The 144,179-nt window shown below is 38.7% G+C and overlaps 2 protein-coding genes, 1 long non-coding RNA gene and 1 other non-coding gene across 6 annotated transcripts; 1 reads left to right on the top strand and 3 right to left on the bottom strand.

Moving 5' to 3' along the window:
- Positions 1 to 651: 651 nt before the first annotated feature.
- On the bottom strand, positions 652 to 18,236 carry LOC122690095. The gene is made up of 5 exons (XR_006339972.1): positions 17,693 to 18,236; positions 16,328 to 16,431; positions 1,876 to 1,997; positions 1,279 to 1,399; positions 652 to 846 (listed from the first exon to the last, which is right to left on the bottom strand). It is a non-coding gene; the product is annotated as an uncharacterized LOC122690095 (long non-coding RNA).
- Positions 18,237 to 18,333: 97 nt separating this feature from the next.
- CSTF2 (cleavage stimulation factor subunit 2) lies at positions 18,334 to 54,615 on the top strand. 2 transcript variants are annotated; one of them, XM_043896403.1, is made up of 14 exons: positions 18,334 to 18,497; positions 19,627 to 19,705; positions 20,265 to 20,434; positions 21,125 to 21,261; positions 22,027 to 22,146; positions 22,240 to 22,377; positions 26,164 to 26,287; positions 32,396 to 32,458; positions 35,935 to 36,076; positions 36,860 to 37,035; positions 37,318 to 37,610; positions 48,495 to 48,605; positions 49,330 to 49,454; positions 51,704 to 54,615. In XM_043896403.1, exons 1-13 carry the CDS (start codon positions 18,440 to 18,442, stop codon positions 49,450 to 49,452), a joined length of 1,734 nt encoding a protein of 577 aa, XP_043752338.1. In that variant the 5' UTR covers positions 18,334 to 18,439; the 3' UTR covers positions 49,453 to 49,454; positions 51,704 to 54,615. The 2 variants fall into 2 exon arrangements, with proteins under 2 accessions (XP_043752338.1, XP_043752339.1); XM_043896404.1 differs by lacking the exons at positions 35,935 to 36,076; positions 36,860 to 37,035.
- Positions 54,616 to 54,905: 290 nt separating this feature from the next.
- NOX1 (NADPH oxidase 1) lies at positions 54,906 to 92,745 on the bottom strand. 2 transcript variants are annotated; one of them, XM_043896406.1, is made up of 14 exons: positions 92,615 to 92,745; positions 92,243 to 92,396; positions 88,728 to 88,823; positions 80,869 to 80,979; positions 80,318 to 80,402; positions 79,839 to 79,984; positions 79,554 to 79,735; positions 79,332 to 79,464; positions 61,333 to 61,425; positions 60,064 to 60,299; positions 59,685 to 59,847; positions 59,124 to 59,270; positions 58,811 to 58,935; positions 55,006 to 55,147 (listed from the first exon to the last, which is right to left on the bottom strand). In XM_043896406.1, exons 2-14 carry the CDS (start codon positions 92,285 to 92,287, stop codon positions 55,021 to 55,023), a joined length of 1,689 nt encoding a protein of 562 aa, XP_043752341.1. In that variant the 5' UTR covers positions 92,288 to 92,396; positions 92,615 to 92,745; the 3' UTR covers positions 55,006 to 55,020. The 2 variants fall into 2 exon arrangements, with proteins under 2 accessions (XP_043752340.1, XP_043752341.1); XM_043896405.1 differs by lacking the exon at positions 92,615 to 92,745 and having other exon boundaries at positions 54,906 to 55,147; positions 92,243 to 92,512.
- On the bottom strand, positions 88,981 to 89,053 carry TRNAE-UUC. Its single transcript has one exon. It is a non-coding gene; the product is annotated as a tRNA-Glu (tRNA).
- Positions 92,746 to 144,179: the final 51,434 nt, after the last annotated feature.

Genomic DNA, 144,179 nt, shown 5'->3' on the forward strand with positions numbered 1-144,179 from the left:
AAGAAGTTTATCCCACATTGACTCTGCGACTTTGGTGAGGCAGCTTTTTACCTAGCACTCCTGGCTGACAATTAACAACCATCTCATTGTTACCACACTAGGGCTAAGCTCTTATTTTTCTAAATCTTTAACTATATTAACAATGGTTTCCATAACACAACCTTAGCACATTAAGAGCAAAAACACAGCAAGCAAATGTTAACCCAATAACCACCTTTAGAATAATTTTTCTTATGTTTTCTAATAGGACTCCTTCACCCCGCAAAAAGGCTCTATGTCTATTAGGGCCTTTATATGATCAGGTTCTTTATGCTGTTTTATGATTAGGGTATTATGAGCAGTCATGCATATTAGTACCAACGGCATAAATGCATTTGGCTAACAAACTACCAGCAAAGGAGTTTAAATTAAAACACTCCTTTCACCCTGGATAATCTGGTAAAATACCACCACCTGGGAAACTTATTGATTAAAGTTCTAAATTGATTCTTATTTGGGAAGAGATCGGGGAAGGTCTTCTGCCTGTGTCACAGAAATTAGGGAGTAGTCTATTGAGGCAGGCATCAGAAAGACAGATATCATCTTTAAGGTGAGCGCCAGGGGCAGCTTTTCGAAATCCCTGAAAACCTGATCTGCCTTGCCTGTCAGGCTTTCTCCTCATGACCTTGTCATGGGTGGGATCTCGTGAGCTGGCCTTTTCGAAACCCCTGAAAACCTGATCCACCTTGCCTGTCAGGTTTTCTCCCTCATGACCTTGTCATGGGTGGGATCTTGTGTGCCAGCTCCCGGCACCTCTCGGTGAAGATCTCCAAGGAGAAGATGTACTGGATCCCATCAAAATCATTCCTAAGGAAAGAAATATAGTAAGTGGAAAGCTGAATAACAAAGGCATAAAATTTAAAAAGTGAGAGCTCACAGCTGTTCATGACATTATAGTTGCTGGTTCAGACAAGAATTGAAACTAAGAACAATAGCGAAGATGTAAATGCTTACTATGTGTGAGGCACTATGCAAATACAGTGTTCCAAATCTCTTAATCATCATCCCAACGATCTCATAGGTTATTACAACCACATTTACAGATGAGGAAACTGAGATTCACAGACACACAGCTAGAAAGTGATAGAGCTAGCATTCGAACCTAAGGTGTCTCTTAGTTTGCGCTCTTAAATAGCCTCCAAGTTTCCAGTAAACTATCACTCGAGAGAATTGGCTTATGACCCTTCCAGCTTTCCCTTTTTCTTTTGCTCTTGTTAACCACCTCCCATACATACATACCTCTCCAAATGGATTTCCACTGGTTCTACTACAGTCATCTAGAACTTTCATATTCTGGAAGACAATTTAATTTACTAAAAGGAACTGGCTCTCCTTGGTGAAATGGCTGGTTCTCCCATGGCTGTGGCAGGAAACATACAAAACGAGTAAACTATAGCGCCAGAAAGGCAGGAAGTGCTCACAAAAAAAAAAATGGGGACATGCCTAAGGGACATAGGGACCAATGTGAAAGAGTTTCTAATGATCAAAGCTGGAACAAGTTGAGAAATGAAATAAATAATTCTTCCTTATAGAAGAATGCAAAATAATTTATGTAGATTCTCACCCTCCAGGAAGTGAAGTTTAATCTTCCCCAACCTTTCTTGAAGTGAGTTGGATTTAGTGACTAACTTCCAAAGAATAAAGTATAGAAAGGGAGGGAAATAACTTTACAGAGGATAAACCTGGCAAAGGTTGGTCAACTGATAAAGGCTTTGATATGGTATGAGGAAAATGACATTTTACCTTTGTGGTCTTCCTCCCAAATACCCATAACTCCAGTCTAATCATGAGGAAAACATCAGACAAACCCCAATTGAGGTACAGTCTACAAAATACCTGAGTAGTACTCTTAAATACTGTCAAGGTCATCAAAACAAAGAAATTCTGAGAAACTGTCACAGTCAACAGGAACCAAAGGAGATATGGGAACAATGTAATGTGGTGTCCTGGATTGAATCCTAGAACAGAAAAAGGCAATAAGTAAAAACTGAAGAAAACACTAAAGTATGGATTTTAGCTCATCAATAGAGGTTCATTGACTATAGCAAGTGTACCATACTAATGCAACATGTTGATAAAACGGGTAACTGTGTGCATTGTAGGGAGTGGGTGGATATGGAAACTCTCTGTACTATTTTTGTAACTCTTTGATAAATATGAAATTATCCTAAAATATAAAGTTTATTTTTAAAAAACTCAAAACTGTAGAAAAGAAATAGAATCAAAGCCCACTTTTGTTCTCATTAATTGTGAATTTTGTATAAGCCACTGTCTAAACATTGGTATCCCTGTTTACAAAACAGAATATTTTTTTTAGTGACATCTACAAGTTGGCAAACTAGGAAGCTCCAGGCTCTCCTTCTCCCACCCTCATTAACATTTTTTTAAAAACCAACTAGAAATTGGATAAAATAACTTTGTTGGAAGTCTGGAAAACAGCCTATAGCAACCAAGCAAAAGATTAATCAAGATAAAGCCACATAGGGAATGCTAAGAAATTCCATAGTATTTTCACTTACTTGTACACCACCTCCCCTTCCCCTGTAGTGCACTGAAGCACAGTCTGGGGGACGCAGTGACCCAGTGTCAATTCCTTCCTTCTAACTGGAAAAAGGAAGGCAGACCTTTTTGGCAATGTTCTAATCTGTCTAGGGGCTGCTTGAGGTACTAGTCTTAAGAGTTTAGAAAGAGAAAAGCAGTATAGCTCAGATATTAGACTAGGAAAAGCCACAGGAAATCCCTCAAGAAAGCTGAAGAGGTACTACAGTCTGGGGTAAGAGACTAGAGGTAGAAGAACACAACAGAACATCAATGGTCCCCAGAAGAAGCAGTAATGAGAGTCTTTGGGAATTAAAACACTTAAAAACAGATGTGTATTTAAGGGAACTGGAAAAAGCACACACAAATAAAAACAAAAGAAAAAGAACACAAAGTTGCCAAAGCAAGATGTATACCTAGAAAAGGTCCAAGAAGACTTTAAGCCTTCACATGAGGCTGATTCCAAGGCTTAGTGCATTCATACATGCTCAGTAGCTAAGTCGTGCCCAACTCTTTGCAACCTTATGGACCACCAGACTCCTCTGCCCATGGGATTTTCTAGGCAAAAATACTGGAGTGGGTTGCCATCTCCTTCTCTACGGAATCTTCTTGAATCAGGGATCAAACCCATGACTCCTGCATTTCCTGCATTGATGGGCAGGTTCTTTATTGCTGAACCACCTGGGAAGCCCTCCAAGGCTCAGAGCCTTGTTAGTTAGCAAATGTCTTCCCCAGCACAAAGCCTATCTGCAAGGCTGCTTAAAAAAAAAAAACTAATTTTCCATTTAAAAAATCACAAAGCATACAAAGAAATAGGAAAAAATGCCACATTCAAAGGAAAAAAGTAAAGTGGCAGAAACTGTCCCTGAAAAAACACAGGCACAGAAGTACCAAAGACTAAAACAATTATCCTAAATATGCCCAAAGAATTAAGGGAAATACAAAGAACCAAAGGAATCAGGAAAGGGATATATTTTTAAATGAGAATATCAACAAAGAGATTAAAATTATAAAAAGGAACAAAAAAGAAATTCTAGAGTTGAAAATACAGGAGTTCAACAAAAATATCCACTAAAGGGGCTCAACAGTAGACTGAAACATGAAGAAAGAATCAGTGACACTGAAGATATCATGTGAAATTATTAAGTCTGAGGGGCAAAAATGAATGAAGAAAAGTCAACAGAGATTAAAAGACTTATGGGACATCATCAAGTAACATATGCATTATGACAGTCCCAGAGACTGAAAGAAAAAAGGAGTAGAGAGGTTATTTGAAGAAATAATGGCTGAAACCTTCCAAAATTTGAGGAAAAATATGGATTCACAAGTCCAAGAATCTCAGTGAACTCTGAGTAAGATTAACTGAAGAGGCTTACATCAGGATACATTATAATCAAACTGCCAACAGCTAAAGTGAGAATCCTGAAAGGAGCAAGAAAAAGTGATTCATGTGCAAGTGATTCTCAATAAGATGATCAGCAAATTTCTAAGTGAAAACCTCAGAGTCCAGAAGTGGCATAACATATTTATAGGGCTGAAAGAATAAATGTTAACTGAGACTTCTATATTATAGAAGGACTATATTATAGAAGGACTAAACTGTCCTTCAGAAATGAGGGAGGAATTAAAACATTCTCAGATAAACAATGTTCATTATCAAAAAGGAAGTTTTAGCCACAGAAATTAGGCAAGAAAATTAAATAAAAGGCATCCAAATTGGAAAGGAAGAAGTAAAATTATCTGTATGCAGATCACATGATCTTGTATGTAAAACATTCTAAATATTCCTCCCCAAAAAAAAGCTCATTAGAATACACAAATTCAGTAAATTTGCAGAGTACAAAATAACATACAAAAACCAGTTGCATTTCTATACACCAATAATGAACAATCTGTAAAAGGAATTAAGAAAATAGTTCCATTTATAATAGTATCAAAAAGACTAAGTATAGGCAACAAAACAAAAAATAAACAAGTGGGACTACATCTAACCAAAAAGCTTCTGTATAGCAAAGGAAAGCATCAACAAAAGAAAAAGGCAACCTACCACATGGGAAAAATGTCTGATAATATTTTAATATTTAATTTAATATTTGCAGATAATATGTCTGATAAGGGGTTAGTATCCAAAATATATAAAGAGCTCATAATACTCAAAGGGGAAAAAGCAAACAATCTGATTTAAAAACGGGCAGAGGATCTGAATAGACTTTTTTCTGAAGGCATACACATGGTCAACAGATACACGAAAAGGTGCTCAACACCACTAATCTTCCGGGAAATGCAAATTAAAACCACAATGAAATATCACCTCACATCTGTCAGAACGGCTATTTCCAAAAAGGCAAGAGATAACATGTATTGGTGAGGGAGTGAAGAAAAGGGAATTGTTGTGCACAGTTGGTGGAAATGTAAATTGGTATGGCCACTATGGAAAACAGTATACAGGGTCTTCAAAAAATTAAAAATAGAACTACCACATGATCTAGCAATTCCAATTCTGGGTATTTATCTGAAGGAAACAGAAACACCAAGTTGAAAATAATTATGTGACCCAATGTGGACTGCAGCATTATTTACAATAGCCAAGATATGGAAACAACCTAAGTGCCCATGTATGGATGACTAGAAAGAAAATGTAATATAATACACATATACAATGGAATATTTCTGTTGTTTAGTCACTAAGTTGTACCCAACTCTTTGTTACCCAATGGACTATAGCCTGCCAGGCTCCTCTGCCCATGGGATTTTCCAGGCAAGAATACTGGAGTGGGTTGCAATTTCCTTCTCCAGGGGATCTTCCAAACCCAGGGATCAAATCCACATCTCCTGCATTGACAGGTGAATTCTTTTACCTTTGAGCCACCATTCAGTCACAAAAAGAAGGAAATATTACCATTTGTGACTACATAGATTGACGTTGAGGGCACTATGTTAAGTGAATTAAGTCAGAGAAATACCATGTGAGGTCTCTTATATGTGAAGTCTTATTAAAAAAAAAAATCCTCACAGTTAGAATAGACTGGTCATTACCAGAGGCCAGGATTGGGGAGTGGGTGAAAAGGATGAAGGTGGTCAAAAGATACAAACTTTCAGGTATAAAATAAATAAGACCTGGGATGTAATGTACAGCATGGTGAATATAGTTAGCAATACTTCACTGTGTACTTGAAAGTTGCTAAGAGAGTAGATCTTAAAAGTTCCAGAAGACAAAATGAAAGGCCATGAGAAAATACTTGAGGGGATAATCATTGAAAATTTCCCTAAAAGGGGGAAGGAAATAGCCACTCAAGTCCAAGAAACCCAGAGTCCTAAACAGATTAAACCCAAGGCAAAACACCCCAAGACACATATTAATCAAATTAACAAAGATCAAACACAAAGAACAAATATTAAAAGCAGCAATGGAAAAACAACAAAAAACACACAAGGGGATTCCCATAAGGATAACAGCTGATCTTTCAGTAGAAACTCTTCAGGCCAAAAGGGAATGGCAGGACATACTTAAAATGATGAAAGAGGAAAACCTACAACCCATATTAGTGTACCCAGAAGGATTTCATTCAAATATGAAGGAGAAATCAAAAGCTTTACAGACAAGCAAAAGCTGAGAGAATTCAGCACCACTAAACCAGCTCTTCAACAAATGCTAAAGGATCTTCTCTAGACAGGAAACACAGAAAAGGTGTATAAACTCGAAACTAAAACAACAAAGTAAATGGCAACGGGATCATACCTATCAATAACTACCTTAAATGTAAATGGGTTGAATGCCCCAACCAAAAGACAAAGACTGGCTGAATGGATACAAAAACAAGACCCCTAAATATGCTGTCTACAAGAGACCCACCTCAAAACAAGGCACACATACAGACTGAAAGTGAAGGGCTGGAAAAAAATATTTCATGCAAACGGGGACCAAAAGAAAGCAGGAGTCACAATACTCATATCAGATAAAATAGACTTTGAAATAAAGGCTGTGAAAAGAGACAAAGAAGGACACTACATAATGATCAAAGGATCAATCCCAGAAGAAGATATAACAATTATAAATATATATATATATGCACCCAACATAGGAGTACCACAATATGTAAAGCAAATGCTAACAAGTATGAAAGGGGAAATTAACAGTAACACAATAATAGTGGGAGACTTTAATACCTCACTCACAACTATGGATAGATCAACTAAACAGAAAATTATCAAGGAAATACAAACTTTAAATGACACAATGGACCAGTTAGATCTAATTGATATCTATAGGACATTTCACCCCAAAACAAGGAATTTCACCTTTTTCTCAAGTGCACATGGAACATTCTGGAGAATGTTCACATTCTCCCAGGATAGATCACATCCTGGGCCATAAATCTAGCCTTGGTAAATTCAAAAAAATTTAAATCATTCCAGTCATCTTTTCTGACCACAATGCAGTAAGATTAGATGTCAGTTACAGGAAAAAAAAACTATTAAAAATTCCAACATATGGAGGCTAAACAATGCGCTTCTGAATACCAACAAATCACAGAAGAAATCAAAAAAGAAATCAAAATATGCATAGAAATGAATGAAAATGAAAACACAACAACCCAAAACCTATGGGACTCAGTAAGAGCAGTGCTAAGGGGAAGGTTCATAGCAAAACAAGCTTACCTCAAGAAACAAGAAAAAAATCAAATAACCTAACTCTACACCTAAAGCAACTAGAAAAGGAAGAAATGAAGAACCCCAGGGTTAGTAGAAGGAAAGAAATCACAAAAATTAGGGCAGAAATAAATGCAAAAGAAACAAAAGAGTCCATAGCAAAAATCAACAAAGCTAAAAGCTGGTTCTTTGAGAATATAAATGGACAAACCATTAGCCAGACTCATCAAGACTCAAAGGGAGAAGAATCAAATCAACAAAATTAGAAATGAAAATGGAGAAATCACAACAGGCAACACAGAAATACAAAGGATCATAAGAGACTACTATCAGCAACTGTATGCCAATAAAATGGACAACTTGGAAGAAATGGACAAATTCTTAGAAAAGTATAACTTTCCAAAACTGAACCAGGAAGAAATAGAAAATCTTAACAGACCCATCACAAGCATGGAAATTAAAACTGTAACCAGAAATCTTCCAGCAAACAAAAGCCCAGGACCAGATGGCTTCACAGCTGAATTCTACCAAAAATTTAGAGAAGAGCTAACACCTACCTTATTCCAACTCTTCCAGAAAATTGCAGACGAAGGTAAACTTCCAAATTCATTCTATGAGGCCACCATCACCCTAATACCAAAACCAGACAAAGATGCCACAAAAAAAGAAAACTACAGGCCAATATCACTGATGAACATAGGTGCAAAAATCCTTAACAAAATTCTAGCAAACAGAATCCAACAACATATTAAATAGACCATACATCATGACCAAGTGGGCTTTATCCCAGGAATGCAAGGATTCTTTAATATCCGCAAATCAATCAATGTAATACACCACATTAACAAATTGAAAGATAAAAATCATATGATTATCTCAATAGATGCAGAGAAAGCCTTTGACAAAATTCAACATCCATATATGATAAAACCCTCGAGAAAGCTGGAATAGAAGGAACATACCTCAACATAATAAAAGCTATGTATGTTAAACTCACAGCAAACATTATCCTCAATGGTGAAAAATTGAAAGCATTTCCCCCAGAGTCAGGAACAAGACAAGGGCACCCACTCTCACCACTACTATTCAACATAGTTTTGGAAGTGTTGGCCACAGCAATCAGAGCAGAAAAAGAAATAAAAGGAATCCAGATAGGAAAAGAAGAAGTGAAACTCTCACTGTTTGCAGATGACATGATCCTTTTCATAGAAAACCCTAAAGACTCTACCAGAAAATTACTAGAGCTAATCAATGAATATAGTAAAGTTGCAGGATAAATCCACGCACCTATGAACACCTTACCTTTGACAAAGGAGACAAGAATATACAATGGAGAAAAGACAATCTCTTTAACAAGTGGTGCTGGGAAAACTGGTCAACCACTTGTAAAAGAATAAAACTAGAACACTTTCTAACACCATACACAAAAATAAACTCAAAATGGATTAAAGATCCATTAAAGACCAGAAACCATAAAACTCCTAGAGGAGAACATAGGCAAAACACTCTCTGACAGAAACCACAGCAGGATCCTCTATGATCCAACTCCCAGAGTAATGGAAATAAAAGCAAAAATTAAACAAAAGGGACCTAATTAAACTTAAAAGCTTTTGCACAATGAAGGAAACTATAAGCAAGTTAAAAAGGCAGCCTTCAGAATAGGGGAAAATAATAGCAAACGAAGCAACAGACAAAGGATTAATCTCACAAGCAGCTCTTGCAGCTCAATTCCAGAAAAATAAATGACCCAATCAAAAAATGGGCCAAAGAACTGAACAGACATTTCTCCAAAGATGACATACAAACACATGGAAAGATGCTCAACATCACTCATTACCAGAGAACTGCAAATCAAAACCACAATGACGTACCATCTCATGCCAGTCAGAATGGCTGCTATCCAAAAGTCTGCAAACAATAAACGCTGCAGAGGGTGTGGAGAAAAGGGAACCCTCTTACACTGTTGGTGGGAATGCAAACTAGTACAGCCACTATGGAGAACAGTGTGGAGATTCCTTAAAAAACTAGAAAGAGAACTTCCATATGACCCAGCAATCCCATTCCTAGGCATACACACCGAGGAAACCAGAATTGAAAGAGACACATGTACCCCAATGTTCATCACAGCACTGTTTACAACAGCTAGGACATGGAAGCAACCTAGATGTCCATCAGCAGATGAATAGATAAGAAAGCTGTGGTATATATACACAATGGAATATTACTCAGCCATTAAAAATAAAACATTTGAATCAGTTCCAATGAGGTGGATGAAACTGGAGCCTATTATACAGAGTAAAGTAGGTCAGAAAGAAAAACACCAATACAGTATACTATCGCATGTATATGGAATTTAGAAAGATGGTAATGATGACCCTATATGCAAGATAGCAAAAGAGACACAGATGTATAGAACAGACTTTTGGACTCTGTGGGAGAAGGCTAGGGTGGGATGATTTGGGAGAATGGCATTGAAGCATGTATATTATCATATGTGAAATGAATCACCAGTCCAGGTTCGATGCATGAGACATGGTGCTCAGTACTGGTGCATTCGGATGACCCTGAGGGATGGGATGGGGAGGGAGGTGGGAGGGGGGTTCAGGATGGGGAACAGATGTACACCCATGGCTGATTCATGTCAATGTATGGCAAAAACCTCTACGATATTGTAAAGTAATTAGCTTCCAATTAAAATAAATAAATTTTGAAAAACAGTTCTCATCACAAGTGTAATTATGTGGGGTGATGTATGTTAATTAGACTTATTGTGGTGATCATTTTGCAATATATACAAATAGGGAATCATTGTGATGTACATGCAAAATTAATACAATGCTATATGTCAAATATATATATACATGCATATGTATCAAAAAATAAAATACTCAGGAATAAACTTGGAGAAGGCAACAGCACCCCACTCCAGTACTCTTACCTGGAAAATCCCATGGATGGAGGAACCTGGTGGGCTGCAGTCCATGGAGTCGCTAAGAGTCGGACACAACTGAGTGACTTCACTTTCACTTTTAATGAATTGGAGAAGGAAATGGCAACCCACTCCAGTGTTCTTGCCTGGAGAATCCCAGGGACCGGAGAGCCTGGTGGGCTGCCATCTATGGGGTCGCACAGAGTCAGACACAACTGAAGCAACTTAGCAGCAGCAGAAGGAATAAACTTACCGAAAAGGTGAAAGACTTTTATGCTGAAAATTATAAAATGTTACTGAAAGAAATTAAGGAATACACAAATAAATAGAAAGCCATCCATGTTTATGAATTGGAAAATTCAATATTGTTATGATGCCACCAAAAGCAATCCCTATTAAAATCCCAATGACATTTTGGCAGAAATTTTTTAAAATATCCATCCTAAAACTTCTATGGTATCTCGAGGGATTTTGAATAGTTACAAAAATCTTGAAAAAAAAAGTTGGTGAAAAAAAAAAAAAAAAAAAGTTGGTGGCCTCATACTTCCTGATTTTGAAACTTACTACAACGTTACAATAAACAAAACAGTGTGGTACTAGCAAAAACAGACATATAGATCAATGGAATAGAATTGGGAGTCCAGAAATAAACCTTCACATACATGGTCAATAGTCACATGATTTTCAACAAGGGTGTCAGGACCATTCAGTGGGGTAAGGGAAGTCTTGAACAAATGGCACTGGGAATACTGGATACCACATGCTAAAGGATGAAGTTGGATCCTTACCTTAAACCAGATACAAAAATTAATTTGAACTGGACCAAAGACTTGAATGTAAGAGATAAATCTATAAAATTCTTAGAAAAAGCATAGAAGAAAGGGTTCATGACACTTAATTTGGCAAAGTTTTCTTGGAAATGATACCAAATGTACAGGCAACAAATTAAAAAAAAAAGATAAGTTGACCTGCATCAAAATGTAAAACTTATGTGCATCAAAGGACACTATCAAACACAGTAAAAAGGCACCCCACAGCATGGGGAAAATATTTGCAAGCCATATACCTGATAAAGGATTAGGGTCCAAAATATATTTTTTAAAACCCCTACAACTCAACAACAACAAAAAACCAAACAACCAGATAAAAAAATGGGGAAAGGAATTAAACAGATATTTCTCCAAAGATATACAAACAGCCAAAAAGCTCGTTAATTCTTAGGTGTGAGATAACAGAAAACATATGTATTTGGTTACATCCTTGGTTTCTAGCACAGAGCTCCTAAACCCTTTCCTAAGAGCACTAGGAGCACCTCTTATGCTAATATTTGGTCTTTCACCCCAGTGGTGAGAGCACTAGGAGTATCTTTTGTTCTAATGAGGCAACTCCGGGTGAGCTCCTAGATGGGGCTGGTTATCAGAATGACCAAGCTAGCATCAGAAGCTTGGACTTTTTGGCTCCACTCCCTCCCTATCCTCCAGAGAGGGGAGAGAGACTAATAGGGCAATAATTGATCATACCTATGTGATGAAGCCTCCATAAAAATCCCCAAAGTAGGGGTTCAAAGAGCTTCCCAGTGGGTGAACACATCCAAGTACCAGGAGGGTGATGCACCCCAGCTCTTCAGAGACAGAAGCTCTTGCACTCAGGACCCTCACAGAACTCATCTTATGTATCTCTTCATATGGATGTTCAACTGTATCCTTTGTCATATCCTTTAATAAACCAGTAAATGTAAGTAACTGTTCTCTGGAGTTCTATGAGCCACTCTAGTTAATAAGTTGAACCCAAGGAGGGAGTCATTGGAACCTCTCATTTATATAGCCAGTTAGTCAGAAGCACAGGTGATAACCTGAACTTACAATTGGCATCTTAAGTGGACGTGGAAGGCAGTCTTGTGGGACTGAGCCTTCAACCTATGAATTTGAGGCTATCTCCAGGTAAATAGTGTCAGAATTGAGTTAAATTGTAGGACACCCACCTGGTATCGCAGAGAATTGCTTCATGTGGGGAAAAACATGGAAGTAATAAAAGTGTTCTATGTTAAAGTAAAAGAGACACACAGGAGAGGAGAATGGTAGGTTTTTCCAATATAATAGGGAAATGCAAATCAAAACCACAATGGAATATCACTTCATACTCATTAGGGTTGACTGTATTTAAAAAAAAATAGGAGGTCTGCGACCAGGGTTGTGGAATGGGAAGTCTTAAGTGTGATTCCAAACCTCCTTAGAATCTGATCCCTCACTTGGGCAGTTCCGATCTGCCCAGTCCCATCTGGTCCCAGGTCCTAAGTTGCTCCTGGGTGGTGTACCCTAGGTGCCAAGGTTAAATTCCCGCCGCCGCCTGGCATCCACAGAAGGCATGACGGAGACTGCTGGTGGGAGCTGAGAGGGAAAACAGTGTGAACACAGGCTGAGACTTGAGGGTGGGGAAGTGCGTTGAGTAGGCAGCACGTTTGCAGTTAACTCTAGAGGATTAATTGGGCTACCCTGGTGGCTCAGATGGTAAAGAATCTGCAGGCAATGAGAGAGACCTGGGTTCGATCCCTGAGTTGGGAAGATCCCGTGAAGAAGGAAACAGCAACCCACTCCACTCCAATATTCTTGCCTGGTGAATCCCATGGACAGAGGAGCCTGGAAGGTTACAGTCAATGGAGATAGCAAAGAGGCAGACACAACTGAGCAACTAACACACACATACAATGCTGGGGAGGTGGCTGTCCAGTTTTCCCAGCATCTTTTGTTGAAGAGGCTGTCTTTCCAACATTGTGTAATCTTACCTCCTTTATCATAGATTAATTGACCATAGGTGCTTGCGCTTATTTCTGGGTTTTCTATACTGTTCCATTGATGTATGTTTCTATTTTTGTGCCAGTACTATACTGTTTTGATGACCGTAGCTTTGTAATATAGTCTGAAGTCAGAGAGCCTGATTCCTCTAGCTCTGTTTTTCTTTTTAAAGATTGCTTTGGTTATTTGGAGTCTTGGGTCTCCATACATTTTAAATATTGATATTTTTAATTCCAATTCTGAAAAAATGCCATTGGTAATTTGATAGGTGTTGCACTGAATCTGTAGATTGTCTATCTTTCTGAAACTATTCCAAAAAGTTACAGAGGAAGGAAGCTTCTAAACTCATTTTATGAGGCCACCGTCACTCTAATACCAAAACCAGACAAAGATATCACACACACAAAAAAGAAAATTACAGGCTAATATCACTGATGAATATAGATGCAAATAGTCCTCAGCAAAATACTAGCAATCCATATCCAGCAATACATTAAAAAAAATCACACAAAATGTCAGCTTTTTGAGTCATAAGACAATGAAATGCCAAGAATAAATCTGTCATTAGTAAACCTCTCTGATGATCAAGAGGGATTCATCCCAGGGATGCAAGGACTTCAACATCTGCAAATCAATGTGATACACCACATCAACATATTGAAGAATATAAACCATATGATAATCTAAATAGATGCAGAAAAACCTTTTGACAAAGTTCAAAATTCAGCACCTATTTATGATTAAAAAAAAAAAAAAGAAACTCTCCAGAAAGTGGGCATAGAGGGTACATATCTCAGCATAATAAAGGCCATATATGACAAACCTACAGCTGGCATCATACGGTGAAAAGGTGAAAGCATTCCCTCTCAGATCAAGGATAAGACAAGGATGTCCATTCTCACCACTTTATTCAACATAGTTTTGAAAGTCCTAGCTACAGCAATCAGAGAAAAAGAAATAAAGGGAATCCAAATTGGAAAAGAAGAAATTAAACTGTCACTGTTTGCAGATGACATGATACTACACATAGAAGATCCTAAAGATACTACCAGAAAAATACTAGGACTCAGCAATGAATTTGGCAAAGTTACAGGTTAGAAAATTAATACATGGAAATCTGTTGCATTTCTATACACTTAACAATAAAAGATCAGAAAGAGAAATTCAAGAAGCAACTCCATTTACCATCACATAAAAAAAGAACCTAGGAATGAGCCTACGTAAGGAGACAAAAGACCTGTACTCTGAACACTACAAGCTGCTGAAGAAAGAAATCAAGACATAAACAGATGGAACAGTGTACCATGTTTGTGGATTGAAAGAATCAATATTTAAAAAATGACTATACTATCCCAAAACAAGTAGTTTTTTGAAACTTAGTATTTTATTTTATTTTATTTTTTTTATTAGTTGGAGGCTAATTACTTCACAACATTTCAGTGGGTTTTGTCATAGATTGATATGAATCAGCCATAGAGTTACACGCATTCCCCATCCTGATCCCCCCTCCCACCTCCCTTCTCCACCCGATTCCTCTGGGTCTTCCCAGTGCACCAGGCCCGAGCACTTGTCTCATGCATCCCACCTGGGCTGGTGATCTGTGAAACGTAGTATTTTAATAGGAAAAGTAGGATGTAATCCATTCCAACCTTAGACCCCAAATAATTTCACAAATAGAAAAATATATCAATTGAGCAATGAGAATGGTTATGTAAGCAATAAAATATAATTTGAAAATAAAGTTTGTATGCACAATGTAATAAAAAATTGATCTTTCAAAAAAAAAATAACAATGTTGCTGAGGATGAAACAGTAACCCTTGTCTACTGCTGGCAGGAATGTAAAATGATGCAGCCACTGTGGGAAATAGTAGGATGGTTCCTCAAAGAGTTAAACATAGGGGCTTCCCTGGTGGCTCAGTGGTAAAGAATTTGCCCTCCAATGCAGGAGATATGGGTTCGATCCCTGACACAGGAAGATCCCACATGCATTGGAGCAGCTAAGCCTGTGTGCCAAAACTGTTGAGCCTCTGCCCTAGAGCCTGTGAGTGTTTTTCAGTCATATCCAACTCTTTGCGATCCCATCGACTGTAGCCCTCCAAGCTCCTCTGTCCATGGAATTTTCCAGGCAAGGATACTGGAGTGGTTTGCCATTCCCTTCTCCAGGGGATCTTCCTGACCCAGGGATCAAACCAGTCTCCTGCATTGCAGGCAGATTCTTTACTGTCCAGTCCACATGGACTGTAGCCCACCAAGCTCTTCTATCCATGGGATTCTCCAGGCAAGGATACTGGAGTGGGCTGCCATGCCCTTCTCCAGGGGATCTTCCTGATCCAGGGATCAAACCCATGACTCTTATGCCTGTGCATTGGCAGGCAGGTTCTTTACCACTAGTGCCACATGGAAGGCCCCACCCTAGAGCCCATACTCCACAAGAGAAGCCACTGCAATGAGAAGCCTACACACCACAACTAGAGAGTAGCCCCTGCTCCCCACAACTAGAGAAAAGGCCACACTGCAACAAAGACCCAGCACAGCCAAAAATAAATAAATAAAATTATTTTTAAAAATTAAACATAGAACTACCACACAATCCAGCAATTCAACTTCTGCGTATATATCCAAAGAACTGAAAGCAGGGACTCAGACAGATATTTGCACACCCATGTTGACAGCAGCATTATTCACAATAGTCAAAAGGTTAGAAGCAACTCGGGTGTTCAACAACGCAAGAAGGAATAAACAAAATGTGGTATATACACACAATGGACTATTATTTAGCCTTAAAAAGGAAGGAAATTCTGATACATGCTACAACATAAATGAACCTTGAAGACATTATGCTAAGTTAAATAAACCATAACCAAAAAAATAAACAACAATGTTATGATTTCACTTATGTGAGGTATGTATTCAAATTCATAGAGACAGAATGGTGGTTAACAGAGGCTGGGGAGAGGGGGAATTAGTGTTTGCTGAGTACAGAGTTTCAGTTTGTGAAAATATGAAAGTTCTGGAGATGGCAGTGATGATGGTTGCACAAAGTGACTATTCATAATGCCACTGAATTAAATACACCTTAAAATGGTTAAAATTATAAATTTTGTTATGCATGTTTTATCACAATAAGAAAAAAGACAGGACACTAAAACTTTCTCCCAGGTTTTGTGAGAATCAAGTGAGATCTATGTAAAGAAGCTCTGTAATCTATTGGATTGGCCCAAAAGTTTGTTTCGGTTTTTCTATAACAGCTTGCGGAAAAACTCAAACTTTCGGGCCAACCCAACATACGGCCCTTCACAAATAGTAACTTTTTAATCATCACCCTGTTTATCCCAACCTGATACCATTATCCACATGCTCAATCAAGCCCTGCTCACCTAGCAGCATACTGTTGGAGTTTAAGTGCTATCCAGTGATATCCACCTTCATTTCGCTAGGCCCTGGATTCCACGTGCCAAGGCAAGTCTCCCAGATCCTGGTTCTGAAACAGAACAAGACCCCAAATTGACAAAAGTTTTAGACAAGCCTGGTGGTTTCTATAGAAGAAAACTCAAAAGACTTCCTCCTTTTAATCAGTCTTCCCCAATGCTTAGTTTGGAAGCAGTCCTCAATCAGCAACAAGAGGTCAGCATGCCACCACCAAGAACAAATGAAATCTTCCAATTCAGCTGACCACCCAACTCCCTGGGCTGCTACCAAGCAAAAAATCTCATAAGGTAGCCTTTGGACAGGTGAAGAATCCCAAACCTCCTTTGAAGGAACAGGATTCTGGGAAAGGAATACAGAAAATATATTCATTGAGCATGAATTGAGAAAAGTAGTTAGATAAGAAATAAAAAATGAAAATGTTAAAACCGAAAGACTGAATAGCCAGCTTTGAAGGATCAGACAATTATCTATAGAGTAGCCTCAGAGCTGAACCCTCAAACATTCTCATAAAGTATAAACACTGGTGCAGAACCAGTGTGATAATGCAGTAGCACAAAACCTAGGAATGATGTTTCTTTCTGGAAAGCAAGTCAATTGGTACCCATGGCCAGATACTGACCAGGATCTGTGTTAACATTCAGGTGCTCTCTGAGGGTCCCGAGTTACCTTATGTCTGCAGCCTCCTAGAGGATTTTTCTTAACTTAGGTAATGCTACAAGGGCTATTTTGAATCTTTTCCATGAAAAGACGTCTATCCAGAAGTTGCTGCCTTTCACAGGGGGATGTTATTCCATGACTCTCTGAGGTGTTATACTTATAACAGCATCAGACAACACCTTCTGTCTTCATTTTGCTACAAACTGGAGGCAAAACAAATGTGCCTCTCTGGGAGTGAAGCAATGAAGGGAAAAGACGATCATGGACAATAGCAATGAGACGCAGGGTCATAGGTATCTAGCCTGTATCTGAAACCCAAATATATATTTTTTAAAAAGGCTTAGGAAATATCCCTTGTACACATCTCTTCCTTTTTAACCAGTAGGAGTGGTTGATGAAGTGACAGAACCAACAGTCCATTCTCCACAAATGGCTGAAGGCAGAACAAGCCATGGTGCCTCAACCTGTTCTTCATTGGTTCATTATTATAAGCCATTGATCCACCATCACCGGGCCCTATGCTCTAAGTTCTTTCCCAAAAATGATTTTTTTTTAAGTTACGCCATTAAAAATTCTGAGTTATACTTGAAAGCAGTAGATAACAGCACATAAACATTCATCCTCTGGAGCCAAAGCAACCCGAGTTAAAATCATACCTTAGCTGCTTGCTGCATACCAGGGATCAAAGATACTTCCAGTTCCGATGTTTTCTGATACCCTGCCTGCCAACATCCTCCGTCGCCCCGCCCCCTCACCACCAAGCACAGGGAGCCCACAGGCTACATGAAAGCAGGCGGATTTGTTCTGCTTTTACTTCCCCATATCCTCAGCTATGTTGACGCCTTGACACTGAGCAACCCTCCTTCTCTAGGATGCCTCGACTCTCTTTTCTTCTCTCAGTCCGAACATTCACAGCTTTTGCAAAAGAATAAAACTCACGCCGCTGGGGCGGGGCCACGCGTTTCCCTTCCCTAACAGGGCACAACTAAAGTTAAAGTGCCAGGGTTGTGTATCAAATGACTTCCCTGTTACTATGGTAAAGCCGCCGCCGCCGTCATTTTTGTGGTCGACAATTACTTGCGTTAGCCTAAGGAAAAAATGAATAATAAGAAATTCTATATACTAAAAGCCTTCAAATTAGCCAAGCTCTAGCTCAGAACGGAGTTATTCTCAGGCGGGGTACGGGGAGAGAGGGGCGGGGGCAGGGGCAATGGCAAGTGCTCTAGTGGAAGTAATACGTGCCGACTGTGACGGAATAACGCCGAGGGAGGGACCCTGCGTCCATCCGGCCCAAGCGCCTCCGGCTCAGGCGCTTCCGGCTTCACGGGCCGTAGGTTCCTCGCTGGGCTCATGCGCCGTACCGAAGTGTTCTTTGGCGCACCGGAAGCCACAGGAAAAGAGCGATGGCGGGTTTGACTGTGAGAGACCCTGCGGTGGATCGTTCTCTACGTTCCGTGTTCGGTGAGAGGAATTCGGTGGAACCAAGCATCGGGGAGGGACAGAAAAAGACAGGGAGCGGCGGGGAATCCCCTCCCTGCACCTCGGGAATCGCCATGGGAGCCATAGGTCGGGCTTACAGCTGGACCTGCCTATCCTCTGGGGCCCCCAGCCTGATAGACTCGTGAGCAAAGTGATGCACCCCTTCCCCCAAGGTCTTTCAGTAAAATCTACCGTGTTGCAAAAAACTACTGTTCGGCTTCTAAGCGTTTCTCTTTTCATGAGCTTCAATTATTAGCCAGAAGCGAGGGATCATGGCAACTGTCCTGTGCTACTTCTCACCCTCTAGCCTAGAATACAGGTTGTGTGCTGAGGGTATAGAGCCTTGTGTTCACTTCCCGCCCTCCCATAAGGGCTTTCATCATCTGCTTTTTACCGGCTACATTTTAGTTCATGATTAGTAGTGGTGGCTACCTGGCGTCTTAAGGTGGATTTTAAATGAATGAATGAATGAACAAACGATTAAAACCTCATTGAAGAAATTTTAAAGAAGGTCGAGTCTATTCTGAGTAATCTGTTCAGCCAAAATAAGTTTGTTTTTTTTTAAGTACGCGTGGTGATTTTAAAGCATCTTTTGGAAGAAACGTGAGCAAACAGTTCCCAATATTTTTTGTTATAGTTGTTTTACAACAGATTAATTTTTAAACATCCTCTAGTACACTCATGGTCATTCTCCTTTGAGTGCATGTATATGTGAAAATAAAGACATATGCGCCAGCTTTAAAAATTATAATATTGACATTTTTAGTAGTTAATGGTAAAACTTAAACAACTTCAGATAAATACCAATGCCTAAGTATTTATTTTCACCATAGTTAACGGAAATCTACTACTTGTCAGTCTAGTCTGAGAACTGATACTTAAAGAGTGCCTACTCCTTTTGTATCCAGTCTCAGTGGTTTATTTCTCTTGTAATTAAAATTAGCAGCCAGAGTTAAAATCTTGTCTAAGAGACTACCAGGGAACTGGGATTGAAGAAACATTGTATTTGAACCAGTTGTTACATTGCCAGTGATACATACAGATACTTTATCACTAAAGATCTAGGTTACAAAAATCAGAATTTTGATATGTTATCTATTTTCTTCTTTAGTGGGGAACATTCCTTATGAGGCTACTGAAGAGCAGTTAAAGGACATCTTTTCTGAGGTTGGACCTGTTGTTAGTTTCAGGTGAGATCCCCTTTTACTACTTGCTGGAAGTTTCTTAAAAATCACCACAGGTTTGGCCCTTGGTAATAATGGCAAGGTTTTTACTGATGAGTTTTCACATGCAGTTCTTCTTTGTTAGTTTGTAACAGCTTCATTGAGATTCACATACCATAGGATTCACATTCATGTTTACTAAGATACATTTTTTTTCACTTAAAAAGATGTGTAAAAAATATTTCAGTAGGACAGAGCAATGGGGTTATTTGTCTTACCTAGATCAAATTACAAGGCAGTGGTAGTGGGAGGGGCTTCCCAGGTGGCTCAGTGCTAAAGAATCCTCCTGCCAATGCAGGAGACTTGAGTTCAATCCCTGGGTTGGGAAGATCCCCTGAAGAAGGGAATAGCAACTCACTCCAGTATTCTTGTCTGGAAAATCCCATGGACAGAGGAGCCTGGTGAGTTACAGTCCATGGGGTCACAAAAGAGTTGGACACAATTTAGCGACTAAAACAACAGTAATGGTAGTAGGAACCCTGTGTGTATGTAACATTTGCACCTGACGCTTGCTTCTGCTTTCCAGGTTGGTTTATGATAGGGAGACAGGAAAGCCAAAAGGTTATGGCTTCTGTGAATACCAAGACCAGGAGACAGCACTTAGTGCCATGCGAAACCTAAATGGGCGTGAATTTAGTGGGAGAGCACTTCGAGTGGACAATGCTGCCAGCGAAAAGAACAAAGAAGAGCTGAAGAGTGAGTATAAATCCAAGCTGTATATAACATGAGTTAGTAAAGATGCAACAATGAAGATTTCTCACTTAATGATATGTTTTAGTGTCTGTTGAAATAGTTATCAGCCTTTTTACTTGACCCACCTAAAGTGCCTGCATTAGGGAAGTATGTGTGTATCTTTGAGAAATAAGGTAAAACTGGCTTAAGCCCTTCCATCTCCAAGGAGTTGATTTCCAGTTGAAGATGAATTTCAGGCTTACCAAGCCATAAGTCATGTTAACTGTCATTAGTGTTTGCCATTCCTGTAATTATGTTGCCAGATCTGTAACTGGTGGGGATACCAAGGCATTCTCATTGCTTTTTTCACAAGGTAATAGATCCAGAAATTTCATTTTGAAATTAGAATTTTTTTCTGTTTGAACCTTTTGCTTCTGAAACAACTTGTGAAAGGAAATGGATATACCTAGTCCCTAATTTAGGTTAACACTGTTCACCTGTATGATCTTGGTCTCAACTTTCATCTGAGAACAGAAAATATACTCTGTGACTTTACTTCACAGAAATAAAATATTTGCAAATCACTTATTTCTAGGCTCCAGAAAATTTAAAGTTACCAACAGGTTCTTACAGCAGCCTTGGAAAGTAGATACATGAAATGATTTAGCTCTTTATTTTACCTCCTTAATGTTTTTGTACCTTCTTCCCAATCAGGCCTTGGAACTGGTGCCCCTGTCATTGAGTCACCTTATGGAGAGACCATCAGTCCTGAGGATGCCCCTGAGTCCATTAGCAAAGCAGTTGCCAGCCTTCCACCAGAGCAGATGTTTGAGCTGATGAAACAGATGAAGGTGGGAGGAGGGATTAGGTTATGATTAAATCATATTTTATCATATCAACTCTTCAAGGAGTCATTGATAAATTAATAGAAATTATATCCTGAGCTCAAATAGTAGATGTGCCTGTTGACCAACATTTCTTACACCTTCAGTATTCCACATGTACACAGTGTATTATATATTTCATACAAAGAGTTTTCTATTTTTTGTGCACAGACACAACTACACAATCTGGCTGGGTTTTTGTGGCCCATAGGTATCATTTGTAGATGTTAAAATGTGGCTTTTTTCCCTAAATGGTGGTATTATGGTATTTGAAATACCTCCTCCTATTCTGGCCTGCCATGCCCAAGATTTTCTGTGCTATGTAAAAACTGATAATTGCTTCTTTCTTAAAAAGTAATTAATTATTTTTGGCTGTGCTGGGTCTTCGTTGCTGCGTGGGTTTTTTCTAGTTGCGACAAGCGGGGGCTATTCTAGTTGCACTGTGCCAGCTTCTGGTGTTGCAGAGCTGGGCTTTAGAGCATGCAGGCTCAGGAGTTGTGGCACATAGGCTTAGTTGCCCTGCAGCATGTAGAATCTTCCCAGACCAGGGGTGGAACCAATGTTTCCTGCATTGGCAGGTGGATTCTTACCCAGGAGACCCCCAGGAAAGTCCCAGTAATAGCTTTAAAAGCCTCTTGCATATTACATTTCTCAGATGGGAATAGTTCTAAATCACTGTCAATTTCTGAGTAATAGTATTGAACCTAATGATGAATCTGTTTATCTTCACAGCTCTGTGTCCAGAATAGTCCTCAAGAAGCACGGAACATGCTGCTTCAGAACCCTCAACTGGCTTACGCTTTGCTACAAGCACAGGTAGTCATGAGAATTGTGGATCCAGAAATTGCCTTGGTAAGTGCTTCTGGTTCTTTTATGGAAATGCTAAGGTAAACCATGAGTAGGAAAGAAACAGACAGCACATAGATTTGTCTTCTCACTTTTTAGAAAATTCTGCATCGCCAGACAAATATCCCTACGCTGATTGCAGGCAACCCTCAGACAGTCCACAGTGCCGGACCTGGCTCAGGATCCAGTGTGTCGATGAACCAGCAGAATCCTCAGGCACCTCAGGCCCAGACTTTGGTAAGACTTTATCCCTTAACATTTTTTTAAATCTGCCTTGAGAATGTAATTTTCATTTTAGAAGGGTATATTGAAAGAAGAATGTTCAGCAGCCAGAGATGATAATTTCAATTTCCAGACATAAAAACAGTTAACAAGGTTGCATAGTACATGACATCTGAATGAAGACATATTTGGTGCCAAGTTTGTAAAACAAAGATCCTTGCTTTATGCCCTTTTTTATAAGCTGATTTTGTATGTATGCATGCATGGCACTGTGGTTGGCACTTTGTTCTTCCATAGATATTATTTCATTTAATACTTAGAGCATTGTATGATGTTGGCACTCTTATCTCCATTCTTACCGATGAAAAAAGTGGAGCTAATTTTCCAAGTGTGACACAAAACCTTGAAGCCATGAAAATCAATATATTTGAAAACTGAAAAATTCTGTATGGAGAAAAAGAAGTAAATACCAGAGACAAACAACAAATTGGAAAAAAGTATTTGCCACACACATGATTCACTTCAGGCTGACTACTTAAGTTAGTCATGTTCTAGAACGTTTATCACTGCTTTATAATAGTGAAAAATTGAAAACATTCTAAATGTATAACAATGGAAGAACAGAGAAAAGTGTATTTATTTAATGAAATACTTTATGACAGTTCAATAAAATACATGTGTCACCATGAATAACTTTCAGAATGTAGTTTCATGTAACAGTTAAGGTGAACTAGGATACATGCTATCAACACAGATAACTCAAAAATGTAATGCCATACAGAAGTGAAAATAAGTAAATGTGGAAATATTTCCAAAATATGGGATGTATGTGTCTGTACATATCCCAAAAGCATGTTGAGTGAGTTGCAAAGAATATGTTCAGTATGTAATGGTTTACATAAAATTTCAAAACATCCATCAGAATTGTTTAGTGGTTGTCTTAAGAGAGAGATACAGGATGCAACTGGGGGAGACCTATGGGCGATTTCAATTCTATATGTGTATATATGTATCTATATATATGTGTGTATACACATATATGTATATGTGTATCTGTATATATATGTGTGTATATATATAATATGTTTCCTTGGGCTGGATGAAGCAGAAGCTGAAATTAAGATTTCAGGGAGAAATGTCAATAATCTCAGATATGCAGATGACACCACCCTTAAGGCAGAAAGCAAAGAGGAACTAAAGAACCTCTTGATGAAAGTGAAAGAGGAGAGAGGAAAAAGCTGGCTTAAAATTCATTGTTCAAAAAACTAAGATCATGGTATCCAGTCCCATCACTTCACGGCAAATAGATGGGGGAAAAAATGGAAACAGTGATGGATTTTATTTTCTTGGGCTGTAGAATCACTGCAGATGGTGACTGCAGCCATGAAATTAAAAGATGCTTGCACCTTGGAAGGAAAGCTGTGACAAACTTAGACAGCATTTTGAAAAGCAGAGATGTTAGTTTCCTGACAAAGGTCCTTCTAGTCAAAGCTATGGTTTTCCCAGTAGTCATGTATGGATGTGACAGTGGGACCCTAAAGAAAGCTGAGGGCCAAAGAAATGATGCTTTTGAACTGTGATGTTGGAGAAGACTCTTGAGAGTCCCTTGGACAGCAAGGATATCAAACCAGTCAATCCTAAAGGAAATCATTCCTGAATGTCTATTGGAAGGACTGATGCTGAAGCTAAGGCTCCAATATTTTGGCCATCTGATGTGAAGAACTGACTCGTTGGAAAAGACCCTGATGCTGGGAAAGATTGAAGGTGGGAGGAAAAGGGGATGACAGAGGATGAGATGGTGGGATGGCATCACTGATTCAATGGTCATGAGTTTGAGCAAGCTCCCGGAGCTGGTGATGGGCAGGGAATCCTGGCTTGCTGCAGTCCATCGGGTCGCAAAGAGTCAGACATGACTGAGCAACTAAACTGAACTGACTGAATATGTTTCCTAAGATGTATGGTTATTTTACTCTCTCTATAACATATATCTGGAATTTTTTACAATAAACAACAACAACAACAAAGACCTCGAATAAATTAGTAAGAAACTTGCCTGTAACCCAGTAGAAAACTATGTAGTAGACATGAACTGTTCATAAGGATAGAAATGCAGATATATATTAAATGTGTGAAAACTGTTCAACTTCAAAACAAGACAAATGTGAATGAAGCACAATAAGCTACCATTTTTCACCTGTTAGATTGGCAGAGGTAAACAACTTGGATGACTCATACAAAGGTTTATGGTAAGGGTCAGCAAACATCTTCTAAATGGCCAGATAGTAAATTGGGGGCAGCTTTACAGGCCATGGGATCTGTCTTGATTACCCAACTCTGCCATTGAAGCATAAAATGAGCCACAGGCAATATGTAAACAAATGTGCATGATTGTGTTCTGGTAAAACTTTATTTATGAAACCAAGCAGTGAGCCAAATTTGGCCCCATGGGTCATAATTTACCAATCCATGCTCTGATTCAGTAAATGCGGAAGTAAATTAAGATCCAGAGAGGTTAATTGCTCCAAAAATAACAATCTGAGTGGCAAATTCAGGATCTGAATCTGGTTCTATCTGTCCTCCTAGCCTGTTTTCTCTTAACCACCTTACTGTACAGTTTTCTTTTTTCTGTTCTGGAGTTTCATGTGTGTTCTCTGAGACCATGTGATTTTTAAAATACTTATATATCTTAGTTTTATTCTGTTATTTATTGAGCTCTTTCTATTCCAAGGGATTCCTCAGTTCTCTTGGAAATACACAGATGAAAACATAACATTCCCTTTCCCTACAGGAGCTTTAATGTAGCATTAATTCTTTTTGTTTTTTACATTCCCCTTGAACAAGAATTGTATCTAAGGAAAGTGATGAGAAAAGAATGGTCAAAAAAAACTTTTTCACCTTAAAAATATAGACTGCCAACAGTTCCATTTTTAAAAGGAAAAAGTCCTAAATTCTTTCCTTTTGGCTTCAAGGCACTTTAAAAAAAAAACTCTTACTGCCAGGCCCTGGTCTTGAAGTTGACAATAGGTGCTGTATATGGCCTCGGAAGAAAAGTTATGACAAACCTAGGCAGCATATTAAAAAGCAGAGATATTACTTTGCCAACAAAGTCTAGTCAAAGTTATGGTTTTTCCAGTAGTCACATATGGATGCGAGAGTTGGACCCTAAAGAAAACTGAGCACCGAAGAATTGAAGCTTTGGAACTGTGGTGTTGGAAAAGACTTCTTGAGAGTCCCTTGGACTCCAGAAATCAAACTAGTCAATCATAAAGGAAATCAATCCTGATTATTCATTGAAAGGACTGATCCTAAAGCTCCAATACTTTGGCCATCTGATGCAAAGAGCTGACTCATTAGAAAAGACCCTGATGCTGGGAAAGATTGAAGGCGGGAGAAGGGGATGACAGAGAATGAGATGGTTGGATGGCATCACCAACTCAATGGACATGAGTTTGAGCACACTCTGGGAAATGATGAAGGACAGGGAAGCCTGGTGTGCTATAATCCATGGGGTCACAAAGAGTTGAACACAACTGAGCCACTGAACAACAAAATGACCTCACTGCACAGACAAGACTTGTGTATCTTTACTTTTAGAATATGGTCTCTCTTAGTCGTATTCTATGTAACCAGGCTCATTGTATGTATTGCAACTTCTGTTCAAAGTGTTATAAATCTAATGTTGCATTAGACATGCTGTAAGAAAAGGGTATTTGGTAGAATACTTGGTGGTGTCCATTTGAAGACTTTGCATGTTGAGTCTCCACAGAGGCATATACATACTCTGTTTTTTCTCTTGGTCAGAGTGGAATGCATGTCAATGGCGCACCTCCTCTGATGCAAGCTTCCCTGCAGGCTGGAGTTGCAGCACCAGGGCAGATACCAGCCACTGTAACAGGACCTGGCCCTGGTTCCTTAGCTCCTGGAGGTATGTTTTCATTTAGAGTCTTTGCCAATTTGGTGTTTTGCTAGAGTTTTGTTATAGCAAATGGCATAGTATATAGCAAAATTAATGATGTGGCACGGAGATCTTGATACTAATGTATAGCTAGGCAGTATATATCCTAGATGGAAGAAATAGTTGATTTATTGTATACAAATTTACATGTCTGATTATGAGAGCAAGGCAAAGAATGATAAAATTCCAAGTTAATGAGGGGAAAAATAAAACGAATGGAAACTAGACCAGATCAACAAATACAGAGAAAAGGAAACGACATTGTGAAGTTAGTAATAATAAACATAGAGATAAGGTGGAAGGAATAAAGTCTCATGTAGTCATTCTGCTAAACATGAATGGACTGAATTCTCCCACTAAAAGCCAGAGACTGTTAGGTTAGGTTAAAAAGTACATGGGGTGGGTGGGGGGTGGGAAAACTAATATGTTCACTAAAATTGTGTATAAATAAGAATTAATATTACACTTACAGCTTTTCATCATTCAGCAACCATAACTAAAAATGTTATGGGTGGAATAGTGATTCCTCATATGAAACACCTCTATGAACATATGACATGTATTTAAAGTTTTTTATGCAACAAACTCACTTGTTATTTTATCTAATCTGGGTTAGATTGACTGCAACACAAATAATAGGTGATAATTTGAATTTAAATTTTTCTGCCTTATAGAGAAACCAGTCTAAAGAGCAAAGTTGACAGGGAATGGGAGAAGGGATTTTTTTTTTAATTTATTTATTTTAATTGGAGACTAATTACTTTACAATATTGTAGTGGTTTTTGCCATACACTGACATGAATCAGCCACAGGTACACATGTATTTCTCATCCAGAAGCCCCTCCCACCTCCCACCCCATCCCATCCCCCAGGGTCATCCCAGTGCACCAGTCCTGAGCACCCTGTCACATGCATTGAACCTGGACGGGCAATCCACTTCACATATGATAATATGTACGTTTCAACACTACCCTCTCAAATCATCCCACCCTCGCCTTCTCCCACAAAGTCCAAAAGACTGTTCTTTACATCTGTATCTGTTTCGCTGTCTCACATACAGAGTCATCGTTACCATCTTTCTAAATTCCATATATATGCGTCAATATACTGTATTGGTGTTTTTCTTTCTGACCTACTTCACTCTGTATAATAGACTCCAGATTCATCCACCTCATTGGGACTGATTCAAACGCATTCTTTTTAATGGCCGAGTAATATTCCATTGTGTATATGTACCACAGCTTTCTTATTCACTCATCTGCCGATGGACATCTAGGTTGCTTCCATGTCCTGGCTATTGTAAACAGTGCTGTGATGAACATTGGGGTACACTGGGTTCCCTTTTCTCCACACCCTCTCCGGCGTTTATTGTTTGTAGACTTTTGGATAGCATCTATTCTGACCGGTGTGAGATGGTACCTCTTTGTGGTTTTGATTTGCAGTTCTCTGGTAATGAGTGGTGGTGAGCATCTTTTCATGTGTTTGTTAGCCATCTGTATGTCTTCTTTGGAGAAATGTCTGTTTAGTTCTTTAGCCCATTTTTTGATTGGGTCATTTATTTTTCTGAAATTGAGCTGCAGGAGCTGCTTATATAATTTTGAGATTCTTTGTCATTGCTTCATTTGCTATTATTTTCTCCTATTCTGGAGGCTGCCTTTTCACCTTGCTTATAGTTTCCTTCGTTGTGAAAAAGCCTTTAAGTTTAATTAGGTCCCATTTGTTTATTTTTGCTTTTATTTCCATTACTCTGGGAGGTGGGTCATAGAGGATCCTGCTGTGATTTCTGTCAGAGAGTGTTTTGCCTATGTTTTCCTCTAGGAGTTTTATAGTTTCTGGTCTTACATTTAGATCTTTAATCCATTTTGAGTTTATTTTTGTGTATGCTGTTAGAAAGTGTTCTAGTTTTATTCTTTTACAAGTGCTTGACCAGTTTACCCAGCATCACTGGTTAAAGAGATTATCTTTTCTCCATTGTATATTCTTTCCTCCTTTGTCAAAGATAAGGTATCCATAGGTGCGTGGATTGATCTCTGGGCTCTCTATTTTGTTCCATTGATCTATATTTCTGTCTTTGTGCCAGTACCCTACTGTCTTGATGACTGTAGCTTTGTAGTATAGTCTGAAGTCAGGCCGGTTGAGTCCTCCAGTTTCATTCTCCTTTATTCAAGATTGCTTTGGCTATTCAAAGTTTTTCATATTTCCATACAAATTGAGAAATTATTTGTTCTAGTTCTGTGAAAAATACCGTTGGTAGCTTGATAGCGATTGCATTGAATCTATAGATTGCTTTGGGTAGTATACTCATTTTTGCTATATTGATTCTTCCAAGCCATGAACATGGCGTATTTCTCCATTTATTTGTGTCCTCTTTGATTTCTTTCATCAGTGTTTTATATTTTTCTAAAAATAGGTCTTTTGTTTCTTTAGGTAGATATATTCCTAAGTACTTTATTCTTTTAGTTGCAATGGTGAATGGTATTGTTTCCTTAATTTCTCTTTCTGTTTTCTCATTGTTAGTGTATAGGAATGCAAGGGATTTCTGTGTGTTAATTTTATATCCTGCAGCTTTACTGTATTCATTGATTAGCCTAGTAATTTTCTGGTGGAGTCCTTAGGGTTTTCTATGTAGAGGATCATGTCAGACAGTGAGAGTTTTACTTCTTCTTTTCCAATCTGGATTCTTTTTATTTCTTTTTCTTCTCTGATTACTGTGGCTAAAACTTCCTAAATTATGTTAAATAGTAGTGGTGAGAGTGGGTGCCCTTGTCTTGTTCCTGACTTTAGGGGAAATGCTTTCAATTTCTCATCATTTTTCATCAACAGGATAATGTTTGCTTGGGTTTATCATATATGGCTTTTATTATGTTGAGGTATGTTCCTGGGAGAAGGGATTTTTAAATAAGTTTCTGCAAACTCAACAGTTTTCCCTTATCCTATAGAGTTACCATTGAACTTAAATTACTTTTCACTGAAAGAGATTCCGTGTTTTATATATTTTCTTGTGTTATTTATATATTTTCTTGTGTTATAGGTGCCTAGTTTACCTTATGGAGAAGGAAATGGCAACCCACTCCAGTATTCTTGCCTGGAGAATCCCATGGACAGAGGAGCCTGGTGGGCTACAGTCCATGGGGTCGCAAAGAGTCGGACACGACTGAGCGACTTCACTTTCACTTAGCTTACCTTAAAATATCACAAGTTGTATGTAATGTGGTCCTACTACACATGGCAAGTGTGCAACTTGTGACATGCAACTTATTACATGAATTGAGAAACACCTAATCTGGTCTATGCCCTGTTCAAGGAGCCTAGTGCACATCATGCATTTGTATGTCACAGCAGTGTCAAGTTGCTATTAAAATGTCTCTCCATTTCTGTACTTAACATTGTCACGAACTGTTAACATACAGTGTATAAATCATTGTCATCTGTAGACAAAACATAAGTAAGGATGTTTAGAAATAAAATAATGGAACCAGTAAGCTTGATTTAATATAGAGCGGGAGCCTTACATATTTTGACTAGAAAATATAGTCACCCCATTAAAAAGTGACTACTTAGCCATAAAAAGTATAAAGATTTAATATGTAGAGATTTTACATGCTGCATTCTTTGCTTATAAGCCAATAAAGATGGAATAAATAATTAAAAGGCAACTGAAAAAAACCTTTTAAAGTTAAGGAGCATATTCTTGGTAATCCTTGAATTAAAGAGGAAATAAAAAAAGAAATTTATAAATTATCAAAAATAGAACAAAAAGTAATACACTCCATTAAAAAGCATGTGGGGAAATAGTGAAAGCAGTATTTAAAGGAAAGTGAATATCCTTAGCACCTTATTAAAGAATAAAGGAACTTTGCTAGTTCTAGTATTAGAAACATAAAGTAAGTGTAAAAGGAATTTAAGTAATTGAATTTTCAAGTTTTTTTAATGAGTTTGTAGCATTTATAGTTCTAAAGTTATTAAAACTTCACTACAAGTTTTGGGATACCCTGTACGAAGCTCTTCGGCAGTTGCTGAGAAGGGGAAACAAACTAGTAGAAAAGTAAGCAAAGAAAATGAGTAGGCACTTCATAGAAGAGCAAATCCAGATGGCAATAAAACATTCATTTCTTTTCAGGGGATTGCAAATTAAATAACCAGATTTCACTACACTTGAGCCTAGCAGACAAGGAAAAGTTTTCAGAGATGGCACTTGGTGGAGGGAGTGATGCTATACATTGCTAGTGGAAATGTGAAGTTTTTCATCCTTTTAATAGTCTCACATTAAAAATTCATGCATACTTTGACCCACCAATTCCACTTCTGGGAAGCTAGCCCATACAAATAAAGGTGCCATTATGTGATAGTGTAATATGAGAAATTAGGCCCATGATGCCTTCTGCCACTGCTTACCTCAGATCCTGAATCTTTGTATTGTTTTGGTGAGTAGTCTGAATAAATCATAGCATGTTATGGCTAAAAGAGAACTTTGAAATCATTTAGACCTCAGATGTTAATGTGCATTAGCTTCACCTGAAAGGCTTATTAAAACACAGATTACTGGTCTCCACACCCAGACTTTCTAAATCAGCAGGTCTGAGGTAGGGCTGTGAGCTTTGCAGTTCTGACACATTCCTGGTGATGCTGATGCTTCTCATCTGGGGACCACATTCTCAGAAGATACTCGTTCCCTGTACAGATGAGCAAGCCTGGAGGCTATATTAATTTTATCAAATCAGTTGTCTAAAATGACAATTACTTAGTAACATTTTTAGGGCTAGCACAGATTCAGGTTCTCAATTCATGGCTCTTTGGTGCCTGACATGTTAAGTTGGATAAGAGAATGTGACATGTACTTGGGTATTTTAGATAAGTATTAAAGAACTGAAAATAGTTCAGCCTGTCTTTTCTCCCCTTTCGTGGCAAATATTATTGTTTTGGGGAAAAGAAAATTGCTGCTGTGTGGGAAGGACCAGACAAGTGCTTGTGGTACATGTTTAGTCTTTGTATAGCAATCATACCCCTGCTGGTTAGAGTAGAACTGTCATTCTCAACACTATTAGACCCAGTGACTCCTTTTTGTAACAGATATCTTACAGTGATGCTTTACTATCGTAAAATGAAATGTACAGATGACATAGCATACTTAACATGGTTTCCAAGAAAATGCGGTATAGTTACCCTAACTATAATATAAGGGGGAAGTGAAAGGAAATTAACTTATAATAAAAAGTATTATAAATATGCAAGTATTTGAGCACAAGTACACTAGAAAACAAAAAATAACAGATGTTTGCACCTATACTGTAAAAGATAGATCCAGGTATGTTTTGGCAATTCAGATACCACAAGGACCATTGACATTGATGATGTGATTTTCTGAATGGTGAAAATGAAAACTCTTGGTAAAGTTATTAACAAGAGACAGTACCCATAATGCTCAGTAATTGCGTTTTTGGAAAATTCAGTGTGTGTATGTGTTGGTGTAAAAACAGGGCAAAGAAGCTCTTTGCTTACAAATAAACAGACAAGTTCCAAGTTCAGACGATTGCAAAAAGATTTTCATTTATGTGAATATTCAGCAAGACATTTGAAAGTTTTGCAGGATAGAGTAATTCTCAATTTGATAGAACTGTCTCACACTTTGCAGGACATCTATTAATAGTATACCTGTTGGCTTCTCATAAAATGCCAGCAGTGCCCCCACAAATCTTTGTCACCACTGAAACAGTATACTCACACATTTATAATACAAAGTATCCTGGGAACAGTACTAACTCTTGTGGGGGGAAGTATGTGCCATTATGCTGTATTACAGAACCCCCTGCCAAGGTTTTGGTAATGAGTGAGATTAAGAATCTTAATCTTAACTCGCTTAATCTTACTTAATCTCACATAACTCACTTTTCTGTCACTGAAGCTTAAGTAACAAACAAACTCTCATCTTCTGTATAAATCCATTGTTTAGTTGTAGTTCATGATCCTCCTTTGTAGGTTTCTGCTTATGGGGCAGAAAAGGGAAATTTGTTAACAGCCATTGTCCAAATTTTTCCACTACTGTCTTTATGTTTTTCTTTCCTGCCCTTTATCTTCTAGGAGGAATGCAGGCCCAGGTTGGAATGCCAGGAAGTGGACCAGTGTCCATGGAGCGGGGACAAGGTAAATAAATACTAATATCCAATTAATGTGGACTAGACTTGGAAATGTTCTATATCTGCACTGGTATGGCAGCCAGAAACCACACTTGGCTATTCAAATATGAAATTAATTAAATTGGATTAAAGGGAAATTAGGTAAAATCTAAAACTCAGTTCCTCATGTATACTAGCTGCATTCTAAGTGCTCAGTAGCTGCATATGGCTAGGATACCATACTGGATATTGCAGATATAGAACATTCCTATCATTGCAGAAAATTCTGTTGGACAGCGCTGTCAAGTGATTTAGAGCCCAACTCTACAAGAGTTAATGATGAAGCAAATGAATTCTTTGTTTCTGTTTAACTTATATCACATTTTCCTGGTAGTTTAATGCTTCTACTCACATGTTCCCTCTCCCTCTATGGAGATCTGAGTAAGGAATTTTAGTAATGAGCATGTAACATGTGGCTAGATATGTGGAAGACTAAATTTAAACCCCAGAGAAAACTAGGGGGTGGGGAATCAAAGGTCTGTGATGCCTGCTTGGTAAGTGTATGTTATACTGTGGTAGTAACACTGGATACCACCACAGCGACAGCTACTCCAAAATCACCACATTATTTCTCTCTGTTACTGAAGTTTGAAGAAAAAGACTACAGTGATTTGCTTGAAACCAACATCGGGAAGAGAGAGAGGAAAAAAAAAAAAAAGAACTAACAATAAAACTGAGTGCATCCTATAGGCCACACACTTTAGTTTTCATAAACAACCTTGCAAGATAGGTGGGGATGGCAGCACTTCAGTTTTCAGGTGAAGAGCCGGAAGCTCAGAGTTCTGAGTTACTTTCTGAAGGGGACAAGGTAAGTAAATACTGGTATCTGAATAATGTAAACTGGGCTTGGTGCACTCGTCTTCTCTTCCAGCTAATAAGTTGCAGAACTAAGATTCCAAAATCTCTGACTCTAAAATCTCTCCTCTTTCTGTCAGTCCACATTGCTTCTATTAACTTCCAAAAATGCTTTTTAATGTCTTCTATTCTAATTCATGGGCTTCCCTGGTGGCTCAGATGGTAAAGAATCTGCCTACAATGCGAGAGAGAGAGAGAGAGAGAGAGAAAGAGAGAGCGAGCAAGCTGGGTTCAATTCCTGGATCAGAAAGATCCCCTGGAGGAGGAAATGACAACCCACTCCAGTATTCTTGCCTGGGAAACCCCATGGACTGAGGAGGCTGGTGGGCTGCAGTCCATGGGGTCTGCAAAGAGTTGAACACAATTGAGTGACTAAGCACATATTCTTGTTCATTGTGTCCTTGTGATTAGAAAGAACTGCTTTGGATAAGTATAAGAAAGCTTAAATTACTTATTAGCATGTGGTCTATAAGTAAAACCCATTTTTGAATTATTTTTTAATTTTTTTTAGCTATGCCCAATGGCTCGGGGGATCTTAATTCTCCAACCAGGGATTGAACCCAGGCCACCTCAGTAAAAGCACTGAGTCCTAACCACTGGACTGCCAGGGAATTCCCCCAAACACCCCCTTTTTTTTTAAGCAAAATACTAAGATAAAGGTCTATGCACTGTACTCCTTGTCTGTGGTTTATATACTGATATTGGTGGCTGAAGTGACAACGCATAATCTTGTCAGGCTGTTGACAGTGGAACAAGCTTTCGTCCAAACACCTCATCTGAGCAGCCCATGCTCTTGTGCTGTTGTGCCCTACCCAGCTCTGCCACTATCAGTAGTATGTGTCACAAAGTATTTCTGCTTTGAATACTTAGAAAGAAGGAATTAGAGTTCCAGTCATACCTTTGCCTCTCCCCCAGCCATGAATAAACCAAACTTTGTTTAATACACACTTCCATAAGACATCTTCCCTCTTGATGTAGTTATCTTCACCCTTCTGGTCAAAAGTTAACAAAGGGAAATGAGTTGAGTTTTGAAGGTATATGAAAGATGTCTTCATGAAGAGATAAAATGCGACTTTCCTTCCTAGTTTTCCTTTAGTACCCAGCAGAAGAAGCAAGAATCTTTCATTTGTACCCAGTTTGTCATTCTTTTCCTGCAGTCCATACTTCTTTTGAACATTTGTAAAGGTGAAAAGAGACAGTGAGATGTTTAAGAAGAGACTTCTTGCCTTCTGCTGCCTTAGTTTAGCATTGGTGCCCTTGTCATCTTATTAGTCTTTACCGGTGTCATGGTGTTTATCAAAAACTTACAGTGGCTGAGTACTTCTTGAGGAGTGATATTCTCTTTCTTTATCTAAAGTTCATTCACTGTATTTCCCTGTTTGATAGCAGGAATTTTTGTGCCTTAAAGTATGACAGAAGTAATACTGTTCCACTTTTGTTATGGGCTTTTCCAGAATAAATCTTGCCCTCCAGATTTACTGCAATTTCTTCCATTTTTTGCTTATGAAAATATGTTTGCCTCCTTTGCCTAACTAGAGATTCAGAAGCATCTGTTTTATATTTTGTTTCTTTTTTTTTTTCATAGTATCATAAGATTTAAGGGGAATCCTAGTAGCAGAGGTGAAAATTACAAGTGGCTGGTTATTCCTGCCCAGATAAAATCAGTGGCCCACAGGTTTTACCTTAGGAAGCAGTCTCATCAAAGCAGGACAGTTTCAGATCATATAGTTTAGGAAGATTTTGTGGCCCAAGGCAAGCTAATGACCTCTTAGCTTTTTAACTGGTATTATGTATAAATCTCCAGTGTCTGTATGCTTCTGCATGTGTGTGTGCAAGCTATTTTAAGTGTCTGCTCTTTCTCCTTTTGAACTTACTGCTCACTTAGGAACTGTACAGCACTCGCCCGTGGGACCCACCGGGCCTGCATCAATTGAGCGAGTTCAAGGTACCCATTGTATCTGCGGGCTTCCTTTTGCTTGTGATGTTCAGGGTGGGACATTGAGAGGATAAGGACTGCTCAGCAGTCATCTTCATGTTTGGAACCCAAAAGGGTAGTGTTTGGGGTTGGTTTTTTTTTTTTTCTCCCCTCTTGGGGCCATAGGCCTAAGATTGATGTCTTCACACAGGGCAGAGAACATGGAGGATATGGGCATCTGTCTGAGGCTGTACTCCCTCCCTTCTGGTGTCAGGAGGCTTGGATGGAATAGCAGTCTGTAAGGAGACAGCCGGTTCTCACAGAGCCATGGCAGTGTTCACATATGCCAAGACCCTAACTCTTTTGTGGCTCTGATCCTTGAACTAAGATTGATTCTAAGCAAAACCAAGGGCCCAAGTTTCTTCTTCAGATTGCAGTGGTAGGCCTTGGCAGGTTGCTCCCCAGTTTGCTCTTTATATAATTCCATCCATACCTCTGACCTGGCACAGATTCTGCCTATACCCTACTTCTGTTCTTGAGCTGCAAGAGGACTCTGCTGTGGTGAGATTTCATCCACTCTACGGTGTCTGAACTACGTTGTCAGTGGTAGAGTCATTCCTTGTTGCCATATGTGTCCTTCACAGCAGTTAACTCCCCGTTTGTTTCCCTGTCAGTGCCAATGCAAGACCCCAGAGCAGCTATGCAGCGTGGGCCCTTGCCTGCCAACGTCCCAACGCCTCGAGGTCTGTTGGGAGATGCTCCAAATGACCCACGCGGAGGCACTTTACTTTCTGTAACTGGAGAGGTAGAACCTAGGTAAGCCCTGACACAGAAGAAAAAGATTGGAAGAATTAGAATATTCCCTTGCTTTGAGAACAAAGTCTTCTTATACCATTTGTGCCTGTTTGCCTATTTCAAAAGATAAATAAATATTCATGACCACTGTCCAAAACAAAGCACTTGCTGGGCAGAATTTGTAGTTGAAGTATGTCATTTTGAACTAACCATTGCTACTTCATCCTCAGGAATTAGAAATTCTAGCAGACATATTGGACTGGGGAAAAACTACTAGTAATAGCAATAATAATAATAATGGCTATTAATGGGGTTTATGCCTCTGAATCTGCTTTGAATACTTCATTGAGATTATTCCATTAAATCTACACAACAACCCTGTTGTTGATACTAACCCTGAGGTTGATACTAATATCAGTCCCATGTTACAGATGAAGAGACCAAGGCATCAAGAAGTTAAGCAAATGTGCTGAAGATCACACAACTAATACGTGATAAAGCCCAGATTTGAACCCATACAATAACCCATGTTCTTAAGCACCATACTGTATATTCATTATATATAATGGATATCCATTAATTCCTCCTTAATTTGAGTTCCCTGACCAAATATGAAATTCTGAAATACATGGGTTTACATCTCTATAGTTTGTCTTTGACCTGTTTTGTGTTATTCTCTTAGAATTTGTAGACTGATGTTTGTATCAGTTCTTTATCTAATTTTTACTTACTGATCTTCTGGTTGACACTTTTCATGTTGTTTTGTTCTCTTTTAAAATATAACATTTTTTTTTCCATCTCTAGAGGTTACCTGGGACCACCTCATCAGGGTCCGCCCATGCACCATGTCCCTGGCCATGACAGCCGTGGCCCACCCCCACATGAGATGAGGGGAGGGCCATTAACTGAGCCCAGACCTCTAATGGCAGAGCCAAGAGGACCCATGATAGATCAGAGGGGTCCACCCTTGGATGGCAGAGGTGAGGGGAAACCATGTCACAAAGCTGACTGGTAGTTGTGGACTCATGATGAATGCTCTGTCTTAGGCTCCAATCTGGGATTCAGAATGCTGGGGCAGTAGAGTTGGCAAACATTTTTCAAGTTTATCTGAAAATTTGAGAAATTGAAAAGGAGAAAGCAGTCTCATGTAGCTGGGGGAGATGTGACTGGAGAAAATAGATTTCTGTCTTTCTTTGATTATTGGTTCTTCTTACAGTAAATGTGGGTAGCTACCGAATAGTTTTTCAACTTTTTTTTTATAGGTGGAAGAGATCCCCGAGGCATAGATGCACGAGGGATGGAGGCACGAGCCATGGAGGCTAGAGGATTAGATGCTAGAGGATTAGAAGCCCGTGCAATGGAGGCCCGTGCAATGGAGGCCCGTGCAATGGAGGCCCGCGCTATGGAGGCTCGTGCAATGGAAGTCAGAGGAATGGAGGCCAGAAGCATGGATACAAGGGGCCCAGTGCCAGGCCCAAGAGGCCCTATACCTAGTGGAATCCAAGGTCCCAGTCCAATTAACATGGGGGCCGTTGGACCCCAGGGATCCAGACAGGTATGTGTAGTACTCTCACTTCCATGTGAGGTCTTGATCTATTTAGGAATTGGTTATTGAGGCTGATTATTACTGCTTTCTGGTTTCTGAGCTTGTTGGGGAAGATTAGGATCTCCCTTCCTTTTGTTTCTCTGTTCCTTAGGTTGTGGTGGTTTTCTGACTGCCAGGAGTATAGTCCATAAGTATAACCTTGTCCCACCATTTCAAATTCCATTCAGAACAGAGCCCCTGATTTTAATTTTTTTTTCATTTATTTTTATTAGTTGGAGGCTAATTACTTTACAATATTGAAATGGGTTTTGTCATACATTGACATGAATCAGCCATAGAGTTACATGTATTCCCCATCCCGATCCCCCCTCCCACCTCCCTCTCCACCCGATTCCTCTGGGTCTTCCCAGTGCACCAGGCCCAAGCACTTGTCTCATGCATCCAACCTGGGCTGGTGATCTGTTTCACTATAGATAATATACATGTTTCGATGCTGTTCTCTCAAAACATCCCACCCTCGCCTTCTCCCACAGAGTCCAGAAGTCTGTTCTGTACATCTGTGTCTCTTTTTCTGTTTTGCATATAGGGTTATCATTACCATCTTTCTAAATTCCATATATATGTGTTAGTATGCTGTAATGTTCTTTATCTTTCTGGCTTACTTCACTCTGTATAATGGGCTCCAGTTTCATCCATCTCATTAGAACTGATTCAAATGAATTCTTTTTAACGGCTGAGTAATATTCCATGGTATATATGTACCACAGCTTCCTTATCCATTCATCTGCTGATGAGAGCCCCTGATTTTAATGGAAAGCATGTACATCAGTAGAATCTAGGCATGGATAATTTGAAAAGCCTCCCCCAAATGATTCTAATGTATAGCCCTAAGAACTACTGCATTCAAACATATGAAGAGCTATTTGTGGCCATTCAGGTAATCTTAGGTTTGCAGAAATCTGTTTTAATTTACTTTCATCACATAGCCTAAAGTGAACAGTGGAGTGTGAATGGCAATTTACTAATGCTCACCTTAAAAGCTGTGCAACTGAATTTTCTCTTCTTTCTCTTTATTTGGCTTTCTCCAGCTATGTGTTATGGTGGGCTATGATTATCTATATGTTGTCATCTCTATCCTTTATACCCTTCAGGTAGTACATGTGTATCTTCTCCTTGAGTTTGTTTGCTTATTTTGTTTTGTTTTTTTTTTCTGCTAATACTTTTGTTTGCCTCTAGCTCTTCCACCTTCGTATTTCTTCAGTGTGACTTCCTCCTTCCTCTATGTACTTGTGTTTCTCTTTTCTCTCCTATATGCTTCTGTGCCTTACTCCCTCTCAGGCATGCATGTGTAGGTGTGTATGAGAGAGAATTGTATGGTCAGAGTGAAATGGAACATGTCAAACATTCAATTCTCTCATTTTATAGGTTTGGAAACTGAGACCCAAGAATTCAGGTGACTTATCCAAATTCATAAAACTAAAAAGTGGTAGAGCAAGGAATAGAACCTATGTTGTGTCCTACTATACTACTATGTCTCTGTTATCTGCACATTGTATATTGTGTATATGTGTATCTGTCCCTTCTCTTTAATATGAAATGTGCATATGTTGTTTTCTGGTATGTGTAGGAAAAAACTTGGTTACTGTTTTTCAAGTTGTACTTTTTTTAAAAAAAAAGTGTTTTGGGGCTTGATTTTTATTGTTCCCTCTATGGTCAGTAAGCCTCATAATTAAAATGGGTTTTTAATGCTTTCATTCAGTTGTTCAACAAATATTTGTTGAGCACTTACTGTATATCAGACAGAGCTATAGGTAGTGGAGATAGAGCAGGGTGAACAAAATAAAGTCCTGCCCCTGTAGAGCTTGCATTCTAGTGGAGAGATAAATAACAAATAACTGCATGATGTCCTTATATAATTATATTGAGAAGTCTTTCGAGAAGGATGTCAAAAATAATGACTGGAAGACTGTTTGTCAATAATTTCTTGGTCTTTTATCTTCTAGTCCTCGGACTTGTTACTCTGCAATGTTAAATTTATCATAGTTTTCATTAGTAGAAAACTATTTCTAATTGGAAAGCCAATTAGATTTGAGGTAGAGAAAAATTTTATCTTAAAACTTTTATTTTTTTATTTTTATTTTATTTTATTTTCATTTATTTTTATTAGTTGGAGGCTAATTACTTTACAATATTGTAGTGGTTTTTGCCATACACTGACATGAATCAGCCATGGATTTACATGTGTTCCCCATCCCTATCCCCCCTCCCACCTCCCTCCCCATCCCATCCCTCTGGGTCTTCCCAGTGTACCAGCCCTGAGCACTTGTCCCATGCATCCAACCTGGGCTGGAGATCTGTTTCACCCTTGATAGTATACTTGTTTCAGTGCTGTTCTCTCAGAACATCCCACCCTCGCCTTCTCCCACAGAGTCCCAAAGTCTGTTCTGTACATCTGTGTCTCTTTTTCTGTTTTGCATATAGGGTTATCGTTACCATCTTTTTAAATTCCATATATATGCGTTAGTATACTGTATTAGTCTTTATCTTTCTGGCTTACTTCACTCTGTATAATGGGCTCCAGTTTCATCCATCTCACTAGAACTGATTCCATTGAATTCTTTTTAATGGCTGAATAATATTCCACTGTGTATATGTACCATAGCTTCCTTATCCATTTGTCTGCTGATGGGCATCTAGGTTGCTTCCATGTCCTGGCAATTGTAAACAGTGCTGCAATGAACATTGGGGTACACGTGTCTCTTTCAGATCTAGTTTCCTCGGTGTGTATGCCCAGAAGTGGGATTGCTGGGTCATATGGCAGTTCCATTTCCAGCTTTTTAAGGAATCTCCACACTATTCTCCATAGAAATGAAGAACCCCAGAGTTAGTAGAAGGAAAGAAATCTTAAAAATTAGGGCAGAAATAAATGCAAAAGAAACAAAAGAGACCATAGCAAAAATCAACAAAGCCAAAAGGTGGTTTTTTGAAAAGGTAAATAAAATTGACAAACCATTAGCCAGACTCATCAAGAAACAAAGGGAGAAGAACCAAATCAACAAAATTAGAAATGAAAATGGAGAGATCACAACAGACAACTCTGAAATACAAAGGATCATAAGAGACTACTACCAGCAGCTCTATGCCAATAAAATGGACGACTTGGAAGAAATGGACAAATTCTTAGAAAAGTATAACTTTCCAAAACTGAACCAGGGAGAAATAGAAGATCTTAACAGACCTATCTTAAAACTTTAAAAATTGTTCAATGTGTTTTCTTATAAACAAATAATATAAAGTACATTCACTCATGTATAAAAGATAGACAGTAAGAACCTCCCTTCCTCCCCATACCTGTCTTCCTGTGACCCCCATATTCTGTAGATAATCACATTTTGTTACAATGTATCATTCTAGCAAATCAGAATACATACTATTTTTGCAAATACGAATATACATGTATTATTTTTTCCTCCTTGCACTGTTCTGCACCTTGTTTTTTAACCTAATAGTATATCCTTAATTCATAATTTTAAATCAAATTTTGAAATTAACTTCCATCCACCTAGTTGGAAACTTGTTGATAAAGGCTTCTTTTTACTAGGGTAATTATATAACTTATTGTCTATACAGAGACACATTTGAGGGTGCTGTCAGTAATTACTGTGAGGCAAAAGCATTAAACTGAGACTGTCTTAGTAAACCTAGATTCACACTTACCTGTATTATTACTTGTCTGCCTAGAACAGGTTCTTCTAGAAACTTTAAATGGCCATTATTAAATGGTTAGATAACATTACAGTACCTTAAATTAATATTAACTGAAGCCTCAAAAATGTTATTCTCATAGATATTTCAGGTCCATAACAGGTCATTAGGTTCAGACTGGTCTCTGGATTCAGTATTGATAAAGAACTGAAAGTGATAGTATGTTAACAATCTGTACAAAGCTGTTCTTTTTTTTTTTTTTTTACAAAGCTGTTCTAATGCTTCATGTCTCTAGTGTCTTTGGGAACTGAGTTAATGCATGCAAATGAATGTTCCAGATAATAGAATTATTCAACCAAGGTTTTAAACTATTTTAATGAAAAATCATTTATAAAATATACTATGCTTTCTTCTTTTCTTAAACAGGATGCAAAAAATGATTTTGATCATTTTTGATTACTCAAGGTCATCATTAAATGTACCCATTCATTATTATATATGCTATAATAGAAATCATAGTTATTTCCTGCTTTGCTTTCTGGTGTCCTTCACTGTCAGACTGTCACCTGGTTCTTCACAATGCTATTATGATATGTGCTCCTAATGGTTTATTCACATTTCTTTTATGCTTTGCTGCTTTTCATCTGCTGGGGAAGCAGGTGTCATGTTTATTAACAGTTTCTGTTTAATAAGAGCAGAGATCAAATTGCCAACATCCATTGGATTATAGAAAAAGCAAGGGAATTAACAAAAAATGTACTTTTGCTACAGTGACTATGCTAAAGCCTTTGACTTTGTGGATCACAACAAACTGGAAAATTCTTAGAGGTGGGAATACCAGGCCACCTTACATGTCCCCTGAGAAACCTGTATGCAGGACAAGAAACAATAGTTGGAACCAGACATGGAACAACAGACTCGTTCCAAATTGGAAAAGGAATACGTCAAGGCTCTTTATTGTCACCCTGCTTATTTAACAGGGTACATCATGTGAAATGCCAGGCTTGATGAAGCACAAGCTGGAATCAAGATTGCCAGGAGAAATATCAGCTACCTCAGATATGCAGCTGATACTACTCTGATGGCAGAAAGTGAAAAGGAACTAAAGAGCCTCTTGATGAGGTTGAAAGAGGAGAGTGAAAAAGCTGGCATAAAACTCAACATTAAAAAAACTAAGGTCATGGCATCCACTGCCATCACTTCATGGCAAATAGATGGGGAAACAGTGGAAACAATGGCAGACTTTATTTTCTTGGGCTCCAAAATCACTGCAGATGGTGACTACAGCCATGGAATTAAAAGACGCTCCTTGGAAGAAAAGATATGACAAACCTAGACAGCATATCAAAAAGCAGAAACATCACTTTGCCAGCAAAGGTCCATGTAGTCAAATCTATGGTTTTTCTGGTAGTCATGTATGGACGTGAGAGTTGGGCCATAAAAAAGGCTGGGCACTGAAGAATTGATGCTTTCAAGTTGTGCTCAAGAAGACTGTTGAGAGTCGCTTGGAGAACAGAGATCAAACCAGTTAGTCCTCAAGGAAATCAACCCTGAATATTCATTAGAGAGACTTATGCTGAAGCTGAAGTTCCAATTCTTTGGCCACCTGATTGCAAATAGCCAATTCATTGGAAAAAAACCCTGATGACAGGAAAGATTGAGGACAAGAGGAGAAGGGGTGGCAGAGGATGAGATGGTTAGGTGGAATCACTGACTCAATAGACATGAGTTTGACCAAACTCCAGGAGATAGTGAAGGACAGGGAAGCCTGGCATGCTGCAGGTCATGGGTTCACAGCGTCACAAAGAGACGACTTAGCAACTGATCAACAACCACCACCTAAGCTCTGGGTGAATGCTTTGAGTGTGGACATAATTCCAGCATAGGGACCTTTTAACAAGTATTCTAGGTGCTCTGAGGCCTTTTCCTTGGGTTCTGGTTGTTTTCCAAAAGATTGAACCCATTGAAGATCTTAAGTACCAGTAAGAATGATATAACTGAACCTGGTTAACTCAGGTCAGTCATGTTTCTTGATCTGTATTTAGCAGAAGCATCTGCTGTGTATTCTCTGAGGGAAGTTATAAAAAACAAATGTTGGGCTGATAGTAGTCTTTTCCCCAGAGACCTTCCTGTCTCCTTTCTGCCTCTCCCATTATGATGGTTTCTGTCTTACTTATGGGATAGGGCCCTTTGGGATGAACTGCGTTTGATTAAATTAGAAGTAGACAGTATCCCTGTGAATGTAGCTCCCCAGTGAGCCAGCATACATTATTCTACAATACGTCAGCTTTCATTTCTGTTCCCACTGAGTGATAGTTTCTCAGATGCTGTCAGTTTTCCCTGTGCTTATGTGGATGAATTTTGCTTGATTTAATAGTATCCAGTTGTGCTTTGTGGAGAAGGAAATGGCAACCGACTCCAGTATTCTTGCCTAGAGAATCCTTTGGACCGAGAAACCTGGTGGGCTGCCGTCTGTGGGATCACACAGAGTCGGACACGACTGAAGCGACTTAGCATGCATGCATGCGTTGGAGAAGGAAATGGCAGCCCACTCCAGTATTCTTGCCTGGAGAATCCCAGGGACAGAGGAGCCTGGTGGGCTGCTGTCTATGGGGTCGCACAGAGTCGGATACGACTGAAGTGACTTAGCAGCAGCAGTTATGCTTTGTGGTATTTGCTGATGATGCTGGTGCTGTCATAAGCAAATGTGTCAACTTACTAGTTGATCTCTGGCTAAACCCTACCTTCTGCGGTTGCTAACAGTAGGAACTGATCTTCAGAGTCATTTATTTGGCTTTTTTACTCATCTCCACAATCTGATCCTTTTTTTAAAATTTTTTTTCATTTATTTATATTAGTTGGAGGCTAATTACTTTACAATATTGTAGTGTTTTTGCCATACATTGATATGAATATACAATGGATTTACATATGTTCCCCATCCTGAACCCCCTCCTCCCACCTCCCTCCCCACCCCATCCCTCTGGGTCATCCTAGTGCACCAGCCCTGACCACTTGTCTCATGCATCAAACCTGGACTGGTGATCTGTTTCACAATTGATAATATACATGTTTCAATGCTATTCTCTCAGGTCATCCCACCCTGGCCTTCTCCCTCAGAGTCCAAAAGTCTGTTCTGTACATCTGTGTCTCTTTTTCTGTCTTGCATATAGGGTTATCATTACCATCTTTCTAAATTCTATATATATGCATTAGTATACTGTATTGATGTTTATCTTTCTGGCTTACTTCACTCTGTATAATGGGCTCCAGTTTCATCCATCACATTAGAACTGATTCAAATGTATTATTTTTAATAGCTGAGTAATATTCCATTGTGTATATGTACCACAGCTTTCTTAGATGCTGATGGGCATCTAGGTTGCTTTCATGTCCTGGCAATTGTAAACAGTGCTGCAATGAACATTGGGGTATGCATGCCTCTTTCAGTTCTGGTTTCCTTTGTGTGTATGCCCAGGAGTGGGATTGCTGGGTCATATGGCAGTTCTGTTTCCAGCTTTTAAAGGAATCTGCACAATGTTCTCCATAGTGGCTGTACTAGTTTGCATTCCCACCAACAGTGTAAGAGGGTTCCCTTTTCTCCACACCCTCTCCAGCATTTATTGCTTGTAGACTTTTGGATAGCAGCCATTCTGACTGGCATGAAATGGTACCTCACTGTGGTTTTGATTTGCATTTCTCTGATAATGAGTGATGTTGGGCATCTTTTCATGTGTTTGTTAGCCATCTGTATGTCTTCTTTGGAGAAATGTCTGTTTATTTCTTTGGCTCATTTTTTGACTGGATCGTTTATTTTTCTGGAATTGAGCTGCAGGAGTTGCTTGTATATTTTTGAGATTAATTCTTTGTCAGTTGCTTTGTTTGCTATTATTTTCTCCCATTCTGAAGGCTGTCTTTTCACCCTGCTTATAGTTTCCTTTGTTGTGCAAAAGCTTTTAAGTTTAATTAGGTCCCATTTGTTTATTTTTGCTTTTATTTCCAATATTCTGGGAGGTGGGTCATAGAGGATATTGCTGTGATTTATGTCAGAGAGTGTTTTGCCTATGTTTTCCTCTAGGAGTTTTATAGTTTCTGGTCTTACATTTAGATCTTTAATCCACTTTGAGTTTATTTTTGTGTATGGTGTTAGAAAGTATTCTACTTTCATTCTTTTACAAGTGGTTGGCCAGTTTTCCCAGCACCACTTGTTAAAGAGGTTGTCTATTCTCTATTTTATATTCTTGCCTCCTTTGTCAAAGATAAGGTGTCCAGAGGTATGTGGATTAATCTCTGGGCTCTATTTTGTTCCATTGATCTATATCTGTCTTTGTGCCAGTACCATACTGTCTTGATGCCTGTGGCTTTGTAGTAGAGCCTGAAGTCAGGCAGGTGGATTCCTCCAGTTCCATTCTTCTTTCTCAAGATTGCTTTGGCTATTTGAGGTTTTTTGTATTTCCATACAAATGGTGAAATTATTTGTTCTAGTTCTGTGAAAAATACCATTGGTAGCTTGATAGGGATTGCATTGAATCTATAGGTTGCTTTGGGTAGTATACTCATTTTCACTATATTGATTCTTCCAGTTCATGAACACTGTATATTTCTCCAAATAGGTCTTTTGTTTCTTTAGGTAGATATATTCATAAGTATTTTATTCTTTTCGTTGCAGTGGTGAATGGTATTGTTTCCTTAATTTCCCTTTCTGTTTTCTCATTGTTAGTGTATAAGAATGCAAGGGATTTCTGTGTGTTAATTTTATATCCTGCAACTTTACTGTATTCATTGATTAGCTCTAGTAATTTTCTGGTAGAGTATTTGGGGTTTTCTATGAAAAGGATCATGTCATCTGCAAACAGTGAGAGTTTCACTCCTTCTTTTCCTATCTGGATTCCTTTTATTTCTTTTTCTGCTCTGATTGCTGTGGCCAACACTTCCAAAACTATGTTGAATAGTAGTGGTGAGAGTGGGTGCCCTTGTCTTGTTCCTGACTTTAGGGGAAATGCTTTCAATTTTTCACCATTGAGGATAATGTTTGCTGTGGGTTTGTCATATATAGTTTCTATTATGTTGAGGTATGTTCCTTCTATTCCTGCTTTCTGGGGAATTTTTATCATAAATGGGTGTTGAATTTTGTCAAAGGCTTTTTCTGCATTTATTGAGATAATCATATGGTTTTTATCTTTCATTTTGTTAATGTGGTGTATTACATTGATTGATTTGCGGATATTAAAGAATCCTTGCATTCCTGGGATAAAGCCCACTTGGTCATGATGTATGACCTTTTTAATATGTTGTTGGATTCTGTTTGCTAGAATTTTGTTAAGGATTTTTGCACCTATGTTCATCAGTGATATTGGCCTGTAGTTTTCTTTTTGTGTGGCATCTTTGTCTGGTTTTGGTATTAGGGTGATGGTGGCCTCATAGAATGAATTTGGAAGTTTACCTTCGTCTGCAATTTCCTGGAAGAGTTGGAATAAGGTAGGTGTTAGCTCTTCTCTAAATTTTTGGTAGAATTCAGCTGTGAAGCCATCAGAGAATTCAAAAGCTTTACAGACAAGCAAAAGCTGAGAGAATTCAGCACCACCAAACCAGCTCTTCAACAAATGCTAAAGGATCTTCTCTAGACAGGAAACAGAGAAAGGTTGTATAAATGTGAACGCAAAACAACAAAGTAAATGGCAACGAGACCATACTTATCAATAATTACCTTAAATGTAAATTGGCTAAATGCCCCAACCAAAAGACAAAGACTGGCTGAATGGATACAAAAGCAAAACCCCTATATATGATGTCTACAAGAGACCCACCTCAAAATGAGGGACACATACAGACTGAAAGTGAAGGGCTGGAAAAAAATATTTCACACAAACGGAGACCAAAAGAAAGAAGGAGTCGCAATACTCATATCAGATAAAATAGACTTTAAAATAAAGGCTGTGAAAAGAGACAAAGGACACTACATAATGATCAAAGGATCAATCCAAGAAGAAGATATAGCAATTATAAATATATATGCACCCAACATAGGAGCACCACAATATGTAAGGCAAATACTAACAAGTATGAAAGGGGAAATTAACAATAACACAGTAATAGTGGGAGACTTTAATACCTCACTCACACCTATGGATAGATCAACTTAACAGAAAATTAACAAGGAAACACAGACTTTAAATGACATAATGGACCAGCTAGACCTAATTGATATCTATAGGACATTTCACCCCAAAACAATCAATTTCACCTTTTTCTCAAGTGCACACAGAACCTTCTCCAGAATAGATCACATCCTGGGCCATAAATCTAGCCTTGGGTAAATTAAAAACAATTGAAATCATTCCAGTCATCTTTTCTGACCACAGTGCAGTAAGGTTAGATCTCAATTACAGGAAAAAAAACTATTAAAATTTCCAACATATGGAGGCTAAATAACACACTTCTGGATAACCAACAAATCATAGAAGAAATCAAAAAAGAAACCAAAATATGCATAGAAGTGAATGAAAATGAAAACACAACAACCCAAAACCTATGGGACACTGTAAAAGCAGTGCTAAGTTCATAGCAATACAGGCTTACCTCAAGAAACAAGAAAAAAGTCAAATAAATAACCTAACACTACACCTAAAGCAACTAGAGAAGGAAGAAATGAAGAACCCCAGGGTTAGTAGAAGGAGAGAAGTCTTAAAAATTAGGACAGAAATAAATGCAAAAGAAACAAAAGAGACCATAGCAAAAATCAGTAAAACCATAAGCTGGTTCTTTGAGAAGATAAATAAAATTGACAAACCGTTCGCCAGACTCATCAAGAACCAAAGGGAGAAAAATCAAATCAACAAAATTAGAAATGAAAATGAAGAGATCACAACAGACAACACAGAAATACAAAGGATCATAAGAGACTACTACCAGTAGCTCTATGCCAATAAAATGGACAACTTGGAAGAAATGGACAAATTCTTAGAAAAGTATAACTTTCTAAAACTGAACCAGGAAGAAATAGAAGATCTTAACAGACCCATCACAAGCATGGAAATTGAAGCTATAATCAGAAATCTTCCAGCAAACAAAAGCCCAGGACCAGATGGCTTCACAGCTGATCCTATTTTTTCACGTTGCTAATATTACTAGATTCTGGTAACCTAAATGAGAAGTACCGAAAATCTCTCCTTGTCTCTGTGCACATAGGTCCCAGTCATGCAGGGAGCAGGCATGCAAGGAGGAAGCATTCAGGGTGGAGGCCAGCCTGGTGGCTTTAGTCCTGGCCAGAACCAAGTCACTCCACAGGACCATGAGAAGGTAAGTAATGTTGTCCAGCTGCCTCCATTTGCACAAATCTTTTGGAGTCCTCTTTTCATAGTCACCATGTGGAGGCCCTGGGTCTTCAGAGTCCCTTTGGAAGTGATGCTTATATTCTTAGAATGCTTTATGATCTTGTTACCTGAAAATCTGTGGGCCAGGTGATAAAATTCTTAAATGGCTATACATCAGTGGTAGCTTGTCTTAATTTTTCAGACTCATGTGCCAATAGATATTTTGTTTGCAGGCTTGATTGACCTGGAAATCCAAATCCCTTTTTTCCTCCCTTTTATACTTTATCCCTAAAGGTGATAACAGATTCCCCACAAGCGTATCTTTCTGTTTCTATATTTGACCATTGTAGCGAGCTCAAAGCTTGTGAAAAGGAGCAACTTTCAAAGCTCCTTTCAAAGGATTTAATCCTTTCAAAGGATTAAAAACTGTAGACTTCCCAGGGGTTACCAATACCATCTTCATCTGTAAGAATTTGGGGTTCATGAAGGTGTCTGCTTTGGATCTTCTAATCTTAGGCATTGTACCTGTGCTTTTCATTTTGCCTCTTCTCACCAGCTGGTTTTGGTTTTTTCTTTGATTTGACTTTTTAATTTTTTTGGCTTTCTGTTTTCCGTATGTGAACTGTCCTTCCATCTTGGACAGAAGCTGGTGGTATTTTTTTAGCCACCATCGTTAAAACTCATTATGTTTTTTTTTTTCCTCTGCACAGGCTGCTTTGATCATGCAGGTTCTTCAACTAACTGCAGACCAGATCGCCATGCTGCCTCCTGAGCAGAGGCAGAGTATCCTGATCTTAAAGGAACAAATACAGAAATCTACTGGAGCTCCTTAAAGGTGAGCAGATTTACTGTGCCTGAGTCAGACAAGCTCCTTGTGCATTTGGGGTATGTACTTTTCAAGCTTAACCAACAAGAGTCTCTTGATCTAAAGACTACCCGAGTCCTGTACCCCTCTTGACTAGACCCTTCACTCTTCAGTAACTCAGTCCCTGTCATGGTAGGGGAAGGTGATAGGCATTTGTTCAATTGTTGATTGTAACCTCATGTAACCTTTTTTTCCCTAAAATTGGCAACAGTGACATATGATCAATTTAACCAAATTAATCAAATACAGAAATGTAGAAAGTTCAGGGTAAAAGCTCTGGTTTCTCAGTCTCGTTCCAAAGACATAACTGCTAAATATAGTTTGGTATGTATTCTTCCAGAATCAATTATTATTTTATTCCCAACTATCCCATCAAAATGAAAATACAAACAATTTCAATAAAATATATAAACATTTTAGTTTCAAGTATTTATTTTGCATTGAATATTTTGAGGTTAAACTGTTATAGCACATAATTTAAGGTAGTGAATGTCCACCATCACCGTCAGTCCCCGTACTTTTTAGAGGTTGCTGTACGCTACTGCCCTTGGTTTTCTTGCTCATCAGTCAGATAGAAAGGAACATAATCATGTGACCTAACCTGATGACATGTATAGGGTTTTTAAAAAAAAATTTTCCCCAACATCTTGTATTTCATAAACAATTTTGCTTTTTAAAAACAGTTTAAAATTTACATTGTCCCAATATCAGTTGGAATTTCACATTTTGAATTTCTTTTTATTCCCTCTTTGTAATAATTTCTGTCCATATATTATCATTTAATAGTGGTCTCTTTACACTAACTAGCAGTTATTACTAAAATATATTGTATTTTAATCCATATTTGTAATATTGTTAAAACTTTCAAACTGTAAATATGCATTATATCTGTATCTAGACATTAAATTGACTGAACTTTAATGGGAAGCTGTCATAGATGGATGGCACTAGACTTACAGTGCAACTAGAACTTTTAGTCCAGATACCCAAGGCATTCTATTTTCTTTAGTGAAAGTATAGACTGCCTATTATAGTTAGAGGAATAGATTTTTAAAAACTATTCCTCTCTTTTACTTTTTCTAATCTATTTATGCCAGAAAAGGTATCCCCTAGAATGTGAGAAAATTATGTTTTGGGATAGTAGATGTAAACAATGTTTCTGAAATTTCTCTCCTTGTGTATTCTTGCTTATAAGGTACCTCATTTCAAAGCCTTGCACATAAACCACAGAGCAGGGTTTTTTGTTTGTTTTATCTTTTATTTTGAAATAATTAGAAATTCACAGGAAGTTGGGAAAATAGTACAGAGAGACTCATGCACCTTTCCCTTAGCTTCCCACAATGATAAAATTTTGGGAATCTATTGTACACAATACCTTTTTGGTTTATAGCGCAAAAGGAAGAAATGTACATTGGTACATTACTCTTAACTAGACTACAGACCTTATTCACCTTTTATTTCTTTTAAACCTCCACTATTATGTACTTGTGGTACATGTAGTTCTTTGCAATTTTCCACTGGGAAGGTTTTAATGTGTATTTGCTGGTATTGGTGCATACTGTAGCCAAGGTTGGCTCTCCCTCCATCCTATACCTTACTGGTTGTGATCCAGCTCTGCTATCACTGACAGGCTTATGTACCATTACCATTAGGTCAGTGGTTCTCAGCCAGAGGTGGTTTTGCCACCTACACATTACTTAGAAATGTCTGGAGACGTTTTTGGTTATCACAGCTTTAGCGGGTATGGTGTGCTACTGGCTTTCAGTGGGTAGGGACCAGAGATACTGCTAAACCTCCTGTAATGCTCAGGACACCCTCTGATAACAAACAGTTATCTGGCCCCAGATGTCAGTAGTGCTGAGGTTGAGAAACTCCACTGTAAGAGATGATTATTTTGGGGAAGCAAGAGGCAGACGCCTTAGGAATCTGTCCCTGGTGATTTGTTCTTATGCATAGCCTCCTTCCCCTACCTTTATTTTTTTTTTTTTCATTTTTTTTTCAATTTCTCCTTTATTTTTTTTTTCAGTGGGTTTTGTCATACGTTGATATGAATCAGCCATAGATTTACACATATTCCCCATCCTGATCCCCCCTCCCACCTCCCTCTCCACCCGATTCCTCTGGGTCTTCCCCTACCTTTAAATTATTTTCTTCCTGATGTTTGGGGAAGAGAACTTTGTCTCCACTTGTAATGGCTTTCTCCCAACTTTTCCTTACAGGTTTTCAAAAATACCTGGCAACAGATACGGAAATTAATTCCATAACTTTGTTGAAATGTTGCAAAAAGATGATTTCTGCATCCTAACCCTTGAATGACTCAAATTGGTGCCAGGTGGAGGACTTCTATCACCTTCTCTCAGAACAAAATCAGATCATTCTGTTGTCTTAGTTTGTATATTTTCTGTGACTTGAAATAAACTTTGAACACAATTTTAGTATACTGCAAATTGATATGCATAACCTTTTTGCTTTTAAAAGGCTGAACTCCAAGGGTGAAACCTCACATGTGTTTTCTACCCTTACTGCAGTATTGTACTTTAATGTTGCATAGCTGTTTTTCCTTTTAAGTTAACCATTTATTCTTCTTAATGATATTTGAGAATTTCTCAGAAGCAGGGTTTTCTGGAACTTAGTTTTTGCTTAGTTTGCTTCCAACAAGAATAATAATATTTGACCTTTGAGAACTTGCTAGAGCTTCTGAGTCTACTCAGAAAATAGCATGTGCTTAGAGCTGTAAAATGGTCAGAAGGCCAGCAAAGCAAAGAGCCTACATAGAAGAGCAGCATATTTAGTTTAGAAATATCCAAATATCAAAATGCATTTTTTGGTCAGTACCAGGAAGGGGACAACAGAGGATGAGATGGTTGGATGGCATCACCAACTCAGTGGGCATGAATTTGAGTAAACTCCGGGAGTTGGTGATGGACAGGGAGGCCTGGCATGCTGCAGTCCATGGGGTCACAAAGTTGGACAAGACTGAGTGACTGAACTAAAATGAACTAAAGTCTATTCACATACATAGTTCAGAGTTAAGACAAGGACGATGTATGATCACTGGTTTTAATGTGTCAGCAACACAAGAGACTGTTGACATTTTCTTGTTCTAAAACTCTTCAGTCTAGGTAGTTAACTTTAAAAGTTTAGAAAGCCACTAATTTTTCCCATGTTCAAGATGAAATAAACACTGAACAGAAATCAAACAATTCATTTCATCTTGCCTTCTAAATAATTACTAATCTGCAGCCCTACCCAGTAACCAAATTTATTCTGGGAAATTAAAACATAGAAATTCTAAAATTTTTACATTTACATTTTTCTCATTTATTTCAAAAGGACCAAATGTATAAGCAGTCAGATTGCCCATTAGGTCTGACCCTGCCTGCTTCCTTTCAGATGGGTGTGAACACAATCAGTGCCACTGGCTATAAGCTACAGCTCTTTCGGCCTAGTATTCTCTCTCCTAGTGGCATTAAGGAGAAACATGATTTATCTCCATCAGGCCAACCTCAAGAGGTTAAGAGGTGCCTTAATAATTAGTAAAGTTCCACTGGAACTACTCCTAAGTCTATTTATATTCTCAAAGTCCTAGCCTCTGCGTTAGGATTATGGTCAAGTGAATTAAAAGCCTGCCATAGGTGTGGAGAATGTAATAGCATATTGCTTACATGTCAAGCAAAAGAATGCAAAGATAATCAAAATTATGAGGGACATTAAAATTGAGAAATTTTCTACTCATATATAAGCATTTACTACAACAAAAGTTTGCTGAGAAAGATACTTGATAATTGCAACCTGGGAAGAAAAACTTGCTCAAAACAGCTGAGAAGCTTTCTAGGTAGCCTGTTCATCCCTAATTTGGGCTTAGCTGTTGATGTATGTAGGATTTATTATTATCATTACCTTTTCTGCCAGCTTCCATGAACATTCTAGGCCTTGATATGTTTATTTTAGCAGCAGTCATGTCTTGTGTCAACATATTGAGACATCAAGACCGAGAGTACAGCCTTTCTCCTTAGGAACTCATTATAATAAGTTTTAAGGAACACTAAGATTCCAAATCAGACTCATTGGAGATCAAATTATAATTTGGTCAGCAGTTGTCTAATAGGAACCAAATCATCAAGGCAGCAGTGTGCATGTTCCTGAACCCTTATTAAATTTAAATTAGCTAAAATCCGGGAAATTGGTAACAGCAGGGGTATCCCAATCTATTCTCTAGGAAACGTCCATTAGTATTTTTTCTTGATGTCCAGTTAATACATGAAACACAGCTACCATGAGTTCATGACCTTCCTTTATTTTGTTCAGACTAGTGACTGAAAAAAATCGGTTTTTCTAATCCTTCAAGTCTTGTAGGTTTCTGGACAGTTAGAAGCAATCATTCATTTTTGGTCACAGTGGTAGAGAGATAGGTGTGCTAATGTTAATTCAGTAGAAACATTCTTGTAAATCTTATGATTTGAATTGTCTTTGAGCACAACAAAATGTGTGTTAGTTTTCCTCTTTTAAGAGCCCCAGTCTTTCCTTCTACTGGTTCACTGTGACTACTGACACCCTAGAGCCAGGTGCATGGACGAAATAAAAGAGCATTTTGATAGGAGAAAGAAAAGGCATTTTGCTTATATTACTGAACGATTCCTTAATAGGTACATAGGAGCCAAAGAAATGTTGTCAAAATTTTAAATTATCTTTTTAAGACATTAATAACTCCCGTTGATTAAAATGGTAATAAAGAGTCCTTGTTGACTAAATAATCATCCTAAGATGGAGTTCAGGTTTTCACAATTATTTCCAACAGAACAAGGCAAGTTAATGACAACATAGCTGGCTTTCAATTATGATACAATTTCAGTTACAATTAGCATACTTTAAAGATTATCTTTCCTAAATGGAGAGCCTAGATAAAGTAACAAAAGATTTATTCATTAAACAGAGGAAAATCTTTCATTTTTTGATAAGCAAAAATAAGGAAAGCATAAGTTGCCATTCACACTGGATAAGACCATGTTTAACAGAATGTACATACTGTTATATAGGGATTGAGTTCTTGATAATTTTATATTTGTTTTACTATTTATGTTTATTATATTTTGTCATTAATTCTTTAATAAAATTTTATTTGAAAAAAAAATCACCTTACTTAGAAATTTTCTTGGTGGGTAGGAGGACTAGAATGACCCAGAGTCCAGGATATGGTTAACACTTGGAATCAACAAAATCACCCGAGGTTAAATTATGTAACTGTCAACTGCATCTGCTATCAGGCCTTGCTGCAATTAGGGCATTCCAGAAGGATTTACAGTGATTTTCAAAGAAAGAATACATGGGCTTTACAATTATGATAACTTCTGAAGTTCTTAGGTCCATGAAGCTCAGTGATGACTAAGTTGAATCCAATCAAAAAAGAGTGCCAGGGACTCGAGGCTTGAAAGAAACATGTTACTGTCTTTAAGTGGTTGCCTCAACCTGACCAAATCAAGTAAATTGTTGAAGATGAAGAGATTTAAATGCAGATTACTATCCTTATTCCTATAACTCAGAAATTTTCTTTGTTGAAGTAGAATTGAACCTTCCTAGGATCCAGGCTGGAGTACTGGTGACAGCATTTGCTCAGGCTCTTTGCCAAAGTCTGAGGACCACATAGGAAGACTCCTACCGCCGACCTGCAAGAATAGAATGGTAGCCAGAACTAGAAGTCAGCAAAGGCTGCTGGTGGTTTGTGGGAATTTTTTCTACCTCTGCTATGCCTCTCCTCCCAACAACCTTACTTAGAAATTAAGTTATTGACGGTCTCACGTTCTTCATGTTCATCTCACCTTTTCTGTTTGCAATCCCCAATATGCTCACAGCCCTTAACCCTCTCAGTACTCAACCTTGCCTATTCTACTGAGCACAATCATAGGATGTGAAGAGCAGTGCACTATGAACTACTAGACTCTAAAGCCAGGCTGTCTAGGTTCTAATCCCTGTTCTGACATTTGTCCCAGCTGTATGACTTTAGGCAAGTTTTTTAATCTCTCTTTCACCATTCCCCCCCAACCCTGTAAAATGGGGATAAAAATAGTATCTAGCTCATAGTCTTGTTTGAAGGTTTAAACAAAAACAACATGTGTAAAGCAATTAGAAAAATGCCTGGCACATAGCAACTGCCATTAAAGCCATCCAGTGTTTTTTCACATTGAAGAGGTGGTGATTCTTCTTGCCAAAGATACTCTTTCTAACTAGGCTCTGGGCCTCACTCTCCTTCCTTCCCTCATATCTTCCTCTCCCCTCTTTTATTTGAAATGTAATTCCCATGATATAACATTCACCCTTTTAGAGTGTGCAGGTGGTGCTTTTTAGTATAACCACCAAGTTGTACAAAATCTGAGAATATTTTCATCTCAAAAAACCCATACACATTAGCAGTCATTTGCCATTTTCTGCCAACCGCCCCCACCCCTGCCCTAGATAATCAAATCTACTTCCTGTCTCTAGATTTGCCTAATCTGGAATCATATGGTATGTGGCCTTCTGTGTTGGATTTCTTGCACTTACCATATTATTTTCAAGGTTCATCCATGTTGTAGCATATAACAGTACTTCATTTCTTTTTACAACTAAATAACATTCCCTTGTGTGAATATATTACATTTTGTTTATCAATTCATCTGTTGATGGACACTTTTGTTTCCACACTTTTAGGCTACTTTACATACATTCATACACAAGTTTGTGTGTGGACATATGTTTTCATTTCTTTTGGGTATATACTTAGGAGTCAAAATGCTGGGTCATGTGGTGATGGAATTTAACATTTTGAGGAAATGCCAGAGTTTTCCCAAAGTGGTGCACTGTTTCACATTCCCATAAACAATGTGGGAGAAACCCGTTTTGCATGTTTATTTTATTCCTATCTACTGGCTCCTGATCTGTCTATAAATATGGTTAGATCATCCTTAAACTAAATAAGCATTTGCTGGACCCTGCCTTCCTCCAACACTGTTGACAATACTCCTCTAATACATCCTCTCTTGGCTTCTGTGACACTGCTTCTCCACACTCCTACTTCTTCCCTGGCTCATCTTTCTTCTTTCCCACATAATATAAGCATTCCTTAATGCAGCCTCAACTATGGTCAACCTGACACAATAATTAACAGAATCTCTTTCATTTATATGCTGCTTTCCAGTTTACAGGGCATTTTATATATAATGTCTTACTTATTATTCATGACAATCCTGCAAGTGAGTAGAGCAGGCACTTACTAATATAAACCCCATTTACAGATGAGGAATCTGAAAATTAGAGGGTTTTCTTTCTAGCTCAAGGTTCCAAAACTGAAAGGTGTCAGGAATTTATCTAATACAGTCAGCTTAATCTCCTTCCCATCTGAATGACTGATTTTATGACTGATTTTCATGTTCCAGCATGTCTCAAAACCCCTCAGAAAACTGAGTCAGGTCATCAGCTATTTAGTTTTGTGCCCAGTCATGTCTGACTCTTTGTAACCCCATGGACTGTAGCCTGCCAGACTCCTCTGTCCATGGGATTCTCCAGGTAAGAATACTGGAGTGGGTTGCCATGCCCCACTCTAGGAGATCTTACTGACCAGGGATTGAACCCACGTCTCCTGCGGCTCCTGCCTTGCAGGTGATTTCTTTGCTACTGAGCCACTGGAGAAGCCCATATATAGTGGTGTGTACCTGTTAATCCCATACTCCCAATTTATTCCTCCCCCTCCTCTTTCCCCTTTGATAACCATAAGTTTGTTTGTCTTTGAGTCCTTTTCTGTTTTATAAATAAGTTCATTTGTACCATATTTTTTAGATTCCACATATAAGTGATATATCTTTGTCTGACTTACTTTGCTTAGTATGGTAATCTCTAGGTCCCTCCATGTTGCTGCAAATGGCATTATCTGAGTAGTATTCCATTGTGTGTGAGTATGTGTATCACACCCTCTTTATCCATTCATCTGTCAATAGATATTTAGGTTGCTTTCATGTCTTGACTATTGTGAATAGTGCTGTTAGATGAACATTGGGATGGCATGTATATTTGCAAATTAGACTTTTCTTTGGATATATGCCACAGAGTGGGATTGCTGAATCATATGGCAACTCTAGTTTTTTAAAGAGACCTCCATACTGCTTTCCATAGTGGCTTAACTAATTTATATTCCCACTACTACTGTCAGAGGATTTACTTTTCTTCATACCCTCTTCAGCATTTGCTACTTGTAGACATTTTGATGATGGCCATTCTGACTGGTGTGGAGTGATACTTCATTTTTAGTTTTGATTTGCATTCCTCTAATAATTAGCAATGCTGAGAATCTTTTCATGTGCTTGTTGGTCACCTGTATGCCTTCTCTGCAGAAATGGCTATTGAGATCTTCTGCCCGTTTTTTAATAGAGTTTTTTTTTATATTGAGTTGTATAAGTTGTCTATATATTTTGAAAAGTAAGCCCTTGACAGTTGCACTGCTTGGAAATATTTTCTCCCAGTCTGTAGGTTGTCTTTTCATTTTGTTTATAGTTTCCTTTGCTGTGCAAAAGCTTTGAAGTTTGATATGATCCTATTTTTTAATTTTTGCTTTTATTTCTTTTGCCTTGGGAGCCTGATCTAAGAAAATATTACTATGATTTATGTCCAAGAATGTTTTACCTAGGTTCTCTTCTAGGAGTTTTATGGTATCATGTTTTACATTTAAGTCTTTAAGCCATTTTGAATTTATTTTTGTGTATAGTATGAGGGAGCATTCTAACTTCATTGATTTACCTGAGGCTGTCCAGCTTTCCCAACACCATTTGCTGAAAAGACTGTCTTTTTTTTCCATTGTATATTCTTGCTTCCTTTGTCAAAAATTAACTGGCCCTAAGTGTGTGGGTTTATTTCTGGGCTCTCTGTTCTGTTCCATTGATTTATATGTTTGTGCCAATACCAAGATGTTTTGATTACTGTAGCTTTGTAGTATTATCTAAAGTCTGGGAGAGTTATGCCTCCAGCTTTGTTGTTTTTCTTCAGAACTGCTTTGGCCCAAAACAGTGCATTTGAGTGGTTCTAGTTCTCTCTTTTATTTGGTAATACAGCCAGAATTGAGTTTCTTTGCCTCACTGTTCGAATGCAGGTGGGGACAACAAATGTCTTCTCATCAATTATGAGATCAAGACCCCTATTTGGCTGAAATCTCAGATGAAATTTCCTCACTTTTAAGCAAGAATCTAAGATTGGTGCAAATAGTTTTGGCCCCAGAGATCTTTTACCAAGAGTGTCCAACATGCTGTAATAATTTTCCTAAGCCTAATTCTGCAAAATCAACCAATTAGAGGAGAAACACTTACTTGGGGTGAGCAGTAGCTATTGTAGAGAACTCATTGTCCCACATAGGTCTCCCAAAGAAGGTTTTCTGTTTCAGACCTGTCAGGATGTCATTGGCCTTATCAAAGTTTAGTGCTGCATGACAAGCCTGGAGTTGGAGAAATAGGAAGTTAGAAAAAGCAGGTCCTGATAGCTGCCCTTCCTTCAGCCACTTTTAAACTTGAGTGTGAAGGTGAGACCAGGTAGGAAGTCATAAGATACGATTATTTCTGCTCAGCATGCATTATGTTTTATCTGACCTTCATCTTAGGGAATTAGTGTGTTGTTTGAACTCACAAAGCTGCTGTCCCATCCGGTGAGGAAGAGACGGTAGTTTAGAAAACCCACTTTGCCTAATTCCTCCATCTCCTGTTCCAGGGAAGCCAATAGGTCATTGAACCAAGCAAAAGCACCCATCTCCCTGCAGATCCAGTAGAAATAGATCTGGAATCAACAAAAGAGAATATAGCCTTATTAAGTGCCTCTTACAATGTGCACTCTGATGACATGATTATGCATATATATACTATATTTGTTGATCAAGTCTAAGAGTGACCTGGAAAAAATCACTTCTACAGAGCTGCTGACCTCAAGTGGCATTAATGTCCAGAGTCCTGACAACTTCCCTTATGGAAAGAGCTCAAACATCAGCTTCAGTTCAGGTGCTCCAGTTGACAATGAAGACCCAGTTCTTATGGCAAGTCTGCAGAAGCGGATGCCTTGTCTAGGAGAAGTGATCACTCACTCTCGTAACTCCAGGGAGAGGTTACTCTCTTACTAATTGTAAAGAGCTTAGCCCATGAAAACCGTGAACCTGTCAGGCTCAGACCAGATGAAAAATGGTACTCGGGAGTGTACCTTTTGTGTTTTGAGGTTGTGATCTGTGTGCTGAAATTTGTACCAGATGGATTTCAAGATAGAAGCAAAGGGTGTAACCCCAATTCCTGCTCCAACCAACACAGCCACTTCATACTGGAAAACATCCTCACTGACAGTGCCAAAAGGTCCATCCACCTGGATCCTGGCAGAAGGCGAAAGAAAATGGGCAAAAGTGAAGTCTCACCTCTACCTGCAACCTCAAACATCCTCCCAGAGGCATAACTGTTCCACGGCTCACTGTTGCTTGTTTATTTTAATCATATTCCATTTTACCAGACTTAAGGTTCAGTGAGGAATTACTTCTCTTTTCTGCCTGTCTGTGTTCTGGTCTGGATCTCTACTGCTCTTAACGACCTACCTGGGAACTGACGAATACTGTTGTTCAAAAGTCCTTATGAGATTTTCTGTCCAGTCCCCCACTGCTCGGATATGAATGGAGAAGAAATCTTCCTCTGGAGCGGAGGTCAGGGTAAAGGGATGCCACTCCAGGTAAGAGATTGAGGGGCAATTAACAAAAATATACTGTCCCACTTCCATGCTGAAGCCATGCTTGTGCATCTGTAATTCCAAAACTTTGGATGGGTGCATGACAACCTATGAACGAAGCACAGAGGTCAAAAGAGGCAAATTCAAATGGTGACAGGGGCAAGCAAATAAATGAGTAAAGCTGGAGGGCTGCTGATGACAGTAAATTGCAAACAGAAATCCTTTCTGAAGGGGGCAGCAATTACCAAGTCCATACAATGGTTGCACTATGGAGCAGAGATTCAGCATTATCAGGTTGCTTGATTCTTCAAGAGAGTCTAGAAATACTAGTTTTAAATTGAAGCATAGTTGATTTACAATATTGTGTTAGTTTCAGGTGTACAGCAAAGTGATTCAGTTACTATTTTCAGATTAAATTCCATTCTATCTTGTTACAAAATATTGAATACAATTCCCTGTGCTATAACTGGGTAAGCTGGAAAACCAACAAGAAATGACATTTTTTTATGTGAAAGCCTCCATCCAGGTTTCTAAATGTTAGCGACCAATTTGACTTTCTAAACAATCAGTGTATGGGCCAAACAAAATACGTCTGTGGGCTAGATTGTTGTTGTTATTATAGTTCATTTGCTCAGTCATGTCTGACATTTTGCGACCCCATGGACATGCCAGGATTCTCTGTCCTTCACCATCTCCTAGAGTTTGCCTAAACTAATGTCCACTGAGTCGGTGATGCTATCCAACCATCTCATCCTAAGTCATCCCCTTTTCCTCCTGCCCTCAATCTTTTCCCAGCATCAGGGTCTTTTCCAGTGAGTCAGCTCTCCGTATCAGGTGGCCAAAGTGTTAGAGAAGGGAATGGCTACCCACTCCAGTATTCTTGCCTGGTGAATCCCATGGACAGAGGAGCCTGACAGGCTACAGAGATATGGTGTATACTGCCTGTTAGCAACTTCTGACATAGACCCATGCTGATGATTTCTGCCAAGCCTCTCCAGTTCTGTCCAGCACCAGAGGAACTCAAATATATTGCCCTCAAGTAGTTTTTTATTTCTGTGAAGGTGACAGCATGGCAATTTATTTCTATAATCAGGAAGAACAGAACTCTTAGCACAGCAAGAAGAAAGTGCATGTTCTTTACCTTGGTAATCACAACCTTCTGCTGAGAGCGGTAAAATCGGAGGATCCTTTCAAAGATGTAAAGAATGCCTGGTGCAAGGATCCATTTCCAAGACTGCACACAGAGACAATAAAAAGTGAGGTTACACACTAATCTCTTCTCTAGGATTTATTTGTGTAGCAGTTCATTCCTTCATTCAATAAATAAATATTTTTGAGTGATGTGTATCATTATTAAGCCACTAATTTCACCAAAACTTGAAGACGGAAACGGAAAGGAGTAGTCCACAACAGTTTTATTAACCTGTTACTCATAAAGCAGATCATTTTCTGAAATTTTACAGGTCTCACCAGGAAACAAGAGAAAAGCACAAAAATAAACTACATGGTAATAATATATATTTTTAAATTATATTTAAAATTTAATTTTAAGAATCTAAGTCTGGGACTTCCCTGGCAGTCCAGTGGTTGGGACTTCACCTTCCAATGCAGGAGGCATGGTTTCGATCCCTGGTCAAGGAGCAAAGATCCTGCATGCCTCTCAGTCAAAAAACCAAAACATGAAACAGAAGAAATGTTGTAAAGATTGAAAAAAAAGTTAAGACTCTCTTCCAGGACAACTTGTCCAACCTGAAAAGCCAACAAAGAAGGTTGATGTGAAGTAGAAGCAGATGATTAAAAACAAGGCAAACAAAAAAGTGTGTGGCTCACACTATTGATAACAGCAATATATAAAACTTGGTATTTATTCATCACCTCTTTTCTCAGGTGCTCAAAACATCTAACATACTAATACACTTTTTATCTTGTCTACTTAAAAAAAAGCCTTTCTATCCCTCAGATCTTCTCAAAGGCAGCAGGTTGCTTCCATACCCACAGGGGCTCCTAAAAATATATTTCCTAGCAATGCTAAGTCATGTTCTTTTTTGCACAATTGCTCAATCACAATACATTGGAACTCTGTGGAAAGAGATTTCTTATGCTGTTTCAGGCAAGATACTTCCTTGGGTATCTCTGGGGGAAAAAAGGGGGCAGAGACAGGGCCAGTAAACCTGAGAAGGGGCATATTACAATTTGATACTACCTCTTATTTGGGGAAAAAAATCCCCAGGTGATTCAGAAGACATGAAAAAATATCTTTAAGAAGTGGCTAGTCACCAATGGTAGGGGGGAATGTTAGCTTTGAAAGTAATCAGAGAAAATTAATATGAAAACAAAATAGCATATTAGCCTCTCAAATTGGAAAACAGCTTTAAACAATGATGCCCACCATTAACTGAGATGCAGAGAAATAGATGTGCATCATTCACATGTGTACCTGGGAAGTACAAATAAGTAACATCTTCCCAAAGAGAAATTTGGCAACACATCTAACAGCCTTGAAAGCATTCCTTCTCTTTGACACAGGAATTTTACTCCTAGGAAATGGAGCATAAAGGAATAATTAAGGCATGCACAAAGTACATGAGTATAGTCATGACTATTTATTAAGGGAAAAATGATAAAGATGGCATATTATACAGATTTTTTTGGAGACCAAACTGTCTTGTCTTTATTTTATTTATTTTTGTATTGAGATATAATTGGCATATAACATATTAGCTTTATATGTACAACATAATGATTCAATATTTGTAAATATTGCAAAATGATCACCACAGTACATCTAGTTAACCTTCTGCACCATGCATGGTTACAAAAAAATTTTTTCCTCTGATGAGAAAAGTCTAAGATTCACTTTCTTGGTATCTTTCAAATATCCTGTATAGTATTATTAATTATAGTCACCATGTACACCAAGCCCTCAGAACTTATTTCATAACTGGAAGTTTGTACCTTTTCACTACTTTCACCCATTTAGCCTACTCCCCAACCCCTGCCTCTGATAACCACCAGTCTGTTCTCTGTATTCTATGAGCTTCTTTTTTCCTTTTTTTTAAAAACTAGAGTCCCGAGAAAAACTATTAAAAATTCCAATATATGGAGAATGAACAACACGCTGCTGAATAACCAACAAATCACAGAAGAAATCAAAAAAGAAATAAAAATATGCATAGAAACGAATGAAAATGAAAACACAACAACCCAAAACCTATGGGACTCAGTAAAAGCAGTGCTAAGGGGAAGGTTCATAGCAATACAGGCTTACCTCAAGAAACAAGAAAAAAGACAAATAAATAACCTAACACTACACCTAAAGCAACTAGAGAAGGAAGAAATGAAGAACCCCAGGGTTAGTAGAAGGAAAGAAATCATAAAAATTAGGGCAGAAATAAATGCAAAAGAAACAAAAGAGACCATAGCAAAAATCAGTAAAACCAAAAGCTGGTTCTTTGAGAAGATAAATAAAATTGACAAACCGTTCGCCAGACTCATCAAGAACCAAAGGGAGAAAAATCAAATCAACAAAATTAGAAATGAAAATGGAGAGATCACAACAGACAACACAGAAATACAAAGGATCATAAGAGACTACTACCAGTAGCTCTATGCCAATAAAATGGACAACTTGGAAGAAATGGACAAATTCTTAGAAAAGTATAACTTTCCAAAACTGAACCAGGAAGAAATAGAAAATCTTAACAGACCCATCACAAGCATGGAAATTGAAGCTATAATCAGAAATCTTCCAGCAAACAAAAGCCCAGGACCCGACAGCCTCACAGTTGAATTCTACCAAAAATTTAGACAACAGCTAACACCTATCCTACTCAAACTCTTCCAGAAAATTGCAGAGGAAGGTAAATTTCCAAACTCATTCTATGAGGCCACCATCACCCTAATGCCAAAACCAGACAAAGATGCCACACAAAAAGAAAACTACAGGCCAATATCACTGATGAACATAGGTGCAAAAATCCTTAACAAAATCCTAGCAAACAGAATCCAACAACATATTAAAAAGATCATACCAAGTGGGCTTTATCTCACTGATGCAAGGATTCTTCAATATCTGCAAATCAATTAACATAATACACCACATTAACAAATTGAAAAATAAAAACTATATGATTATCTCAATAAATGCAGAGAAAGCCTGTGACAAAATTCAACATCCATTTATGATAAAAAAAAAAACCTCAAGAAAGCAGGAATAGAAGGAACATACCTCAACATAATAGAAACTATATATGACAAACCCACAGCAAACATTATCTTCAATGTTGAAAAATTGAAAGCATTTCCCCTAAAGTCAGGAACAAAACAAGGGAGCCCACTCTCACCACTACTATTCAACATAGTTTCTGAAGTTTTGACCACAGCAATCAGAGCAGAAAAAGAAATAAAAGGAATCCAGATAGGAAAAGAAGAAGTAAAACTCTCACTGTTTGCAGATGACATGATCCTCTACATAGAAAACCCTAAAGACTCCACCAGAAAATTACTAAAGTGAATCAATGAATATACTAACTAAAGTTGCAGGCTATAAAATCAACACACAGAAATCTCTTGCACTCCTATACACTAACAATGAGAAAACAGAAAGAGAAATTAAGGAAACAATTCCATTCACCATTGCAACAGAAAGAATAAAATACCTAGGAATATATCTACCTAAAGAAACAAAAGACCTATTTTTAGAAAACTATAAAACACTGGTGAAAGAAATCAAAGAGGATACAGATAGATGGAGAAATATACCGTGTTCGTGGATTGGAAGAATCAATATAGTGAAAATGACTATACTACCCAAAGCAATCTATAGATTCAATGCAATCCCTATCAGGCTACCAACGGTATTTTTCACAGAACTAGAACAAATAATTTCACAGTTTGTATGGAAATACAAAAAACCTCGAATAGCCAAAGCAATCTTGAGAAAGAAGAATGGAACTGGAGGAATCAACCTGCCTGACTTCAGGCTCTACTACAAAGCCACAGTCATCAAAAGAGTATGGTACTGGCACAAAGACAGAAACATAGATCAATGAAACAAAACAGAAAGCCCAGAGATAAATCCACACACCTATGGGCACCTTACCTTTGACAAAGGAGGGAAGAATATACAATAGAGAAAAGACAACCTCTTTAACAAGTGGTGCTGGGAAAACTGGCCAACCACTTGTAAAAGAATGAAACTAGAACACTTTCTAACACCATACACAAAAAATAAACTCAAAATGGATTAAAGATATAAATGTAAGACCAGAAACTATAAAACTCCTTGAGGAAAACATAGGCAAAACACTCTCTGACATAAATCACAGCATGATCCTCTATGACCCACCTCCAAGAATATTGGAAATAAAAGCAAAAATAAACAAATGGGACCTAATGAAACTTAAAAGCTTTTGCACAACAAAGGAAACTATAAGCAAGGTGGGGAGAAAAGCCTTTAGAATAGGAGAAAATAATAGCAAGCAAAGCAACTGACAAAGAATTAACCTCAAAAATATACAAGCAACTCCTGCAGCTCAATTCCAGAAAAATAAACGACCCAATCAAAAAGTGGGCCAAAGAACTAAACAGACATTTCTCCAAAGAAGACATACAGATGGCTAACAAACACATGAAAAGATGCCCAACATCACTCATTATCAGAGAAATGCAAATAAAAACCACAATGAGGTACCATTACACGCCAGTCAGAATGGCTGCTATCCAAAAGTCTACAAGCAATAAATGCTGGAGAGGGTGTGGAGAAAAGGGAACCCTCTTACACTGTTGGTGGGAATGCAAACTAGTACAGCCACTATGGAGAACAGTGTGGAGATTCCTTAAAAAACTGGAAACAGAACTGCCATATGGCCCAGCAATCCCACTGCTGGACATACACACCAAAGAAACCAGAATTGAAAGAGACACATGTACCCCAGTGTTCATCGCAGCACTGTTTATAATAGCCAGGACATGGAAGCAACCTAGATGTCCATCAGCAGACGAATGGATAAGAAAGCTGTGGTACATATACACAATGGAATATTACTCTGTCATTAAAAAGAGTACATTTGAATCAGTTCTAATGAGGTGGATGAAACTGGAGCCTATTATACAGTGTGAACTAAGTCAGAAAAAAAAAACACCAATACAGTATACTAACGCATATATATGGAATTTAGAAAGATGGTAACCATAACCCTGTATGCGAGACAACAAAAGAGACACAGATGTATAGAACAATCTGTTGGACTCTGGGAGAGGGCGAGGGTGGGATGATTTGGGAGAATGGCATTGAAACATGTATATTATCATATGTGAAATGAATCACCAGTCCAGGTTCAATGCATGAGACAGGGTGCTCGGGGTTGGTGCACTGGGATGACCCAGAGGGATGGGATGGGGAGGGAGGTGGGAGGGGGGTTCAGGATGGGGAACACATGTACACGCGTGGTGGATTCATGTCAATGTGTGGCAAAATCAATACAATATTGTAAAGTAATTAGTCTCCAATTAAAAGAAAGAAATTTATATTTTTTTAAAAATGATATTACAGCTAATATATAAAAAAGAAGATGATTACTGGGGTTTCCCTGGTGGCTCAATGGTAAAGCATTTGCCTGCCAACACAGAAGATGGGGGTTCAACCTGATCCGAGAGGATCCCACGAGGTGAAGAGCAACGAAGTCCGTGTCTCAGAACCACTGAGCCTGTGCTCTAGAACCCGTGGTCCAAACCAAGAGAGGCCACCAAAATAAAGCCCATGCACCGCGACTAGAGATAGGAGCCCCCACTTGCCACAACTTGAGACAAGCCCAAGCAGCGACAAAGACCCAGCACGGCCAAAAATAAATAAAATTCCAAAAAAAAAAAAAAAAAAAGTTGGAGGAGGGAAGATCTCCCTTTCTCTTTAAAATAAAGGCAGGGAGGGTATCAACCACATCAAGAAAGAGCTCTTGGGACTTCCCTGTGAGCCAGTGGCTACTACTGAGCCTGCGCTCTAGAGCCTGGGGACCACAGCTACTGAAACTCGTGTGCCCTAGAGCCTGTGTTCCACAAGACAAAGAACCACAATGGGAAGTGTGCACACCACAACTAGAGGGTAGCCCCCGCTCGCTGTGACTAGAGAAAAACCTGAGCCACAGTGAAGATCCAGCATGGTCAAAAATAAATAAATATTTTTTTAAAAAAAAGAAAGAAAATGATAACTATAAAAGTCAGGCTACGTGTTCATTTCAGGGGAAAGAGAGGGCTTAGATTGGAGATGAAAATCTGGAGAGAGTTTGGGGGAGAGGAGTGCATGCAAAGTTCTCTTTATTAACTTAGGATGTAGTTACAAAGTTATTTGCCATAGGATGACTCATTAAGCCATACGTTTATTTTGTGTGGTTTTCTGTACCTGTGTTCACTTCACAATAAAGTTTTTAAAAAAACAATAGAGTCCACATATGAGATCATACAGCATTTGTCTTTTTCAGTCTGACTTATTTTTACTTAGCACAATTACAAATAAGTAATACCCTCAAAGTCATTAAAAATGACTAGGTGGGGGGAAAAAATGACAAAATGGTATACCATATGGCATTTTAAAAACAAATGCTATGGGGAATTCCCTGTTGGTCCCTGTGGTAAGGACTCCATGCTTCTGCTGAAACCCGCATAGGTTCAACTCCTGGTTGAAGAACTAAGATTCTACATGCAGTGCAGTGCAACAACAAAAAAAGTTTCAGAAGAATATTTGACAGTATAGGAAAGGATCCATGATATAGATTAAAGAAAAAAAAGTTATTACTTCTAGGTGGTAAAATTCTGTGAAATATTTATTTTCTCCTAAATATTTTTTCTGTATTTTCCAGATTTTATACAATAAGCATGTGTTAATATTATTGTTATAATTTTTAAATGGGGAGACTATGAGAGAGTATTTTTGTGTGCGTTCATGAAAGAAGCAAACCAATACATTCAAACAGATGGTAAAACTGATATTCTCTCCCTTGCAGTGTTACATGCCTAATCAAAGCAACCCCCAAGTTCTAAGTATACAACCAAATAGGCCAAATATACCTTTGTCTCAGGTAATGGGAAAAGGATAGAAGTTGATGCTCAACATAAGACAGGGGATTAACTACCTTAGCTAGTAAGGGACTAGTCAAGCTTTATAGCTTTCTGTGTTTAAGGACCTCTTGTCTATTGGTCAAATAATATAAAAGGTGTCTGGTCATAGCCTACAAGTTCCACTGACTTTAGAAATGAAATGTGCTATTAAGATATGCGAGGTATGTCCTTTTAAAATTATTTCTAAAGTAGGTAATACACGGACATGTCATACAACTCAAAAGTACAAAAGAGTATACAATAGAAAGTAAATCTTCCTTCCAGCCCTGTCCTCAGCTCCCCAAGGCAATCAATATTATTATTTTGTGAATCCTTTTGGAGAATATCCATTTAAGTGAAAGTATTTCATTAAGTACAAGTGGTAGCAGACCATACACACTGCACTGCCTTTTTTTCATTTAACATCTTCCAGTAGTCATGTATGGATGTGAGAGTTGGACCATAAAGAAGGCTAAGCACTGAAGAATTGATGCTTTTGAACTGAGGTGTTGGCGAAGACTCTTGAGAGTCCCTTGGACTGCAAGGAGATCAAACCAGTCAATCCTAAAGGAAATCAATCCTGAATATTTATTGGAAGGACTGATGCTGAAGCTGAAACTCCAACACTTTGGCCACCTGATGTGAAGAGCTGACTCATTGGAAAAGACCGTGATGCTGGGAAAGATTAAAGGCAGGAGGGGAAGGGGATGGCAGAGGACAAGATGGTTGGATGGCATCACTGACTCAATGGATATGAGTTTGAGCAAACTCTGGGAGATGGTGATGGACAGTGAAGCCTGGCGTGCTGCAGTCCATGGGGTCACAAAGAGTTGGACATGACTGAACGACTGAACAATAACAATATCTTAGAGACTGCTCCATATTCATATCTATAAAGCTACCTTTTTCTTTTCAATGGCTACAGAGTATGCCATTGTAGGAAAGTCCTATAATTTAAATAGTCTACTGATGGGCACTTATCTCCAATCTTTTACTCTATCAAGCAATGCTACAATGAATAATCTAATGCATGTAATTTAACACATATGCAAGCATATTTTAGAACAAACTCCTGGAAGTAGATTTTTAAAGCTTGGTAAATACTGTCAAATTACACTTAAAAGCAGCTTTATAGATTTACATGCTCACCAGCAATGCTTGAGAGCATTACTAACACAGCATGTGAGCAAAATCTTTGATCTTTGCTAATCTGTTAGGTTTATTTCTGTGATCACTTTGTTTATATCTTCTACATCTTTTTTTTTTTAATCAGGTTGGGCTTTCTCTTATTGATTTCTATATTTGTATATTAGGAAATTAATTCATGGTCTGTGAATTGTAAATACATTTCCTACTTGGTAATTTGTTACCTGTCTTTATTTATGATGGGGGTTTTGCCAAAAATTATACATACATATATATATATATATATATATATATATATATATATATATATATATATAAAGAGAGAGGGAAATAATACATAAATTTTAAGAAAATATATAATATCTTTCCTTTTCTGACTTTGACCTTTTAAAAAATATTATTTAGAGTATTTTTACTAACACTCTAGTATTAGAAAAAATTTCCATGAAGACTTAGGGTACTTCTATGATGTCTTTCTTTTTTTCAGCATTTAAATCCTTGATCAATGTATCTTGGACCATATTTTACTGTAAAGTGAAATACAGAGACAGCTTTTTTTTAGATGTCCATCCTATCCTAAAGAAAATTATTGAATAATGCATCTTTTCTTCCAACTGATTTGAAATGTCAACTTTAGGGGATTCTTAAAAAAAACATTTTTCCCTTTCTATATGAGGACTGAGCTATTGCTCTTAATTCTGTATGTGATTTAAAGATTTTAATTATCCTCAGAGCACTTTAAGACACCACAAATCAAACTTTCCTTTCTGTTTCATCCTCAATCTAACATTTTATGAACAAGCAAAGGTAGGACATAATATCTATGGTAATTAACTTGAGGCACACCTTAAGATTCCTGGAACCCAATTTATTGATCATCTGCTATTTAATAATAATTTCCAAGCATGTTCTTACAACAGCAAAGAAAGCCAACTTCAAGAATGTTTTAAAAATTAAATTGAGGAGGCTTCCACTGCGTCCTCTGCCAGTGACCTATGGCAAAATAGGACACTAAGCTCCCTGAGCTTCAGGTTCCCCATCCAAGGACTGAGGAGAAGATCTTCCTTCAGAGGGTCCTTTTCGGCATTTTATGAAATCATGAGGCAGCAGACTGTGACCAAGATGGTGGACTAGGAAGACCCTTAGCTCACCTCTCCCACAGATACACCAACATTATAAATATTTACAGAGCAACTCTCTATGAGAATGACCTAAAGACCAGCAGAAAAGATTTTCCACAACTAAAAATATAAAGAAATAACCAAAATGAGATGAGTAGGAGGGGTGGAGTCATGTTATAGTCACTTACCCAGGTGAGTAACCCACAAACAGGAGAATGATTATAACTGCAGAGGATCTCCTCAAAGAGAAAGAAGTCTGAGCCCCACATTGGGCTCTCCGGCCTAGGGTCTTGTACCGGGAAGATGAACCGCTGGAATTTTTTTTAGCTTTAAAGGCCAATGGGGCTTACTTTTGGAAGGCTACTGTTCTTGTAGAGTCTCTCAGAGAGGCAAGAGATCACTGGAGCCCAACGTCTGGGAAATAGACACTGGTGGCAGCTATTTGAGGAAGCTCGTTCTTCCACAAGGACACTGATGCTGGCAAGGGCCATTTTGGAGTCCTGCCACTAGGCTGTTAGTTCTGGGAGCTTACCCACCCACCAGTGGGCTGGCATTGATGTCCCCCCAGCAGCACAGGTAGTCACACTTGGACATGGACTCACCCAACAGCAGGCTGGCACCAACCCTAGAATCCCCAGACTGTGAAGGCAGCCACATGGGGGACCCAGTCCCCCAGTAGGTTGGCAGCCACCCCAAGAGGCAGGGCCTGGCAGTCAACTGGGCCAGAGGCCAATCATGCTTACCAGTATGCCCACAGGCCCACAGTAGTCAGCCTCATCACAATAGAAGAGACCATGCAACTCACAAAGGAGGCGCCCATACAACATACAGCGTATAGTTCTGATGATCAGAGAGGAGTGTGCTACTGGGCCTCAAAGGATGTCTCCAACGTAAGGCTACTTCTTCAAGATCAGGAAATGTAATTGACCTACCTAATACACAGAAATAAGTAAAGAGAATTAGCCAAAATGAGGAGACAGAGGAATATGTCCCAGACAAATGAACAAGACAAAACCTAAAAAAAATAGAGATAAGTAATCTACCTGATAAAGAGTTAAAGGTAATGATCATAAAGATGCTCAACAAACTCAGGAAAATAAAAAATAGTATAAAAAGGTAAAAAAAGAAAAACTAAAAAATAATAATAAAAATAAAATAAATATAAATAATAATAAAATAAAAATAAAATAAATATATAATATATAATATAATTATAATTAAATTATATTAAATATAATTATATTATATATACTATAATATATAATTTATAATATAATATTATAATAATTATAATATATATGATTATAATATATTATATAATTATATAATATATTATATAATTATATAATATATATTACATAATATATAAATGAATATATAAATAAATAATAAAAATAAAATAAAATTAAAAAAATTTTTTTAAAGTAACTAAAATAAAAAATACACCAGAACGAATTAACAGTATATTAGATGATGCAGAAAAACAGATCAGCACACTGGAAGACAGATTAGGAGAAATCACTGGAGCTAAACAGAAAAAAACAATTTTTAAAAATGAGGAAAGCTTGAGAGACTTCTGGGACCTTGTCAAGCAGGCTAGCATTTTTATTATAGGGATCTCAGAGAAGAAGAGAGAGAAAAGGGGGCAGATAGCTTATTTGAAGAAATAATAGCTGAAAACTTTCTTAACCTGGGGAAGGAAGCAGACATCCAGGTCCAGGAGGCACAGAGAGTCCCAAACAAGATGAACTCAAAGATGTCCACACCAGGGCACATTATAATTAACATGGCAAAATTAAAGATAAGGAGAGAATCTGAAAAGGAGCAAGAGAAAAGGAACTAGTTATGCACAAGGGAACTTCCATAAGACTAGCAGCTAACTTTTCAGCAGAAACTTTACAGGCCAGAAGAAGGAAGCACCATATATTCAAAGGGATGAAAGGAAAAAACCTACAACCAAGAATAACTGATAAAGCTATCATTCAGATTTGAAAAAGAGAGTTTTACAGTCATGCAAAAGCTTAAAGAGCTCAGCATCAGTAAAGACCATAGTGAAAACAAATGTAATAGAGACTAAAGGAAAAAATCAATGAAACTAAAGCCTGGTTCTTTAAACAGATAAACAAAATAGATAAATTTTTAACCATACTCATCAGGAAAAAGAATGGTCCCAAGTAAATGAAATCAGAAATGGAAGAAGAAAAATTACAACTGACACCATACAAATATAAAGGATCATAAGAGATTACTACAAAAAAATTATTATAGGTTAATAAAATGGACAAAGTAGAAGAAATGGATAAATTCCTAGAAATATACAATCTCTCAGGAATGAATCAGGAAGAAATAGAAATTATGAGCAGATTGATTATCAGCAATGAAAGTAAATCAGTAGTAAAAAAAAGAAAAATACTCCAAGCAAACAGAAGTCTAGGACCAGATGGCTTCATAGGTGAATTCTACTAAACACCTGAAGAGGTAACACCTACCCTTCTCAAATTATTCCAGAAAATCACGGAAGAAGGAACAATTCTGAATGCATTCTGTAAGGCCTGCACCACCTTAGTACCAAAACCCGACACTACAAAAGAAAATTACAGGTCAATATCACTGATGAACACATGTGAAAATTCTCAATAAAATACTAGCAAACAGAATTCAATAATACATTAAAAGGATTTTACATCATAATCAAGTGAGACTCATCCCAGGGATGCAAGAATGGTTTAATATCTGCAAATCAATCAATGTGATACATCACATTAACAAATTGAAAAATAAAAATTTTAAGATCATATCAATAGATGCCTAAAAACTTTTGGTAAAATTCAACATCCATTTATGATTTAAAAAAAAACTCTTAAAAAAGTGGGCATACAAGAAACATACCTCAACAAAATAAATGCCATAGATGACAAAGCCACAGCCAACATTATATACACTAGTGAAAACCTGAAAGTATTTTCTCCAAGATCAGGAACAATATGAGGATGCCCACTCTTGCCACTGTTATTCAACATAGTATTGTAAGTATTAACCACAGCAGACAAGAAAAATACATAAAAGGAATCCAAATTAGAAAGAAAGAAGTAAAACTGTCACTGTTTGTAGGTAACAAAGTAATAGATATAGAAAACTCTAAGGCCACCACCAGGAAACTATTGGAACTAATAAATGAATTGAGTAAAGTTTCAGGATACAAAATTAATATATCAATAATACATATTAACAAGTTAAGAGCTACCTCCTATGGGCCCAGCCTGTGGCTGGCATGTCTGGGACACATGTCCTTGTGCTGCAGTCAGGCTGGCATTTTCAGTTTTGTTCTTACTTTTGAAGTTCTTTTTTCCTTTCCTAGTGACACTCCTTAGGATGCACTGTAATAGCCAAAGAAAGCACTGTGGCTCTTACAAAGGTCACAGGCAATGTAGCTGGGGACCTGGGAAACTTTGAGTCTGGACCACTCAGCAGAATGAGTTAGGGAAAATACACCACAATCTTACTTTCCTGTCTTATTAGGTCAGAGTGGATGAAACTGCTGATGTTGAGCAATTGTCCCACAAAAATGGCAGTTTCATCCAGTTCAACCTAAATAGATCTTATTCTAGAAGTACTAACAAATGTAGGCTTCCCTGGTGACTCAGTGGTAAAGAATCTGCCTGCCAATGCAAGATACATGAGTTTGATCCCTGGGTTGGGAAAATCCCTTGGAGAAGGAAATGGCAACCCACTCCAGAATTCTTGCCTGGGAAATCCCATGGACAGAGGAGCCTGGTGGGCTACAGTCCATGAGGTTGCAAAGCGTCAGATACAATTTAGTGACTAAACAACAACATGTTAATTAATATGTTAATTATGTATTCTGTTAACACAACAGAAATGCTCTGTTTCCATACACTAAAAATGAACTATCAGAGAGAGAAATGAAGAAAGCAATCCCACATACAATGGCATCAAAAAGAACAAAACACCTAGGAATAAACCTAACCAAAAAGGTAAAAAAAATCTATACTTGGAAAACTATAAGACATTGATGAAAGAAATTGAAGAGGATATAATACATGGGAAGATATACTGTGCTCATGGATTGGAAGAATTATTATTGCTAAAATGACCATACTGCCCAAGGCAATCTACAGATTCAGTGCAATCTCTACCAAAGTACTAATGGCATTTTTTGCAGAACTAGAACAAATAATTCTAAAATATGTGTGGAAACACAAAAGATCCTAGATAACCAAAACAGTCTTGAGAAAGAAGAGCAAAGCAAGAGCTCCTGTGTTTCAAGCTATACTACAAAGCTACAGTAATCAAAACAGTATGATACTGGCACAAAAACACATATAGGTCAATGGAGCAGAATAGAGAGCCCAGAAATAAATCTACAGTTAAATGATCAATTAATCTATGACAGAGGAAGCAAGATTATGGGGAAATATTATGGTAAAAAGATACCCTCTCCAATAAATGGTGTTGGGAAAACTGAACAGCTACATGCAAAAGAATCAACTTGGACTACTCTCTTACACTATAAACAAAAATAAACTCAAATGATGATGAATTAAAGATTTTAATGTAAACCTTTAAACCATAAAATTCCTAGAAGAAAATAGGCAGCATGCTCTTTGACATCAGTCTTAGTCATGCAATATTTTTTTAATATGTCTCCTCAGTCAAGAGAAGCAAAGGCAAAAATAAGCAAATAGGACTATATCAAATAAAAAACTCACACAGTGAAAGAAACTATCAACAAAATGAAAAGATAGCCTACAGAATAGAATGTCTGCAAATGATATATCCAACAAAGGGTTACTAGCCAAACTATGCACAGAATTCATATAACTCAACATCAAACAAACAACCCAATTTAAAAATGGGCAGAAGACCTGAATAGACATTTTTTTATTTTTATTTTTTCATTTATTTTTATTAGTTGGAGGCTAATTACTTTACAATATTGTAGTGGTTTTTGCTATACATTGACATGAATCAGCCATGGATTTACATGTGTTCCCCATCCCTATCCCCCCTCCCACCTCCCTCCCCATCCCATCCCTCTGGATTTTCCCAGTGCACCAGCCCTGAGCACTTGTCTCATACATCCAACCTGGGCTGGTGATCTGTTTCACCCTAGATAGTATACTTGTCTCAATGCTATTCTCTCAGAACATCCCACCCTCGCCTTCTCCCACAGAGTCTAAAAGTCTGTTCTGTACATCTGTGTCTCTTTTTCTGTTTTGCATATAGGGTTATCATTACCTTCTTTTTAAATTCCATATATATGTGTTAGTATACTGTATTGGTGTTTATCTTTCTGGCTTACTTCACTCTGTATAATGGGCTCCAGTTTCATCCATCTCATTAGAACTGATTCCAATAAATTCTTTTTAATGGCTGAGTAATAGTCCATTGTGTATATGTACCATAGCTTCCTTATCCATTCATCTGCTGATGGGCATCTAGGTTGCTTCCATGTCCTGGCTATTATAAACAGTGCTGCAATGAACATGGGGGTACACATGTCTCTTTCAGATCTGGTTTCCTCAGTGTGTATGCCCAGGAGTGGGATTGCTGGGTCATATGGCAGTTCTATTTCCAGTTTTTAAAGGAATCTCCACACTGTTCTCCATAGTGGCTGCACTAGTTTGCATTCCCACCAACAGTGTAAGAGGGTTCCCTTTTCTCCACACCCTCTCCAGCATTTATTGCTTGTAGACTTTTGGATAGCAGCCATCCTGACTAGCATGTAATGGTACCTCATTGTGGTTTTTATTTGCATTTCTCTGATAATGAGTGATGAGAAACGAAAGACATATATATAGAAAACTATAAAACACTGATGAAAGAAATCAAAGAGGACACAAATAGATGGAGAAATATACCGTGTTCGTGGATTGGAAGAATCAATATTTTGAAAATGACTATACTACCCAAAGCAATCTATAGATTCAATGCAATCCCTATCAAGCTACCAACGGTATTTTTCACAGAACTAGAACAAATAATTTCACAATTTGTATGGAAATACAAAAAACCTCGAATAGCCAAAGCAATCTTGAGAAAGAAGAATGGAACTGGAGGAATCAACCTACCTGACTTCAGGCTCTACTACAAAGCCACAGGCATCAAGACAGTATGGTACTGGCCCAAAGACAAAAATATAGATCAATGGAACAGAATTGAAAGCCCAGAGATAAACCCACGAACCTATGGACACCTTATCTTCAACAAAGGAGGCAAGGATATACAATAGAAAAAAGACAACCTCTTTAACAAGTGGTGCTGGGAAAACTGGTCAACCACTTGTAAAAGAATGAAACTAGAACACTTTCTAACACCATACACAAAAATAAACTCAAAATGGATTAAAGATCTAAGTGTAAGACCAGAAACTATAAAACTCCTAGAGGAAAACATAGGCAAAACACTCTCTGACATAAATCACAGCAGGATCCTCTATGACCCACCTCCCAGAATATTGGAAATAAAAGCAAAAATACACAAATGGGACCTAATTAAACTTAAAAGCTTTTGCACAACAAAGGAAACTATAAGCAAGGTGAAAAGACAGCGTTCAGAATGGGAGAAAATAATAGCAAACGAAGCAACAGACAAAGGATTAATCTCAAAAATATACAAGCAGCTCCTGCAGCTCAATTCCAGAAAAATAAATGACCCAATAAAAAAAATGGGCCAAAGAACTAAACAGACATTTCTCCAAAGAAGACATACAGATGGCTAACAAACACATGAAAAGATGGTCAACATCACTCATTATCAGTGAATAGACATTTTTTAAAAAAGACATACAGATGGCTAACAGACACATGAAAGGATACAAAATGTCACTAAATTATCAGGGAAATTCAAATCAAAACCACAATGAGATATTACCTCACACTTGTCACAATGTCCATTATTTAAAAGACAACAAATAACAAGTGTTTGTAAGAATGTGGAAGAAAGAGAATCCTTTCGCACTGTTGAAAGGAGTATAAATTGGTGCAGCCATTAAGTAAAACAGTATGGCAGTTCCTCAAAAAATTAAAAACAGAACTATCATAGGAGCTAGCAACTCCACTTCTGGGTACAGTTGACCCTTGAACAACATGAGTTTGAACTGCACATGTCCATTTATATGCAGATTTTTCAATAAATACATAAACACTGGAAACTGTGTCAGACTTTATTTTTGGGGCTCCAAAATCACTACAGATGGTGATTGCAGCCATGAAATTAAAAGACACTTACTCCTTGGAAGGAAAGTTATGATCAACCTAGATAGCATATTAAATAGCAGAGACATTACTTTGTCAACAAAGGTCCATCTAGTCAAGGCTATGGTTTTCCCAGTGGTCATGTATGGATGTGAGAGTTGGGCTGTGAAGAAAGCTGAGCACCAAAAAATTGATGCTTTTGAACTATTGTGTTGGAAAAGACTCTTGAGAGTCCCTTGGACTGCAAGGAGATCCAGCCAGTCCATCCTAAAGGAGATCAGTCCTGAGTGTTCATTGGAAGGACTGATGCTGATGCTCCAATACTTTGCCCACCTCATGAGAAGAGTTGACTCATTGGAAAAGACCCTGATGCTGGGAGGGATTGGGGGCAGGAGGAGAAGGGGATGACAGAGGATGAGATGGTTGGATGGCATCACCGACTCTATGGACATGTTTGAATAAACTCTGGGAGTTGGTGATGGACAGGGAGGCCTGGTGTGCTGCGATTCATGGGGTCGCAAAGAGTCGGACACGACTGAATGACTGAACTGAAGTGAACTGACCGTACTACAAGATCTGTGGTTGGTTGAGTCTACTAAAGTCAAACTGTGGATACAAAGGTCCAAATGTAAAGTTATACACAGATTTTTTACTTCCCGAGGATTGTCACTCCTAACTCCTCTGTTGTTCAAGGGTCAATTGTATCTTTCCAAAGTAACCAAAAAACACTAACTGGAAAAGATCTACTGCATCATTATTTAGAATAACCAAGATATGGAAGCAACCTAAGTGTCCATTGATAGACAAATAGATAAAAAAGATGTGATTTTATATATACATATATAATAGATATTTTATATATATATATATATATATATATATATATAACACATATTATTACTCAACCACAAAAAAGTGAAATCTTGCCATTTGCAACAACATGGATGGACCCTGAGGGTATTATGCAAAGTTAAATAAGTCAGAGAAAGACAAATACCACATGATTTCACATATGTGGGATCTAAAAAGCAAAACAAATGAACAAACAAAACAGAAACAGATTCACTGATACAGAGAAGAGATTGGTAATGCCAGAAGGGGTATGGGGGCGAATGCATAACATAGGTGAGGAGATTAAAAGGTATAGATTTTCACTTATAAAATAAATCACAGAGATGTACAGCATGCAGAATATAGTCAATAATATTTTAATAATTCTCTATGGTGACAGATGGCAACTTATTACACTGATCATTTTGTAATATATAAAAATACAAAATCACTCAGTTGTACACTTGAAATTAATATATACTGTAAGTCAATTATACTTCAATTTGAAAAAAAAAAAGTTGAACTCAAAAACAAAGTAGTAAGGGAAAGCTGGAAGGTGAGGGAAATTGGGAGATGCTGGTCAGAAATTACAAGCATTCAGCCATAAGATGAATAACCTACTCCATAGGAATCAGCACCAGGCTGAACTAATAATGATTATAAGAAGAGTGATAATAACAACAATGACAATAACATCTCCTAGCAAAAGTCTACTATCCTTGTTCTGGTCTTACCTCAGCAGGGAGCCCTTCAAATTGGGGAGGCTTGCAGTGGGAGGCAGGATCATCCCACTTCTCAAAAAACTCTGCACACATGTGAGGATGATTCTCACCCATGCTCTCTTCTGTTTGACCCCGGACAATTCCACTGAGGCAGAAAAAAAAGGACAATATGTGGCAAAGAATTACACAAGATCAGGAACGGGGGCATGAAAAATGGGAGTTTGAAGACCTTACCCAAGACCATGAATTCCTAAGCCAATGAAGTAGATGATAAAAATGTGGTGTGTATACCAGAAGACCTCAAAATAACTCCTCCGGATAAATTCCATAGCCGAAGTCACCATTAGAACTAGAGCCATTGTGATGATCACTCCAGTGAGACCAGCAATGCTGGTGAATGTCACGTACACCACTGTCTATGAAAGGAGAAATTTCAACCAGACACAATGTCCATCAAGGACACCATGACCTTCCTGCTCATGTCCAGGTCCCAGATGCTTTTCCCTTGAATCAACTCACTGTGTTTGAGGATTGGATGGGATTTAGCCATGAATCATTCTCCTGATGAGGTAGGTTGGAGAGAATGGAAGCAAGGGATCCATCTGTGGCCTGTCTGCTTCTGCTATATCGTTCAAAGTTAAACAGGTGTGCAATGATGTGAATAGCTAAATGGAAAGATGGAAAAGAATGTGAAAGTTGTCTCAGAAACATCATGGCAGGTATGCCTCACTAGAAAGGGAAAATCCTACATGTGGTACCAAGCAGAATGGTGAGTCCATATAAAGTGCCCAATAATGATTACAGAGAGAATTAAGATCTTTTTTATATTTACTCCCAAAGGAATAGAATGTAAATTCCATGAAAGCAGGTCTAAAATAGTGCCTGGCAAATAGTGCCAGGTGTTCGATAAATATATTTTGAATGTTTATACACATGGATGAATGAATCTATATTCTGAATGTCTGGAAGCCTGCAGGTTCATCCGTTGCCCCAGTTACCTGTGTGTAGGCAGATCATATATCCCACCAGTTTGTGGAAGGAGAGGTTGTGATCCAGTTGCTTTCTCAGGGTACTCCTATAAAGCTACAAATGTGAAATGATCATGGTCAGGTGTCTCCAGGGAGCTTTATGAAGTTCACTATATGGGCTTCCCTGGTTGCTCAGATGATAAAGAATCTGCCTGCAATGCAGGAGACACAGGTTCAATCCCTGGGTTGGGAAGATACCCTGGAGAAAGAAATGGCTACCCACTCCAGCATTCTTGCCTGGAGAATTCCACGGACAGCAAAGTCTGGCAGCCTACAGTCCATGGGATCACAAAGAGTTGGACACAACTGAACAACTAACACTTTCAGTTTCAATATATAACCAACATGTCTTACATAAAGCATGCCAATACCCACCCACTCTTGCTCACCCCCTTGCCTCATCCCCCAAAGGAGATCTCTGGCTTCCATTTCTAGGGGCTTGGTGTTGAGCTGGCCTACTGAGATGTACAGAGTCTTTTGTCTTTAATGTGAAAAATGACCTACAAGTGGTTAGGACTCACTGAGCAGGTGCCTCTCAGGAAAGACAGCAAATTTCGGCACACGGGAAGAAGGATCAGCATGCTGTTAAAATTCAAGCAGTGAGCAGAGGCTCGGGCCCACGCCAGCGCTGACTAGAACAGAGGAGAGAAGAAACCATCAGCTGCTTCATCTCTTCATCTATCAGGTGAGCAGGGGCCTGGTCCACTTGTCTGAGACCTGGACAAAGAGTCCAAACGCTCTGTTTACAAATGACAGAAAATTTGCTGAAAATATCGAATTGAGAAATCCTCATGACAGTGGTTTGGAAATGTTTGACTACCCATTAATCAATATGAAAGAGAACAGGATTTAATGATTTGAGTTAACAAATAAATTCTGAGTGTAACACTTTGCAACGAGGATTTTTGCTTAATACGGTCAATTATGATTTTAGTTCATCATTTGTAAAACAATCTTGAAAATATATATATATATATAGTATTTTAAATATAGCTTAGATATTTTGAGTTATAATTATATTGACTATTTTTCTTTTCTCTATACTTTCTAATGTTGCAGTTATAAGTATGTAATAATCATGCAATAAAAACAATAAAAAATTAACTGTTTATATTTAAGATCCCTTTAATAATTGAATAAAACAAAACAAAAAACCCCTCAGAGTAAAACTTTAAACCTAGGTAGAGATTTGAGCAGGGAGAATTTCTAAGAACAGAATTTCAAAATTATTTCCTTGGGTGGTCAGGCAGCATACACCAGTTCAGTTCAGTTCAGTCACTCAGTCATGTCCAACTCTTTGTGACCCCATGGACTGCAACACACCAGGCCTCACTGTCTATCACCAACTCCTGGAGTTTGCACAAACTCATGTCCATTGAGTCAGTGATGCCATCCAACCATCTCATCCTCTGTCGTCCCCTTCTCCTCCTGCCCTCAATCTTTCCCAGCATCAAGGTATTTTCAAATGAGTCAACTCTTCACATGAGGTGGCCAGAGTATTGGAGTTTCCGCTTCAGCATCAGTCCTTCCAATGAACACCCAGGACTGATCTCCTTTAGGATGGACTGGTTGGATCCTCTTGCAGTCCAAGGGACTCTCAAGAGTCTTCTCCAACACCACAATTCAAAAGCATCAATTCTTCGGTGCTCAGCTTTCTTTACAGTGCAACTCTCACATCCATACATGACTACTGGAAAAACCATAGCCTTGACTAGATGGACCTTTGTTGACAAAGTAATGTCTCTGCTTTTTAATATGCTGTCTAGGTTGGTCATAACTTTCCTTCCAAGGAGTAAGTGTCTTTTAATTTCATGGCTGCAGTCACCATCTGCAGTGATTTTGGAGCCCAAAAAAATAAAGTCAGCCACTGTTTCCACTGTTTCCCCATCTATTTGCCATGAAGTGATGAGACCGGATGCCATGATCTTAGTTTTCTGAATGTTGAGCCAACATTTTCACTCTCCTCTTTCATTTTCATCAAGAGGCTCTTTAGTTCTTCTTCACATTTTGCCATAAGGGTGGTGGCATCTGCATATCTGAGGTTATTGATATTTCTCCTGGCAATCTTGATTCCAGCTTGTGCTTCCTCTAGCCCAGCGTTTATCATGATGTACTCTGCATATAAGTTAAATAAGCAGGGTGACAATATACAGCCTTGATGTACTCCTTTTCCTATTTGGAACCAGTCTGTTGTTCCATGTCCAGTTCTAGCTGTTGCTTCCTGACCTGCATACAGGTTTCTCAAGAGACAGGTCAGGTGGTCTGGTATTCCCATCTCTTTCAGAATTTTCCACAGTTTATTGTGATCTACATAGTCAAAGGCTTTGGCATACTCAATAAAGCAGAAATAGATATTTTTCTGGAACTCTCTTGCTTTTTTAATGATCCCAAGTTGCTGATGTTGGCAACTTGATCTCTGGTTCATCTGCCTTTCCTAAAACCAGCTTGGACATTTGGAAGTTCATGGTTCACATATTGCTGAAGCCTGGCTTGGAGAATTTTGAACATTACTTTGCTAACATGTGAGATGAGTGTAATTGTGCAGTACTTTGAGCATTCTTTGGCATTGGCTTTCTTTGGGATTGGACTGAAAACTGACCTTTTCCAGTCCTGTGGCCACTGCTGACTTTTCCAAATTTGCTGGCATATTGAGTGCAGCACTTTCACATCATCTTTTAGGATTTGAAGTAGCTCAACTGGAATTCCATCACCTCCACTAGCTTTATTCGTAGTGATGCTTCCTAAGGCCCACTTGACTTCACATTCCAGGATGTCTGGCTCTAGGTGAGTGATCACACCATCGTGATTATCTGGGTCATGAAGATTTTTTTTGTACAGTTTTTCTGTGTATTCTTGCCACCTCTTCTCAATATCTTCTGCTTCTGTTAGGTTCATACCATTTCTGTCCTTTATTGAGCCCATCTTTGTATGAAATGTTCCCTTGGTATCTCTAATTTTCTTGAAGAGATCTCTAGTCTTCCCCATTCTATTGTTTTCCTCTATTTCTTTGCAACTGATCACTGAGAAAGGCTTTCTTATCTCTCCTTGCTATTCTTTGGAACTCTGCAGTCAAATGGGTATATCTTTCCTTTTCTCCTTTGCTTTTTGCTTCCCTTCTTTTCACAGCTATTTGTAAGGCCTCCTCAGACAGTCATTTTGCTTTTTTGCATTTCTTTTTCTTGGGGATGCTGTTGCTCCCTGTTTCCTGTACAATGTCACAAACCTCCATCCATAGTTCATCAGACACTCATCTATAAGATCTAGTCCCTTAAATCTAGTTCTCACTCCCACTGTATAGTCATAAGGGATTTGATTTAGGTCATACCTGAATGGTCTAGTGGTTTTCCCCACTTTCTTCAATTTAAGTCTGAATTTGGCAATAAGGAGTTCTTGATCTGAGCCACAGTTGGCTCCTGGTCTTGTCTTTGCTGACTGTATAGAGCTTCTCCATCTTTGGCTGCAAAGAATATAATCAATGATTTCAGTGTTGGCCATCTGGTGATGTCCATGTGTAGCATCTTCTCTTGTGTTGTTGAAAGAGGGTGTTTGCTATGACCAGTGCGTTCTCTTGGCAAAACTCTATTAGCCTTTGTCCTGCTTCATTCTGTACTCCAAGCCCAAATTTGCCTGTTACTCCAGGTGTTTCTTGACTTCCTACTTTTGCATTCCAGTTCCCTATAATGAAAAGGACATCTTTTTGGGTGTTATTTCTAAAAGGTCTTGTAGGTCTTCATAGAACCATTCAACTTCAGCTTTTTCAGCATTACTGGTCAGGGCATAGACTTGCATTACTGTGGTATTGAATTGTTTGCCTTGGAAATGAACAGAGACCATTCTGTCGTTTTTGAGATTGCATCCAAGTACTGCATTTCGGACTCTTTTGTTGACCATGATGGCTACTCCATTTCTTCCAAGGGATTCCTGCCCACAGTAGTAGATATAATGGTCATCTGACATAAATTCACCCATTCCAGTCCATTTTAGTTCACTGATTCCTAGAATGTCGACACTCACTCTTGCCATCTCTTGTTTGACCACTTCCAATTTGCCTTGATTCATGGACCTAACATTCCAGGTTCCTATGCAATATTGCTCTTTACAGCATCAGACCTTGTTTCCATCACCAGTCATATCCACAACTGGGTGTTGTTTTTGCTTTGGCTCCGTCCCTTCATTCTTTCTGGAGTTATTTCTCTACTGATCTCCAGTAGCATATTGGGCACCTACTGACCTGGGGAGTTCATCTTTCAATGTCCTATCTTTTTGCCTTTTCATACTGTTCATAGGATTCTCAAAGCCAAAATACTGAAGTGGATTGCCATTCCTTTCTCCAGTGGACCACATCTGGTCTAATAGTAGAAGATGCTAGAAAAGGAGACAAGGAATCAGTGCTTCAAAGTATTGAGCCCAGAAACAGGCTTAATTAGGTATAGACTGGACAGAATATGTTCAACTCCATGGTAGCTAATTTCGATTTCTCTCCTCAACTGTACAGCTGGTCTCTGAGTCAGCTCCATGTACTTGTGACTGCATACAATATAGTATGACAATTTCACAGCAGCAACAAAGGTGGTGGCAGCAGCCAATTTTTGTTGCACCTCATCTGACTGGCCAGCCTTACATTTGTGCCTGTCAATGACTTGCTAAAAGGAAGAAGATGAGGCAGAGTTAACAATTTCTTTGCCTTTTTTTGGAGAAGGAAATGGCAATCCAGTCCAGTATTCTTGCTTGGAGAATCCCATGGACAGAGAAGCCTGGCAGGCTACAGTCCATGGAGTCTCAAAGAGTTAGACATGACTTAGAGACCAAACAACAACAACTAAAGAAACAGATATATTACTCTATCACAAATTTGTTTTATTGTATATTTTGATTATATTTCAATATAATTGGTTTCTATTGTAATCCCATATATTTTATTGACTATGTTTAAAAATATTATTCTGAAAGGGAGTTGGTAGGTAGCCTTCACTAGACAGAGTAATCCACGGTATTGAAAAAGAACACCTCTAGTTATGCAATTGGTTTTTACAATAAAAAATTTGTCACTGACTCTGGATCAGGAAGATCCCCTGGAGTAGGAAATGGCAGCACACTCCAGTATTTTTGCCTGGAAAATTCCATGGACAGAGGAGCCTGGTGGGCTACAGTGCATGGAGTCGCAAGAGTCGGACATGACTGAGCAACCTAATCACCACCACCACCCACCTTTTTCTAATAATCTTTTCGGCACAAAGACTATTTTTCCATATATCCTAAACCCAGACAATGTGACATTGGTTTAATAAGCCAGGTCAAGATCTGCCTACATCCATAATGGCTTACAATGTCTGGCAGTACAGTGAACATGAGCTGCCCTACTGTTTTCCATTTCTGACTCTTCCACATGACCTGTGTTTTCTCCCTCTGCTGAGTCACACCCCAACTGTTTTTGGTAGGGATACCCTGTTCTGTTTCTGAGTAAATTTCCTCTGTTCATCTCAAAGATCCTGCATGTCCACATTAGTTCCCACCGCTTGCTTATTTGAGTCGAAGAGGTTCCTTAAAGCTAAAATTGACAAGTGAATTGAAAAATATAGGACTACAATTTCACAGCTTCATATTCTTTTGAGGATATCTGTATGTGATGAATTCTTTTTAGAGCAAATCTTTTTTCCCCCCGTAGCAGCACATTGAAGTACACCAATTTATGTTCACTTTTCAACACTAACACTAACTGATGTTTTAAATCAATTGCAGCTGTCATTAATGCCTCATTGACTATGGATTTAAACTCATTCCTCTGAATAAAATAACTCTGTATTTTCCTAAAGGAAGCATAAATTTCAGACATACCCTTGGGAATTATTAAATAAATTATGGTACCTCAATGCCATGAACTGTTACTCTCTTCAAAGAATGAGTGTTATCTATATGTAGTGATGTAAGGCTGGTAAATGCTTCACAACCAGCTTTCAGGGGAAGGGAGATTCTTGATTTCCAGTGTTTGTCAATTTACCTGTTGTAAATACTCCCACCATGGCAGATTTCAAGATATCAACCTATGTCGTTAAACAATACTGAATGTAGGGTTGGGAAGAGATGCACAACTGGCAACTGCATACTGGCATGAGCTAGTTCCAGCACATTACTGATTATGTACGTACATGGAGAGATATCTGAGATACACTAAGTGTAAGAAGAAATTTCCAGCCAATATCTACAATGTGATCCTTTTTTTTCCTTTGGTTAATTTTTTAAGTGTCCTATTGAATGTGTTTATCAAAACTCATAGAAGCGTACACCAAAAAGAGCAAGTTTTACTGTTTATAAGGAATAAGTGAATAAAAATATTACCTATCTCAAAAACAAAACCTATATGTCTAATTCATTTGTGAGTATACATCAGTGTGTCTTTAGAGACACACAAGTTGAACCATTAACAAAGGTTATCTCCACGGAAAGTGGTGGGAGAGTGATTTTCACATTTTATTCTAACACTTCTCTATCATTTGATCTCCTTGAAAGCAGTATAATTTATAGTTAATTTTTTATAGAAAGGATTTTACAAAATGAAATGTCCACAGGATATCAGCATGATTAATTTTTCTGCTGCTGACTTTTTGATCATAAAGCAATTCTGTTCTTCATAGTTAGTCACATTTATTACATCATTCTCTTAATAAAAAAACTATTTTTAAAACAATTTAACACTTCCTTTGGAGTTATAGCTTCCAAAGAAGGATCAAGGAGCAACATTTAAAATGGAAAACTGCAGGGTGAAATAAGTCTGAACAGAACATTCAAATGAGTTGTGATCTCAACATGAATCGTTTGATTATGAAGAGACAAGAAGGATTTTTAAAAAGGACAAGCTGTCTTTAAACATGTACACTGGGTGAGTCTTCCTGGAAAGCTAATGAAAAAAGGCACCATCAAGATGAGAGTGACTTCTTCAAATCCCTACATGTTACTGAATAAATGACAAGAGTTAGCTGTCAAATTTGTTTCTTTAACCAGACAGTGGCCAGATTGACGAGCCTGTGAGTGAACCATTCTCATTTCCAAGCTTCTTCTTGTTCACTTCCATGTCAATGTGCCATACCCACCTCACCCTTCTCCTGTCCTTATAATCTGCTCCTTCCCCAGGCTTCTCCATCCTGTTACTCTGACTCGACCCCATCTTTCTACGGGCCCTGAATTTGGCAACACCACCCACTCCACAAAACTTGCCACACCAAGTATCCCTCTTGTTTGATAGGTATTTTTCTGTGAGATCAGTCCACAGCAATGGTTTTCAAGTTGTTCATTCATTTGTTTTTAGCCAAAGTCTTTCTTAAAATCATAAGCAGGAATCCACAAGACAGATAAATGCTACTTTGGTTGATGTAGGGACACTGTCCAGTTAGCTTTCCCCTCACACTCTGCAGGGACACCTGAATTTCTATAGAAACCAGTTTGAAAATTACTCAATATTTCTTTATTGTGTGTTTTCATTATTGGAGCTGGGGAGTGTGCCCTGGATAAGGCTGTCAGATTAGCAAACAAAAATACATGATGATAAGCTAAATTTGAACTTTAAAAAATGAATCATTTTCTGATATGCCCCTGTCTCATGCAATATTTGGAATAAGTGATACCCCCCAAAAAAATACTTGTTGGGACTTGCCTGGTGGTCCAGTGGTTGAGAGTCCACTTTGCAATGGGGGAGGGGGGACGCTGGTTCAATCCCTGATGAGGAAACTGGGATCCTACCTGCTATGCAACAACTAAACCCACATGCCACAGCTACTGAGCCCAGGTGCTACAACTAGAGAGTCCGTGCATCACAGCACCACAAGGGGAGATCTCTCATGCCACAACTAACACCTGACACAGCCAAATAAATAAATACTAAATTAAAAAAAAAAAGATTTGGGGCTTCCCTGGTGATCCAGTGGTTAAGAATTCGCCTTGCAACCCAAGGGACACCTGTTTGATCCCTGGTCCAGGAAGATCCCATGTGTGGCGGAGCAACTAAGTGGCCACAACTATTTAGCATGTGCTCTAGAGCCTGGGAGCTACAACTACTGAAGCCCAGATGCCCTAGAGCCCGTGCTCCACAACAAGAGAAGCCACCATAGTGAGAAGCCTGGGCACTGCAAAGAAGAGTAACCCTGGCTCGACACAACTAGAGAAAAGGCCCACATAGCAGTGAAAGCCCAGCACAGCCAAAAATAAATAATTAAAATAAATAAAAAAGATTTGTTATTTTTCTGGAATTCAAATTTACCTGGGTAGCCTGAAGTTTTTTCTGGCGACCCTAACTCTAGGGGAAATGAGGGCATTGGGTCACAAAGGAGCCAGGGTCAGAGACAAGAAAAAACAGAGAGATTCCCGACATCACAACTGTGATACTCACCCCCAGTATTTGTCTTGTGTAGTAGTACTTGGTGTCCTTCTCAAATGACAGGAAGGCACGCACGAACAGGAAAACATTCAGCACCAACCAAGCAGCCTAGAGGAAGAAAAATGAAGCAAGGAACAAAGTGAAATTTGGGTATGGGAAGGAGTAGATAAGGGGTAAAGAATAGCTTCACCATTTGGCTATTTTGTGTTTATATGTTTTCTTTTCTTGGCAGAGGGCGTGCACTGTGAGCCATGTGGAATCTTAGTTCCCTGACCAGGGATCTAACCTGTGCCCCCTGCAGTGAAAGTGCAGATTCCTAACCACTGGACCATCAGGGAAATCCTATGTCTGTTTTCATTTTAAATGAGTAAACTTAATCTCAGAGTGAGTCAGGACTTCAAGACATGCACTAATGATGCTAATCACCAAGGTCAGCCAATCAAGGCTCACAGGCCAAATATAGCTCACCACCTGTTTTGTACAGCCTACAGGCTAAAGAATGGTTTTTATACTTTTCCCCATTTTTAAATGGTTGGAAAAATCAAAAGAAGAATAGATTTCATGACACACAAAAATTATATGAAATTCAAATTCCAGTATCTATAAATACAATGGAATTGGAACTTAGCCACACCTACTTATTTCTGTATTGTTTATAACTGCTTTTGTGATTCAGTGGAAGTGTCGAGAAATTGTGACAGAGAACATATGGCTCGCAAAGCCTAAAATATGTACAATCTAGCCTTTTACAGAAAACATTTGCCAACTTCTGGACTAGAGCATTCAAACTATTGCTCCTAAAAGATGACAATGAGTGAATAAATGGATTTCTAAAGAAACAAAAAATAAATTCAACATCTATAACAATACCCATCTGAAGAGAATAAACCATTCCAGATGGGCCTGCCTCTTTAATTATACCCTGACATACACTTCCCTGTTTTTAGGTTGTTATTCTTTTCTTCAGATTAACCTATCATTGCTGTGGACTCATTTGAGCGCTTAAGACTTTGTTCCAAGATCTGTCTCCATTGGCAAAGAGAGAAATTTGGAACCTACTCTCCATTGCTTTGGAGAACAAAGTGTAATTGATCAGGACTTTGGGGGCACTGGGATACATACCTCTAATATACATCTGTGGCCCTAGGATGGTCTAGAACCATCTCAGCCCTATGGGTAGAGGGCCTTTAGTCTAGAATATGGCCCATTCAGATTCCCTAGATCTGGACCACTCACACCTGTAGCATCATAACATAGTGATGTGAAGCATGATGTTGGAGTCAAACTCCCTGGGCTCAAATTCTAGCTCCACCACTTTCTAGCTCTGTAATCTTACATCTGTGATTTAACTTTTCTGAACCTCAATTTCTTCACTTATAAAATGAGGATAATAACAATATCTACACCACAGCAATGCTGTGAATGTTACATGAGATAATACATGTGAAGTGATTAATACAATGCTTGGTGCATTGTACAAGCTCAATAAATTCTGGCTGTGTCATCACCAGACTGGCTTTTCCACTCAATGTCTTTCTGCATTCTTTGCCCACACACCCTTTCCAGAGTTGTGTGTCTTCCAGAGATCTTTGACCCTAATGGAAAAAGAGAGTTGAAAGCCACAGATAATTCAAGAGTTTAGAAGACAAGGTAGAGAACCTTATTTAGAGAGAGCAAAAATATTTCAGAATCTGACAGGGACACAGAGGCAAAGAACACTGTGTCAGCCAAATAATCAACTGCAGGTAAGATGAATGATGAAATACAGTGACATCTGTAAGGAATTCCACTCCCTTCCCCACCTTGACTATAATTTCCTCCACTATGAATGGAAAAGAAAGTCAAGTAGAAGACCTGACAGGAAGGAGGAGTAAAAGTATTTTAGGGGTAATTTATTTTTCATTAAAAAAAATAACAAAGGAGTACATGTCAGAGATAACAAGAAGTCTGAGCCCTCTGGAGAGATTGGTACAAGGTGGAAAGATATTTAAATCATCATCACCTAAGAGAGGGATTTAAAAAAGAGGATTTTAGAGCTAGAAACACTCATATTTATATGTAATCTAGTTTTCATTAATCCTCCCCCACCTACAACACAGGTGACCTGAAGTCTAGAGAAGATAAATAATTTTATCTTGGTCACTCAGTTAATAGCAGAAATGAAGCTAGAGTTCAGTTAGAGAGTGTGTTAGGAGAAGGGGATTGTGTACATGTAGTGTGGTAAAGGAGTTCTGGCTTGAACACTGGGGAGCTGAATTTGAGTGATGGCTCTGCAATCAATTCACTGTGTGACATCTGGATCTTATTTTCCCTTGTAAAATCAAAGAGTTGGTTTCTTTCTACACTACCTAAAGCCATAGCCACTAACCACATGCGGCAACTAAGTACAAGAAATATGTCTAGTTCTAATTGAGATGTGCTGTAAGTATAAAATACACATTGGATTTCAAAAACAGTAAAAATAAAATAATACAAATTATCTCATTAATATTTTTATATTGATTACATGTTTAAAGGATAACATTTTAAATATACTGAGTTAAACAAGATATATTACTGGACATTCATTTCACCATTTTCTTCTTACCTTTTTCAACATGGGTATTCAGTTCAGTTCAGTCACTCAGTCGTGTCCGACTCTTTGTGACCCCATGAACCTCAGCATGCCAGGCCTCCCTGTCCATCACCAACTCCCAGAGTTTACCCAAACCCATGTCCATTGAGTTGGTGATGCCATCCAACCATCTCATCCTCTGTCATCCCCTTCTCCTCCTGCCTTCAATCTTTCCCAACATCAGGGTCTTTTCAAATGAGTCGGCTCTTCATATCAGGTGGCCAAAATACTGGAGTTTCAGCTTCAACATTAGTCCTTCCAATGAACACCCAGGATCGATTTCCCCTAGGATGGACTGGTTGGATCTCCTTGTAGTCCAAGGGACTCTCAAGAATCTTCTCCAATACCACAGTTCAAAAGCATCAATTCTTCTAAGCTCAGCCCTCTTTACAGTTCAACTCTCACATCCAAACATAGGTATTAGACAATTTTTAAATTACATATGTGACTTCACATTATATTTCTAGTGGACAGTGCTAGGCCATGATCTCTAAGATCACTTCTACCTCAAACATTCAATGATTTTATGATTTCTTGGTGTGAGCAGGATAGAAAGAACGGAGAGAAGTGAGTGCTCCGTAGCAGTAGTTAGAAGTGAAATGGAAAAGAAAAATAGGGTAAAAAAAAAAGAAAACAGATTGAAATTCCAAATACTTGTGGTTTATAGCCTTGTCTCTTTATCAATCAATTTCTGGAGTTGGACTGGTTTCTAAAATACTGAAATACATCATACACAGAAAAGTATATTAAACATATATTTGCAATCCTAGGATTGGACCTTTCAGTGATAACTGACCTTGAAGAGCTCAATATTGTCATGGAATCTTTCCCTTTCCAGTAACTGTACACATATTAACAAACGTAACATCTCCTTACTCTAAGAGTAATTTATAGAAAGTGAAAAATCACTTACCAGAAACAAACCTGAAAACCAATGATTAACCACCCAGTTTCCCATTGTCAAAAGGTGGTTTGGAGCCTCTGCAGCAGCAAGGAAGATTCAGCCACTTGGATTCTGGAGAGGTTCTTCAGGGTTAGCACCTCTGTACAGCTCAGAGTCTGTGAAACTTTAAGATTGCAGATTACAGAAAGATGCACATCTACCCACAAAGCTTTCAGGAATGAATAAATGCACTCTATCTTCCTCCTCTGGTCAGAACTATGTTATCAGCCTTGGTAGACTGGCCCTACCTATAAGTACCACAGGGGTTTTCCCTGGTGGAGTTTTATCCCTTCAGGAAATAACAATCTTCTTAGGTGAGAATATTCTCTCCTATCAACTTACCAACATGACTTAATGTGAGGCAATGTCTTCCTTGATAAGACATTCGCTAAGGTTTCTCAGAAGGAAGAGTTTAGGCTGAAGCTATAAACAGATGACCTCTGGAAAAGTAGGGCAGAACACAAGCATGTTAAGGAAGCTGCTTTGAGGTGGGTTTTCAGAAGAGTTGTTGCCTCTGCTGGCTGTAATTTGGACCTCAGGTTGGCTAGCTCAGAAACTTAGTTTACCAGTTCTCTTAGAAGATGACCTGGTTCTGGAGAGCTCTCAACTGGTTGGAAGGACAAATGAAAAGAATGGTCACATAGAATAAAAGAAAATTTATCAGGTATAAATGTACACCTCAGCTCAGAAGAAAATAGAAGCAAAATATTTGTCTCAAAATATTTGGGAATTTTTATGTTATATAGATAGGTAAAGCTGAAAGACACTGTTGAGTCAAGACTGTATAATAAAATCAGTACAATACTTTTCAGTTGAATGATTTATCAAACCAGATTTTAGGTTACTTACAAAAATATTCTAAGAAGATAGTACACCTGTATGTACAATTGTGTGTGATAATTTGTTATGTAAGGGGGTATTGTGAAAATGAGACCTTTTTGGTTTTTCTCAAATAAGAAGTAACTAGTAACATTTAACATCTAGTTTATAAAGTTTGAATTTCTCTCCATGAACGCAACTAATTTTCATAAGTAAATACTGGGTTTTATGAGCTTCTCTGGTGGCTGAGGGGTAAAGAATGCACATCCAATGCAGGAGATGTGGAGACTCAGGTTTGACACTTGGGTTGGGAAGATCCCTTGGAGAAGGAAATGGCAACCCACTCCAATATTCTTGCCTGGAAAATCCCATGGACAGAGGAGGCTGTTGGGCTACAGTCCATGGTGTCAGAAAGAGTTGGACACGATTGAGTTACTAAACAAAAACAGCATTTTTTACAAAATTTTTACAATTTTTACAGCATTTAAACAAAAAAAAAGTATTTAAAACAAGGGAGGTGATTGTCTTCTAGTATGATGGATTAGTTAGAGTTATGTGTTCAGTTCTGGGCACTGCTATTTATCCTTTTCTAAACTGATGAAATATATGCAGAAGGATGTGCAAAACATATGTATGCAATTTAAAAATAGTTTTAAGGAGTGAATATCTATGTATTCAGTACCCAGGTTTAAAAAATTGAATATTCATTTCCAGTATCTTAAAGTCCTCTGTGTGTCCCTCCGTGATCACAGTCTCCCTTCTTCCCCAGTTTCTCCCTCAAATCAGATGTAACTACTATCCTGAAATTTGGAGTAATCATTGCCCTGTTTTTCTTTATAGTTTTACTAACTAAATGCATTTCTAAACAACATATTGTTTAGATTTTCTCTGTTTTTGAACTTTTAAATAAATGGAATCTAGCTGTTTGTATGTATGTATGTATGTATGTATGCTCCTGTGATTTGCTTCTTTCACTCAACATTGTTTCTGAGATTCATACATGTTGGCACATGTAGTTCCCATGGTATGTGGTATCTCAGTTCCCCGAACAGGGGTTGAACCCAGGCCACATCATTGTGTGGAATCCTAACCACTAGGTCACCAGGGAACTCCCAGTTGAGCATCTTTTAATTCAAGTTGGCCATTTGAGTCTTCTTCTTTGAGAAATTGCCTATTCTACTTTTTGACCTTTCTTTTATTTTCTTTTCTTTCCTTCCTTCCTTCCTTTTTTCTCTGTGTAAATTCCCAAGTCTTTATTGTGTGGTTACAGAGGATGTGGTCACTGATTTCAGGAGTTCTGATGTGGTGGGAAAGATATTGTATTCCCTGAGCTCTTCAGTGTCTCTGTAGGATTCACAGTGCTTGGCTCCGCATCCTTGTTTGGCCGCCTTACACCACATGACTGTTGTGGAAATCAAAAGGTTCAACCTGTCTTCGGCCCCTCTTGGAAAGGTGATACATGAACTTGTTTCTTCCTTTTTTCTTCTCTTTCTTTTTTCTTGATGTTTCATATTTTGTTCCATCTCATTAAGATTCTATCTTTATATCTTTATTTGTATTAATAGAAGATCTTTTCTGCTAGTCTTTTGTTTTTCTCATCAATAATTTCCCTGTAAATAATTGTAATTTTCTTGTGCCCATGGGAGGAGGTGAGCTCAGAGTATTCCTACTCTGCCATCTTGGCCACTTTGCCCTCTGGCCTGTATTTCCATTGGTTTGTTTTTCTATGGCTTAAAGATTCTTAGAGTTCTGTTTATAATTGGATATCAATCCTTAATTGGTTATGCTTATAGCATGTGTTTTCACTCTCCTAATAGCATTTTCTGATAAGTAGATGTTCTTAATTTTGATATAGTCTGATTTACCATCTTTTCCTTTATGATATATACATTTTATGTATCCTTTTAGAAATCCTTCACTTACTCAGAGATCGTTAAGGTATTCTTTTATATTTTCTTCTAAAAGTTTTATATTTTTGCTTTTCACATTTCTGCTTTGAATCCATCTGGAGTTGTTTGTGTGTGTGTGTGTGTGTGTGTGTGTGTGTGTATGGTGTGAAGTAGGGGTCCAATTAATTATTTTTCCATATGAAAAACTAACTGTTCCAGCACCATTTTTGAAAAGTACACTTTCTTCACTGATCTAAAATATCAGTTCTATCATACATTAAATATCTATATACAGATGGATTTGTTCTTGAACTCTCTATTTAGTTTTCCCCACACCACAGCCTGAATTTTTATGACTTTATAATATGTCTTGACATTTGATAGGGCAAAATTCCCCACCTTGTTTTTCAAGAGTGATTTGGCTATTCTTGGTCTTTTGCACTTTATTTTTTTTGTTTTTTTTGGTCTTTTGTACTTTAATGTCAATTTTAGATTCAACTTCTTTCTTGCACCTTTTTGCTACATTTATTGCTAAATACTTTACATTTTTCTAGGAATGTAAATTATATCTTTTAATTGAAATTGTGGTTATTATATAAAACTGTGACATATTGATTTTTGTGCCCAACAATGTTGTTAAATGCACTTGTTAATTCTAATAATATCCCTGTATTTAGTCTTTCACATTTTCTATAAACAGTCATATTTTTTGGTATAATAACAATTTTACTTCTTCCTTTCTGATTTTTAAATCTTTTACAGTTGACCCTTGAACAACATGGGTTTGAACTGTATGAGTCCACTTAAACATGGCTTTTTTTAATAGTAAATATTACAGTACTACTTGATCCCCAGTTGGTTGAATCTGAAGATGCAGAACCACAGATATGGAAGTACCACAGACCCTAAACAGAGGGCTGACTATATGCAGATTTTCAACTGGGTGGAGGGTTGGTATCCCTAACTCCCATGTTGTTCAAAAGTCCACTGTATTTTTTTTCCTAGCTTATCTTACTCACTAGAACTTCTAAGAAAATGTTGAACAAAAGTAGTAACATCAATTCCTTTGTCTAGTCCCCAGTCTCAAAGGGGATTCTTTCAACATTTCACCCTTAGGTATGATGTTTGGTGTAGCTTTTTATAGATACCTGGCTATATATTTTTATTTTACTTCACTTTAGGCACAAAAGTGAATATTTATTTAAAGTAAAAAAAGAAGTTACAGCACATTTTAACAACTGTTTTGAGATATAATTTACATACCATAAAATTTCCCCATTGTAAGGGTACAGCTCAATGCATAGCACATTTTATATTTTAAAAAGCTGTAAAATTTCTTCAATACCACAAAGCTCATAAAATAATATAACACTTTCTTTAGCTGTCTAATACACCTGCAACCTAGTGTCGCAATGCTGTGTGAAATTAGCACAGTTAGTGGTAGGAGTGTTCCTGGAAGCCATTCCTACACTAAGACAATCAGTTAACTTACACGAAAGATCAGTGAATGACATAAAGTAAATTATCTTAAATCCAAGCTAAATACATTACCAATGCAACTTCCCCTTTGCTCTATTCCAGAATTCACATGGCCACTCCAGTATTGCCTGACAGGAGGGGAATTGTGACAGAGGAGAAGAAGGAGTGGAAAGAGACACTCATCTTAGCCATTTGTGATGAAGATATTTTAACTTTCACAAATTTTACAAATACACTTGACCCTGTCTAAGACCACAGCTTAAAAGAATAATTAAAGCCTGTCCAGGGGAGGGTGACCAGGATGCTGTAATGATTTAAAACTGCCCTATATTAGGAACTTTTAAAAATTTGGAGAGTTTGGCCTGGAAGAGAGGTTTGTCAGGGACATGAGCTTATCTATGGTTTCTTGTTTTTGGAGGCTTAGTTTGTTTTGTATCTGGATACAAGGAGTCAACCTAGGACTGGAGCCTCTAAAATGATACACTTTTGTTCAATATAAAACAGAATTTCCTATCACAGGTGTTCAAAAAAGTAAAGAGATAGTAAATTTCCTGTTGCTTGAGATGCTCAAGGAAAAATTAATGACCCTCTTGCCATTATAGGAGGAATTTCAGCACCAGATGGATAGTTAATTAAATGTCTTTGAAGTATCCTCCAATCCTGAGATCTTGTGATTCACTGGAAAATGACATAATTTAGATGATAATTTATGTACTACCCAAGGGATTATATAGGCCATGCTGGAGGACCCCCATTCCCAATGTGCTAGGAAGTCAATTGATAAGTTGGTGAGCACAGAATCTGAACAAATCTTAATGGAATATTATTAAGCTACAGCAGCAGAATCAGTTGGGCCCTTTGAAAATAAGATTATATCAGCTAATCCAACTAAAACATTCATGACCCAAAACTGAAGTCCCTCTTCCTTAGGCAATGCTGAACATACTAAAAACTTTTTTAGCATCAAATTCCCTTTCTTGTAAATTCTCTAAGAATATTTTTCCTTCTTTTGGTTCTACATATTATAATGCTTTCCCTCCCTCTTTGTTTCACGAGATTATTTTAATGTTTGCATTTCCCAGGTTTATAGACTGACATTACTTAAGTGTGACAGTTGGCTGCTTCCTGGAGACCTCTAGGGAGTATTCAAATGTCATCAGTAACTTATCCATAGTTATGCTATTGATGTAAATAGGCTTCAGTCTGTTTGAAGGATTTCCTGTAGACAGTTGATTCCACCCATTGTAGGTGGATTTTGTAAACTGCAAACACAGAGCCCTTCTCTGACTTGCTTGCTCTCTTTTTTTATCACTTGTCTCTGTCATTGTTTGTCCTAAACTTACTTTTACAGTTATAACTATTGTATACAATTTCCAGGAATTAATATGTAAAGGTCAGTGCTGAATTACTTAACAGTTTAAACATGTACTTGGGACATCCAGAAAAATGTTTTCAAGAATTCTTCTAACAATTTGATTGTTGGTGTTTCAAAAAGAAAAAAAAAATAAGTAGTCATAATGGGGAAAATTGGTACTTTGTTATATTTATTTTACTGTTTATAAAGGTTTTTAATTTGAATCCATAGAGAATGGTGTTGGAATCCTTCTCTTTTAGAGCTTAGAGTCTAATGGTATTAATCTGGCCTTGACTGAAGTGTGCAAAAATGAAACATCCCATAGTGATAAAAGGGGTTGATGCACATAGAATCATTTGAAATCAATTATTTTCACTATGTTGGATGAGAACAAGACTTCACAAAGTGAACATAAATATAGCATGGTATAGAACTTCCCTGCTGTGGTTAAGAATCTGCCTTCCAATGCAAGGGACACAGGTTCAATTCCTGGCCCAGGAAGATCCCATATGCCTTGGGGCAACTAAGCCCTAGAGCCACAACTATTGAGTCCACACAACCTAGAGCCTGTGCTCTGCAACAAGAGAAACCACTGAAATGAGAAGCCCATATACCACAACTAGAAAAAGCCCACATGCAGCCACAAAGACCCAGCACAACCAAAAATAAATAAATACATAAATATTATTTTTAAAAAGATAGCATGTTGTGATGGAACTGGATTTAACTCCCCACTCCCCAGTCAATACCAATGCTGCCTTGGAAAGTCTAACTTTTCTAGGATTCAGTTTGTTCATCTATAACTTAAGTGCTCTGGTTCCTCATGAAGCAACTGTCCAAGCAGTAACCTACATTGACAGGCAGAAGGTGGGTGGTGGTAGAAACAGACAGTGAAGCAGAATAATAAAATGGTTGGAAACACAGACTCCAGAGCCAGTCTACCTGGGCTTGAAGTCTGCCTCATTTTACTTTTCCATAAAATGGCTTGTTGTAAGATTATGAGTTAAAATATATAAAGCATTTAGAACAATGCACTCCATAGTTGCTTACTACTCTGATGATGATGATCTGTAAGAAAATATAAGCAGATGCCCTGAACCCAATGGTACTTCCTTTTACTTTTGAAAAGGGGAACAGAAATTATAGTTTAAAGGCCATAATTATATGAACTTTGTAAGATTATAGAACCTTTGCCACTCCCTTATGTCTGTTAACTTTATTCCCTGTTTCTCCAGGGTAGTTAGCAGATAAACCTTAACATTAAATGAGCCCTATGCTTGACTTCAATGTCAGCAAACAAGTAGGGGAGGAAAAGAAACCATGTATCATTCTGCAGCTAGGTTTAGGAAGACAATAGCAAAATAATAGAAAACAGGTGTGTTCCTGTGGCTACAAGGAAGAAGGAACACGGGGAGCTGACCTAGGCCTGGGAAAGGGTCTGAGGACTTAATTATGGCAAGGCTCTTGTGTTTTCTTGTCCTCTCTACTTCCCTCAGAGGTCTGTGGTAAGCACCAAGTGACCTTGTAACATTGTTTTTAAGCTGGTAAGTGCTACAGAGACATCTCTTTAATAGCAGTGAGTACTTTCACTTTTACAACTGTTGCATTGGAAAGCTGAACTCAGAAGTGTGTATTATTTACAGACAAACAGGCATATTAAAAATATTAAGAGTTTATTTGAGCAAAAAATGATTTAGGTAGAGCAGCACCAAACCAGAAGTGGTTAGGAGCACACCACCAACAGGAACTAAGGGAATGATGTATATAGAAAAGGTAAGGAAGCAAAGAAAGGATATTATTTGGCCACAGCTTAAAGCCTCATTGTCTATTTGTGATTGGTTATCCTTAAGTTTCTATTTCTTAACATTGAAGTATGTACAGGTATAGGTTTTGATTTGCTCACCTAAGTCACGAAAGTATTAGAGCCACCTCAGTTTAATGGCCTGCTTGTTTAATTAATTTAACAGTATATAACACGTTCAACTCATTGAACTCAGTTCAATGGTTAAATGTCATTTAAACAATATTTCAGTCTTGCCTTTTCTTTAAAACTGATTACGCAAGTTCTGCTTCTTCCAGGAAGTCTTCTCTGAATACCTCAACAATCACATTACACTGTGTTCTAATTTTCATAGCAGAAGTTCCTCTTATCTTCTTACCTCTCCTGTAGCCTGTGAAACCTTCCTTATTTAATCTTTTCTAAATAAATCCTGCCACACCCAAATGACTCCCTAAGGCAGAGTATGAAACTCTCTATGCACAGTAAGTGTTCAATAAACATTGTCAAGTGATGGTGTGGTAGGTGGTATCATGTTCCCCCCAAGACATTCACATTCTAATCACTGGAACCTGTTAATATTTTACATGGAAAATGTAAAAGAGGAGTTAAGTTTGCAGGTGGAATTAAGGTTGCTAATCAGTTGATCTTAAAATAGGAAGATTAGTCTCGATTAGCTTCAGTTCAGTTCAGTTCTGTTCAGTTACTCAGTTGTGTCCAACTCTTTGCGACCCCATGAACTGCAGCACGCCAGACCTCCCTGTCCATCACAAACTCCCAGAGTTTACCCAAACCCATGTCCATTGAGTCAGTGATGCCATCCAACAATCTCATCCTCTGTTGTCCCCTTCTCCTCCTGCCTTCAATCTTTCCCAACATCAGGGTCTTTTCAAATGAGTCAGCTCTTCATATCAGGTGCCAAAAAATTGGAGTTTCAGCTTCAACATCAATCCTTCCAATGAATATTCAGGACTGATCTCCTTTAGGATGGACTGGTTGGATCTCCTTGCAGTCCAAGGGACTCTCAAGAGTCATCTCCAACACCACAGTTCAAAAGCATCAATTCTTCAGCACTCAGTCCTCTTTATAGTCCAACTCTCACATCCATACATGACCACTGGAAAAACCATAGCCTTGACTAGATGGACCTTTGTTGACAAAGTAATGTCTCTGCTTTTTAATATGCTGTCTAGGTTGCTCATAACTTTCCTTCCAAGGAGTAAGTGTCTTTTAATTTCATGGCTGCAATCACCATCTGCAGTGATTTTGGAGCCCCAAAAAATAAAGTCAGCCACTGTTTCCCCATTTTTTGCCATGAAGTGATGGGACTGGATGCCATGATCTTAGTTTTCTGAATGTTGAGCTTTAAGCCAACTTTTTCACTCTCCTCTTTCACTTTCATCAAGAGGCTCTTTAGTTCTTCTTCACTTTCTGCATAAAGGTGGTGTCATCTGCATATCTGAGGTTATTGATATTTCTCCCAGCAATCTTGATTCCAGCCTGTGCTTCCTCCAGTCCAGTGTTTCTCATGATGTACTCTGCATATAAGTTAAATAAGCAGGGTGACAATATACAGCCTTGATGTACTCCTTTTCCTATTTGGAACCAGTCTGTTGTTCCATGTCCAGTTCTAGCTGTTGCTTCCTGACCTGCATATAGGTTTCTCAAGAGGCAGGTCAGGTGGTCTGGTATTCCCATCTCTTTCAGAATTTTCCACAGTTTATTGTGATCCACACAGTCGCAGGCTTTGGCATAGTCAATAAAGCAGAAATAGATGTTTTTCTGGAACTCTCTTGCTTTTGTGATGATCCAGCAGATGTTGGCAATTTGCTCTCTGGTTCCTCTGCCTTTCCTAAAACCAGCTTAAACATCTGGAAGTTCACACGGTTGCTGAAGTCTGGCTTGGAGAATTTTGAGCATTAATTTGCTAGCATGTTAGATAAGTACAATTGTGTGGTAGTTTGAGCATTCTTTGGCATTGGCTTTCTTTGGGATTGGAATGAAAACGGACCTTTTCCAGTCCTGTGGCCACTGCTGACTTTTCCAAATTTGCTGACATATTGAGTGCAGCACTTTCACAGCATCATCTTTTAGGATTTGAAATAGCTCAACTGGAATTCCATCACCTCCACTAGCTTTGTTGGTAGTGATGTTTCCTAAGGCCTACTTGACTTCACATTCCAGGATGTCTGGCTCTAGATGAGGGATCACACCATCGTGATTATCTGGGTTGTGAAGATCTTTTTTGTGTAGTTCTTCTGTGAATTCTTGCCACCTCTTCTCAATATCTTCTGCTTCTGTTAGTCCATACCATTTCTGTTCTTTACTGAGCCCATCTTTGCATGAAATGTTCCCTTGGTATCTCTAATTTTCTTGAAGAGATCTCTAGTCTTTCCTTTTCTATTGTTTTCATCTATTTCTTTGCACTGATCACTGAGAAAGGCTTTCTTATCTCTTCTTGCTATTCTTTGGAACTCTGCATTCAAATGGGTATATCTTTCCTTTTCTCCTTTGGTTTTCGCTTCTCCTCTTTTCACAGCTATTGGTAAGTCCTCCTCAGACAGCCATTTTGCTTTTTTGTATTTCTTTTTCTTGGGGATGGTCTTGATCCCTGTCTCCTGTACGATGTCACGAACCTCCGTCCATAGATCATCAGGCACTCTATCAGATCTAGTCTGATTAGTTTAAAGGCCTTATTTGAAAAGATTCTGATGCTGGGAAAGATTGAAGGTGGGAGGAGAAGGGGAGGATAGAGGATGAGATGGTTGGATGGCATCACCGACTCAATGGACATGAGTTTGAGTAAGCTCCAGGAGTTGGTGATGGACAGGGAGTCCTGGGGTGCTGCAGTGCATGGGATTGCAAAAAATCAGACACAACTGAGTGACTGAACTGAACTTAGTCTGGATTATGCAGATGGTCATGATGTAATCACAAGGATCCTTAAAAGCGGAAGAGGGAGGTAAAAGAGGTCAGGGTGATGTGATACGAGAACACAGCTCTCTACTGCTGGCTTTGTAGGTGAAGGAAAAAGGCCAGGAGCCAAGAAATATCAGCAGCCTGTAGAAGCTGGTAAAAGGAAAGGAAATGGGTTCTCTCCTAGTGTTACAGCAGGCAGGTAGCTAAGTATGAGCAGAGAAATGGGGGCAGGGGCAGGTGGCAGGAAATCACACATCTTGTAAACAGCGAGGATCCACAGGCAGACAGAGGAAAGCTGGAATCTTCAGGCTGACAGGAAACCACACGTTTTGGGTGATAAGAGTTCCAGTAGCAGACAGCGAAAAGTGGAGAAAGGCAGGAGTCTCCTGAGTCTGAATGGAACAGTTTTGCTCCTTATGCTCTTATTACAATAAGATTAGCCTTGCAGATAAGATGTATTTCTGATCTAAGCTAAACAAGGAAAAAAATCCCTCCTCCCCTCAGGAAAATGGAGCTGGGATGAAAAGCCAGGACAAAGACCCCCAAACTCCTCCTTCCCCAGTGAATATTCCACCCCTTCAGTTGTAATCCCCTCATTTCCCGCTTGTCAAAGAAACCCAAGGCAGCAGGTCCTCACTTGTCTGACCTCTCTCCCTCTTGAGAGCCTATCCTTCCTTAAATAAACTTTCACTTTATTCTCTTAACCTCTCTGCTTGTCTCTGAATTCTTTCACGATGAAGAAAGAACCTTAAATTCACCAGGCACACTAGAACCTACAGAAAGGAATGCAGTCCTGCCAAAGCCTTGATTTTAGCCTATTGGGACCCATTACAGATTTCTAACATCTAAAAATGTAAGATAATAAATTTGTGTTGTTTTTAGCCACCAAGTTTGTAGTACTATGTTACAGTAACAACAAGAAGCTAATACAGATGGCAAGAAATGACATTCCTGTGACCGTATTCACTGGTTCTGAACTTCCTACTCTGCCTGAGGAAGAAAATAAAGCCTAAGTTTTCAGAGCTAAAAGTTAATAGTCTATAGTCTCAAGAATTAACATGTGCTGTGGGGTAGATGAGCTAGAACTGTTTTGTTTGCAAGTAAAGCAAGATGTTAATTGATCTTTTTAATATACATCAACTAAAAATAGATGCACAGCTTGAGAGTTATGAATTGTTTTATTTGGGCCAAAATGAGAGCTGCAGCCCAGTAGTCAACATATATATGATTTTATTTATTTTTGGCTGTGTTGAGTTTTTGCTTCTGTGTGGGCTTTTCTCTAGTTTCAGCGATCAGGGGCTACTCTCTAGTTGTGGTGTTCAGGCTTCTTTTTGTGGTGGCTTCTATTGTGGAACACAGGCTCTAGGGCTCTCAGACTTCAGTAGTTGTGGCACATAGGCTCAGTAGTTGCAGTTGCCTAGCTGTAGAGCACAGCTCAATTGTGGTTGTAGTGCACAGGTTTAGTTGCTCCAAGGCATATGGGATCTTCCTGGATCAGGGAACAAACCCTCATCTCTTGCATTGGCAAGTGGATTCTTAACCACTAAGCCACCATGGAAGCCCAGTGATTGGTCTTTTTAACAAGGAAATGCAACTGCTTTTTAAAAAACCTTTCCCTTTGGTGTACTAGAAATAGTTCATTCTAGGTGTAAGGGAACACTCTCAGAACAGGATGCAAATTTTGGCTCTCCCTTCCAAAGAGTACAAGATGAGATTATCTAAAATTTGAAGACTGAGACTTTCTTGCTGTCAAGAAAATGGTTTTTCATTGTTAAGGACATAGACTCTGGTTTGAGGCTCTTTACCATGGGTCATCAAAGTCTCTTGGTAAAGAAAACAGAACTGGGCTTTGGATGGAAAGGAAGTATCCTGAAACCTAGGGAAGATCTGGAGTGGGAAAGACAAGGAAAAGAATTGCTGGATGGGTTAGGGAAGGGTGGCACAGGTGCTCTGAGGTTCAATCCTAGAGTGGTGTCCCCAAGTCTATAACTGCCCGAGTAAACTGAGAGACATGCCTTGCTAAAGGTCAATACCTGCACCTAGGGCCTCTGCCTATTGGTCCTCCAGTCTGTGCATGGGCAAGAACATGACTCTATTCTGCCAAGTGCTTTACTGTCATCCTATAAACCTATTGGAGGGAGCAATATTTTAACTTCAATAAGATTTGTGTCTGTGTCCCTAGGGGCTCAGATGGTAAAGAATCTGCCTACAATACAGGAGATAGAGGTTCAACCCTTGGATCAGGAAGATCCCCTGGAGAAGGGAATGACTACCCACTCCAGTATGCCTGCCTGGGAAATCCCATGAAGAGAGGAGCCTGGCGGGCTACGTTCCAGGAGGTTGCAAAGAGTTGGACACGACTGAGCCCCTAACACTTTCACTTCATTGGTTAAATACACATGACACTAAAATTCACCATCTTAACCAGTTTAAAGTACACAGCTCAGTGGCATTTAGTACATTCACAATGTTGTGCAAATCATCACCAGTATCTAGTTCTGGAAAATTTTTGTCACCATGAAAGGAAACCTTGTGCCAAGTAAGCAGTCAATCTCCATTCTTGCCTTCTCTTAGTCCTTAGTGATTGCTTTCTGCTCTTGGGTATCTTCTTTCTGACTCTATGGAGTTGTCTGTTCTGGACATTTCATATAAATGAAACATTACAGTATGTGTTTCAGGGAAAAGCCAATTCTGACTCTATATTGGAACTGTTCCTTTGACTTGATTTTCATTGCTTTTGTTATTATGTGCATGCATGCTAAGTTGCTTCAGTCGTGTCTGACTCTTTGCAACCCTATGGACTGTCCTCCAGGCTCCTCTGTCCATGGGATTCTCCAGGCAAGCGTACTGGAATGGGTTGCCATGCCCTCCTCCAGGAGATCTTCCAGATCCAGGGGTTGAACCTGCATCTCTTACGTCTCCTGCATTGGCAGGCAGGTTCTTTACCACTAGCACAACCTGAAAAGCTTGCCTCAGAGAATCCTGCCCCTCTGTCTGTTAAAGTGCCTTTGTTCAGTGCACATAGAGATAATCTGACCCCGCCCACCTGTGAATGACTGCAAGAAGAGATTAACACATCTTTTCCCCAAGGCTTGCCATTCTAGAAGTTATTTGCAGGATTAATGACCTTTTTACTTTATTTCCTCACCTCCTCTCATCTCTCTTCTATAAAAGAACCTGGCATCCAGACCCTGATGAGATGGTTATTTTGAGACTTTAGTCTGCCATCTTCTTCATCAGCTAGCTTTCCAAATAAAGTTATTCCTTACCTCAACAGGCTTCCTGAGTAGCACAGTGGTAAAGAATCTGCCTGCCAATGCAGGAGATGCAAGAGACATGGGTTCAATCCCTGGGTGGGGAAGATCCCCTGGAAAAGAAAACAGCAAGCCACTCCAGTATTCTTGCTTGGAAAATCCCACAGACAGAAGACCCCAGGTGGGCATGGGGTTGGAAAGAGTCAGACACAACTGTTGCAGGAAGAGGGGCCCCTTCCAGGGTCCAGAAGTGGGCTCTTGTCTAACACTTGGAAATTAATTGTCTGAGGAGACACATGTGCTGACAAAGCAAGAGATTTTATTGGGAAAGGGTGCCCAGGCAGAGAGCAGTAGGATAAGGGAACCCAGCAGAACTGCCCTGCCATGTGCAGTCTTGGGTTTTATGGTGATGGGATTAGTTTCCAGATTTTCTCTAATCAACCATTCTGACTCAGAGTCCTTCCTGGTGGTACATGCATTGCTTAGCCAAAATGGACACCAGCGAGAAAGATTCTGGGAGGTGGTTGGACACGTGGTGTCTCCTTTTGACCTTTCCCGAACTCTTCTGGTTGGTGGTGGCTTATTAGTTCCTTACCAGGACCTCCTGTCATAAAACAACTCATGCAAATGGTTACTATGGTGCCTGCCTAGGGTTGGTGGTTTCAGTCAGTGTACTTCCCCTAACACAACTGAGCATGCATGTCTTTCCTAAACACCTCATCTCCTTGTTTAGTTGGTCTGTCATGTGGTGAGAAGAGCTGGCTTGAACATATGTAATGTATGTGACATTTGTGACTGGCTTCTTTCACTTAGCAAAAGGTTCCAAAGATCATCCTTATTGTAGCATATATCAGGACTGCATTCTCTTTCCTTAATGAATAATATTCTGTTGCATGAATATACCACATTTTGCTCATCCATTCATCCATTGATGGACATTTGGGTTACTTCCACCTTTTAGCTATTGTGAATAGGGCTGCTATGAACATTTATGTACAAATTTTTGTCTGAACACCTGTTTTCAATTCTTTTGGGTATGTACCTAGCAGTAAAATTGCTGGGTTATGTGGTAATTCTATGTTGAATGTACTGAGGAACTGCTAAACAACTTTCCACAGTGGCTGCACCATCTCACTTACAATAAAATTTTGCTAGGGAATGTAATGTACAGCATGGTAATTATAATTAATAATACTGTATTACATATTTGAAAGTTGTTAAAAGAGTATATCTGAAAAGTCCTCACCACAAGAAAAAAAATTCTAACTATATATATAGTAACCAATGTTAACAAGACTTATTGCAGTGATCATTTGACAATATACACAAATATTAAATCATTGTGTTATGCATCTGAAAATAATATGTTATATGTCAATTTTACCTCAATTTTAAAAAAAGATTTTGCTCTGTCATTAACCACCTATCCCATGCAGATATCTCCTCACAATACCCACAAACACCCCTTGTTGAGGAACTATTCTTCCACAAGTCTCTCATGCTCCTACAAATATTGCTATGCCAAGAATGCAAGGTCCTGACCTGCTCTTTACCCAGGCCATTTCTGAGTCTTATGGCAGTGAGCAGCCTTGAGAGATGAGTTAATATCTCCCCATAGACAAAGAATGGCCTTGATTCTGCCTGCTATAAATCAATAAATCCCCCAAGCTAAGTTTTCCTTGGCCACAAAGCAAACCCATGTCATGTACAGCATCAGCCTGGCCCTCCCTTACCCTGCTTATGTCTCCCCTATGGGTCCTGAGAGGCGTGGGGAACTCACAAAAATGAACATGAAGTTCATGCTGCTTGCTGTGTCATGAATAATAAAATCCTCCATCTCTGACCAGGAGTCTCTTGTCTTCACCAGCATCCACAACACAGTCTCACTTATTAGCTTGTAAGGTAAAATCCCTGCCCTTTCAGTTCTTAAAACCTATAAGCCTTGGACATCTATTTAGGTAGTGGAGGTAAGTTTCTGCATCTGCTCTGGGAGAAAATATAAGCTGATCAAGCTTAAGCCCCAGGGCTGGGATAGAGCACTTTGGTATTTTAAAATGTCTTTCATGAACTATTATTATTTAACCATAGAAGTCTTGCATATTTTTCTGTATATTGATTACTAATTGTTCATATTTATTATTGCTTGATATTTTGAATATTTTAAATTTCATCTGTGTTTGTCATCTATATAGGATTCAATTGGTATATTTATTTTTACCCAAGAGCCTAGCTCAATTCTTTTTAATTCTCATAACTAAACTGACTTTCTTTTAGACTTTACAATTTGAAAATTAATGAAGTTCAGGCATCTTGTAAGAAAAACCATTATTACTTAATGCAAGTTGAACAATATTTTTCAAAATATGAGGTTTACTGAGGGAAATGTAAAGAAAGAAGTCCTAGGTGATGAAAAGGTTGTGATCAACCAAACTATGCTATCAGATCTTGATGACCTGCATGCATCAAAAAAATGGAATTTTATATTTATTAGATATCTGTTCTAAACAAGGTGTAAGGAAATCAAAGATGAATAAGACATAGTCCCTTTCTTCAAGGAGCTCACAGTGTAGCAAGAAGGATGGAAGGAATGTCTTTAATGTTTTATTTATGCAGAAGCCACCAACTTCACAATCTACCATCATTTATCCCTCCAGGCTACAGTGTTTTTTTTCCTTTGTTATTGCTTCTTTTCTCACTCCTCTGAAGCAAAGAACAGAAACCAATTTAATGCATTGCAAGAAAAAAAGAGGCCCTATTTTCAGGTGTATCTTCTCTGTTCTTTTTATGGATTACTTTCCCTCTCATCTCTATATCTATTCTGTTCCCTCAGCAATATTTCTGAGAACAGAATTTGATTGGCCCAGCCTTTCTTATGCTACAGGCCAGATGTGATAGCTGGTCGTTCTATCAGATGAGATTACTTATTCTTGGGTTATGTGATCATCTGATCAATTAATGTGATTATTAGTGCAGGATAATGGTCACTAAGGCAGGAGGAGGACAAGTGGCACAGTGGTGAAGAATCTGCCTGCCAATGCAGGAGACAGGAAATGAGGGTTCAAGCCCTGGGTTGGGAAGATCCCCTGGAGGAGGGTATGGCAATCTGCTCCAGTATTCTTGCCTGGGGAACCCCATGGATAGAAGAGCCTGGTGGGCTACAGTCCATGGGTTCACAAAGAGTCAGACATGACTGAGCGAATAAAATGCAACAACATGGTGTAGGCAGAACAGGCAACAATTTACATCTCTAGTAGGGCAAATTTATCTCTTGAGGAGCCCATTTTTGTTTTTATAAATGAGCATGAGAATAAGCTACCCTATAAAATATTTTGTGCTCTGGTTTGAAGGTTTAAGTAATTTTAGATAACTAGTTTCAATTCTACCAAAATAAAGAAATTATAGAAAAATTATTGGCTGAAATATTGGTCAAATATCAGGATCATTTAAGCTTCATAAACACCAAATAATGTATTGTCATCCACTGGGAAACTTCATTCAGATTTCTATTTCTTCTCTTGCTATGGAATTGCAACTCCTTTGTACATAAATGTGAAATAGACACTAATATGACAGTTTCATGGTTCTACTTCTAAAATAAGAAAATGCTGCCTTTAATGAGACCAAATCAGACGACAGGTAGAGGAGAAAGTAAATCAGGTTGACAGTCTCCTATGTTGAATATTTTTTTTTTCAGAAATTCAAAATGACATTCCTCTTCCTTATCCCACTAAAATAGTCTTTTTATTAGTCTGTCTTAGGACAAGAATTCTTACCATTGAAATTATTCCTTTGGGGAAAACTATGTTCTCGGAGGCTATGACTAAATTCCACTGTTATCTTGTGTTAAACAAAGGGTGGGGGATGGGTCCTCTGCCCTAGGGAGAGAGGGGAAAGTTACTAATCAGCCCACTATCACCTGTAACTTGTATTTTCACAGAAGGCAGCGTCCAAATAGAAGGGAACATATTACAGGTCCCTGGGGCATCTGGCAGTAAGGAGTAGTTAGAATGGAGCACTGCAGCAGAGGACTCTGGAAAACAAGGGTGCGTTTGCTGTTTGGAGGTGGGCTGAAGCCAAAGTGAATGCATGAAGGCCCACTTAACCCACCTATAATATCCTCTCCACACCTACTGAATCAGAATTTTCATTTTGACAGGACCACCAGGTGATTCATGTGCACATTAAATTTAAGAAGCATTGCTCTACAGAGTCTGCAACCCACAAGGGCTCAAACATTTAAGCAGGTTTGGGAAAAGATTAAATGGAAAAAAAAATTGGGGCACTGATGTCGCAAGATAGTTTAATTAGATTCCTTTCTTGTCCTTTAAGAAATGGTATAGAAACTGAACCTCCCTCTGTCCTTGCTTGACTCTTCCCAGATCATAAACCACACACACTCCTCCCTTTTTTTTATGACAGGAAAAGCCTGAGTTTAGGTGAATAAACATCAAAGATTCTGGCTTGGAGTCATCTTTTGATCATTAAGGAAATAGGAAAACAAACAATAAAAAAAAAGAGACTTTGTTTAGATACCATTTTATCTCAGTGCCTGTCAGAAGTCGTACAGCTGAGAGCTGGGAGATACCTGACAGTCAGGTCAAAGTGGACTGTTCTTTTTAAAAAACAAACAAAATAAAGAACAAAATATAGCCATTTCTCTGACTTAAGGCTGTTAAATCTAGAAATCTCAGTTGGAAGGTAACTTAGTTCCTTGGCCTTTTCTGAGCAAGCTGATTCAATGAAAAGGGATCCCCTACTTTTCCTAAGGTGGCACTAGTGGTAAAGAACCAACCTGTCAATGCAGGAGACTTAAGAGACACTGGTTTGATCCCTGGGTTGGGAAGATTCCCTGGAGGAGGGCATGGCAACCCACTCCAGTATTCTTGCCTGGAGAATCCCACGGAAAGAGGAGCCTGGTGGGCTACAGTCCATGGGATCACAAAGAGTCGGACAGGACTGAGCAACTTAGTACACAGAGTCCAGTCCAGCTAGGCCTGTTAATCTGCGCCTACTAGAAGTGAAGGCTTCCCAGGTGGTGCTAGTGGTAAAGAATCTGCCTGCCAATGCAGGAGATGTGAGAGATGCAGATTTGATCCCTGGGCTGGGAAGATCCCGTGGAGAAGGGCATGGCAACCCGTTCCAGTATTCTTGCCTGGAGAATCCCATGGACAGAGGAGCCTGGAGGGCTACAGTCCATGGGGTCACAAATTGTAGGACACGACTGAAGTGACTTAGTATGCATGCATGCCACGTGCTATACAGCAGCATGCACTAGAAGTGAAAAGAACTAGCCAGGCTGGAGACAGAGCACATGGTAGACAATCTTTGAGGAAAGACTGAAAGTGTGCTTCTGCCTTGGAACTGACCTCTCTCCACTCTGATGTTTTGCTACCCTCAGGTGGCTTCCTGGTAGTACAAATGGAGGGAAAAAAGGGTAACTTTGGGGGAGAGGAGGAATATTATTTTGCTGTTTTATAATTGGATAATAAGTTCATTTCAAGGAGGAAAATTAATATCTTGGTGTAAGTTCCATTTTCTCAGGGAAAACTTGATTCTACTGGCTTTCCAGAGACTAAATCAGAGAATCAACAAAGTGAGCATATTTGCTCATTCAAATGTTCACTCAACAAACATTTATTAAATATTTACTTTCTAACAGCCATTGTGTTAAGAGCTGATGATACAGCAGTAAATAAGATGGACAAGCTCCCTGTCCTTATGGAACTTATATTCTGGTGGGAAAGACAAATTAAAAATAAAAAGAGGACTTCCCTGGTGGTCCATTGGTTAAGAATCTGCCTGCCAATGCAGGGGACATGGGTTTGATCCCTGGTCCAGGAAGATTTCACATGCCATGGGGTAACTAAGCCTGTGTACCACAACTACAGAAGCCCTCATTTCTAGAGTCCATGCTCTGCAATAAGAGAAGACACTGCAGTGAGAAGTCTGCACACCGAATCTAGAGAGTAGCCCCCGCTCACCGCAACTAGAGAAAGCCTATGTGCAGCAAGGAAGACCTCAGTTCAGTCACTCAGTCAGGTCCAACTCTTTGCGACCCCTTGGATTGCAACATGCCAGGCTTCCCTGTCCATCACCAACTCCCAGATCTTGCTCGAACTTGGTGATGCCATTGAGTCGGTGATGCCATTCAACCATCTCATCCTCTGTTGTCCCCTTCTCCTCCTGCCTTCAATCTTTCCCAGCATCAGGGTCTTTTCCAATGAGTCAGTTCTTCACATCAGGTGACCAAACTAGTGCAGTCAAAATTTTTTAAAAAAGTAAAGAGAAATATACCAGGTAAAGATGAGTGCTATGAAGAAAGCTGAAGCAGGGAAAGGAGTAGACAATGATGTATGTGGTGGAGGGGCTATTTTTAGCTAGAATGATCAAGGAAGACCTCTTTGAGGAGGTGACATATGATATGACACTTGTGTGCTGAGAAGGGAACAGTCATGCTTCATGGGTTGAATTGTGTCTCCTCAAAAATCATGTGCAGGGGAATTCCCTGGTTGTCCAGTGGTTAGAGCACTTTCACTGCTAAATGCCCAGGTTCAATCCCTGGTCAGGGAACCAAGATCCCAGAAGCCTCAAGGAGTGGCCAATATATATATATATATATATATATATATATATATATATATATGCAGACGCCCCAGTACCTCAGAAAGCAATTTATTTGGATGTAATTTTTTAAGAGGACATCATATTGGAGTAGGGTGAGCTTCCAATCCAATATGACTAATGTCATTATAAAAGGGAATTTGAACGCAGACATGCACGCAGGGAGAACACATGTGAAAATGAAAGCAGAGATCAGAGTGATGGTTCTATAAGCCAAGGAACACCCAAGATTGCCAGCGAACCACCAGAAGCTAGGGGACAGGCAGGGAACAGATTCTTCTTCACAGATCTGAGAAGGAAAAATCCCTGCCAACATCTTGAACTAGAACTTCTATCCTCCAGAAGTGTGAGACAAACTTCTGTTGAAGCCACTCAGTGTGTGGTATTTTGTTATGGCAGTCCTAGCAAATGAATACAGCCATGAAGAGGACTGAGAGAATAGGGTAAGAAATGAGTTCAGTTTTTATGCTCAGTAATGTCCATCTCTTTGTGATCCCATGGACTATAGCTTGCCAGGCTCCTCTGGCCATGGGATTTCCCAGGCAAGAATACTGGAGTGGGTTGCCATTTCCTCCTCCAGGGAATCTTCCTGACCCAAAGATTGAACCCATGTCTCTTGCATCTCCTTCGTTGCCAAGCAAATTCTTTACCACTAGTGCCACCTGGGAAACCCCTTGTGTTAGTAGATCAGTCATGTCCAACTCTTTGTGACCCTATGGACTGTAGTTCACCAGGCTCTCCTCTGTCCATGAAATTCTCCAGGCAAGAATACTGGAGTGAGTAGCCATTCCCTTCTCTGGGGGATCTTCCCCACCCAGGGATCAAACCTGGGTCTGCCACATTGCAGGCAGATTCTTTACCATCTGAGCCACCAGGTAAGCCCCTGGAAAGGTAGGTAAAGGTCAGATTATCTAGGGACATGCAGACCTTTGCAAATGTGATGGCAATAGACTTAAACCCATTGTTGTTGGTAGAATTAGGGAGCCTCTGAAGATTAGAGGTAAGTGAGGGCTATAGGTCATACCCCTTCCACAACTTCCCTTACTAGGTAGAACGTTACAATGAAGGTAAGCATCAGACTAAATTCTATAACACATACAGTTAGTAGCAATCAGGGGTCAAATAGTCACATAGGCTCTTCTTGTCTTTAGAAACTCCAGCAAGTTGCTTGCATGAAACATTTACCTGAAACAGGTGGCCTAGTTATATGGTGACAGGATCAGCCTGTCTTCTGGATGGAACAGGAACATCTTCCATTCAGTGGTATATATTAGTTATCTACTGCTGTGCTACAAATTACCACAAATTTTAGTATTTATTTCAAACATTTATTATCTCCCATAGTTTCTGTGTGTCAGGAATCTGGAAACAGCTTCATTGGCTGGTCCTGGCTGAGAGACTCTCAGGAGGTTGCAGTCAAGATGTTGGCTAGGGCTGCAGTCATTTAAAGGCATGAATGGGCCTGGCGATCTGCTTTCAAGGTGGTTCACTTGTATGCCTAGCAAGTTCATGTTAGTGGTTGACATATCTCTGTTCCTCACCACATGGCCCTCTCCGTTTTTCATAATGTGTAAGTTCAGAGCAACGATTCATGATAAGGTAAGACAGAAGCTGCAATGTCTTTTCTAACCTAGCCTGGGAAGTCACACTTGGACATTTCCATAATATTCTGCTGGTTACATTACAGTAGTTATATTATTCCCTATTCAGTGTGGGAAGGCAGTAACCATACAAGGAAAGAATCACTGGGGACTGTCTGCAGACTGGTGATCATGTAGTGGGATATAAGACCACACAGAGTCTGAGGTGTAGAACGCTACTCCAAAGAGTGCTGAGCTGTTAGAATGACTTGCAAGATTTTTATATTGTATTTATGCAAGGATGGAAGCACCTGAACAATATTTCTAGCAACTCGAAATATTTTGAACACAATTCATTTCACCAATGAAATGTATTTCTTACAACTCTTATGCTGATAAGCAGCATCTGTGGTGCAAGGTTTCCTAACCTTTGATCCTGTGGATAGAATCCAGGGGGATCTTGGACTTTGATGGGGAAAAATGTCTTTATTTTATCAATTTCTAATTGAATGTAGTCAACAAACTACAGTCTTATTAGCAGTAACTGTGATTTTGTCACCAACACGTACCAAACATTCTCATATCACATTATGGCTATTGCCAATATCTCAAAAGATTAAATGCATCACTATTTCAAAATTATGGTGATTATTAACCATGCCATTAAATCTTGTTATTTGCTAGGTTAATAAAGAAGTATACATAATAATATGTCAAATTTTTTATAATTGCATTTCAACCAGTTGGTTTTAATTGTAATTGTATGTGCACAACGTCTTGTTGTGCATTAAAAACATGACTCTGAAATGGCTTCACCAGTTGGCCAAAATGGCCCATGGCACAAAGAAAGTGTAAGAACTGCTTTAGCACAGGTTCAGATAGGAAACTGTGTACATGGAGTGGGGGTATGTATGACTGTTTTTAGGGTAAGGACACCTGAGTAGGATCTTTAGGATCTTTAAAATGCAAACTACCTACTCCTGAGTGTATATTCCTTAAAAATTTTTTTTTTTTGACTGCGTTTGGTCTTCACTGTGGTGCATGGGCTTCTCTAGTTGTGGCCCTCAGGCTTCTCTTGCTACAGAGCCTGGGCTCAGTAACTGCCACACAAAGGCTTAGGCATTCCCTCCCCTCACCGCCCTGCATGTGAAGTCCCCCTGAGTATATATCCCTGATTAGGATAACTCAAATGTTAACTAACCACCCCCAGAGTGTGGATTAAAACTAATTTACAATGACTTGAATAAATTGTTTATCAATATGAATAAACATTGCCTGTTCTTTCTCTACTTCAAAATATATGCTAAAACCACTGCTTCTTCCTACTTCCACTGCCTCCACCATAGCCCAATATTTCAGAAGATTACTTTTTAGACCAATACACTATTTCATTAAATCACTGATTCTGTGAATTCAAGATGTCCATACATTGTAAGACCCTTATTTCTCTTATGCACCAGGGAGAAAAATTGCTTACAATCAAATTTGATGTGCCATTAACAGTAAAATTAATCCCAACTTCAGAGGTGATAAAAAGTGGGAAAAGTATGCATCTTAGATTAAAGAAGATATATTACACAGCTAATACTTAAGTGTTAAGTCAATTAGAGGCAATATAGAACATTGAACACATATAACATGTCAAAGAGACTGGATTTTATTTTAAATGTGATTTTATTTAAATAAAATCTGGATTTTACTTTAAATGTTGCTCAGTCATGTCCACCTCTTTGTGACCCTGTGGACTATACAGTCCATGGAATTCTCCAGGCCAGAATACTGGAGTGAGGAGCCATTCCCTTCCCCAGGGGATCTTTCCAACCCAGGGATCGAACCCAGGTCTCCCATATTGCAGATGGATTCTTTACCAGCTGAGCCACAAGGGAGGCTTAAATGTGATAGGAAGCAGTTTTGAGGAGGTAAGAGAAGTGGTCTGGTTTTCTTTTTTTCTACATGTACCCTGGTAGTGGTGCAAAGAACAGCTTGTGGGAGAGATGGACATGACCAGAGAGGCTTGGTCTAGGTTTGGATCAGTGCAGGTTGGAAGAAAGGGTGGATTTAGGAGATACTGGTGGCTAAAAATATGGCTGCAATGCAGGAGACCCAGGTTTGATACCTGGGTCAGGAATATCCCCTGAAGAAGAGATGGCAACCCACTCCACTATTCTTGCCAGGATAATTCCGTGAACAGAGAAGACTGGTGGGCTACAGCCCATGGGGTTGCAAAGAGTCAGACATGACTGAGCGACTAACAGACTTTTCACTTGAGGAAGAGGACTGGTAATTTCATTCATATTGACAAACAATTTATACAACTCATTGAGAAAAACAAAACATTGCTATAAATCTAAATAATTCCCAGAATTCTGAACTCTTGTTTTGGCATTTATTAAGTCAGTACTACAGAATCTCTGACTTTCAGAACCTCTACCAATCTTTCGCTGTGCAGTGCTTAGTCACTCAGTCATATCCAACTTTTTGTGACCCCAAAGACTGTAGCCCACCAGGCTCTTCTGTCCATGGGATTCTCCAGGCCAGAATACAGGAGTGGGTTGCCATGCCCTCCTCCAGGGGATACTCCCAACTCAGGGATGAACCGGGGTCTGCCGCATTGCAGGCAGTTTCTTTGCCATCTGAGCCACCAGGGAAGCCCAATCTTGCACTATCTGCAGCTAATTTCCACCTCCAGGTGCCAGTATTTCACTTCATTGTAAAGGAGAAAGCAGCCTGAATGACTAGCACAAGGGCAGGAATGACTGACAACAGCCCCTTGTGTAACTCTTCCCCGGGGGCATTGATATTTTCATATGGGTGCTTTAAAATATGAAGTAGATATGTGTATCAGTTTGTTCACACAACCTTAACAAAATAGCACAGACCAGATTGCTTCTCTGGTGGCTCAGTAGGTAAAGAATCTGCCTGTAATGTGGAAGACCTGGGTTTGATCCCTGAGTCAGGAAGAACCTCTTGAGAAGGGCATGGCAACCCACTCCGGTATTCTTGCCTGGAGAATCTCATGGACAGAGGAGCCTAGAAGGCTATAGTCCATAGGGTCACAAAGAGTCAGACACTACTGAAGCAACTAAGCACAGCACAGATTGTTTAAACACAGAAATTTATTTTCTCACAGTCCCAGACACTGGAAGTCCAAGACCAAGGCAACCATCAAGTTGGTTTCTGGTGGAACCTCTCTTCCTGGCTTGTAGACAGCTACCTTGTCGGTGTGTCCTCACATGGCCTGTCCTTTGTGTTAATGGAGAGAGGGAAAGAAGAGGAGAGAGGGAAAGAGAGAGGGAGACAGGGACACCAACCCTATCAGATTAAGGCCCCATCCTTACCTTAAACTTTATTACCTATTTATGTGCCTTATCTCCAATACAGTCACATTAGGGATTAGGGCTTCAACATATGGATTTTGGGACACAAAATTCGGTCCATAAGATTGACTTTTCAGAAAATATTAGAGACATAATTTGAAGTACAGAAAAAAATTATGAATATAGATGTTCAGAGAACAAGATGGCGGGGGAGTAGGTGGACGTGGAGTACATCTCTCTCCATGGATACATCAGGAATACACCTGCAGACACAGAAGTGCATGCAGAACACCAGCTGAGAGCAGACAGGAGTACCTGACCAGCAGAAAAGAATATATAGACCCATGCAAAACTCGGTAGGATGAAGGAGCTAGGGGGAAAAAACAGGAGTGTTAGTAGGACTGGATCTGCCCTTGGTGGGTGGGGGAACAGAAGCAGGGGTCTGATCCCCACATTGGGGCAATTGTCTGAGTCAGAGGAAAAACATTTAAGGCTGAGAGTGAAACAGCTGATCTGTGCAGCCTAAATGGAATGAGAATCAGACACTCCTTGCAGCAGCCATACATACCCCAGACAGGGACGTAGATTCCCCTGGAAGGTGGAATGGCTGAGAGCTGGAGTTTAGGGATTGTGCAGCAATCCCAGGGTGAGGGCTGCTGTTGACTGCGGAGAGACTGATTGAGGAGATGTGAGGGAGGAGACTGTGGTGGGAAACACCTGTGGAGGAAAGCCAGGCAGCCATGGAAGGTGATACTGCTGAATCACACATAGGGGGTGGAGCCATCACCAGAGCCTCTCTCCCCACACACACGCCAGCATTGGCATCTGAACAATAGAGAGGCTAGCCCATCAAACACCTGATGCACTGAACTACAGAGTAGGACCCCAGGCAAGGGGCCCCTCTATGTGCCTGACATTCCGAACAACAGAGACAGACCCCACTTAGAGGTAAGAGAGCCCTCTAAGTGCCTGAAGGGGCAGAGCTATGAAGAAAGACTGGCCAAAAAGGCCTGCTGATCACCAGCTACAAGAAGCTCAAAAAAAGACACTTATAGGGCAATAACTCCTGTGGCAGAGGCAGTCCGTGCCCCTGCACACTTGGCACCACCAGGGTCCCTGCAAGCCAAGCAGCTGTGCCACCTTCATGCTCAACTCTCACTGGGGCAGAGCTGCCACAGGCAAAAAAAGTCGTGTGTCTATGCACGCAGGGTCCCTTCGGTAGTGTCTGACTCTTTGTGGCCCTGTGGACTGTGGCCTGCCAGGCTTCTATGTCAGGGAGGGGAGCTCTCCAGGCAGGAATACTGGAGCGTATTGGCCAACACTGGTTGCCATACCCTTCTAGAGCACTATATTTCTTGCTGCCCTAGCCACCAACTCCCCTGACTATGTCATGCTGCCAGAACCCCTGCAACCCAAGCAGCTGCACCACCTTGACACCTGGCCCTCACAGGGTCAAACCCAAGTCCTCCAGGGCAGCCTCAGGAGCAAACCCCAGTTGACGACCCACATGTAGAGGTGGAAATAAAACCACAAGTGAAACACAGGGCCAGTGTGACTAAGGAAGAAGACCCAAAACCTTCCCAACAGCTGTACAAGCTGCAGATTAAATCCACACAATCAACTAGGCAGACTCTGTCTATGGAATATATAAAAGGTCATTGAGAGCTCCCACAAAAGAAAATGCACTAGTCTTGATAGCTGTGGACAATGGAGGCAAGAACACAGAGGAGTAGGACCAGATTAGAATCTGAGCTGCCCCCACAACAGGTCCAGAGATCAGCACAGTGTTGGAGGGCATCCTAGGGAGGTGAGGTGGACTGTGACTCCCAGTGAGGGAAAGGACCCCGACAGTAGTGACTGAAGAAAATCATTTATTATTCTTATGTTTTGACTTGTTCTGTAGATTCTTTAGGATTTCCCCCCCACCCCCGTTTTCCCCCCTCTGTTGTAGTTGTCGATTTTATTGGCACTATGAAATCTAATTAAGTATTTGAGCTTTCTTTTTCTTTTTTTTTTCTCAGTCACACTTTTTATTGTTGTTACAATAAAACGCCTCTATGTTGGGCTTTTGCAGTTTTGGGGAATTTCCCTTTTTTCTTTCTTTTCTCTTTTTTTAAATTTAATTTAAAAATTTTTAACCTATTATTATTTTTTCTACATTTATTCCTTTGTTTGCTTTTCCTACTATTCTTTCCCCCTTGCAGTTAATCTTTAATGTATATAAATCTTCTTTATCTGCCTCTATTTAACTTTGCATATCTATTCTTTCTTTCTTTCCTTTCCTCTCAAATATTTGTTAGTTTTATTTTCATTGCTTTATTCCCCACTTGGCACCTTGCTTTAGTTTTGTTTACCAGTTTGTACTTTAGTTAGTTTTTTTCTGGTGGATATAATTTTTGGTTTCCTTTGTTTGCCAGGTCAATCTATTGTACTTTACTTTTGTTGGACTGTTTTGATTTTGCTTATGGGTATATATGTATACGTGTATATTCAGTTATGCTTTTTATTGTTGCTATAAACCTCTGCATCTACATTTGGGCTTTTGCAGTTCTGTGGAGTTTTCTTTTTTTTTTTTTCCTTTTTTCTTTCTTTTTCCATTTTTTCCTTTTGTAATTTTAATTTTTAAATTTTTTAAAGCTATTATATTTTTTCTACATTTATTCTTTTGTTTGCCTTTCCTACTGTTCTTTTCTGCTTGCAGTTAATCTATGATGTATATAAATCTTCTTCATCTACCTCTATTTAACTTTGCATATCTATTTGTTTCTTTCCTTTTCTCTCAACATATTTGTTAGTTTTGTTTTCATTGCTTTATTCCCCAATTGGACCTTACTTTAGTTTTGTTTTCCAGTTTATGCTTTAGTTAGTTTTGTTCTTAACTGGTAACTATAATTTTTGATTTCCGTTGTTCCCTGGGTCAATCTATTGTACTTTATTCTTATTGGACTGTTTTGACTTTGTTCATGGGTGTATATGTATACGTGTATATTCCATTATTTTAATTATTATTTGCCTGACTTTGTAACTGCCATTTGGGGTTCATCTTTGGTTTCCCATTTTTGGATATTTGTTTTACTCTCACTTAGTGCAGTAACAAACAACTTGTGGAATCTTCATACCTGATCAAAGATCAAGCCCTGAGCCTTTGGAGTGGGAGCACTGACTCTAAGACCCTAGACTACCAGAGAACTAATCCTGAAAAGTGAAAGTGAAGTCACTCAGTCGTGTCCGACTCTTTGTGACCCCATGGACTACAGTCCACCAGGCTCTCCATCCATGGGATTTTCCAGGCAAGAGTACTGGAGTGGGTTGCCATTTCCTTCTCCAAAGGGAGTATCAAATAGTGAGAACTCACACAAAGGAAACCACCTGAATACAAGAACTGGAATCATCCAACCACCAGTAGCACCCTGTGCAGGACACCTCATCTAAATGACAAACAAAACAAAAATACAAACCCAATTATCAGTAGATAGGATTACCAACTCATTCAGCCTTGCCCATCAGAGGAAAAACAAACAAATAAACAAAAACTCAATACAAACCTCACCCTATACAAAGCTTACACAAACCTCTGGACCAAATTTAGGGGGGCAGAAACCAAAAGGAAGACAGAATTCAACCTTGAAGCCTGGGGAAAGGAGATCTCAAACACAATAAGATTTTTAAAAAATAATGAAAAGCCAGAGAAATACTACACAAATGAAGGAACAAACTAGAAACCCAGAAGCCCAAATAAATGAAGAGGAAATAGGCAAACTCCCTAAAAAATAATTCAGAATAATGACGGTAAAGATGATCAAAAACCTTGAAAACAAAATGGAGAAAATGCGAGAATCAATTAACAAAGACCTAGAAGAATTAAAGAATAAACATATGGAGAAAAACAACAAAATTACTGAAATTAAAAATACTCAAGAAAGAGTCAATAGCAGAATATCTGAAGCAGAACGAATCAGTGAGCTGGAAGATAAAATGGTGGAAATAACTTCTGAAGAGCAGAATATAGTAAAAAGAATGAAAAGAACTGATGATTTTCTCAGAGATCTCTGGGACAATATCAAATGCACCAGCATTTGAATTATAGGGGTCCTAGAAGAAGAAGAGAAAAAGAAAGGGTATGAGAAAATTTTTGAAGAGATTATAGTTGAAAACTTCCCCAGCATGGAAAAGGAAATAGTTTCAAGTCCAAGAGGCACAAAGAGTCCCATACAGGATAAGCCCAAAGAGAAACATGCCAAGACACGTACTAACCAAACTAACAAACACTAAACACAAAGAATATTAAAAGCAGCAAGGGGAAAGCAACAGGTAACATACAAGGGAAACCGTATATGCTTAACAGCTGATCTTTCAGCAGAAAATCTGCAGGCCAGAAGGGAATGGCAGGATATATTTAAAGTACTGAAAGGGGGGAAATCTACAACCAAGATTACTGTACCCAGCAAAGATCTCATTCAAAATTGATGGAGAAATAAAAAGCTTTTCAGACAAGCAAAAGTTAAGAGAATTCAGTACCACCAAATCAGCTTTACAACAAACGTTAAAGGGACTTATACACTCAAGAAATACAAGAGGAGAAAAAGGATCTACAAAATCAACCCCAAACAATTAAGAACATGGCAATAGGAAAATATGTATCAATAATTACTTTAAGTCTAAATGGATTAAATGCTCCAACCAAAAGACACAGACTGGCTGAATGGATATAAAATCAAGGCCCATATATATGTTGTCTAAAAGAAACCCACTTCAGACATCAAGACACATATAGACTGAAAGTGAGGATGGAAAAATATATTCTATGCAAATGGGAAGCAAAAGACAGCTGGGGAAGCAATCCTCTATCAGACAAAACCGACCTTAAAAAAAAGATTACAAGAGATCAGGAAGGACACTACATAATGATCAAGGGATCAATCCAAGAGGAAGACATACCAATTGTAAGTATCTATGCACCCAACGTAGGAGCACCTCAATACGTAAGACAAACACTAACAGACATAAAAGGAGAAATTAACAGTAATAATAGTAGGAGACTTTAACACCCCACCCACACCAATGGACATATCATAAAAACAGAAAAATAATAAGGAAATACAAGTGTTAAATGATACATTAGATGAGATGGACCTCATTGATATCTTCAGGACATTCCATCCAAATGCAGAAGAATACACGTTCTCAAGTGCACATGGAACATTCTCCAGGATAGACCATATCTTGGGTCTCAGATCAAACCTCAGTAAATTTAAGAAAATTGAAATCATGTCAAGGATCTACTCTGACCACAACACTATGAGACTAGATACCAATTACAAGAAAAAAACTGTAAAAAACACAAACACATGGAGATTAAACAACACTTTTCTAAATAACCAACAGGTTACTGAAGAAATCAAAAGGGAAATCAACAAACTTCTAGAAACAAATGACAATGAAAACACAACTCAAAACCTATGGGATGCAGCAAAAGCAGTTCTAAGAGGGAAGTTAATAGCAATATGATCCTCCCTCAAGAAATAAGAAAAACATTGAATAGACAACCTAACTTTACACATAAAACAACTGGAAAAAGAAGAACAATGAAACCCCAAAATTAGTAGAAGGGAAAAAATCATAAAGATCTGAGCAGAAATAAATTAAAAAGAAATGAAAGAAACAATAATAAAAATTAATAAAACTAAAAGTTGTTTCTTTGAGAAGATAAACAAAATTGACAAATCTTTAGCCAGACTCATCAAGAAAAAAAGAGAGAAGAATCAAATCAACAAAATTAGAAATGAAAAAGGAGAGGTTACAACAGACAATGCAGAAATACAAAGGATTATAAGAGACTATTATGAACAACTATATGACAATAAAATAGATAACCTGGAAGAAATGGACAGATTCTTAGAAAAGTTCAATCTTCCAAGGCTGAACCTGGAAGAAATAGAAATTATGAACAACCCAATTACAAGCTTTCAAATTGAAGCTGTGGTGAAACATCTCCCAAGAAACAAAAGCCCAGGACCAGATGGCTTCACAGGAGAATTCTATCAAACATTGAGAGAAGAGCTAATCCCTATCCTTCTAAAACTCTTTCAAAAAATTGCAGAGGAAGGAACACTTCCAAACTCATTCTACAAGGCCACCATCACCCCGATCCAAAACCAGACAAAGACAACACAAAAAAAGAAAACTACAGGTCAATATCACCGATGAAGATAGATGCAAAAATCCTCAACAGTATTTTGGCAAATGGAATTCAGCAACACATCAAAAAGCTCATACACCATTATCAAGTTGGGTTTATTCCAGGATGCAAGGATTCTTCAGTATACCCAAGTCAATCTATGTGATACACCATATTAACAAACTGAAATATAAAAACCATATGATCATTTCAATAGAAGCAGAAAAATCCTTTAGCAAAATTCAGCACCCATTTATGATTAAAACTCTTCAAAAAATGGGCATAGAAGGAAGCTACCTCAACATAGTAAAGACCATACATGATAAGCCTAGAGCACACATTATTCTCAATAGTGAAAAACTGGAAGCATTCCCCCAAGATCAGGAACAAGACAAGGGCGTTCGCTTTTACCACTATTATTCAACATAGTTCTGGAAGTCCTATCTACACAATCAGAGAAGAAAAAGAAACAAAGTGAATCCAGATCAGAAAAGTAGAAGTAAAGCTCTCACTATTTGCAGATGACATGATATTGTACATAGAAAACCCTGAAGATAGTATCAGAAAATTACTAGAGCTAATCAGAGAGTTTAGCAAAGTTGCAGGATACAAAATCAATACACAGAAATCACTTGCATTTCTATATACTAACAATGAAAAAATCAGAAAGAGAAATTAAGGAATCAATCCCATTCACCATTGCAACAAAAGGAATTAAATATATAGGAATAAACTTACCCGAAGTGATGAAATGTACACAGAAAATTATAAGACACTGATGAAAGAAATCACAGATGACATAAACAGATGGAGAGCTAGTCCATGTTCCTGGGTAGGAAGAATCGATACTGTTAAAATGACTATACTACCAAATGCAATCTACAGATTCAATGTGATCCCTATCAAATCACCAATGACATTTTTCACAGTTCAGTTCAGTTCAGTTGCTCAGTCGTGTCCGAATCTTTGTGACCCCATGAACTGCAGCACTTCAGGCCTCCCTGTCCATCACCAACTCCCGGAGTTTACACAGACTCATGTCCATTGAGTCGGTGATGCCATCTAACCATCTCATCCTCTGTTGTCCCCTTCTCCTCCTGCTTTCAATCTTTCCCAACATCAGGGTCTTTTCAAATGAGTCAGCTCTTCACATCAGGTGGCCAAAATATTGGAGTTTCAGCTTCAACATCAGTCCTTCTAATGAACACCCAGGACTGATTTCCTTTAGGATGGACTGGTTGGACCTCTTTGCAGTCCAAGTGACTCTCAAGAGTCTTCTCCAACACCACAGTTCAAAAGCATCAATTCGGATGAATGGATAAGGAAGCTGTGGTACATATACACCATGGAATATTACTCAGCCATTAAAAAGAATTCATTTGAATCAGTTCTAATGAGATGGATGAAACTGGAGCCCATTATACAGAGTGAAGTATGCCAGAAAGATAAAGACCATTACAGTATACTAACACATATATATGGAATTTAGAAAGATGGTAATGATAACCCTATATGCAAAACAGAAAGAGACACAGATGTACAGAACAGACTTTTGGACTCTGTGGGAGAAGGCGGGGGTGGGATGTTTTGAGAGAACAGCATCGAAACATGTATATTATCTATGGTGAAACAGATCACCAGCCTGGGTTGGGTGCATGAGACAAGTGCTCGGGCCTGGTGCACTGGGAAGACCCAGAAGGATCGGGTAGAGAGGGAGGTGGGAGGGGGGATTGGGATGGGGAATACATGTAAATCCATGGCTGATTCATGTCAATGTATGACAAAAACCACTACAATATTGTAAAGTAATTAGCCTCCAACTAATAAAAATAAATGAAAAAAAAAGCATCAATTCTTCTGTGCTTAGCTTTCTTTATAGTCCAACTCTCACATCCATACATGACTACTGGAAAAACCATAGCCTTGACTAGATGGCTTTGTTGGCAAAGTAACGTCTCTGCTTTTTAATATGCTGTCTAGGTTGGTCATAACTTTCCTTCCAAGGAGTAAGCGTCTTTTAATTTCATGGCTCCAATCACCATCTGCAGTGATTTTGGAGCCCAAAAAAATAAAGTCTGACACTGTTTCCACTGTTTCCCCATCTATTTGCCATGAAGTGATGGGACCAGATGCTATTTTTCACAGAACTAGAGCAAAAAATTTCACAATTCATATGGAAACACAAAAGAACCTGAATAGCCAAAGCAGTGTTGAGAAAGAATGGAGCTGGAGGAATCAACCTTCCTGACTTCAGATTATACAAAAAAGCTACAGTCATCAAGACAGCATGGTACTGGCACAAAAACAGAAATATAGACCAATGGAACAAAATAGAAAGCCAAGAATTAAACCCATGAACCTATGAGTACCTTATTCTTGACAAAGGAGGCAAGAATATACAATGGGGCAAAGACAGCCTCTTCAATAAATGGTGCTGGGAAAATTGGACAGCTACATGTAAAAGAATGAAATTAGAACACTTCCTAACACCATACACAAAGATAAACTCAAAATGGATTAAAGACCTAAATGTAAGACCAGAAACTATAAAACTCTTGGAGGAAAACATAGGCAGAACACTCAATGACATAAATCAAAACAAGATCCTCTATGATCCACCTCCTAGAGTAATGGAAATAAAAACAAAAGTAAACAAGTGGGACCTGATTAATCTTAATAGCTTTTGCACAGCAAAAGAAACTATAAGCAAGGTGAAAAGACAACCCTCAGAATGGGAGAAAATAACAGCAAATGAAACAACTGAGAAAGGGTTAATTTCCAAAATATACAAGCAGCTCGTACAACTCAATGCCAGAAAAACAAACAACCCAGTCAAAAAGTGTGGAAAAGACCTAAACAGACATTTCTCTAAAGAAGACATATAGATGGCTAACAAACACATGAAAAGATGCTCAACATCGCTCATTATTAGAGAAATGCAAATCAAAACTACAACGAGATATCACCTCACACTGGTCAGAATGGTCATCATCAAAAAGTCTTTTGGAGAAAAGAGAATGCTCTTGCACTGTTTGTGGGAACATAAATTGATACAGCCACTATGGAAGATGACATGGAAATTCCTTAAAAAACTAGGAATAAAACCACCATATGACACAGTAATCCCACTCCTAGGCATATACCCTGAGGAAACCAAAATTGAAAAATACACACGTATCCCATTGTTCATTTCAGCACTGTTTACAATAGCTAGAACATGGAAGCAACCTAGATGTCCACCGACAGATGAATCAATAAGGAAGTAGTGGTACATATACACAATGGAATATTACTCAGCCATAAAAAGGAACACATTTGAGTCTGTTCTGATGAGGTGGATGAACCTAGAACCTATTATACAGAGTAAAGTAGATCAGAAAGAGAAAGATAAACATTGTATTCTAACACACATATACAGAATCTAGAAAAGTGGTACTGAAGAATTTATTTACAGGGCAACAGTGAAGAAACAGACATAGTGAATAGACCTATGGACATGGGGAGAGGGTGAGATGTATAGAAAGAGTAACATGGAAACTTACATTACCATATGTAAAATAGATAGCCAACGGGAATTTGCTGTATGTCTCAGGAAACTCAAACAGGGGCTCTGTATCAATCTAGAGAGGTGGGATGGGGAGGAAGATGGGAGGGAGTTTCAAAAGGGAGGGGATATATGTATCCCTGTGGCTGATTCATGTTGAGGTTTGACAGAAAACAACAAAATTCTGTAAAGCAATTATCTTTCAATTAAAAAAAAAAAAGATGTTCATTGCAGCAATAGCTATGGTGGTCTAAAAAAAGAGAAAGAAACAATCTAAATGCTCAATAATAGAGAATAATCAAATCAATTGTAGTATATCTACACAGTTATTTAAAATAATGTAACAGGAAAATGTGTATGCTTAGAAGTTAACAGAGGGAAAAAGTGCAAGGTATTAGAATAATCAAAACAATGTATAATTTGGCAGGTGAAAAGCCTGAAAAGAAATATATCAAAATATTAAATGTGGCAATTGGTAAGTGGTGAGCTTCTTTGTGATTTTTTTTTAAAGTTTTCTACATTTTTATAATGGGCAAGTGTTGGTCCTTTAATGGAACGGAACCTGGTGGTCCGAAGTCGACGATAAGAAAGTAAGAGAGAGAAAGAGGCTGATATCCCCTGGTTTACGTGGAGAGCCAATAAAGCTCTGTTCTTAGAGCTCGCACCGCTGCACGTAGGCACCAGGCACCCTCTCGAGTGGGTGAAGGTACAGTGCACCTTCTCGACAAGGTTTTAGAAGCCCCAGCAAGAAAGTGAGCTCAGCGGACCTCTGTGCTCCAAGGAATTAGCCTGAAAGAGAGAGAGAAGGTTTGGAGCCCATTATACAGAGTGAAGTAAGCCAGAAAGATAAAGAACATTACAGCATACTAACACATATATATGGAATTTAGAAAGATGGTAATGATAACCCTATATGCAAAACAGAAAAAGAGACACAGAAATACAGAACAGACTTTTGGACTCTGTGGGAGAAGGTGAGGGTGGGATGTTTCAAAAGAACAGCATGTATACTATCTAAGGTGAAACAGATCACCAGCCCAGGTGGGATGCATGAGACAAGTGCTCGGGCCTGGTGCACTGGGAAGACCCAGAGAGGGAGGTGGGAGGGGGGATTGGGATGGGGAATACATGTAAATCTATGGCTGATTCATATCAATGTATGACAAAACCCACTGAAATGTTGTGAAGTAATTAGCCTCCAACTAATAATAAAATAAAATAAATTAAAAAAGAAAAAGAGAGAGAAGGAAAGAAAGAAAGACACGGGGACCAAAGCTCTAATGGAGCAAAGGTGTTTTAATCAACATGGCGTGTGCATATATACTGTCTTACAAGGTAGTTATTCTCAGCAAAGATAAAGATTAAAATTCCAGACTTACAAAACACAAGACGATCCCTATTAAAGAGAGAAAAGGATACTTATCGCCATAATGAGAAACTAACAAAGGAAATGCCTGGATTCCTCAGCCCCTGAAAGGTGTGCCTTTAGGAATTAATAAGGGCCAAAGGTTTCTTGACAGATTCAAAACAGCACACAGGAAGCCTCCTGTTAAATGCATCCTGACAGGCAAGCATCACTTTTATTTATTTTTATTTTTTATCAAAGCTATACATTATCATAGTTTACTAAGTTTAAAAGTTCTACAAATTTTATTATGAAAAACAGTATTCTTTGCCCTTCCCTGTAATTTCCCACTCACCAGAGGCAAGAACTTTAAACACTTTTTGGTGATTCTTTTTTTATTTACCTTGGTTCTCTAAATAACATTATTTTATTCCCATTTCTTGTATTTTAAGTTTTTGACATTGTTTATTGGCATTGCCTATACTCACCCTACTCCCTCAAATCACTCAAGGGCCCTTCTTATCCCTATATTCTTCTAATAAGGCATATGATAATTTTGGTTAGACCACTATTCAATATTTACAGTATGGTGACCAAGAAAATATTATTCACAGCCTTGAAGTGTTGCAAATACTTTTCCTTACTTGCATAACTTCTTGTTTTTACTGGAACTCATAATTATTTTGCTTTTTCTTCAAATAATTTTCTATGTACTTAGCAGGAAATTCAACTTTACATTTTTGATCAGTTAACTGCAGCTCTTCTCCATGTGGTTAGTTGTATCAAGTATCTTGAAGATATCGCTCCTGAAGTCTTCTGACCTGTATGAGCTAGTTGACCTCTATTCCTTGTTAGTGTGCAGTTGTCATCCTGGAACCTATCTTTACCCTCCTCTGGAGCTTCCCTTTTGCCTCTTTCTTAGGCTGGATCCTCTCCCCACTAACCCATTTCCTTCTTCTTTCTTGGTTTAAAGAGATTTCAAACATGGAACTATATCCTGTGATAAACAATAATGGAAAAGAATATTAAAAAGAATATATATATGTGTGTGTGTGTGTGTGTGTGTTTGTATAACTGAATCACTTTGCTCCACATCAGAGATTGGCACAGCATTGTCAGTCAATTATACTTCAATAAAAAATGTGAAATAAAGAGCTTCAAGAGGTTTAAAAAGATTTCTTTCTTGGTTTCAAGAGATACATGGGGGTAAATATTTTAAATTAGTTTTTATTGAAGTATAGTTGCTTAACAATGTTGTATTAGTATGAGGAGTAAATTTTTGAGACCCGACTTGTCTGAAAATGTATTTTTCCTGTCTTCACACTTGATTGACACCTTGGCTGGGTGCAGAACTCTAGGTTGAAAATAATTGTTCTTCAGAATTCTGAAGGCACTTTTGCTAATCTCCTAGTTTCTAATGTTGATATTGAAAAATTCAAAGCCATGTGATTCCTGTTCCATTATATGTGAACTGTTTTAACTTGTAGAGCTTGTAAAGTCTTCTTTTTAACCCAATGTTGAGAAATTTTATGAAACTGTGTCTCTGTGTGGGTCCATTTTCATCCATCAAGGATATTTCGATCTGAAAACTCATGACATCCACTTTGGGGAAAATTTCTTGACTATATTAAATATTTTATTTCCATCATTTTCTCTTCCATTTAGAATGCCTCCTATTCAGCTATTGATCTGCTGGACAAGTCCTCTAATTTTCAAATATTCTTTCTCCTATTTCAATCTTTGTTGTTCTGCTCTCTTTTCTGGGAGTTTCCTTCAGCTTTACCTTCAACATGCCTATTGAATTTTTCCTGCTTTTATATTTTTGTTTCCAGAGAGCTCTTTGTTATTCTAGTTTTTCCTTTTAAAAAAGTGCCACTCATTCCTCTTTATGGCTTCTCTTAACTCTAGGGATACTAACAATAGTTTTTGGTTTTTTATAAAAAGTCTTTTATTCTCCTTTGTAGCAAACACCTATGGCAACCCACTCCAGTACTCTTGCCTGGAAAATCCCATGAACAGAGGAGCCTGATAGGCTGCAGTCCACGGGGTCGCTAAGAGTTGGACACGACTGAGCAACTTCACTTTCACTTTTCACTTTCATGCATTGGAGAAGGAAATGGCAACCCACTCCAGTGTTCTTGCCTGGAGAATCCCAGGGATGGCGGAGCCTAGTGGGCTGCCATCTATGGGGTTGCACAGAGTTGGACACGACTGAAGCGACTTAGCAGCAGCAGCAGCAAATACCTGGTATGCATTGCTTCACATCCTCTCAGCCCACAGTTTAGCCCAGCCATTGCTATAGCAATTCATTTTTTTCACAGGAGTAATCTGACAGTGCCTCACTTTAGCTGCACCAAGCATTGCTTTACACCCTAGGGCTCTTCTGACCTACATTTATGTTTGAGGAAATCAGCTCTCCACTGCAGCCTACACAACCTAGAAGTGCAAGGTAGTTGACATCCTTGACCAATGAGGGATGGGAGCCATTGGATTAATGCTCTCCTTTTTCATACCTCAGGAGGATAATTCTGAGGTAGGCTAAACATAGCTCCTCAGAAGGCACTGGCAAGATAGAACCCCAGTTGTCAACAGCAGTGACTACTTAATAATACATCCTTTTTTTCTTTCCATTTTACTATCCCAAGTCTCCATTCTTGTTTCCTGGGATTACATCCCAAAATAGATCACCTGCAGATAAGTCTACCTCAAGCTCTGCTTCGGGGTAGAGGAAACAGAAAAACTTTACATACCATTTTTGCTATGTTGGCCATTATCTGTCATATTAGAGACTTATTAGATCAGATGTGTACTGATCTTTGGCCATCTGATTATAATTAACAACAGGAAACTCAAAAGCTAACTGAAATTCAAAGCCTGTAGTTGGTGTTAATTGTGACACTCACTGTAGGATAATGTAGTCAGGCCATTTCATTGGGGAACACGTGACATCAATATATTTAGGTCTTTATTTTGGGGCTCTTATGATTCTCCAGAGAAGAGTCTTTCAGTCTCCTATCTGGAGGACACATACATGGCCACCAGCTTTCTGGAAACCGAACGGAGAAGAGGAATAAAGTATCAGTATTCAGTATGTAAACGTTCACGTAAGAAAGAGTTAGTCGCTCAGTCATGTCCGACTTTTTGTGACCCCTTGGACTGTAGCCCGCCAGGCTCCTTTGTCCATGGGATTTTCCAGGCAAGATGACTAGAGTGGGTAGTCATTCCCTTCTCCAGGGGAATCTTCCTGACCCAGGGATTGAACCCAAGTCTCCTGCATTGCAAGTGGATTCTTTACTGTTTGAGCCACCAGGGAAGCCCAAACATTCATTTAATCTCTATGCTTATGGTTGGATAACTTTGTCCTCAATTGTATCCTCCCCCCCTGGCTGGAGGTTCTCTGTTTTATCTTTTCCATAAAAGAAATCTCCAATCTTTTGCTAGGAAAAAGGACAGTTGCTATATGCATGAAATGAAGGAAGGATTCTGGGGATTTGCTTCTTAGACTTTCAACCAATGCCCCTATTTTCAGCCTCATCTTCATTTCCACTTTCAAAGGAGCTGTCAATTCCTCAGCCCTTTCGGGGGGTGGGGGGGCGGGCAGTGCAAATTGTTTATTATTATTATTATTATTATTATTAGTTGGAGGCTAATTACTTTACAATATCGTAGTGGTTTTTGCCATACATTGACATGAATCAGCCATGGATTTACATGTATTCCCCATCCCGATCCCCCCTCCCACCTCCCTCTCCACCCTGATCCCTCTGGGTCTTCCCAGTGTTTTTTTCTCACTATTGTTATATATATTCAGCCTTGTCAAATCTGCTGGGTAAATTACCCAATTCACCATTTGCTTTCCAGCCCTCAAAATACTATCTATGCAGTCTTTTTTCCTGGTTTGTTTTTTTTTTTTTTTTTTTTTGGTTCTTGTGGGTTATGCCTTTTTAAAAAAATCCCTTCACTGTCATTTTTACATATTAAAAACACTTATTCTGGATACTAATCATTTTGTTATTATTTTGCAAGTCTTGGAGGTTTTCTTTCATTGTCATTTAAATGGATCTTGGTGAAGGAGCAAAACCAAATTCATATGTTCAATCTGCCAGCCTCAAGTAGAACCATGCTTTGCTTTTACAATTTAAAATACATATTTTCACATACAAGTGAACATTTCCAGAAGCGTAAAAGTCTAATGGAAAACATCTTTTTGGCCCCAGAGTCTTTCCAGAACACTTTGGATCACACCTTTTTGACTACCACTGAAACATCAGTTCCGCTGTGGAGAACTTTAATGAACTGCAGTAGCCAGCATGTATCATGGATAGAAAGAACTGATAGAATACTGTGAAAATTTGCCATTACATTGGAAAGTGCTTTCAGTTCCTGTCTCAGCTTGCTAAGTCAGGGTCCCTGCAGAGGCTGAATAGACAATGTTTGCATGACATGATTTCAGGAAAAGGTCTCACTCTCAAATTTGTATACTCCCTTCATTCTGCCATTGCCACCCTCCTTGGTGCCTGAAATCCTTTTAGCCAAAGACACTCTTTCTTTTCACAATCAAAGGGCAAACTCTCCAGGAGAGGAATGTGATGATATATGGTCACAAGAGGCTATTGATGGGTGCAGAGACCACCAGAGTTCTGAGTATTTGAGGTCAGAGAGAAGGCACCTTGAAGAAGGGCTGGGAGCATAAGAATAAGGGGAGGTCTAGAAAAGGGAAGCTTGGAATATTGGAAGTGAATATTTGAAGTTTTCTACTTCACAGTGCTGCCAAAGTTGGCAGGGGTGGAGCCTTAGCCTGTTACAGTTTAGAAAACACTTTCTTCACACTTATGAAGAGTCAATATTTCAATTCTTATGCCTGCTGACCTGCAATAAGATGGTAGGAGTCCAGGGAGACATGTGGAGAAGCAGCGAATGCAAGTGAAGACAAGTGCCACAGATGGAAGAAATATCAACCACAATAACAATGATGCATTTGTCTTTTGGATGCCTCCAGTGAGGTTATTTCAAAGTTGACAATAGCAAACAGAAAATAAGTATTTCAGGGAAGTTTAAAGATGCACTAATGTACCATTCGGCCTTGTGCTTACTAGTCTATGCCCTTCAGTCACAGGGCCATAGGCAAAATCACATGGTTGGTATAGACAGCAGACAATGTAGACTCATTTGCAATCAGGCTGTCAGGGCTGTTTAATGTGTTTCGGAACGTACTTCAACCTCAGGCAGCTTGTGACGTGGCTCATAACAAGACAAAGCTTGCCACATTACTTTGGTCCTCATTACTGTCAGGCAACCCATTTGTTTTTAGCACAGGCTATGTATAGGGAAAATAATGGGATGCAAGCTCTGGTATGTATCTGTGAGATGGATGGTGAGGAAGGTGAAGTCTCTCCTGTGCCATGAAGGCCAGAGTTACCAATTTGATCTGCACTGGCTACATGGAGAGATATAAAGAGGTCTGACCTCTCATGCATTGGTGATGGGAATGGAAAATGGCATAGCCCCTATGGAGAGAAATTTGTCTCAATCTAGTAAAATTAGAGTGCATACAGAAATCAATCACACTTTCCAGAAACTATTCCAAAGGCATACTGGGGAAAAAAAGCAAAAATGGCATACGTTCAATGTATTCATTGTGATATTATCTGTAATAGCAAAAGACTGAAAGAAACCCAGTACATCCATGAAATGGAATAATATACAGTTACTTTGGCTACCTGATACAAAAATCCAGCTCATTGGAAAAGACTGATTCTGGGAAAGACTAATGGCAAGAGGAAAAGGGTGTAACGGAGGATGAGATGGTTGGATGGCATCACTGACTCAATGGATATGATTTTGAGCAAATTCCAGGAGACAGTGAAGGACAGAGACACCTGGCGTGCTGCAGTCCATGGGGTTCCAGTCAGACATGACTTAGCAACTGAACAACAGTTACAAAAAGGGATAAAGAGAATTTTTATGTATTGACAAAGAATGATCTCCAGGATATACTAAGTGATAAAAAAGTAAGATAGAGAAGTTTCTATAGTTTGCCGTTTTTCTGTACAAAAAGGGTAGAAATCATATTTGCTTATATTTTTCAACAAGAAATATCAATAGTATAAACTGAGCTCTTTAAAAAACTGGGAGAAAGAAAGAAGAGTGCAGTGATAGGAATGGAAGCTAAATTTCTCTGAATGTACCTTGTTATCTAGTTTTGATGTTGGAAGCCTTATTAAAAGTAAAATTAAATCTGAAGTAAAATAAAAAAGCAATCCTTAAAAACTGAAAACAAACTGAAACAATTGAACCTCACTGTATATTAAGTTGATAGCATAATCACACAAAGAAGAGAATCATGTCAAATGACTATAAAAAACAGTATTTTGGCTGTGTATTCCTAGAAATATATGGTCTAAGAATAAAATGATCCACAAAGATGGGAATTTGGCTCCCAGTGCAGGGGACATGTGTTTGATCCTTGGTCTGGGAACTAAGATCCCACAAGCCTTGCAGTGTGTCTTAAAAAAGAATCCCACGAAGAAATCTTAAACTGATTTCAGTAGTTTTATTTTTAATCTAATATTGGCATGTTATTTTTAAATTACTATTGGCTTTTTTATAAGAAAGCAAATAAGTATGATGTATTTAGAAACCAAGATTATTGGGGTAAGAGAAAAAAAGATAAAAGTACAAAATAAAGAAATTAGGTAAAGCCCTATACTATTATATTTGAATTGGAAATATTATAAACTCATATTTTTTATGTTTTCAAAATATTTTCTTTAGCTCTATCCAGTGACAAGCCTAGAAGGAATGACAGCTCAGTAGCAACAAATGTCCAGGTCTGAGTCAGTAAATGTATAAGATGAGCCTGAGACATCTTGTAGCAAAAAGCAAGGAAACTATCAAAGATTACTGGGATTCTGTCAAAAGGAAAACAAGCCATTTTGAAGGAGATTCCACTGGCCAATGATGAGACAATTTGTGCATTAAAAGTAATGAATGGATATCTGCTTTTTTAATTTATTTATTCTTAATTGGAGGATAATTGCTTTACAATATTGTGTTCATTTCTGCCATATATCAACATGAATCAGCCATAGGTATACGTATGTCCCCCGCTTCTTGAACCTCCCTCCCACCCCCCATCCCATCCCAACCCTCTAGGTTGTCACAGAGCACAAGGTTTGAGCACCCTGCATCATACAGTAAATTTCCATTTAGCTCAAGCATATTAAGAGCTTGGAAGTGGAATTGCCATTCTTACAAAAAATTTTTTTAAACAATGGAGGGCACCAAAAATGGTGGAGTAGGTAATTCCAGGGTTCGGTCCATCCACAAAAGCAACTAATAAGCTATCAAACTTTCAGAATCAACTTTCTGGGATCTCTGGAATCTAGTAAAAAAAAGAAAAACTCATACCAACCATGGGCAAGCTTAATGAAAAAGATGCTACATCACGAGAGGACAGTGGAATTTTTTAAAAATTGTATTTATTTATTTTTGGCAGTACTGGGCCTTCGGTGCTGCTCAGGCTTTTCTCTAGTTGCAGAGAGCAGGGGCTACTCTTTAGTTGCAGTGCACGTGGCTTCTCTTGTTGTGGAGCATGGGCTCTAGAGCGTTGGGGCTTCAGTAGCTGCAGTTCCCAGGTTCTAGAGCACCAGCTCAATAGTTGTGGCGTATAGGATTAGTTGCTCTGCAGCATGTGGGATCCTCCCAGATCAGGGAACAAACCTGTGTCTCCTGCATTGGCAGGTGGATTCATTATCACTGAGCCACCAGGAAAGCCCCAGGACAGCAGAATTTTAAATTGTGTGCTTGCCATTTCTCACTCCAGATTGGCAGCAGCTGTGGAGACAACAGCCTGTACTCCTGGGGCAGGTTGCTGTGCCAGAAGAAATGATGATATAAACCTTATGCTCCAAGAATTGTGAACGTGCATTTTGACCTGTCAAATCTGTTGCTTCCTTATTACTTGATTCCAAAAACTAGAGTATGGGGAAAATATTACAGCAGAGGAACCTGGCAAACACTACCTCAGCCGGGTGATCAAGTTTAACATCATTACTTATGTCATGTTGTTAGCATGTATCCTTGATATGATATGATGATGGCAAGCTTTATCTCTGTGATCTTCCTCCCAAGAACATGTAACTCCAGTCGAATCATAAGAAAAATATATATAAATTCTACGAATTACCTGAACAGTACTTCTCAGAACTGTCTTGGTCATCAAAAATAAGGATAGTCTGGGAAACTGTCACAGGCCAAAGGAGGCTTAAGGAGACATGACAGTTAAATGTCCTATTTTGTCCTGGGTGGGATCCTGGGAGAAAACGGGCTCTAGGGAAGAACTAGGAAAATCTGATTAAACGATGGAGTTTAGTTAATAAGTATATCAATAATGGTTTCATAATTGTGACAGATGTACCATAGTAATGTAAGATATTAAGAATAGGAGAGGATATATATACATATATATGTACACATACACACACACACATATAGTTGATTCACCTTGTTGTATAGCAGAAACTAACACAACATTGTAAAGCAATCATACTTCAATAAAAAAAAAAGAAACTGGATCATGAATTGCCCAAATCCAGAGTGCATGATAGTCTACAGAAAAAATGAGCCAGTTTCTTCAACAAATCAGTGACTTAAAAAAGGGAGTATGGACTATTATGGAATAAAAGAGACTTGAGACCCATTACCCAAGTGCAATGCACGAATCTTGTTTGGATCTGGATTTGAACAAACCAACATTACAAAGACATCTTGAAAGCATTTGTGAAAATTTGAATACAGACTGAAATTAAGGAATTATTGTTAATTTCATTGGATGTGATGATGGCATGGTGCTTATGTGTATCTCTTAATGCCTTTAACAATTATAAATTGCACACCAAAGTAATTATTGTAAAATTTCCTTTAAAATCCTCCAGTCAGATGAAGAGAAACAATGATTGGAAGCTGATGAAATAAGAATGGCAAAATGATAACTGTTGAAGCTGGGTGGTGGTACATGAGAGTATATTATATCCCCTCTTTTATGTATGTTTGAACACTTTTATAATAAAAAGGTTTTTCTAAAGAAATGCAGATTAGGGGTATGAGCCCTACATCCCATTATGATTTACCCTTAGTTGTGTAATTCTGGTCAAGTCACTTCATTACAGTACCTGAACTCTTTCCTTAATGACTTAGAAATATAACTGATAAAGTGATGATGATAAATTTTATTGTCTATTGTGTGCCTAGAATTATATCAAGTGATAAAAAGGAACAAAGAACTGCATATATCCTATTCTCCAGGCATCAGGGTTGGGGTGTGAGAGCTAGAGGAGAGGAAATATGGCTTTGGAAATGTAAACTATTATATGGAAGAAAACTATCATTTGTAATTCCATCATGCAGAAATAAACACAGTAAGATCTTGGTATATATTTATACATCTTCCAGACATTTTACTATATACATACACTTGTCTTTTAAAAAAAAATAAAATTTGAACTATTCTGTATGTGTCTTCTTGTGTCCTATTTTTGCTTGTTTTGTTTTCTGTCTCTGTGTGTACTATTATGCCCTTAGAGTAATCAGTGGACACTATAGTATATGGAAACAAAAATAGGTAACCATGATCTAGTTTCTTTTTTCCCTTACACCTCTTTGAATAATTACAATAAGCCCTTTAATGAATATGTACCACATATGGTCATCTCTAGCTTAAATTTTTTTTTTTAGCTTAAATTCTTGAAGCTGGTCTCTTGATATTTAGTTTTACTCTCTTGCAATTCATCTTTCACACAACACCAAAGTGATCTTCCTGAAATAGCCCTAACTACATCACTCCTCTGCACAGAAACTCTCAATGCAAGAGGTTGTGCAATTCCATATGTATGACATTCTCAAAAAGACAAAAGTATAGGGAAAGAGCACAGGTCAGTGGTTGCCAGGGTTTAGGGGTGTGGGGAGGGTGTGACTATAAAGGAGTAGTATAAGCAATTTCTTTTATTTATTTATTTTTGTTGCACTGTGTCTTGTTGCTGTGTGCAGGCCTTCTCTAGTTGTGGCGAGCAGGGGCTATGCTTCATTGTGGTGCACAGATTTCTCATTGCAGTGGCTTCTCTTGTTGGGGAGCACAGGCTCTAGGGCACATGGGCTCAGTAGTTGTGGCACATGGGCTTGCTCCATGGCATGTGGAATCTTCCTGGGCCAGGGATCAAACCCGTGTCCCCTGCATTGGCAGGTGGATTCCTATCCACTGTGCCACCAGGGAAGTCCAGGAAATTCTTTTGGGTATTGAAATTGTTCTTTGTCCTGATTGCAGTGAGCCAAGCCATGGGGAAAGAGCAAATTGAAGGGTCAAGTGAGGCAAGCAGAGGTGGGTAAACCAGAGAAGCAGAGTCAAATGGGTCAGAGAGCAAGAAGGGACTAATGTCCAAAGCCAAGAATATGAGCACTTGGAGGACAGGAAATTATATAGAGTATGCTAAGCCATAGGATAGTTTGGGTAAATATTAGAGATAAGCTTTCTTCGTTCCCTTCTGTAAATGCATCTGCCCCCTTTAAAGAGCCAAAGCTGAGTATAAAATATCAAGTGAATTCAGTCCTACCCAGTTTAGACCATCTGACCGAACATCTATGGGGAGCAGGTGTATTAGAATAGGAGTGGTGAGACCAGGATTCAAATTCTGACTCTTTCCCTCAGCACAATAGTTGTATGACCTTAGGCAAATAAATCCCTCTCAACTTCAGTTTCTTCATCTGAAAAAATGGAGATAGATAGCATCTACCTCAGAGGACTGTTGTGATGAAATAAAATTATGTAAATGATCCAACATGAAGCTTGGTATCTAACAAGCACTAAACAGATAGGAGCCCACTTCCTTCATAGGCATCTATCATACTTGGCTTTATATTTCTAGTGAGTTGTATGCACTACATCTATCCCTCTCCAACCAGATATTAAACTTGTTGGGGACAGATACTGTGTGAATCATTTTTAGCATATATTTACTTTTTAAAGTAATATATTTTTCAGACTACAAACACCACATAAAATTATACAAAAGTCAAATATTGCAAACAACACAAAAGAAATCCCCAGTCATCTTCCCTGCTTCCCCAACCAGAGAACTGCAGTAAAGAGTGTGGAACATTTTCCTCCAGCTCCTCCCACCACCATATTGTTGTTTTAGTTTTTTTTTTTTAACAAAAAAATGGGATCATTGTTGAAGTATGAGTCTCAAAATGTTCAGGAAAAGTTTTATACAAAGAGTGTGAACATGTGTCAAAGTTTAATTTTAACTCATGAAGGAGGAAACCAGCAGGATGGTAAAGTTAACTCAAAACAGGATGTGAGAACTGGTATTTATATACACTCAGTTAAAAAACAAGAGATTGCTAAAATAATATTGCAAAGTTAGAACCAAAGCTGATTAATGCCCAAGAGGGCAATAAGAACCAAAATCATGATGTCTTCTTTAGGTGGGCAGAAAGTGTCATTGCATCAGTTTTACAGAATTGTAAAATGATTAAATCCTCATCAGTTGTGCTAAATTACACTTCTCTAGGCAGGTGTCAGATGACACCTAAATAGGTGTGTTGGAAAATGCTTTCAATGTGACAATAAAGCATTAAGTAATCATCTCTTCCCTATGTATTAATTTCCTATGCTGCTTTAATAAATTACCACAAACTAAGTAGGTTTTTTAAAAAAATATTTTCCTACAGTTATGACAGTCAGAAATCCAAAACCAGCTTCATAGGGCCAAAATCAAAGTGCCAGCAGGGCCTGGCTCCTTCTGGATGCCTTATGGGACAATCTATTTCCTTGTTTTCATCCTAGAGCTTCATTTCTCAGTTTGTAGCCCCTTCCTCCATCTTTTTTAAAATTGTTGTCAACATATATTCCTTTTAATTAATTAATTAATTAATTAATATTTTCTTGGCTGCACCACCATGGGGTCTTAGTTCCCCAACCAGGAATTGAATCCGTGCCCCTTGCATTGGCCAGGTGGCACCAGTAGTAAAGAACACACCTGCCAATGCAGGAGACAGAAGAGACTCGGGTTTGATCCCTGGGTCAGGAAGATTTCCTAGAGGAAGAAACAGCAACTCACTCCAGTATTCTTGCCTGGAGAATCCCATGGACAGAGGAGTCTGGCGGGCTATAGTCCATAGGGTCACAATGAGTCAGACATAACCTAGCACCCTTGCAGTGGAAGCATAGGGTCTTAACCACTGGACCACTAATGAAGTCCCCTCTTTCTCCATCTTAAACCCAACATTATAAAACCTTCAAATATCTCTGCCTCCATCTTCACATCATGTTCTCTCATAAGGATCAATAGGTTTACATCTAGCATACCGAGATAATCCAGGATAAGTTCCTAATTCAAGGCCAACTGATTAGCAATTCTCCCTTAATTCTCCCTGGCCATATAAGATGGCATATTCACAAGTTCTGAGGATTAGGACAAGTAGACCTTTATGGCAGAGCAGGAGGTGGTGGGCATCATTCTTCCTATCACACCCTTGTTTCTAAGTTTTGAGTAATTCTTCATAACCTTATCCTATACATTTTGTTCTCCAACTTGCTTTTTTTCACCTATCTTTTCACTCAGCACATGCTGTATACACCTACATGATTCTTCTTAATGACTGGACAGTATTCCAATTATGGAATTGCAAGAATTTAATCTTTTCCCTATAGTTGGAAATTTAAGTTAATAGTTTTTCATGGAGACAAACAGTGCCTCAATGAATATCCTTATACATATTTCTCTGAACAATTGTGGCTATGTTTCCACAGGGAAAAATTTTTAGAGGTTAAAATTCTGAGACAAAAAGTATGCCATGTAATTTTGACAAATACTGACAAGCGACCTTCTGAAAATTTGTGCCAATACTTTACTCTCATACCAGTAAAATGAGGGTGCCTATTTATCTCCAACATCACTTACACTCAATATTTTGGATTCACTTGTCTTTCAGCGTCTATGTAGCTCTTTAAGATATCTACATAGACTCTGCAGGCACAAATTAAGAGTTTAATAGTTGATTAACAGAACTGAAAATTACTAATTGTATTTACTTAACACACTCATGGCTGAATTTATCTTTGTTACATCCTCCTTGCTAGGCTTCTTTTTTTTAATTGAAGTATAGTTGATTTACAATGTTGTGTTAAGTTCACGTTTATAGCAAAGTGATTCAGTTACACACATGGACACACATACATAGATATATTCTCTTTCAAATTCTTTCCAATATAGGTTATTACAAGATATTGAGTATAGTTTCCTGTGCTATACACTAGGACCTTGGTGTTCATCTATTTTATATATAGTAGTATCTATATGTTAATCCCATCCTCATAACTTACCCCTCTCATTAGAACAATGCAAATCCACATGTACAACTCAGAGGGCTTGTCCTAACAATGACACATTGGTAAGAGAGCTAATATGTGTAAGTGTGTCTTGAATATTATAAAGTGCTATTCAGATGTTATTTCCATATATGGAAATGTGTTTTTGCAGGTAGCTTTCATATCTTACACAGACTGGCCTTGCTATTTCCTGGATTCACATGGCATTTGTTTTGTTGCCAAGGCCCATAACGTACTTTCACTGTGCACCCCAGAGTTTCTAAGGCCTGAAGTACATGACTGATGGTGCCAGTCTTTCAGGAGGAAAGGCATAAAACTGCGGGCATAGGCGTCTTCTGAAGACAGTAATTGTGTGGCTGAATCAAACTGACTCCATTTTGTCAGCTCTTAGGGCCAGAGTCCTACTCCCTCCCCTCTCTGCATGACTTAGCTTTAGCCTACTCACTAGGAATGCACCCAACCCAGTTGAGTTCCCTATTAACTTTTAGCTTTGCCTTCATCTGATATGAAACTGGAAGAATACTTTTTGCTGATCTGGATGAGTAATGATAATGAGACTCCTTGGATGGGGGAGGAAAGAACCCTGGTTCCTATAGGTGCAAATGTGTGTCTCCCTTGGTAGCCAGATTCTATTTTCAGCTTTGATCCCTTTTCAACTCCCCCATACCCCTTTCAGGGGCACAGAGTGCAGCTGTGAATATCCCTGGGTCATTGTCCACCAGATCCTGCCTATGCCCACAATAAACTTCATAATTGCACATTATGGAATTGCCTGCTTCATTTTTCGGTTTTAAAGTTCCTTCTCAGTTCAAAGGATATAACTCAATATCCCCGCCTCCCAACAGTAATAAAGCCCAAAAGCAAAAACTTCAGAGAAGGAGGATCTCCACTCTTGGGAAATATTTTGGAGGGTCCACAGTCAACTGATTTGTACTAGAAGATTTGTCAGAGACAGAGTCTCGTGGATTTAGATGGACTGTTTGGGGGAGCACCCAACCCTACAGCCGTCAACCTCACCCTATCCCAGGAAGTAGTAATCAGTTCTGTAAAGCTAAAGACTATGGCCTTGTGAGGTGCAGGCATGAGGAGGGCTAGCTGAAAGAGCACTCAAGGTTGACCTAGACTCTCAGAGCTATGACGGCTCCAGGAGGGGTGTTATTCTGTAGTGTCCCCATTCTCTAGCATGCTCTGGGGGTCAGCTTCTCAACAGCAGTAAGGGCAGTGTTGGCCAGAGAAAATTATAAGAGAATGGGCTTCAGTACTCCGCTGCTCTGATTGGTTATTTCTGGAGGAAGTGGTCATACAAACCTGACTGGAATTGCTCCCTCCAGTTTTACTTCCACAACCAGGATCTGGAAGGTGTGTGTCTAAAAACATAAGGAGTCAAAATCCTGAAACTAGAAAGGAAATGATTCTCTTCACTATCCTTCCCCTCCCCGCCCAACCCAATTTCCCAACCCTCTCAGTCTCCAGCCTACAAGTGCATGTGAACACATCCTCTGTTTTCCTCCTAGGCTTTTCAGGACTTACCCTTCTCTAGAGTGAATTGAGTGGTACCCCTTAATAAGGAGTATTTGTGATAAAGCATGCTTGATACAAACCCAGCCACAGTCCATAAACTATTCTTATGCCTTAGAATCTTCATCTGTAAAATGCAGAATCACAGTACTTACCCTCAAAAGAGCTGTTCTGAGGATTGAATGAAATAATGCATATAAAGCACCATGCCAGACATATAGTAAGTGCTCATAAATATCAGCTAGCGTTTAATTCTCCTACAGTGCCTCATGGTTCTATGCCCATAGTCTTTAAAACTGACAACTATTAGTTTATTTATTAATAATACATTTCCTTAATATGTTCATTTGTCCATACTTAGCCTACTGAATTTTCAATGACATAAGAATAGTTGTTGCTACAATGGTCTAGCATCTTCCCCCGCACTTTGTAATTCTGTACTCCTTTTCCAAGGTCCATTTGCTGGCCCCATCTCTGCCTCCTCTCCCACTCAGACTTGCCCCTACAAAAGTACCCTGTGTTGAACCTCCCCCCACCTCCCACCCTTCTAGGTTGTTACAGAGCCCAATATTGTAAAGCAATTATCCTTCAATTAAAAATAAAATTTAAAAAATAAATAAAATAAAATTTAAAAGTACCCTGTGTTGCTTTAAGATTTCAGAAGGTAAAAAGGAGTAATAAAAGAAGTGTCTGCAGATGGAAAGGAGCACACTCCTCTGCTCTACTCCTATATTCCACAATGCATCTCCTGTGCATCTATAAGATTGCTATGGAACAGAAAGGCCACCACCTATATAGGAGGTTCTGAAGATTCATTTGTGTAATGTATCACTGGTGTCTCTTCTCTGTGGATAAGGGCAGCTGGTTTTTCAAGTGGAACTTGCTCCACAATCTTCACCCTAAACTCTCTACATTCCTGGCATATT

This window comes from Cervus elaphus, chromosome X (genome assembly GCF_910594005.1).
Source record: "Cervus elaphus chromosome X, mCerEla1.1, whole genome shotgun sequence".
NCBI lineage: Eukaryota > Metazoa > Chordata > Mammalia > Artiodactyla > Cervidae > Cervus > Cervus elaphus.

Excerpts from the sequence above, each read along its gene's own strand:
- NOX1 (XM_043896405.1), bottom strand. The coding sequence starts at position 92,287 with ATGGGAAACTGGGTGGTTAATCATTGGTTTTCAGGTTTGTTTCTG. Across the intron at positions 80,980-88,727 it reads ACACAAGACAAATACTGGGG|TCAGCGCTGGCGTGGGCCCG; the intron begins GTGAGTATCACA and ends CCTCTGTTCTAG. Across the intron at positions 79,736-79,838 it reads CCATCCAATCCTCAAACACA|ACAGTGGTGTACGTGACATT; the intron begins GTGAGTTGATTC and ends CTCCTTTCATAG.
- CSTF2 (XM_043896403.1), top strand. The coding sequence starts at position 18,440 with ATGGCGGGTTTGACTGTGAGAGACCCTGCGGTGGATCGTTCTCTACGT. Across the intron at positions 20,435-21,124 it reads GAACAAAGAAGAGCTGAAGA|GCCTTGGAACTGGTGCCCCT; the intron begins GTGAGTATAAAT and ends CTTCCCAATCAG. Across the intron at positions 48,606-49,329 it reads CTCCACAGGACCATGAGAAG|GCTGCTTTGATCATGCAGGT; the intron begins GTAAGTAATGTT and ends TCCTCTGCACAG.